The sequence below is a fragment of the Lissotriton vulgaris genome, chromosome 10 (genome assembly GCF_964263255.1).
Source record: "Lissotriton vulgaris chromosome 10, aLisVul1.2, whole genome shotgun sequence".
Classification (NCBI taxonomy): domain Eukaryota; kingdom Metazoa; phylum Chordata; class Amphibia; order Caudata; family Salamandridae; genus Lissotriton; species Lissotriton vulgaris.
Genome location: NC_141698.1, coordinates 728,413,635 through 728,557,813, shown reverse-complemented (window position 1 = coordinate 728,557,813; position 144,179 = coordinate 728,413,635). Strand labels below are relative to the sequence as shown.

The following is a 144,179-nucleotide window of genomic DNA, read 5'->3' as shown; positions in this document are numbered from 1 at the left end:
GTGCCCCGGGTTATTCTTACTCGTTGTAAGATACTTGAGACTATTGGTTAACAGCACCTCAGGATCCAGGAGGTGAACACCCGGTGCACCTATAAGATTAATAATTTTGGTTTCACCATAGAGAACATTTTCAATACATTCGGAGTGCAGCGGTCAAATTTCCTTTGTTGACACAATCAGTGGAGCCCATAAAGTCTGACAATCCATAAAAACACCAGTTGGTACCCCATCAGGGCCAGGGGTCTTACCACTGCTGCAACCGACCAATGCCCTCTGCACCTCTGCTAAATCGAAAACCGGAGGGTTGCAACAGCATCATAATCATTTGTATCGACAGCTTCAAAAGACCCCGAGTCACTCGAATATATTGAATACAATGACATAGGTCTGAGAATTAGCCTTCCGAGCAGGTGGTTGCCTAGGTTCAATAGTAGGAGGCCAAGTGTGTCCTGTGCGTAGCACAGCCTTTGATGTACCATTACATTTTCACTATTCTACTTGTTGAGGATTTGTGACTTACCTACATCATTAAGCTCCAACTAAGCACATCTCTATGGTGTGGGTGGGTTATACATGGCTGTTTCAGGAGATGCACTAGATGGCAAATTAGAGAGCTGTTCCAGTCTTATTTGGTGTGTACTGGCACTCAATATTTTGTGTTGCTGACATGAACACTCTTGGAGCATAGCTTATACCCTCCAGAAGATTCTTACTGAGAATTGGTATTTACGTATATTTCAAACTTTCTTCAGCGTATGGTTCTGTACAACATCTGCTTCTGAGATTGCCTTCCAATATTATTTGTACCCCACTATTTTATGTACTTTACAGATATAGTCTTTCAAGATTTATTGGAATTGTATACATCTTAAGGAGAATACTTTCCGTAGCATATCATATATACCCTGGCTCCTATGTGTATCGTCTATACCTCCTCCATTGGCAGTAGAGGGACCGTTGCAGTATTAGGTACCACAGTGCTACATTGCAGAAGTGCCTATCGAACATTTTAGGCCTTCATTCTGGTCAGGCTGGTAATTCTGATTCAGGACTTTGCACTTGAATCGGTATTATGAAGTGGGCAAATTACCGCACAGACAAGGCTGTTCCGCACACAAATTTTGTAAGAAAAATCTGGTAAACCTTTTGCTGGATAAAATACAAAATGTTCAGCTTGGAGCCATGGATTTCATTTAAAGGTCGTTAGGGGTGGCAGCTGCTACCGAGGCTTGTCTCCTGGAGTCCTTGGAAATACTATTGGAACCACTGAGCTGCTAAGTCATTGCCAGGAGCAATCAGAAAACCTGGCTCTCATGTGCCCTTTTGAATTTTTGTGTTTCCGCAACAAAGGGAGTACTTTTTTCTTAGCAAAATAAATACACTTTAAAATGCAATACACAAACTCTTATATTAAAATGCTGCTATCGTTCAGGTCTGTAACAAACACCTCCATATCAGCCCCCAAGATGAGGGACTCAGCTATTCATGGTCGCCTTATTGCTGCAAAAGGAAATGGCATTGAAATGAAGCAGGATACAGTTGCTTTAGCTGAGCCAGCTGAAGCAGGCCGGGAGGATAGGGTAGGCCCACATACTGATGGATGTTTCCTTATATAGAAGGTGTGGAGTCATTCTGAGGTGAGACTATTGACCCACATGCCCCGATAGTGCATTTTAGGGTTGTTAACCAGCAACAGAGTTTGTTCCACTTTCACTTCTCTAGAAAAGAAAATCAATTGCAGTGAGACAAATCTTTGAGTGCATCATTGTGAGTTCTGCGGCAAACCTGAAAGGGCCAGCAGTGGCGGCTGCTGCAGAACGGGGGTGGTGAGGCGGAGGGGATGAGAAATAAAAATAAAGATCACTTACCTGTTTACGCCGCAAGCTTCTTGTCGTTCTCTGCTCTTCCTGACTCCCAGAAGCAGGAAGCACCCAGGCTCCCCTAAGCCAATCACCAAGCTGTGATCACCATAACAGCAACATCGTGATTGGTCTGTGCACCCTGGTTCAGCGCTCAGACGGAGACTGCGAGCCTGTGTATGATCTCCACCCAGGCTGTGCATTACAGCCCGGTGGAGAACATGCTAATTACCCAAGACGGTCGGCCAAACCTTTATGCGCACTTAAGGTACATATACAACATGTGACAGAAGCCCAGCACCCTGGCAGCGTAGAAAAAAATAAAATTATAATGATCTGTTATTATCATTTTTTTTTTCTTTATTGCATTGCTTAGAAGTAGTGGAACTACGGTCCTCTGCTTTAGTGGAGGAGCCCCTGTTGAGGGCCAGTTAGAAGAGTTACTGGTCCCTTCTGGATTATGAAATCTGCTGTAATTTTACAGAGCTTGTGTATTTCACCCAGACACCTTTGGTTGCTGTAAACAGGTGAACTTCCCAGATGAAATTAGAGGAAGAAATGGGCACTTACCAGGAAATCGGGTGCAGTATTTCTGATTTCAACCCTAATTTGAATTTTCTGACGGTGTTTGCGGAGTACACCAATGCAACAGGTATCCTTAATTTCGGGGTGAAACTGGCCCAGTACCAGGCCACTGTGCTGAGGTTCGGAGCGGTTTGCTTTCCCGGAAAGGGGGGGGGGGGTGAATGGACTGTGGTGAATCCATGTCCTGTGAGAAAGAAAAGCACACAAGATGATGGACGGAACGTTGCACATTGGCAAAACATTCACCCTCAGTCACAGATCTGGGTTTAATCCATCATTACTTTGCTCACCATGCTACCCAAGTTCAGACATGGCCATATGCAAATCAGCCTTGACTCTGTGCCTCATGGGAACAGTCTAGCCCGAACTGCCAAGCCATGTATTCCGTGGACCAGAATCAAACATCTTAGGACCGGTTTCTGGCTATCAGCGGTCATCAGTCAGGATAGCTTGACTCCAGTGGCGTAGTCAGCATGGGACCCACGTCTGGGCATACCCTTCGCACATAGGGCGAACAGCAAAACACACAAGATGATGGACGGAATGTTGCACATTGGCAAAACATTCACCCCTAGTCACAGATCTAGGTGTAATCCATTGTTATTTTGCTTACCACGCCACCCCAGTTCAGACATGGCCACATGCAAATCAGCCTTGACTCTTTGCCTCATGGGAACAGTCCAGCCCGAACTGCCAAGCCATGTCTTCCCTGGACCGGAATCAAGTTTGAGCAAGAGCCAATAGAAATCATATGGAAAGAGAGGACCATAAGGGACAGAGTAAAAGTGGAAGAATGGGTGAAAGAGGGGTAAACGGAGACTATAGGAGTGAGATCAAGGAAAGGAAAAACTGATAGAGCTGAGTATGAAAGAAAAAGATGGATTAAAAGTAAATACAACGGGTAAGAATGGCGTGTAGTAAATAGCAGCAATGTAGGTGGCAGGGATACTGAATCAGAGCTGTGAAACAGGTAGAGATGGCGAAAAAGCAATGGAATGATATGATGTAGAAATGTAATCTTCCTTTTATTAATCTTGCAATAATTGAAGGATTATTTAGTTGGTTTTGTACTTCCTGTAATGTCACAAGGGTCAAAATTCAAGTGCAATCAGTTTCTTTGAAGACATCAAAGGTCATTTGATGTCACTTCCTGTATGTTATTGGGTCGGGTGATTTTGCTTCTGCTACCCTTGGCGTTTAGTAAATCAAAAACAACCATACTTGGAAACATCCAGAATTTCCGCCTCTTCCATGATTCTCTGCTGTAGAACTTAGAAAGATGCTATAAGAAAGACTGTACAAATTAATAATCGTTCCCCAGGTTGGTACCTGCCCATGCAAAAAAATAAGCAAGAATGTTGTTGCTTTTGGCTAATGCATGCAGACAGGGGGGAACAACATTCGGGGAAAAAATAAAGAATGTGCAGAGGGCAACTGGCCTCCAACCACCAGTGCTTACATTGGTGACAAAAATATACCAGATGTGGTAGTTACATTTTATGTGCGCCTTCGCCCAATAATAACACCACGGTATAAACGACGCTTTATGGCCGGAAGCTCTAACAGAAACGGAAACGCCTAATCTATTTGTGTTGAAACAACCTTGAGGTAAAAATTAGGTCACTATATAATCTTAGCCAGGGCGTCACAAAGAATTTAAGAAGGGTGTGTTTCTGAAAGATAAAATGAGCTACCATCCCCAGCATAAAGTGCATAAAATGCATATTGTATAGGTCGGATGTATGGGATGACTAAAGTAACATCTATTGCCTATATGTAATGAGATGATTTATAGAAAACATAAACACCTTTAGCAGACTGGACTCATGTTATATTTTGTGAAATGATTTGGCCAAACATAATAAAATAACAATTAACATAAATTAAATTAACGTGTGTGCGTGCACTTACATGTATGACTTCATGTATTAAATTGCATTGGCAATTCATTTAATTAACGGTTTCTATACTATCCCTATTAAAGTGATTCAAAATGTGATAATTTCACGAAATGTAAACCGAGTAACTTGATACGTTTTGATTTTCAACTTTAGTGTCTCTTCAACCAGGATTAGTTCAGACTTGCAAAATCTGTTACAAAAACACTTCCGAGTAAGATTCGAACGAAGCTTATCTCTATTTTGTTAATCATATTTTTATAATAGCGCGAACTCGACCCGAAGGTATTGGAGGGCTTTACATGAGTACCGTATTTACGTTACACATTCAGGCACGGGGAGACTAACTGATTTACCCAGAATCACAGGATGTGGACGCTATCTTGAATGATTTACCCAGAATCACAGGATGTGGACCCGATCTTGAGGCTCGAACCCTGGTTTCCAGCACCAGCGTCGGGCGTTTAAGCAGACGGACCAGCAGTCTATCTGAAGCAGTGCGTGCTGTGGCACCATACTGTTCTTTCCAAATGGCCCCAGCCTCAAATAGTATAGTGGTGCCATGTAACAAAGGATGCAAAGCGAGCTTTTCAATTTGTTCCATAAGATTAGTAAGTGTGTATATAGATATACAGATATGATTCAATTCGATTGGCACTGTTTTTAGAAAGTCTAAACGTCCATCACCAAAACTGGCAACTACAAGATCTCTGGAATTTTCGATGAGGCTGGTAACTCCACAGGCTCATCAGAATTACACCAGGAATTACAAGGTCTGTGGCAAATCCGCGAATTGTGAAATTCACTCTGATACTCATGATCTAAAGATAGTCCAACTCTCCAGGTGAGACTACGAAGTAAAATGATTAATTCAATGCACGTTCCACCTGTAATTCGTAATTTATTCAATTTTCCTGGAGTTGAAGGTACCCCTAGTACTCTGGGAGGCGAACCTAATGGACAGGCACAAGAGTCTTGTAATGAGGCACTACACCAGTGATACTCAAAGTACCGCTCAGGGCCACATGGGGTGAAGTGGAGTAGATTAGGGTGGAGTGGGGTAGATTGGAGTGGTGTAGAGGAGAGTGGGGTACATTGAAGTGGGGTAGATCGGGGTAGAGTAGAGTGGGATATATTGTGGTAGAATGGAGCGGAGTGGGATAGATTGAAGAAGAGTGAAGTGCTGTGGATTGGGGTAGATTGGAGTGGAGTGGGGTAGATTGGAGTGGAGTGGGGTAGATAGGAGTGGAGAGGGTGTAGATTAGGGTGGAGTGGGGTAGAGTGGAGTGAGATAGATAGGAGTGAGGCAGTTTGGAGTGGGTTAGCTGGGGTAAATTGAAGTGGGGTAGATTGGAGTAGATTGGAATGGGGTAGTGTAGATTGGGATGGATTAGATTGGAGTGGATTAGAATGGGGTAGATTGGAATGGGGCATATTAGATGGAGTAGATTGGAGCAGGGTAGGTTATGGTGGGGTGGATTTGGTTGGAGTGGTTAGATTGGACTGGAATGGGGTAGATTTGGGTGGCATGTGGTCGATTGGGGTGAAGTGGAGTGGGGTAGGTTGAGTAGAATGGAATAGAGATTAGTAGATTGGGGTAGAGTGGAGTGGGGTAGATTGGGTTGAGTGGAGTGGGGCAGATTGGGGTAGAGTGGAGTGGGATAGATTGAAGTGGAGCACAATTGGATAAATGGAGTGGTTATGAGATTGGAGTGGAGTGAGAAAGAGTGGGGAAGAGTAGAGGGGAGTGGGGTAAACTGGAGTGGAGTGGAGTAGATTAGGGTGGAGTGGGAAAGATCGGGTGGATTATAGTAGGGTAGATTGGAGTGAAGTCAAATGGGGTAGATTTAGCTGGAGTGGGGTGTGGTAGAGTGGAGTGTGGTAGATTGGATTGGACTGGAATGGGGTAGATTGGGTGGAAATGAGTGTGGTAGATTGGAGTGGAGGTGGTTAGATTGTGGTAGATTGAAGTGGAGTATGTTAGTGTGGGGGGGAGTTGAATAGATTGCAGTGGAGGTTCGAGTGGAATAGGGTCAATTGGAATGGGGTAGAGTGGAGTGGAGAGGAGTAGAGTGAAGTGGGGTAGATTGGAGTAGAGCCAGCTAGATATGAGTGGAGTGGATTGGATGGGGTACATTGGAGTGGGGTAGGTTGGGGTAGATTGGAGTGGGATATACTAGGGTAGATTGGAGCAGAGTGGGATAGACGAGTTGAGCACAGTAGATTGGGGTGGAGTGGAGTAGAGTGGGGTGGGATGGGGTTAATTGGATTAGATTGAGTGGAGTAGGGTAGATTGGGGGGGTACATTGAAGTGGAGTAGATTGGATTGGAGTGGGATAGACTAGGCGGAGCGGGGTAGATTGGAGTGGAGTAGATTAGGGTAGATTGTAATGGAGTGGGGTACATAGGGGTACAATGGAGTGGAGTAGAATAGATTGGAGTTTAGTGGGGTATAGTGGAGTGGGGTAGAGGGGTGTGAAGTGGAGGGGCATAGAGTGGAGTGGTGTGTTGTGTGGCTGAGTGAGTGGCCCAGATTGGAGTGGTGTGGCATAGAATGAAAGGGCATAGATTGGAGTGGAGTCGCGTAGTGTGCATGGTGTAGTAGTGCACTGCAATTACAGACAACACATTTTCAATTGAAATAACTATTACATTTTCCCCAAAATATGGTTTTAATGCACACAAACGACAATGTGTCCAAATGTCATCACCTAGTGTATTGATGCGCTTTGGTCGTATTCAACTATTTGTTTCCATCACCCTTAAGAATTAAAAAGAAAATGTGCCCCATTTGTACTAAATTTGATATAATCTGAAACATTGGCACGGATATTTATTTTTGTTGTGTACTAGGAAAAAAACTCCTTACGCCCTCTCATCTTACATGGATAACCAGCAGACTTGTTACATTTTCTCACTTTGAAGTCAGAGAAAGAAAAGTAAACACCAAGCTCGGAAGAGAGAGCTTGATATTTGAAGAGAGCGCTTGACATTTGACCACTGTTTTTGAATGCACAAAAATGTGACAAGGTAAAAACAAGATGTAAAGGCAGCGGGCGCGCCGATTGCGCGCCAAAGGCATGCCCGTCTGCGCCCGTTCGCGCCTGGACCGCCCCCAGTGCCAGGACCCCTAGCCCTCAGCGATACCAGCCCACTCGTCTGAACTTCGATGCCGCCACCCTCCACGCACTCAATACCGGCCGGAACCCCGCCTGTCACCGGGCCACCCCGAAACGCACCCACGGACCCTTCACCTGCCAAGCCTGCAAATTCACTTGCCTCCGGACCAGCAGCGCAACCCGCCAGACCTGGCACCAGCAACAATCACCTCAAGTGCATCCTGCTCAACACCCGCTCCGTCCACAGGCACGCCGTCAAACTCTGGAACCTCCTCGACACATCACCAGACGTCGCCTTCCTCACAGAAACCTGGATGAACGCCTCCTCAGCCCCCGACATTGCCATAGCCATCCCGGATGGCTACAAGATCACCCGGAGGGACCGCATTAACTAAACCGGAGGGGGCATCGCCATCGTCCACACGAAGACACCCTCACCGCAGCCGAGCACCTTCACTTCCAGATACACACCGACCCCAAGACCACGCTCAGAGGTACTCTCATCTACAGACCCCCGGGTCCACGCACACAGTTCAGCGAAGCCATCGCAGACTTCATCAGCCCACACGCCCTCACCTCCTCAGACTTTATCCTCCTGGGAGACCTCAACTTCCACCTGGAAAACAACAACGACAACAACACAACTAACCTGCTGGACAACCTCGCCAACTTCGGACTCAAGCAACTGGTGAACACCCCCACCCACTATGCCGGCAACACGCATGACCCAGTCTTCTCTTCCAGCAACCACAGCGCCTTCAGCCACTCCACCGGACTACACTGGACGGACCACAGCTGCGTCCACTTCAACTTCAGGAAAACTACGACCCACCACCACCCGCAGCAGGCTCCCTGAAGAAGCTGGAGCAAGATCACCGCCGACCAGCTCACCACCGCCCTGAGACAAAACCCTCCCACCAACACTATGAACCCCAACGAAGCTGCCTGTAACCTCACACAGTGGCTCACCAACTGCGCTGATGCCCTTGCATAGCTGAAGAACCCTCCCAGCAGACCCGGCAGCAAGAAAACCTCATGGTTCACCAACGACCTCAAAGACTCCAAACAATCCTGCCGTACCCTCGAGAAAGCCTGGCGCCACGACCAGTCAACAGAAAACGTGTCAGCCCTCAAGAGCGCCATCCGCAAACACCACCAGCTGAACCGCACCACCAAAAGGACAGCATTCAGAGAACGACTGGACAACAACACCGACAACAGCAAGGAACTCTTCAATATCATTAAAGAGCTCTCCAACGCCCTCGTAAGACCTCTGCAACGCACTCGCCTCGTTATTCAACCTCAAGATCGCCAACATACACAACAGCTTCAGTGCCCAGACCACGCACCCAACCACCGAACCAATGATCCCCACCACCATCCTCTACGCCTGGACCCCTGTCAGCACTGAAGACACCACCCTCATGAAGAACACCATCCACTCCGGCTCCCCTGCCGACCCCTGTCCACACCACATCTTTAACAAAGCCGACTCCATCATCGCACCCCAACTCCGGAACATCATTAACAACTCCTTCGCATCCGCCACCTTTCCGGAGAGCTGGAAACATGCGGAGATCAGCGCCCTCCTGAAGAAACCCACCGCAGACCCCACGGACCTCAAAAACATCCGCCCCATCTCGCTCCTCCCGTTCCCCACTAAAGTCATCGAGAAGACCGTCAACAAACAGCTAACCTCCTTCAGATCCCTTGACCCTTCACAGTCCGGATTCCGAGCAAACCACAGCACTGAGACCGCCCTCATCGCAGCCACCGACGACATCAGGTCCCTGCTCGACAACGGGGAACCTGCTGCCCTCATCCTCCTCGACCTATCGGCCGCATTCGACACAGTCTGCCACCGCACCCTAACAAGCCACCTCCACCACGCCGGGATCCAAGGAAGGGCCCTGGAATGGATCACCTCCTTCCTCTCCCACAGAACTCAGCGAGTCCGCCTCCCTCCCTTCCACTCAGTGGCCAATAAGATCATCTGCAGCGTACCTCAAGGCTACTCGCTCAGCCTCACCCTCTTCAACATCTACATGACCCCCCTCGCTGCCATCGCACGCCAACACAACCTAAACATCATCTCCTACGCCGACGACACCCAGCTGATCCTCTCCCTCACCAACGATCCCGCCTCCGCCAGAGCCAGCCACCAGGAAGGAATGAAAGACGTCGTAGAATGGATGAAGCTCAGTCGGTTGAAACTGAACTCAGACAAGACGGAAGTCCTCATCCTGGGACCATCCCCCTCTGCCTGGGACGACTCCTGGTGGCCCCCTGCCCTGGGCACCGCCCCCAAGCCCACGGACCATGCACGCAACCTAGGCTTCCTCCTGGACTCCTCCCTCACGATGACCAAGCAAGTCAACGCCGTCTCATCTTCATCTTTCAACACCCTGCGCATGCTCCGAAATATCTTTCGGTGGATCCTCACCAACACCAGAAAGACGATCACCCAGGCCCTCATCACCAGCCTTCTGGACTACGGGAAGGCCCTCTATGCCGGAACCACAGCCAAACTACAGAAAAGACTCCAACGCATACAGAACGCTTCTGCACGGCTCATCCTGGACATACCCGACACAGCCACATCTCTGCCCACCTGAGAGACCTGCACTGGCTCCCCGTCAGCAAAAGGATCACGTTCAGGCTCCTCACCCACGCTCACAAAGCTCTCCACAACACCGGCCCCGAATACCTCAACAACCGCCTCACGTTCTACACACCCACCAGACAACTCCTCTCCGCCAGCCTCGCCCTCGCCACCGTCACACGGATTCGCAGAACCACCACCGGAGGAAGATCCTTCTCCTACCTGGCTGCCAAGACGTGGAACTCCCTCCCATCCACCTACGACTGACCCAAGGCCATCTCTCCTTCAGGAAGCAACTCAAGACCTGGCTCTTCGAGCAGTAGCAGCTCCCCCCTCCCACCCCCACCCCCCCACCAGCACCTTGAGACCCTTGCGGGTGAGTAGCGCGCTCCATAAATGTCCTGATTGATTCATTGATTGGTTTACTGAAAGCAAGTTTGTGGGAGTATACAGTAAACAAGGTTTGGGCAACAGGATGATCCAACTCAAGTTGGACAGCCTAAAGCCAATAAAACTCCCAAATAGAAAGTCAGGAAATTTGAGTTAAAAACCACAAAGCCAATGGTAAGCAATGAGCAGAATGTGTTCCTAGGTCAGCTTTCTGAATGTCCCCAAGATGTCTTTAGCAAACCAAGGCTTCGACCTAAAGGAGGGAAAGTGAAACAAAACAATTGCCTAGGATCACACAATTTGATCTAGTGGGGAACCCAGGACTGATCCAGGTTCTCTGGTTTCACATTATGTAATTCAGCCACTAGATGTAGACTTCCCCTACACGCATCTTCCACGGCCAGACTGAGAACACAAACCAGCCTTGGCTTTTCAGCTGTACCCGTCCTGGGGGGTGGGGGGATGCAGGGGAATTGCGGGGAGTGCTGTTATGTGTGGAGCACTGTTGCCTCTTTTGTTACAGGGGGCGATATTGCAGCACTGATGCAAAACCGGCCCCCTGTAACAAAAGCAGCCCCCATTGCTCCAAAACCGCCCTGACCCTTCTAGTCAACCGGGAAAATGCCCAGTGCCCGCTACAGCCAGTCCGACCCTGCCATCTTCCCGTCCTCTCGACTGCCCTCATGCTGGCATCAGTGAGGCCCTTGGTCACATCACAAACCAAACTTTTTGGCCCCTGAGAAAATGTTTGTGAGTACACATGCCCTACGGTAGCCAATTTATTGGCATCTGTAGGATTGGAGGCAAAGGTGCGTTGGTAGCTATCACCTTCAAAAACACAGCACAGAATGTTGAACTCGCTCAACCAACACAGATAACATATGTAAGTAGCTATCCCATATGAACAGTAGCATGATTCCACTATAATGTGAACACGCAGAGGCACGTATTGAAGCATAACCAAAAAGACGTGCCCTACTTCAGCCATAGAACTGCCCTTAAAAGGCAACTGTTAAAGTAGGCCTGTTAGACCTGGTATCTTTAGAGTGGTGTTTCGCCAGACTTTTTGCCTTTTGCCTCTCCTTTACTGATTCTTTTTGTTGGCCTTAGGACTCTGAGCACTTTACCACTACTAACCAATGCTAAAGTGCATGTGTTTCTCCCCTAAACATGATGACACTGGTGTATACCTGATTGGTATATTTGGTGTATTGGCAAGTCCCCTTTAAAGTGGTATACCATATATCCAGGGACTGTAGTTCAAATGTTACTTGTGGGCCTGCAGCACTATTTGTGCCACCCACATAAGTAGCCTTTCAAACCTATCTCAGGCCTGCCACTGCAGCGTCTGTGTGTGTAGTTTACTGCCACTTCAACTTGCCATTTAAAACTCCTTGCCATGCCTTAAACTCTTTTATTACATATAAATCACCCCTAAGGTAGGCCCTAAGTAACCCTAAGGAACCCTAAGGACTGGGCACTATGTAAGTACAAGGTAGGACATGTACCTTTATGTTTTGCATGTCAATGTAGTGACAAATAGCCTATTTAGTTTTTCACTACTGTGAGGTCTACCCCTCTCATAGGCCAGCTTTGGGAATTCCTTAATATACTTTTAAGCTGTATTTCCTGATCAGAGAAGAATAGCTTTTTCATATTCGATATGTTTGGAATGGTAAAGATAAATACTCCTCACTGGTGAAGTTGAATTAAACAATGGTCTTTTAGAAATGCCACTTTTAGAAAGTGCTAAAAGAAGGTGCCGCTGAATGCATTGGGTAGGTTATGTTTAACAGTGGTTGGCTAAGCGTATATTTCTAAATTTTTACAGTGACCCATGAGGAAGAACCATATAGTTTTGAAATGCATTGGGTTATATTGAAAGTCCTGTAGTGAAATACAATTGATTGCACACGCTCATGTTAAAGCTTGGATTGGCAACAGAAAGCGTCTTGAAAATGCATAAATAAAGATTTCAGTACTATCTATCTGTCTCCGGATTGACTCAATATAAATACAGAGATCACGATAACTAACATGATAAATTGATTGGTTTAGCACGGATTACCCGGTTTACAATGAAGGCTTGGTTTACAAGGGAAACTTTCTCTTCAAAGCAGTGCAGCAGCTGGGGCCGCATACAGCAGCACCTTCTTTCAGTGCCTTCGGCATGCTGTGATGGGATGATTCACAGCACTGCTTACACGCACACATACTGGCAGTTTCAGCATAAAACAAAAATAAGAAGACAAGGGAAGGAGTGCATTCGCTAATCTTGTCATTTACTTTTAGAAAGTGGACATTTCTCTGTACTTACTGTTCTTTGTGCCTGTCAGCCTGTCTCTAATACACATCTGGGTTGGGTGACAGCTACACTTTGTGCATTCCCTCTAGACAGCCACAAACACAAGAAGGTGAGGCTCATCTGCATTATGAGCACTCATCTGTATTCATCTGCTTTCTGATAGACTTCCTGGGCAGGAAGGGGGAGAGGTGGCTCACACTTACAACTGAATAGGTTGTGTCCTGTCTGCACACAAAGCTCTGATTCATCCAGGGTTAGCCTGGCAGACAGGATTGGACTGAAAGGGATCCTTGAGCACTACAGAAAGTTGTTTTGAAGTCACCCCCTAAATGAAAGGCACTTTTGGGTACATTGGCCCAAATGCCCGGGCACTGAAATTAACTTTAAAGGCAATTGAACACATTGTTCACATGAAAATGCCATAATTCAGATCAAAGACACACCAACTGTTGAAGTGGGCTGACCCACTGCCCATGAGGTCTGCTGTGGTGGGTGGATGTAAAATGTGACTGATGTTACAATAGACCAATGGATGAAGAGGGTTGACTGAAAGTCTCTGTATGTATGTATGCATATATGTATTTTTTTAAAGATTGTTTTTAAAAAACAAAAGGTCTTGGTTAACACCAGACCTAAAAGGGATGAGCCAGCCTGATTTTTCATCAGTGTCTGTAACTTGACATCATTTAAGCAGGTGATAGTATTGCAGGTTTTGTCCGTGTTACTCAGTTGCAGCTGCTAAGAAACAACATAGTGTGATTATGTGGGAAGGCAGCGTCTCGTGGCGGCTAAGATTGGCAGGGCTAGCACAATTTGGTGTCTCTGCTCCAGGCTGTAGTGTCAAGAACACAAACCTCCGGTGGTGACACTCTACCAGACCTCCTCAATAATCTACTCATTTGGACTATCCAGCAGAGCAAATTATTGTTTGTACAGGTGATTCAATCATTCAGCGCACTGAAGCCTGGGTAAATGTCCACCGTGAACATTCTGCTTCACATGTAGTCATCAAGAGGGCTCCTGGTGCTTCCTTGTGGTAATACAGAGAGGAAGGGAAGAGAGTGAAAGACAGAAAGTTATAAGGTGATGTAAATAGGGAAAGAAAAAAGAGGAAGAGACCAAACATAAACGTGGTTCAAAACACCTCTATAAATGAACATGCAGGTAAGGGGAAACATGTAAACATTGTGGCAAGAGAAGGTGCCATGATGGGCTGAGAAGATAGAAACCTTTTTATTTGTAGTTCTTTTCGGGTTTTTGTAGAGCGCAGACACTCATCCCCACAGGGATATCACAGCAATAATGATTAACATTTGATTTCAGCAGATGGACAGATCTAAAGATGGAAATCAGAGATGTGTTTATCAGGGAAGAGCCATGTCTTCAGTTTTTCCTGAACACAAGATAGTCCTCATTACTTTGAATGTCCAGAGAGGAGAGATTTCCGCTGGGTGGCTGCCTAAAAAGTAAAGGAATGGCCACCTACTCTGACCTTCTTGATCCTTATTAGCTGAGGACAAGCTGGAGGATCTTACATTTCTTGATGGTTGATAAAGTTCAACCCTAGTCCTTAGGATCAGAGGGCTGGAATCATGCAAAGACGAATATGTGTAACAGAATAGATTGAATTGTGCCCTCTTGTAAATTGGCAGCCAGTGTAGTCATTTTAAAAAAAGATGTTGCGGAATCATGTCTGCCTTTAACGCAAAAGGGTTTTGCAGCTGCACTGAGAATCTTTTGAAGGTGTGTGAAAAAATAGTCTGCCATTCCCATATACAATTTGTTTCCGTAGTCCATGAAATTGAGAATCAGACACCTGGACATCCGTACGATGCCAGTCCATTGGGATCCATCGGAACAGCTTCCTGGGACGTTTTAGCAGTCCGAAGCAGTTGCCACAAGTAGATAACACCTGGTCTTTCATTGTGAGGGATTGGTCAATAATGATTTCAAAATTTGTTGCCACTTTTTTGGCACTGGAGCTATGGCAATCGGAGAGGGCCACCAGGAATCATCCCATACATGTTCAGCACCTCCGAACAATAGGATTTCAGATTTTACTGCATTGAGCTTCAAGCAGTGCACTGACATCTAGCTGGCCAACTCCGAGAGACAGCCTATTGGCTTAACAACCTATATAAAGTTAAAGCACCTTGAAGTTACTTCTCACGCTCCGCACTGATTGAATACATTGTAAACGTGAGCACTGTAGAGTGCATTACTTATCATACTGGGCTGTTTGCAGCTAGGACAAAAGGTGAAAGATTGGTCTGAACAGGTGTGGAGAAGGTGACACACAGATAAAGGTGCTGCTGGATTGTAGGGGGAAGGATGTAGCTCATTTTTAAAATAAAAATATTTCAGAAGAAAATATGATTCTGCAACTTGAAAATATGACCCACTATGGGGAAGATCTGTCAGGAAGTATGGAATAGGCACTGTACATGCTAGAATACAGGCATGAATCAAGCTACACACAATAGTGGAGGTGAAAAGTGTGGGAGCCAGTGGGGTGAAATCGGTTGGTGTCTGATTCTCTGCTCGACTCACATATTCTTCTCATACTTGTTATACTGAAACCTTACTTGATGTCACAAGTCCTCTCTCAGTGAGGCCACTGTCTACTGCCAGGTCGTCACATGCAGTCTGAGAACCAGACAAAGACTGCAGCTGTCAGTTGCCATTGGTCTTACTGCAAGCAAAGTAACTGGGCCCCCTCAATAGGGTGACATCTCAAGTCTGTCAACTGTCCCTGAGGCTCCTCAACTACCTTCGAAATAGTCTGCATCTGTCAAAACTTAAAGGCTTGTAGAAATATGGAGGCAGCACCAGTTGGAAAGTAACTTGCAAAAAGAATCTGGTTGTATCAAAAGTTTCTTTTATTATTCTTTTTCAGAAGTGCACAAGACAGCCAACATGTTTCGCTCCCACCCTGGGAGCTTCGTCAGGGCAAAAATGAAGGATGAAGGTCTGACTTGAAAAGTCAGGAGACTGTAAGGCTATGTAACGTTGGAATAGGACTTCCGATTAATCGAATTTAACAACAAAAGGATCTGTAAGTGATGAAGGAAAAAATGTGTTTTGTTTTGCCGGTAACACGTAAAATTTCCTCGTTCACCAGATATGGAGATGTATATCTAGACGTTATAAAGAAATATTTTTCAGTGCGTTATATAACGGTGGTGCTCCAAAGGTAATAGACAGACCTTAATAAGCTGCCCAGGAATGTCGTTCCGAAGGCTATATGTAAACGGTGTTGTCCTTCGAATCGGGGCGTCCCGATTCAAAGGACAGCACTGGCTACATATAGCCTTCAGAACGAGGTTCCTGGGCAGCTTATTAAGGTTATTTTCCCACACGTGTGTACGCAGGCAGTTATTTTCCGTTAATAAGGCATATTGTTTCAATTATTTTCCATACATTTATATGCAAGCAACTGTACAGCGTTTGCGCTACTTTAATTGTCTCTATCACATAGCAGCTGTTTTCCTTTAACACGGCACTCGTTTTCTTTAATACAGTGCTCGCGCTACTTTGATTGTCTCTGGCACGCGGCAGCTGTTTTCCTCTAACACAGCGCTCGCATTATTTAATCATCGGCACACACGCAGCAGTGTAAACCTTGTGCCTAGGCACACACGCAGCGGCGCTTATGCTATTCCAATCAGGCCGTCTCCCTCGCGCACCCACAGCTGATTCTTTCAGTGCAGCGATTGCGCGTATTTTAGAGACTTGCAATTAATTCAATCTATGTTCACCGATCTCTAATTAGTTTATCCACGATCGCGCCACTTTCGAGGTCAACATCTCTGGAATCCTTTAGACAGCCAACTTCTCACTGCTTATGGAAATTTCTGAAAAATTTCTTATGGCAGGCTCGTCACAGCAAAGGAAGTCTTCGTTCCTCACAGGTGTTCTTCTCCCTTCGTTGCCATTGTAAAATAATCCTCTGGACACGGTGGGCACAGTTCAATGTTCTTGTTTATTGGTGCTCGTAAATCGGCCTCCAGACTCATCTAAGTACTTCAACTGAATCCCAACATATATATTCTTTTAAAACCCTCAACATTCAACTGTCAACATTCCTTTACAGAACGAATGACATCACAATGTCATTTACACATTATCACAAGCAGTTCCACCCTGCGCATGTGGCCCGGTTCTTGATCAGCTTGCAAGTGTCCCAGGCATTCTAGATTTGGGTCTAACAGACATAAAACTGCAGTTGAAGACTGATCCTTCAGCTGCTCAAAATACTGCACCTTTAAGGTCTGTCAATTGTTTCCTAAAGGTCTGAAGTATTCAAGCCACCAAATTAAAGCGTGAAAAAATAGGAACATAAGCATACAACCCTTAGCAATTGGCCAGTCAACTACGGCAAGCTCCAACGCAACCCCATTAACAATGGGGGACGCAAGGAATGCTGTCCAACAGATAATCACAACTTCTCGGTCCTCTATTAGTACAACTGTTCTTGGTTTTGGGCAAGACACAACCAACGAACACCAACCCAGCTTAATTACTCATTTTCTTTAAGTAAGGCCACCTCTTAATCTGAACCAGTAAAAGATCACCTTGTTGGTATTGCTCAACTGACAAAAAGGCATTGCAAGAAGCTCATTATATCCCAGAATAAACAAGCTGCCAAAGGTCCTCCAATGGAGCAGATTGAACAATTCTAATCCATCTTCAGACCACCCACTAAATCCCAAGAAGCTACCAAGGAATTGAGAAGAGAAGAGGGGTTGCACAGTTGGAGCAAATGACAACACAGAGATCTCTAAACATCCACCTTAGTCTATAATAGGTCTTATTAACATAGGCAGGCATCAACGGCTGACCAATCTAGTTTGTGACTGGAGTTCAGGATAGGGAACCTGCCCTGTAAATTGCCCAGAAACTAATGAAACTAACCTGACTGCCGCTCAGCTCACCCAACTAGAACAACTCCCATTCACTGTAGAGGTAACTGGGACTGGAAATTGTTCCTGAACAATCCATAGAAAAGGCCAGGTACCCAATCAGCAGCTCAATGATCCATCAGGGCCCTTTCTTGATTACCAGCTGTAATGCAAGACCTACTCTGCAGGTTAGTATAAAACAGCAATCTCTCATCGGTCTTAGTTCACCACCTTAAAATAGAACAATGGTGAGTGCTGACTGCTCTTCTAAAACATCCTGTAACCTAATTTTCACACCAAAATACAAATCGAGGGGATACTTTGACAAATCAACAGAGGCACTATGCTTTGCATGGTGCAAGAAATACCTTCTCTAAGGCACATTAAATCATCTGACATCCACTCAGTTACTTGTTTAAGCTCCTTAACCCCTGCCAGGGAAGAAGCCACAATCATCACTTGGCATCGGGCTGGCACGTGGAGCTAGTGTGGGCAGAGAAGAAGGTATTTCCAAAATGGGGTATCAAGATCTCTCATGAGGTGATTGAAGCTTATTCCCAATTTCTACTGCCTTTTAGCCCCAGGAAAGCCCATACCCCCCAACCTCATTCAGGAAAATGGGCATGCAAGAACAAACTAGGGGGTTAGAAGCCAACGAGCAAATCCAGCCAAAGTCGGTCCTCAGAGGGGCTCGGAGCCACGAGGTCTCAACTACATGTGATCAAGACTCTGACATAAACAGATGTAAAGAAACTGAATGGCCACAAAAACAACTCAAACATGCCTCATCGGATTGGGCCCGGCTCCTGGGCGCCCTGTTACCAGATCCACACAGGCCCCAGAAGTACTGATAGAGTAACTATCACAGTGATTGCTACCCAATGGGAAGCTTTTTAATCTGTGTATGGAACACAGAGGGACTAGCTAGTAAAACTAAGGATGAGTACTTCATAGCCTACATTAATACTTTCCACTTAGAGATCTTCCAAGAAACTTGGTCTCTAGAGGCTTTAGAACTCCAGGCATTCCTGGGCTACACCAAACCAGCAGTGAAAACTCATATGCTGGAACGTCCTGCTGGGTCGTCTGGTGATCTATCTAGTGGCTGATCTCAACATTAAAACTAAAGAGATCAACATCAACTACACTAACCTGCAAACTGTAAAACTCTTAGAATGCTTGCCACTCAATGGTCTTCCGCTATTGATTATAAATATCCATATCCACACTGCGCCTGCAAAAAGGCAAGAAACAATCAACACTTTATTGCCCTTCATTACAGCCCAAACTACTATAAATCCAGTACCGCACATTTTAATGAAGAGCGATTTTAATATGAACTTACTGCAGTTTACAACTAGGGACCAAATAGTAGAAATACGTGATCAGAATTGGCATATCCCTTCATTTCAATCATTCATGCAGCGAAAGGATGCCAGGGGGCGACTATTTGTAAATTATGTGGAGCACCGGAGTCTGGAGCCATGAACAGCTCTGACCACTTTCCATTCAGTGACTTCCAACTCAAATATCGATGAAACCTTTGTTTCCCTTGCACTGTTTCATTACGGACTGGGAAGCCGGCTGAAAAGCGACCATTAACCACTGAGGATCCTGCTACGCTTAAATTGTTCAATGCATGAACAAGCCCAGCCGGACATTGCACAGTCTCTACCACCAAATTTAGAAGGTTTTGTTGGTCAACGAGATCCATCGAGGTTGGACCGTAAAGCCAGGCTCAAATGGGAGCTGGTATGTGGAGCAATCTCTTGTGCACTGGACCAGTGGGCACAGCTTTCGGCGCAACTTCTGGAGGATCAAGATCATCCCTGAGGAGCTTTAAACTCTTTGGATCATTACTAATCCAGCCAGACGGGCGTCGGGCCAACTCATAATTGCTAAAAAAAAGCTGAACCATGCTATCCACTTACTTCGAAATAGGTCACATCTGACCTTACAGAGTGTGATTCTCCTGAAGTTGATATCACTTTACAAGAAAAGCTACATAGGAGTCAGCAAAGTCAGAGATAGACTTGTACTGGTGCAAACTTCTCTCAGCCACCAGGAGAAAAATGATGCGAGAGAGTTCAGGCAACTGATTAATCATGCCACAGGTCCGCGGTTGTCCCCCTCATCCTCTAACAACTCGGAATCCAGCTGGATCGCTGATCTCAAGGAAATGTATGGGTGTCTAAGGTCATCACAGAGGTACCACGAAGAAGGGCCTCCAAGCCTGGATGCAGTATGCACAACAAGTACTATCTCTTTAGGAGGGGTGGAGAAAATAATAATCACCATTCGTTGTGATGGTGCACCGGGCCCTAATGGCTTACCACAAGCAATTTTCAAACAGAACCCCCTCTACTGAGCCAAACATCTGTCCATCTTAAACAATCATATTATCACCAACCAGGTAATCCCAGATAGCTGGGGGAGATTCAGCTTGGCAACAATTTATGAAGTAGGGAAGACTAAGCTACCCTTCAACTACTAGTTGATTGCCCTACTGGGTGGGGAGGCAAAATATGTTGCCAAATGTCTGCTTGCTGATGTTACTGCCTGGGCTGAAGCAGGCTTATTGGTGCTGGTGAACCAGACCAGGTTCATCAAGAATATAGGCACAACTACAAAAATCTTAATGCTTGAGCTGCTAAACGAATACGCCAGGTGCCGTTCCTCAAATCTGCATCTGAGTTATGCAGACTTTCATTCGCCCTTTGATGTGAAACAGTTTAACACCTTGTGGTCCAAGCTGTAAAGCTAGGGAATTTCTCCTCTTCTCCTAAGAGCCAGTCAACTCCTGTACACCGATACGTGGACAAGTGTAAGGTTGGCAAAGGTTCATCAGTCTAGAAGAAAATTTCCATGAATAATGGCCATACACAAGGATGCATTTTGGCTCCGTTTCTCTGCAACTTGTATCTTGCATAGCTGTCAACTGTGCTCAGTAGCGTCAACTCTCATTCTCCCAGGGTGTCTGGATTTAGCCCTTCTCGCATGCTGCATGCTGAAAATGTCATCCTGATTATGCACACCAAGGTTGTTCTACAGCGACTAATCTATGCAATGGCCTGGTATGCTGCAAATCATGAGCTAGAAGTTAATCTCTCCAAAACAAAAACAGTGCTAGTAACTACGAGAAGATGGCCACCGCCAATTTATCATCTGGACAGTACAGACCTGGAACCTGTGCTGGAATACAAATATCTGGGCGTAAACTTCGAATCATGAGGTGCTTTCATCAAACAGTGCAATGCAATAAAAAGGAGAAACAACACTCCCTACTCTGCTTTCTGCTCCTTAAGGAACTCTTTAAAATGAATGTTTCTTCAGCCGCTCCTTCAAGTAATGGCTGCCAAACATGCACTCTCTCTAATGTATGGAGGTGAGGTGCTGAGAGGAAAAGCTGATAAAATGATTGATAAAGCCATAACAAGGACATATCGTTGTGTGTTTAATCCCCCTCTATATGCCTCTCCAGCTCAAATCCGGCTGGAGTTTGGCCTCCAGAAAAGGAACGTAGGCAGCCTGGGTACCTATTTGAAATTTTGTTATGAATTAAAAAAATTATCCCAGACTCACACTAAACAGTTTTGTGTGGAAAGCTATAAGTGACCCAAGAAATTCTAAGACTCACGACTAAATCTGGCAGTTGTCCCACTGAAAGAGAGATAGTGAGTGAACAGTGCTGTGGAACGGGGGTTGTCCCTTTTAAGGACGTTTCCCTCACACACCAAAGGTGTCATGCTTCATCATGGGGATACCTCTTCGCATTACAAACCTAGCCGTGAAGTGGGCTACAACCCGCTCGCTGCGAGAAAGGAGCTCAGGGATGTTTTATTGAGGAAAAGGGGTATCACTAAAACCCAATGTGAGCGGTTGTGTGAGTGAGGTGGTGCAGTGCTGACTAACAGTGTAAAAACTCTAAAACTAGCTACAAGGTAAACCTACCGTAGTTTACTGATGCTTCCTGGTGCCAGGATTAAAAACAGCAATGGGTAGTGTAGCTGCCGTACTTAGAGACAGCTGCACTGAGAAAGGATCAATATGTTTCAGACGTGTTGCAAGTGTTTGAAAAAACAATATATAATAACGGTGCACTAATAGAAGTGACGCAGTGTAATACAAAACCAGTGATCCGGCTGTTCAGCAGATTCACCGGTATACCTGTGCTGATATAAAAACAAAATATCACGCAATTAGAAATTTGGTTGCAGCGTGTTTGAACGACATTCTCATAATTCTAGAACAACCCCTCGCACTTGGTGAATAACGCAAGCCCATCCTGTAAAATGAGTGCTGTATCAAGTGGTTACTTTATGTGTTACCCTCACCTGCAAACGTCAGGTATCTTACATCATCTGTCCCTGGCACATGGCCCTAGGTACAAACGCCCATCTAACCTAATAAGTAGGGGTGGAGCATGTATAAATTAATGTGATACTGCCTCTAGCATATAAACGAACAAGTATCCAATAACAGAAAAGTTTTAAACTAACTTATGAGTGAGATGATGCTGTTGGCCATAATACAAACATTAAAAGAATGTACCCAAAAACATTCCAAGTCTGTAAAAGGGTCACAGATGGGACCTAGGGACAATATCCCTGGGTTTATTACAGTAGGTAAGTAGGAACTACGCACCCAATATGTGAAAGTACAGGTAGCTGGGGCCCCACTGGTTAGCGGCGCGGCAAGTGCACAGGCACAGTGACTAATGAAAGCCCAACGGTGATGAAATGTTACCAATTGTAGGACAAATGCTCCCTATGCTGTGCGGGGATAAGTGGGGGAGATTCCATTAAGCACATGAGGTCTCGCACTAAAGTGATTAAGTGTAGACGCATTTATGAGTAATTACGAGTGTGCTGTCTGTCAGTTTTCCTAAACGTGAAACCACTATCATAAGCATGTGAACGGAGCATGATGTGAGTGTCACTAGCGTATATCAGGTATGAAGCAAGGCTCAAATATGTCGGGCCCCTCAGTAAGGGAAATACATCAAGAAATCAAAGCGTAATTTAACACTTATTAGTTTTAAGAAAATACACTTTATGTTTTACGGGGCCACTTGCACATGAGATGATGTTAGATTGAAAATAGTGACATATTAGGTAGACACCTATAGTGCGGGTCTCAGCCACCCAATCCTAATCTCAGCTCGAAAGCCTCCTGCATATTAACAACGGATGACAAAGTAACCTACTGTCTCAATACGTGGTACTGGTATTTGAGAGACATACTCTCTGTGTTAAGTCTAAACACCCACCATTGTTCGATGCATAGTAGTTTAGTTGAGAGATTAGGAGTATTGGGATGAAGATTGGGTTTGGGGGGTGCTAGAGAGCCCGGAGCAAGATGGCCGCACTTTATTGCAGCTCTGCTGGTTGGGAAATCGATCCGCCCAAAATCCGCTAAATCTGGTGCCATCCACGTCTGAACCTGATAAGCAATCGATCCTGGGACACAGAGAAATGCTTGGCGGTCTTCAAACCGGATATTTCCCACCCCTAACAGCCTAATCTCTGCCAAGCCCCACTCGACACAAGATGGCGGCCCTGGCGGACACAGACTGCTGATCTCTGCTTCCTGGCGCTGTCTCTGTTCTGCGGGAAGCCTGCCCCGTGTCGCTGTCCTCCCTGCCAGCTATCCATCCCTCTGCGAGTGGCGGGAAGGCTCTAAACTGCGCCCGCTATCCCTGCGGCGTGCTGGGCGGCTGACATTTTGCGACCTGGACTGTGGAGGTGAGGCGGGCGCTGTGCTGCCACTACCTGTTGCTGCTGTTGTGGATTTGAGACTTGCGCTGACTATCTGGGGGCGGCGACCCTGTGTGTAGTACATCTCTGCGCCATATACGAGCTGCTGGCATCCGGAGGCCCATATCGCTTCGCTGCACCGCCTGTGACCCCCGATCACCTGTGTGTGATGGTTCCGGCATTGAGGCCCAGATGCTGGCGGCTGCCGCATCCCGGATCCGCGGCGCTGTCTCTGCCGGCGTGACGCCTGCGGTGCTGGCTGCATGCAGCCCACAGTTTGTGTACTGCCTGGCTGCCTCCTTCAGTATTGAATAAGCACTGCGCACTGGCTGGCATTGTGGTTGGGAGAGTGTGACTTCTAAATTACTGCTGCGGCCTTCAGCGTCAATTGCACGCCTTCCTTTTTCTTCACAATGCATTGCCAAATCCTATACAGAGCTTTTTGGGGGCCTAGGGGTGCCGCTGGTTGGACTTCCATGGTTGCAGATACAAGTGCCTACACAGTGTTTTTGACAGCGGTGAGCACTTTTAAAACCACCTCATGATGATTTTTTCTGGCCATAGTGACAGCACCTGATAACATTATTGTTCCTCAGCCCCCACCACGGGCACACCTAGCACGTGGCTAGCTGAGGCGGCCCACGTTTTACCCCTCTATTAAATAGCACTGGGTCGGGCTGTATATGCTGTCACAGATCTGCCCCGCGACGGGCCTGTCCATTATGCTCTGTTCTCCGTGTGGTGCCCCAGTCAACTACTTCTGGCAAATTACAAGCATATCATTATGGGGAGGACTGAAAAACAGCAGAGCAAGTTACACTTTGAAACCAAGAAGCACACAAAATCGCAAACCCCGAATGCCTCAGACACTGAGCCTGACCACGACTCTGGTACGACTACAAAACTGGAACGCATGAAGCAACAAAGCTTGCAGTCCATCAACGCCAAAATCGATCACCTCAACTTACGCATGGACAGCATGACTACTAAGACCGACAAACATAGCTCACAGATCGCAGAGGTGGAGCAGCGCATTCGACTGCAGAGGTTTGGTTAGAGGGCATCAGTACGTTGTGTACCAACATGGAGAAGCTATTGGAGGTAATCAGGGCTAAAAATGAGGATATCGAAGCTTGCTCCCGCCGAAACAACCTCCGTATAACTGCCATTTCAGAAACCACCAACACCAGGCCTATGGAGACTTATGTCGAAACGCTGCTCACATCCCTGCTGGGAGCAGAACACTTCTCCAAGGTGCTCATAGTCGAAAGAGCTCACAGCTCCTTAGCTGCTCGACCCATCCCTGGTGCCCCGCCTCGTCCCGTAATTGCCAGGCTCTTAAAATACCGGGACCGTGACACAGCACTAGCTAGAGAAAAGGGCAAGCTTGATTACCAAGGAATGAAGGTGGAACTTTACCCTGACTTCACTGTCGCAGTGCAACAGGCTACCCGTGAATTCCAAGCAGTCAAAAAAAAGTTGCAGGCTCTACACATTCAATATGCCATGCTTTACCCTGCCCGCCTTCGGATTCAACATGCTGGGAAAGCAATTATCTTCTCGACGCCTAAGGAAGCGCTTCAGTATACCTGGCGGATTGAGCGACAGGAGTCATTGCGAGAGATGGGTGTGAACTCCGACTCAGAGGGATGAACATGTGAGACTTTATTGATCCTTATGACTGATGTATCGTCATCCCTACCCACGGGGCTACTGCATGTATTAGGTTTGACCTCCCTCTGATTGAGGGATAGATCCTGGACTAGGATAGACTTTTGTACAAAGATCCAGTTTGGAGAGACAATTGCCATCTCCTTTTCCTCCTATTTTCTTTATTGTTCCAGGATGCCGGTGTGTAACATATGTTCCTAGCTAGGTAAATGAATTTGTTGATGGATATTGGTGAAACGAATGCTCTTTGTTATGTGCCCTACCAGCTCACATTAGGCTGTGGTATGGTTAGCCTAACTTTACCTATCTCGACCCACCCTGTTATACGGGGGGCCGTGGGCTACTAGCGACCCACAGTATGGGAATTCCCCCAAATTTTATGTTACCTGGTTGGTGCCCCTGTAGAGGCCTTTTCTCCTTTTTTTCTTTTTCTCTTCATGATATGTGACTACGGGATGCCACTGTTTATTTACTGTTTTGTTCTATGGGGCGGTATTCACGGCATGACTCTTATGCTGAAGTGGGTGGGGGGGATTAGTTGGGGGACACTGTTCTTTTGTGATAGCTTTGGTAATGGCATACTGGCAGGTACTAAACTGTATGACTCACCTTTCCTACATAATAATGCAGACTGTATCATCCAACTCTACAGACATGGCTAACACAAACCGTCCTACCTTATCCTGGATCAGTTGGAATGTAAGTGGGCTTAATAATGCCTAAAAAGTACGACAGGTGATCTCTTATCTTGACCAGCACCATATTCAAATTGCCTGTTGCAGGAGACCCATCTCTTAAACAGGCAGTCTTGCACGTAGCCACTAGATGGGCAGGAGTGCGGCTTTCAGCCTCCTACTCTTAGTACGCGCTGGGGGCTATGATTCTTGTAAAAAAGGTATCCCCTTTGTCCCATTACATGTTGATGAGGATGTAGATGGGTGGTATATTATAGTGCAGGGAACGCTCTACAACATACAGCTAGCTATTGTGAACCTGTATGGACCTAATGTGGATGACCCCGCATTTTTGACACATTATGGTGTAAGCTCTGCAAATTATCCTCCTCAGCACAGCACTTATTTGTGGAGGCGATTTTAATGTGGTTTTAGATACTACAATGGTTTGACTAACTATGGCAGATCCCCTTCCCCGGAAGGCTTCTATGTTGGTGCATGATGGAATGTGGACGCTAGGCCTCACAGATATCTGGAGATTGAGACACCCAAACACCAGAGAGGGTACATGTTACTCATATGCACGACAGTCTTGGTCACGCATAGACTACTGGCTGGGCACACAGGATGTTTGCACATGGACTACACAGGTTAAACACTTACCTCGAACACTATCAGATCATTCTCCGGTAGTCCTTAACATGTCTCTGCCCTCGCAGACTCCTCCCCCTTTTCAATGGCGACTGCAATCATCCTCGTTAATGGACCAGGTCTTTAAGGAAGGGATCCGAGAGGCCATTTCTGAACATTTTTCACTAAATACTGGGTCTGTCCAAAGTTTAGAGACACTTTGGGAAGGCTTCCTAGTGACAATTTGAGAGGCATGTATAGGTCTGCAAGCCTGGGCTTTAAAATCTCTGCGACACACTATGACAACACTCGAGCACAAGTTACGTGACCTGGAACGCAGATACGGTGAACAGGCTGACCCCAATACTCTGGCGCTTATCAAACAGAAAATCATAGAATGCAACGAAATAGCTGACCAAGAGGTCAACCATCTATCCCGTCGGTACAAATCGCATTACTATGGTGAGGGAGGCCAGCCAGGCAGAACGTTAGCTGGCCGCAGCTTGGAATGTCACACTCAAACACATATGGTTCAGGCGATCATTGCTGATGAGGGCATACACTGCGACACACCTGCTGTGCTACGAACATTTGCGGATTACTATGCCGGGATGTATGTTCATCGGCCAACTGCTGACGTGGCTGAACTTGAGCAGTATCTTGATGACGTTGGTTTAGTATGGCTATCACATGGACAGCAGGAGTTCTTGATGCATCCACTCATTTTTGTAAATCTCTTTTTATTAGTTTTATAAGTATAGAACATGTGCAGCACATCTGTAGAACCAAAGTACATTTACCCGTCTACTCGGGTGGCATTAAAGCAACATGTCAGTCCATCAAGAGCACTGTGCCAGTTCATACTGAGAGTTTGTGGACAGGATATAAGCGCCCAGGCGTGTTTTCCCTCTGAAAAACAGAGGTTGACCCGTTTCACTTCCCTACAAGAGTAGGGGCAGACATGTGCAATCATCCCCACCCCAGAGGATAACCATGTGCAATAAACAGAACAGTAACAACAACAAATTGCGACACTTTCACCGAATTACATTGTCTTTTGCCCCAGTTCCTGGCCCCCTCAGTAGAAGGTCCCCCACTCCGCTCCCACCAATGTAGCTCACACAGTGCTATGTCTGATGGCGCCCCTCCACTGTATCGCCCGATGCGCCAGGGTGTGCCTCCCATGTAATTGCCGCTTCGCCCAGTCCCCTTCCCCCTGCGACGTGTGTTGAGCGCCCCACCACCCCCTCTGATGCAGCCTTTGCCGCCTCCTGTAGTGCACTCAGCATGTGCTGCCACCTCTCCGCCATAGGCTCCCTACGGAGTCCCAGAGTTTCCTCCCTCAGAATGGCGGTCCACTCCGTTCGCGCCCAGGACGAGAACGACAGAACCCACGCCCTAACGTTGGGCGAGTCCCTCTCCTTCCATCTCCTACTAAGGAACCGCACCGCCATCACCATCCCCAAATCGAGGAACCGGGACGACGCTTTGCCCCTAGGAGGCCGTTTGAAATGATGCAGAAGATACTCAGGCTAGTTACAGGGGATGACGCGACCAGTGCCTCGTGCAAGTAGCGCGTGAATGTCTGTCCAATAGGCGCCAAGGCCCGGACAGTGCCATAAGGTGTGGAGGAGATCCGCATTCACTTCTCCACATCTGGGACAGGCCGCGTCCGTTCTGTGAAAGTACTTGTTGATTAGGGCCGGGGTGAGATAGGCCCTGTGCACTATATATACCTGAATTTGGCGGAACCTCACGTTCCTAGGGATTCATACCGGCCCTTTTAAGACCTTTTCCCACTCCTTGTCCGCCAGTTCCCGTTCCATGTCTCCCTCCCACTTCGCCCATAGTGATGTTAAGTCCTGCTCCGTGTGCGTTCTCAGGGACGCAGCAAACCACTTGACCAAGTGCCCGCCCCTGCCCATCACATGTAAGTACTGCACCATCAAATGTTGCGCAGGCTCGATCGTCACATCACCCCACCTAGCCGCCATATGCGCTATTAGGGACCTGTGCATGAGGAAACCTCCTAGGGGGAGTCCCGCGTCCACGGCCAGCGTCTCATAGGGTATTAGTGCTCCATCCTGATACAAGTCGCCCAGTGTTTGGACATCTACCTCATGCCATTGCTCCAGCATGAAATGTGTAAGTGTCCTCCCACCTCCAGGCGAGCCCTCCAGGGGCACCGCAGGCGCGTAGGGGCGCACCTTTCTTGTAAGATACAGTGCCCTGCGAAAGCACTTGAGTGCCACTGCCAGCAGTAGTGGAGTAGGACGTGCCAGCGTCGCCAGTGGGTGGAATAGCACAGTGAGCCGTGCCAGTGTGTAAGCTGGCTCAGCCGCAGCGGTGTCCTCCCGCCCCTTGTCCGCCAGCCAGCGAGCGACCCATTGGAGCTGCGCCGCCAAGTAATACTGCTCAAAGCAGGGGGCGGCTAGTACGCCTCTGTCTGTGAGTAGGAACAATTTTGCGAGCGCTAGACGGTGTCTAGAGGCACCCCAAATAAAGTCGCGAAGGATCTTGTTGAGGTTGGAGAAGAACGACGCGGGTAGGAAGAGGGGCAGGTTCGCAAAATAGTAAAGGAGGCGGGGGAGCATCACCATTTTAGCAAGGGCCACTCTGCCTGTGGGCAAGAGTGGAAGCGTAGACCAGAAACTGATCTGGGCCCTGAGCGCTGTCACTGCTCTGCCCAGGTTCCCGTCTAGTAAATCCTCTCGCCGATGGTATATCTGGATCCTCAGATATTTGAAGGTGTCCGCCTTCCAAACTACCCTCGTGCCATGAAGGCTGTACTCTGGGTCCGCCACCTCGCTTCCAAACGCATATAGACACGACTTACCGGCATTGACCCGGAGCCCCGAGAGGGCAGCGAAGCGGTTCAGCAAGGGCGCTAGCTGCTCCGGCATGCGGCTCACGTCGCGGATGAAGACCAGCAGGTCATCCTCATATAATGACACCTGGTGAACTCCGTCTCCCAGTATGATGCCATCCTCCAACTGCTGCCTCAGAGCCACAGCTATGGGCTCCATGGCCAGCGCAAAGAGCAGCGGTGACAGAGGGCAGCCCTGTCGGGTGCCTCTGCCAACTGCCACGGCCTCCAAGACATACTGCCCTAGTCGGACACGGACCACGGGGCCACAGTACAGGAGTCCCACCATCTGCAGGAAACCATCATCTATCCCATACATCTCCAGCACTGCCCGCAGGTATCCCCACTCCAGGCAGTCAAAGGCCTTTTCTAGGTCGAGCACCAGGCATCCCGCCCTGGGCCAGACCGCCGTTGCCTCCGCTGCTACCCGGAAGAACCTCCGGAGGTTCAGAGATGTGGATCTCGCCGGCACAAACCCGTTCTGGTCCGGGTGCACTAGATGCGGGACTACTGGCGCCAGCCGCTCCGCTAGGAGCTTGGCGAATATCTTATAATCAACATTCCGCATTGCCAACGGGCGGTAGGAGCCTAAGGACATGGGGTCTCTGTCAGGCTTGGGCAGGGACACTAAAAACGCCTCTCTCAGGGAGGGCGGGAGCCGGCCAGCATCTATCGATGCCCTATACATCCAGAGAAGCTCAGGCGCTAGAATGTCCCTGTTCGCTTTGTAATATTCGGCCGGCAGACCATCTGGTCCCGGGGTCTTCCCAGATGCTAGCGCTTGAATGGCATCCCCCACCTCCTCCAATGTCAATGGAGTACCGAGCTCCCCGTTGTGACTTTCCGTGACAGCAGGCAGAGCGACCGACTCGAGAAACTCCGTCAGCCGGTGCGAGCGGCCAGTGCCCCGAGACCTGTAAAGCTCCCGATAGTGATCTGTCAGTGCCCGGTGGATTTCACGCTGCGTGTACACCACCGTCCCATCATAGGATCGTATGGCGCCGATCGGGGTCATGCGCTCTGCCCCCTGGATTAACCAGGCGAGCAAGCGGCCAGACCTGTCTGCCTTTGAGTGTGTCCTGGCCGCGTGCGCCGCATAATTGTGGCACCGTAGTCGCTCTAAGAGAACTGCGTGTTCGCTTCGAAGGCCCCGCAACTTGCGTGCACACTCATCCGCGCCCTCCCCCTCATAAGACAGCAGCTCGGTCTCTATACGGGTTAGTGAGTTAGTGTTGGACCCGGCCCTTTGGGCAGGTTCACCCCTAGACTTTTTGCTTTTTCCTAGCCTGTTTCTGGAACCTGGTGTTGGTGATTCTAGGCCTCTGCGCACTTTTTTCACTGTGGTACAGTGTAAAGTGCTGGAGCTCTCTGTATGAAGAGTGAGTGACCTGCCCTCCCATAGGAATGAATGGGGAATATGTATGCCCATGGTAGTTCCTGTTGTGTGGGGAGTGCAGGGGTCGAGTTTGGTATGTATAAACTCGTGAGAATGAATGTTGCAAAATGATGTATGCAGCATGACTGTGCCTAGTCTGGAAGTACTACTTTTGGAAGTTGGTATATTTGTGTAAGTTAGTTCTGGCGTGTGATTGGCTGGTGAGTCTGCCCAGGAGTGCCTGGATCTGCTGGTGGATGGACTGTCCGGTTTGAGTAGGACAGGGTCTGCAGGGTCTGCAAGGCCCCAGAGGAGGGGGTCTGAGTCAGCCGTGGATGAAAGGCCCCTCTGCTGTCAGGGATGGGAGGAAAGAGCGTCTGGTGGTGCCGGGCCGTGCCTGTCGCCCACCCTGCTGGCTCTCCATCCTGACGGCCCACTGTCACCTCTGGCCCTGAAGCTGTCAGGAAGACGAAAACCAGAAACATTCCAGTACTCGGGGCCCCTTGCACGAAGTACTTCAAAGGCATTTCTGGGTATAAGAAGGGGATGTGTCTCCTTCCAAGTGGTTCTTGTTCTTGCTCTTGTGGCTGACTTGGATCTACCAGGGGTGGGCGCTGCCCAGCCCCTGGATGCCTGGACTCCTGGGGGACCCCTCTGCCCTGCCTGGGCTGAAGGGGGGACTTTGCTTAGCCCCCTGGGACTCTCTGGGACCTTTGTGCAGCATGGTGGAGCTGCATTGCTGGAAGGACCTTGAAACTTAGTGTTCTAGCGCCTTGGAAGCGCTTTGGTGCTTGCAGCCCTGGAGGAGCGCTTTACTTTGATGATAGCGCTGGGGAGCGCTCTGCCTGCTGTCTAGCGCTTTGGAGCGCTTCATTTCCCCCAAGCGCTTGAGAGCGCTTTCTCTGGACTTTCTATCGCTTAGGAGCGCTTCTCAGGCTCGTTTATAGCGCTGGATGCGCTGAGGATTCCTGCCTGCATTGATTTAATTATTTCCGAGTGCCCACCTCGATCTGCCGCGGAGAAAAACAAACCACGAAGGGGCCGCGACCGGATTGGCCGAGACCCAAGGAGAGCCGCGACGGGATTGGCCTGGGGATCGTCGCGTCATCGGCGAGGCCGCGCTGCCATTGGTTGGCGGCCTCGCGTCATGAGGGGCTCACCGAAGGAGCCGCGATGGGATTGGCCCATCGCTCGTGACCCAGGGAAGATGAGGCGGCGAGGAAGAAAGGTGGAGGCCGGTTAACAGGGCTCCCGTGTGCCGAGGGAGCCCTGCAACGAGAGAAGAGACTGCCCGGGAGCCTGGCTGGCTCCACTCTGCGTCCCGGTCCCGAGACGGGGGACCGGGCCAAGCGAGGAGAGTCTGGGAGGAGCAGGAGCTCCTCCGTGGCCGCCGAGCCCCGCCCCCGCCGCACAGGAGACCCCGTGAGTCTGGGCTGAGGGCCGGGCAGAGTGGGACAGAAGGGAGGAGGGGCGCCGGGACACGTTGCCGGTGTCCGCTCCCCCCCCCCCCCCCCGTGGCGCGAGAGCGCGCCTGTTGTCATAACGAGGCCGCGAGGGCTTCAAGGGCGGCCCCAGTTGGCAGTGGGTCGCCCCAACGCATTACGAAGCCTTCAAGCGCGGCCCCAGTTGGCAGTGGGTCGCCCCAACGCGCGTGAGCCTAGAGAGGCTCAGAGGGGCCCCATTATGTTTACGAGCCCGTTTGGCTCCAGAGAGGGCCATATCCGAGAGGGGGGACTTCGGGGCATATTGTCGGTGCTCGTCCCTTCCTGCCCCCGAGTGTGAGGGCTAGAGTCCGGTGAGGCTCATGGGGGCACCATTGTTTTAAGAGCCTGTGTGGCTCCAACGTTTGGCATGTTGCTTTAGAGCCTCTGTGGCTCCAACGTCTGGGGCATGTGCTATGCCCAGAGCCTGTGTGGCTCTAGCAGTGGCGCAGTTGGCGCCTAAGGGCCAGTGAGGGCCCTGGCGCAGTTTTATTGTTCTCCAGGTGCCCAGCACTTAGTGGGCACCTGCTACGTTTAGGCTTTTCGTACTGAGACTGGCGCTGCATGGCAGCGCACCCCTGACACTGAGACTCAGGGCGTCTGAGCCCCAACAAGGCCGTTGGCCTAGGGACTGCCACAGGTAGTGGCTTATGTGAGTTTGCGCAATGGTATGGTTATTGCACCTCTGAATGTGATCTCTTGCATCATGTGTTATTCCTGCACCTCTGAAGGTTTTTAGGCCTCATGTGATTTTTGCCCTATGGTATTACTCTTGACACCTCTGGATGTTTTATGCATTATGTGTCTCTCTTTTCATGCGCTGCACCTCTGAATGTTTAGTCATCATGTGTCTTCTCGCGCTGCACCCCTGAATGTATTTTATTGCATCATGTGCTCTGTTCTTAAACACCGCTGAATGTGTAGGTTTATGCGTCAGGTGTTTCCCTTTACTACTCCTCTGAATGTATATTCATGCATCATGGGTAATGTGTTCTGATTTATACCCCTAAGTGGATTTTATCCTTAGGTGGTTGTTCTTTCTAGTCAGGTGGTCCTAGTGAGGTCCTGGTTACCTGCGTGACATGCTCCTAAGGTGTTTAGGGTTGCGTAGTGTGTACTTACCTGTTCCCAGTAGTTACTGGATGTGATTCATAACTGTTACTTTGTGCTACAGTGATTTTATATACTTATTCTAATTTCTAAGTGCTATTTCTAAAGGTGCTGATTATGACAGTGGCCTATGTGGCCCTGTCTTGTAAATAATCCCTTATGAATGTTGCCGTGCCAATGGGCACAATGTACATGTGTGATGTTTATCTGATATGTGTTTTTACAATACAAAAGTTATTTTTATAATAACCTTGTGTGGAGTCTCTTTTGTGGTGTACCTAGTATGTTGTTGCTATTGTGCGCTGACGCAAATGCTTTACACATTGCCTCCGAGTTTAGCCTAGACTGCTCGTGCCAAGCTACCAAGGGGGTGAGCAGGGGTTATCTTGGCGTGTGACTTCCTTGCCCTGACTAGATTGGTGGTTTCTGCCTGGCTTTGGCGTCCGCCTTAGCCCACCAGAAATAGCCAGTTCTAACAGTTAGACACCTGCGCACAGATATTCCACATGGCACCTATACAGTGCCCGCGGATGGTCACCTTGTGAGCGTCCCATTCCGCCCGAGTCGCTAGCCGTGCCCTCGTTTTCCGCAAAGTAGGAGAGTATGGCCGTACCTAGAGACGATCGGAATTCAGCATCTTCTAATGCTGCAGGCTGCAGCCGCCATGTGGGCACCGGAGGCCTATCCGCCTCCCAACTGAGATGGAAGCAGAGTGGATTATGGTCAGAGTGCGTCCTGCCCAGGTACTCCGTTCTGGACAGCAACGGGAGCAAAGACTGGGAGCCCACTATACGGTCCAGACGGACATGGAGGTCATGCATAGCTGAGTAATACGAGTATATTTTATCCGCAGGGTGTTGTGCGCGCCAAAGATCATGTATGCCCCAGTGCAGTAACCAGTCCCGAAAGGAATGCGCTGTGGAGGCCGTTGACGCTGCGCGTAGGGGCGGGTAGGAGCGGTCCAGGCTTGTGTCTAGGACCATGTTAAAATCGCCGCCCAGCAACCAGGGTAGCCCCGCATGCCGCTGGAGGATGGGATTGAGGGACGTCAGGAAGGCGGCCTGGTCTGTGTTGGGAGCATAAATGGAACCCAGCAGCATCTCCTGCCCATTAAGTCTCCCCCTAACAAATGAGTACCTCCCCTCAGCATCCGTATGAACCTCTAAACAAGCAAAGGGTACACCAGCTCTCACCTATACCAGGGCGCCTCGTGCCTGTGATGAGTACGTTGTGCCGTATATCTGCCCCCTCCACCGCCTGCGTAGCCGCTCCAGTTCTACTTGGGACATGTGAGTCTCCTGAAGGAGCGCAATCCCCACCCTGTGTCGCTGCATGTAGGCAAAGATGGAGTACCTGCGCAACGGGGTCTGCATGCCGCGGATGTTCCATGTCATGATAGTGGTGGACGCCGTGTCGCGTGTCGTGGTGTAGTCGCCCGGGGGGCTGAGGGGGTCACCCCTCCGGGACGGGGGCCCGATTGGTGCACGGTGCTCGCTGAATGTCGCTTCTGTGATGCGTAAACTAACATTAACATTGTAACTTGACGGGCGATTTCCCAACAGGGCAAGCGTCCAAACTTAGTGAGGCAGTACCTCCTCAATGTAACGTGTCCACAATTAGTGTGTGTGTGGGGAAGCGCGCAGTCAGTGGTGTTTCGCAGTGTCCCCCTCTCCCAGGGCCCGTAAGGTATGGAGATGGGCTCAAAGCATCCAATCAGTGTCATTCGTCAGACAGGTGTGGGAAGCCAGCTGTGCAATTCGCGTGCAAATCGCCCCACTGTATCTCTACGCCGGGCGCAGGTGTGTATCTGCAATGTGTTGCGCGCTGGGCACCGGCCCATTACCCATGTCAGTGGTTCAGTGGACGATCAATAAAAGTATACAACATGCAATATAGTCCCAAGTCCGGCTCTGGTCACGCTATGAAGTCCGCTGTCTGAGGCGTGACCACAGGCATAACAGTGTCGTCCGACATCTCAGTGGACGGCGATGATGACCCACTGGCCTGCTCTTCACAATGCTGACTATGGCTTAGGTCGTTGCGGACAGTCCCCGCACCCAATGTCGCCACCGCCTCCAGCGCCTCCTGTCGTTCCTGTTGCATTTTCTCCGGGCTGGGGGCGGCCTGTCCCAGGCTTGCATTCCGCTGCGTTCCCCTCTTCCTCCTTCGTCTCCTGGAACGCTGCTCCCGCCAACCGCCCCCTTCGGGGCCCGCCGGTCGCTGTCCCGACCATAGTCCCGTTTCCTCCAGCCAGTCCCAGACATCAGACGGCTCGTCGAAGAAGCGCGTGCCCTGCTTGGTGACTACTCTGAGGCGTGACGGGAAGAGTAAGGAGTAGGGCAACTCCAGGGCTCGCAATTGTTTCTTCACTGCCAGGTACTGAGGAAAAGTAAATTTTAGGTCATGTTATGTTCCCTAGCGCGTACCCCACCGACTCCATGTACCAGCTTAAAGTGCATGTAACTTCCCTCCTGTGCCAGCTATGAAGACGCAAATACATTTGCGTCCAACGTTAACTTGTCCTCTTTCAGATCCACCCTGAATGGATTATGTAGTCCGTTCCTAAATATGCTATGCCACCGTCTTTTTGTAGTACACTTTACATGTTTTCCTGCTCCAGCAGAGTAGGCCCTGAATTTCTGCCATCGAGCCTCTTTTGTGGCTCCTGACTCTGGCAGCCTCTGCCCAGGCTACCTCCGTACCCGTGAACTCTGACTTACTTTCAGCGCGGCCCCTCGCGCTCAGCTCAAGCCTGCTTTCTGCCAAGACTGACTATAACCTTCGAGTTATCTGTTCCGCTCCCCGAGAATACATTCCTGCCTACTAGATCCTGTAAACATCCTCCCCAGCTGCAGAGCCAAAGGGCCGACCTGTCTCAATACAAGTAATTCATAGCCTCTGTTACCATGCTTCCATGGAAGGCCCCGTGCCCCCACGCTTCACATGCAGACACTTAGGCGCTTATACACGCATCCACAGTTAGCATAGAATAGCTTCTGCCCTAGAGACCTTTCCGCCCAGATAGTATGGTTCCTAAACATCAGATATCAGATATGATAGAAGTACAAGTTGATCTGACCTGCCAGACTTCTGTCTCTTTCCGTCAGTGTAAATGTCAAGTCCCCTGCACCCCGTCAATCACACGTCATGCAGCTGCGCGCGCATCCCAGCTTCCAATTTCTGCTGACATTGCAACAATTCTGTTAGCACCACCCCTTGGTGCCACCCACTTGCGTCACCTATCAGTGACGTTTCTAGCACACACCTCTGGTTCACGCCTCTTGATTACGTACTAGTAACACGTGTATATTGTTATCTTGTCTTCTCTCAGCTGTTACGCCTCTTACATTGATTCTTATGGTATAAATCAAGTATATAAGCTATGTATTGTTAATAAACGAGAGCGCTCTATCCCTTCTGACACCCCTGTGGTGGTCAGAACATGATATCCTGATCAGACCATTCCTTTATGAGGAATAAAACCCTTAGAAACTCTAAACACCACGGACTCTGTCTTTTTTCATTCCGATCTGAGTTATTATTGATTAAGTACTTACCTGCATAGAAATTAAGAGAGTAAACTAATTATTTACGTCATTTTGGCGCCCGAATAGGGACCCCTCCCCCACCTCACGCGCCGGTTGGTGCGTTGCAAGCTATGTCCCCTGCCATCAGTTAGAAGGAACCTACGCGTACTGGCAGGATTTCCTGCATCTCCCTCTGACCCACGGAGGTGACGAAGACTGCGATCAGTGCCCAGACGAGGCGGTGAGGAGTGCGGAGGATCCCGACCAGAGCCTAGCCGAAAGAAGCAAGGTCCGAGGTGTTAAGAGGCCCACCAGGTTTCCGAAGTTTTCCGAAGTTTTCCGAAGTTTTCCGAAGTACCGAGTCGAGTCCAGTCGAAGTTTTCCGAGGCCTTCTGTTTCCGTGCTTCCCGGTGAGTACCATTGCTGGGTCGTATCTAGACGGGTTTGGGTACGCAAGTCCGGTCTGCACTGTTTTTAGGCAGTGTATCTGTACTGTTTAGCAGTATATCTAGTATTCCGAATTTCTGCACTGTTACACCAGTGTATCTGTACTGTTGAGCAGTACATCCAGTATAGGGGGGTAGTCATCTATGTCTTCAATGTTCTTATGTGATTAATGTTGTGGTATGAATGTGACTGTTTAACGTGTATTATTATGTTTCTCGTATAACGTAGCTGTCAAAGAGTATTAAGGAATAAGGATCGAGCATTCAGTAATAAGTAAGCAAAATGCCGTTTTTCAACAAGTTAAAGCAGATAGGAACTAGGAAAGGGATACTGGAGGAAGAAATTCCTATTCCCCCTAGGGACACTCCCGGCAATTTTATGTATCAGAAGCATGGCATAGATGCCATATTGTATCTAGATTTATGGGCCGATTACACCAAACACCTAGACGAAAGACACAGATGGCCTGTCACCGGAACATGGGATGCCGAATGCATCATGAGGGTAGAAGAAGCATTATGGAAAAAGAAAGCTAGACAATCTCAGAAGGACGCCATAGAATTTTGGCGTAAGGAATCACGTAAGCGTGCTGACAAAGCACTCCGTAGAGAAGACAGACTTAAAGAATCAGAGAAAGACCAAGAAAACGAATTAGTTACTGAAGGGATCCGAGTAAAAACAGAACAAATAGACCGTGCCCGAAATAATCTTGTAAACGGTATGTATCTTGCAGCAGATGGCACATCTGAAGCCCTATCAGAAATACCGAAAAACTTACCGACACCATTAGTTCCAACTAAAGTAATGCATAAAACTACTAAAGACATATTCTTAAATGCTTATCTAGAGGATGTAGCACCAGCTTACACCAATCTGCCTGTTCGTGCCCTGCCTACTGACAGGGATGGGGGTGGCACTACGCCCCCAGATCATGTTCCGCCAGTACCGCGACAGACTTCCCCTGTTCCGCCAGCTCCGCCACTTCCCGCACTCAAGATTGACTTACCGAAACAGGTCCTACCTGATACTACTAAACGACAAATTCAAGTTCAGATACAGACTCCGCGGAGAGATAATGCCTCAGGAGGTGCGACCGCGGGTCCTCAGACCCCGCCATTAACACACAGATTGCATTTAAGGGACACGCAGAATCCTTTCCAGTCTCCCCACTCGACGCGTCTTGACGCATTCAAAGAAAAGATGTCAGTTTGTAGATATGATCCAGTACCCGGAAGAAACGATCTAATGATATTGGCATCCCTACGGTTAAGATCTGCCACTGATAGCTTGCTATGCTATGTAGGAATGAAGGAACGCCTCGACAGACTATATGAGTTTATACAGACAGGGAAAGACCCTGACAGTGTCAAGGATGCCATGCATAAACAGAAAGTTGACATTCAAGCACAGATATTACGATTTTTCATAAATTGTGTAATAAGAGAACGAGACAGGCCCGAGACAGATCAAAGTGAATTAGACGCATTAAACAAGTGGGGTCAAAATATAGCCGATGGAAAACATGATAAGGGGACTTGCATAGCCAGTATGTCCCAGAAAATTAGAAAGGCAGTATTAATTGCACACCAGGAAGGGAATGATAAAGCTTCCTCCGAGGAGGAAGAAGAACTTACAACACCTGGAAGGTCTACAGATACTATAGCGTACGTAGGTAAGGGAAATTACCTTAGAAAAGGTATCCGTCCGGAAAGCAAGAGAGTTTTCTTCTCTGCTTTAACAAACCCGAATTCTTCCGAACATCAGTTCCAGGAAACTGATAAAAGGCTTCGAGACCGAGTGGGGTACCATGTACTCAATTCTATGGATGAACAGGAATTAGCCCGGTCAGCCGTGTTATGGGCCGAAAACACAGACATATATAATGATGATACGTTAGTGCAGACATTCTTGAACCTTTCCCCAGAAGAGCAGAAAATAGCGGGTGTATACATGATTCAGCACCTCCTCATCAAGTTCAGAAACCATCATTCTGATCCAGGTCCCTTACACGAAACATTAGAAGCACTACTCATGGATAGATGGAGAGGTTTCAGTACCAAGTTAATACAAATAATTCTAGAACAACGACGTAAATATAACACCTTCATAAGTTCTGAATATGTTCCCCCGCCGCCTCCAGAAAGAAAAACGTATCATATGCAATGCCTGAGTGGCATTGAAAGTCAGAACCCCTTACGAGAAGTACACCCAGTTATGGGTACGGATCAAGTCCTGAGACGTGTGTATGTCCACACACCACTGACTAAGTTAGAACTGTTAGAAATGAAGAAATTAGTTCCGTGTCATGATAAAGACCCTGCAGGTTTTCACAGAGAGCTTAAAGACATGTTGTTGATGGGGGATTACACGTATGATGATATTATGAAAATGTTAAAAGTACTGTTGCCCACGGGCATTTACGAGAAATTAAAGGAAAAGGATTGGGAGGTGGGAGAGTCTAAGATAGCATGGGCAGAAATAGAAGACGAAGAAAGCAAACGAATCCCAGGGGTAGGCCTTGGGGATAGGACTAGAGCATTGCCCGGATTAATAGTACAGGTTTTACCAAGATTATTGACAACTAGAAAGGAAGATTGGGACGCAATCTCGTCCTGTAAACAGAAACAAGATGAAGATACTAGTGACTTCTATTCAAGATTCGAGAAATGTTTCATTATAAATAGTGGCCTACAACCCAGCAGCGAGTCATATCCACACCTTTTCGTATCAAAGTTAGTCGAGAATTCCTTACCATTAGTTAAAAATAGAGTGTATAAGGTTGAAAGTACTTGGCAGGCAAATACGCCATCCCAGATGTTACAAATGTTACAATATCACCAGAACAGAATTAGGGAAGAACAAGATCAGGAACAGAAACGTATGAAAGACACGAAAATGAAAATGTTAGTAGCTCAGACGGTCCCAGCCGACGGTCAGAGAAAAGGTGGGGCCCAGACAAATCACAATGCAGCTCCCGTTAAAGGGACATGTAATTACTGCAAGCAGCCAGGTCACTACGTACATGAATGCCCAGTCCTGAAACATAACATCTCAACAGGTAAAACTAAAGAAAGACCGCATCCACCTAGACATGAACATGGTCAGCAACAGACCTCACAAAATGTACAGCCAATGCAGAATACACAGCCTACGCATGCTTCATCTCACACAGCACAGACAGTAGCAGTACCACAGCCACAGCCCATTGCCGCGACTCAGCAAGTTTCACAACAGATGTACCAGTATGCCCAATCTGCATATCCAGATTATCCCCGTTATACATGAAACAGCCTAGAGAGGGAAGGTGGTTTGCCTCTTATTGAAATTCCTGTAGATCAAGAAGGTCCTTATGTACACAGTCACGTATTAGGAAAAGACAGAAAGTTTTTAATAGACACAGGGGCAAGTCGCACTACCATCAGTCATAATGAAGTCCCAGGGGCACCCCTCTCAGGCTCACAGAATGTATCCCTTGGTTTTTCAGGACAGCCTATTGTAAATGAAGTATCGGAACCAGTACCATTAGCTGTAGGTCCATTATCACGAGTTACAGATTTGTTACTTACGAAATCATGTCCAGAAAATCTGTTAGGAATCAAAACACTGAAGGCTCTAGGAGCTATAATATGCTGTTCCCCGGAGGGAGTCAGACTCTTTCTACGGGATTTCAAGGGTCATTATGTTTTACGTGATTTTGATGTCAGGTTGAAAAATGTACCAGATCACTTATGGGCAAAAGGCCCAGCTGATGTAGGTTGTATGCATATCACTCCATATCGTGTTACACTCAAGACAGGAGTTGTTCTACCCAGAATCAGACAATACAAGTTACCACCCGATGCTGTAGTGGCTTTACTGAAAATCATTGAAGAGCTTATTGCCCAGGGAGTGGTCGTAGAGACCAACTCCAATATCTGTAATTCACCCATCATTCCAATTCTTAAACGTACAGACCCCAATGCACCGCCAGTATATCGGCTGGTGATTGATCTTCGAGAGCTGAACAAATGCATTGTACCACAGTACCCTGTGGTCCCCGATATCTCCTCCCTGTTGACTGCTATTGATTCAGAAGCAACGTTCTTTACTGTAATTGACCTCAAGAACGCTTTCTTCAGTGTACCTATTGACCCGGAGAGCCAATATCTCTTCGGATTCAGTTTAAATGGACGAAGTTTCAAATTTTCCCGCGCACCTCAAGGATTCACAGAAAGCCCCAGCATCTATAGTCAAGCACTGAAAAGACAACTAGATTGTGTTCAAATGCCAGTTAACACCGCTTTACTGCAATACGTCGATGATCTACTGATCACCGCACGAAGTGAGCCCGAATGTGAGCAAGCATCATTGACAGTTTTACATTTCCTGGCCGACAAGGGACACAAGGTGTCTCCTTCGAAGCTACAATTCTGTGTTCAGCAAGTTGTGTACTTGGGTCACTTGCTGTCCAAAGTGGGGAGACAGCTCACTCCCGATCGCATTCAGTTAATTGTAAATATGCCACGACCACAGACACAAAAGGAAGTGCGGGCCTTCATAGGCCTCACCTCGTACTGCAGACAATGGATTCCTCAATATGCATTTCTAGCTAAACCACTCATCCAGTTAACGACGCAGGAGGCAGCAACTTCGCCTGCCCTTCCTTGGACTCAGGAACATACACAAGCCTTTGAAGAATTAAAGAAAGCATTATGCCAAGCACCAGTTTTAGCGACACCATGTTACAGCAAACCGTTTACACTTTTTGTTACAGAACGTGACGGTACAGCATTGTCTGTCCTCACTCAAGACCAAGCAGGTTCACATAAGCCTTGCGCTTATTTTTCAAGTACATTGGACTCAGTAGCCCAGGCACTCCCTGCGTGCTTAAAGTCAGTAGCAGCAACAGCGTTAGCAATCAGACAGAGCGATTCAATTGTTCTAGGTCATCAGTTAACAGTACAAGTTCCACATTCTGTAGAGGTTCTTTTAAACAGAACCCAAACTCAACACTTGACTATAGCACGACTGACAGGTTATGAATTAACATTATTCCAGCCACACATAGAAATCAGACGTTGCAGTATCTTGAACCCAGCGACACTGTTACCTACAGTTATGACAGATCCAGCCCCGCATGATTGCATAGAGATCATTAATGCAGTAACAAAACCCCGACGAGATTTAACAGATATTGCATTGACAAACCCAGACCTGACACTTTATGTGGACGGTTCATGCATGAGAACAAGTACAGGAGAGTTAGTGGCCGCATATGCAGTGACCACTGAAACTGAAGTTAAAGAAACACATCGTATTGATACACTGTCTGCTCAAGCGGCAGAGCTCATCGCCCTGACCCGAGCCTGTATTCTAGCCAAGAACAGAAATGTCAACATATACACTGATTCCCGTTATGCGTTCGGAGTCGTACACGACTTCGGCATGCTGTGGCAAGAACGAGGTTTTCTGACCTCTCATGGTGCCAAGATACAACACGGTCCTCTCATTCAAGCACTGTTAGAAGCAATACATCTGCCTTCAGCCATATCCGTCATGAAGTGTAAAGCACATACTAAAGTCACAGACTCTGTTTCCCAGGGTAACGACCTGGCAGACCAGACAGCAAAACATACAGCACTGACCGACACTCAGATAGCTGAGACGACAATGACAACAGACCCGACAAACTGTATGACAGTCAGGGATCCCACACTAGATGTTATCGACATTCAGACACATGCTACTCCAGAAGAAATAAAGAAATGGGTCGAACTAGGAGGGATCCAGACAGATCAAGGCTGGATGACGAAGGGAAAATCTACATGGTTTCTCCCTGACTCTATGGTTCAAGTTATGATAAATACAGCACATAGTCCTGCACATCTAGGAGAGAAAGCAATGTTAGACAGTTTACAAAATCTCTGGAACAATAAACACTTACGAGCAGCAGCAAAACAGAAAGTGCGTACTTGCATGATCTGTTGTCAGTTCAATCCAGGAAAAAGCGTCCCTGTAGAGCAAGGTGGATTTCATCCTCCCGATCACCCTTTTGAAGTCCTCCAGATGGATTATATCCAGATGGACCGTTGTCGAGGATTTAAATATGTTCTCGTAATTGTTTGTGCTTTGTCCCGCTGGACCGAAGCATACCCAGTCCCAGATTACACTGCTCCGACCACTGCCAAGCAGTTGGTTCGTGAATTCTTCCCACGATACGGCCTGCCTCGTGTCGTGTACTCAGATAACGGTCAGCCATTCTCATCTGCATTAATGAAGGAAGTTTCCTTATTACTGGGATACCAGTGGAAGTTCCATTGTGTCCGACATCCAGAAGCCGCAGGCCTTGTTGAAAGGCATAACCAGACACTAAAGATCCGACTTGCTAAAATATGTCAGGAGAAAGGGGTCGACTGGATAGTCGCCCTGCCAGTGGCACTATTCTATATGAGAATGGTCGCCCATTCGAGATCAGGGCTATCTCCGTACGAGGTGGTCTTTGGAAGACCACCGAATATGTGGGGGACGCCCATTCCAAAAAAGATTACTGATGTTGATTCTAACATGTTGACAGATTACCTTGCCTCCTTGATGTCTGCACTCCAATCATGTCGTTCACAGGTTGCCGCAGCTTTCCCTGACAACACTGATGTAAAGCCACACGATGTCCGTCCTGGTGATACTGTACTCGTCCGAAATTTCGACAGGAAAAGTTCGCTGGAGCCCCGCTGGAAGTCTCCGAAGACCGTACTTCTAACAACAAGGACCGCAGTGAAACTGGAAGGAAGAAAGGGGTGGGTTCACACGAGTCATATAAAAAAATTTCCTGGACTGAAACCTGAGCAAGACTCGTCCACCCCCACCAAAGACTGTGTCAAACAGAAAGACTTTACAGAATCTGAACGAGAAAAGACTCCTCAAGAACAATATCGCATGAAATTACGATCTAGCAAGTCAGACAGTTTAATTGTTTAAGTCCTCCCCTAGGTGAATCGGTTAAATAGTTTCTGACATGTATCCCCTAGATCGAGATAGAGAGAGAGAGAGAGAAGCAAAGAAACGTACATACTGCAAATCACTTCGTAGTCACTGCATAGTGACACTAATAATCATGTTTATTCTCAGTGTTTTAATTATCATTTCTAGCATCCTATTGCCTATCTATTACCCTATTTTCAAGCGTGAACAATCTACTTACAATGTTTCTGCTGAACACACTTTTAGCAAGTTACCTCCACACGAGCTTTCCTACAGACTTGCGCTGCGCAACAATACATTCATTAGTATGCTACACCATTCCCATCAAACTAACAATGCTACAGACTGCTGGATATGTGGCCGACTCCCTCCCTATCAGAATTACAAGGGAGCTCTGCCCCTCTTTCCGTACCCGTTCACTCACAATGGCTCCTGCGGAGCATGGTTTAAAATAATTAATTCTTTAGATCCTGATATTGCTGTTTTCGATGGGGGTTGGGTTTGGGGAAACCTGAACTTGGTCCTGCTCGACGTCTGTTACCCAGATAAGGAGGGACTCCCCACTAGAATAGGAACTGATCTAGAAAATGAAGTATATGGACTAGGTAATTATACAATTAGCCTTATGATTCTTACTGTCGAATCCGAAGCCACACCAGTTCTACCAATTATGTCAGTACTGCCAGTCACTGGTGAATTATGTATCAAGAAGAAAGGTTCAGTACACTTAGGTCATAGTAAATGCACTACTGTGGTCGAATTCAGTGATTATGGAAAATCATCCTTCAAAGCCATCAGTCACTCTTACTTTGTTTGTGGTCATACCACATACATTCGTCTACCTCCAGATTGGGATGGTACCTGTTACATTGCATTCCTTCTGCCACCTGTTTTTCTAGCTCCTCCTGATTACCACAGAAATACTAATCTAGTAAAGAATAGACACAGAAGAGATATCACACTTGTCGACTACACAGAAACGGCATGGGAACAGTACACCGACTTTAATAAAGGATTCTTTTTCTTCTTAGGACCTGTTCAGAATAGTAAATTAATACGCAGATTAACTAGAACACTTGAAGCAGTAGTAAACGAAACTGCCTCCGCTTTAGGTAACCTAACAGAAGAGCAGTCCGCTATGCGGGTTGTTGTCCTTCAGAACCGTCTTGTAATTGACGTCATCTTGGCAGATAGAGGTGGAGCCTGTAAGGTCATCGGGTCAAGTTGCTGTGTTTTCATACCACAAAACGCACCATCTGTATATCAAGCTATCACCCATCTCCATAAAATTGCAAATCAGATACATCAGAATCCAGGCACCTGGACTTGGTCCGGTTGGTTCTGGACAACGTTAACAGCTTGGGGATGGAAGATCCTATCCTTCCTAGGCATTGGCCTAGTCCTAGTATTCAGTTGCTGCCTGTGCCTACAGTGTGGGCCAGCGATTTGTGGACTGTGTGCCACCTCTTGTATTGAACACTCCAGTTTTCTCTCAGAACGTAACCGAAAGAAAGAAGAACAAATGATGCTACAAGAACAGACTGATCGATTCATGAGGATAGATATTTCATGAAGGGTCCGTAGGGAACAAGGAGGGAATGAGGAAAAGTAAATTTTAGGTCATGTTATGTTCCCTAGCGCGTACCCCACCGACTCCATGTACCAGCTTAAAGTGCATGTAACTTCCCTCCTGTGCCAGCTATGAAGACGCAAATACATTTGCGTCCAACGTTAACTTGTCCTCTTTCAGATCCACCCTGAATGGATTATGTAGTCCGTTCCTAAATATGCTATGCCACCGTCTTTTTGTAGTACACTTTACATGTTTTCCTGCTCCAGCAGAGTAGGCCCTGAATTTCTGCCATCGAGCCTCTTTTGTGGCTCCTGACTCTGGCAGCCTCTGCCCAGGCTACCTCCGTACCCGTGAACTCTGACTTACTTTCAGCGCGGCCCCTCGCGCTCAGCTCAAGCCTGCTTTCTGCCAAGACTGACTATAACCTTCGAGTTATCTGTTCCGCTCCCCGAGAATACATTCCTGCCTACTAGATCCTGTAAACATCCTCCCCAGCTGCAGAGCCAAAGGGCCGACCTGTCTCAATACAAGTAATTCATAGCCTCTGTTACCATGCTTCCATGGAAGGCCCCGTGCCCCCACGCTTCACATGCAGACACTTAGGCGCTTATACACGCATCCACAGTTAGCATAGAATAGCTTCTGCCCTAGAGACCTTTCCGCCCAGATAGTATGGTTCCTAAACATCAGATATCAGATATGATAGAAGTACAAGTTGATCTGACCTGCCAGACTTCTGTCTCTTTCCGTCAGTGTAAATGTCAAGTCCCCTGCACCCCGTCAATCACACGTCATGCAGCTGCGCGCGCATCCCAGCTTCCAATTTCTGCTGACATTGCAACAATTCTGTTAGCACCACCCCTTGGTGCCACCCACTTGCGTCACCTATCAGTGACGTTTCTAGCACACACCTCTGGTTCACGCCTCTTGATTACGTACTAGTAACACGTGTATATTGTTATCTTGTCTTCTCTCAGCTGTTACGCCTCTTACATTGATTCTTATGGTATAAATCAAGTATATAAGCTATGTATTGTTAATAAACGAGAGCGCTCTATCCCTTCTGACACCCCTGTGGTGGTCAGAACATGATATCCTGATCAGACCATTCCTTTATGAGGAATAAAACCCTTAGAAACTCTAAACACCACGGACTCTGTCTTTTTTCATTCCGATCTGAGTTATTATTGATTAAGTACTTACCTGCATAGAAATTAAGAGAGTAAACTAATTATTTACGTCAGTACGAGCCACGCCTCCTCTGTACAGTCACCGTGTAGTCCGGGAAGAACAAGACCTGACTGTTGCCCACGTGGATGTCCCCCAGCTTCCGAGTTTCTTGCAGCACCGCGTCCCGATCTCTGTAATTGAGGAGCTTGAAGAGGAACGGACGAGGCCGAGCCCCGGGTTTTAGGGCTTGCGCGGGCACCCTTGGAGCCCGTTCCACCACGAAGTGCGGCGACAGCACTCCAGGCCGTAAAAGGGTCCGCAACCAGCCCTCCATGTACTGTTCAGGATTCTTCCCTTCTTCCCCTTCCGGCAGGCCCACCACTCGGACATTGCTGCGCCGGGAGCGCCCTTCCGCATCCTCCGCGCGATCTTCTAGTGCGTGGACCCTATCAGTCAGGTCCTGTAGAGCAGAGGCATGGTTATGCACCACCCGCTGTAGTTCCTGTACTGTGTGGCGCTGCGCGGCGACCGTGTCCGACAGCTTGCGGTGGTCCGCGTGTAGCTTTGTGAAGGTGACTTTGTCCAGGTGCGCCTCCAGGGAAGTCTTGGTTTGCGCCAAAGCAGTCCCGATACGTTCCACTGCCGCCAAGACAGTGTCCATTTTGGCTGCCAGAGTAGTTGCGTGTTCCATCTCCGTCCGCCGCTGATCTTGTGGCGGGTCAGGGCCGCTCGGACCTTTTAGCTTTGACTGTTGTTTTTCTCTCAGCCTACCCATTGCGAGTTGTTGTGCTGTGGGCATCGGCGCCCTCGCCGGTAAAGCAGCAGTAGCGGTAGCGGGACTCTCTGGTTGCCAGGTTCACTGCACTCGCCGGGAGGGTCAATGCTGTGTGGCCAACAGCGGCCAGGAGTCCAGTGTCGGGGACAGCGCGCCCGCCGTGACTGTTTCCAGGGTCTTACACGGGACTCCCCTCGCCAAGGCCAGGCAGGCAGTCAGCAGCAGTCTCTCTGTCAGTCTCAGACCAGTCCACTTGTGGGGTGTGATTACAGGGGAAGACAGCCCGGTTTGCGGGGTTTAGCTGCTAGCGCGGATGCAATGTCAGGGGCTAGGGCCTCTCAGCGTGTGTGCAAACAAAATGGCGCCCGAGGCAAAATGGCGCCTGACGAGTGCAGTCCGCACCCTGCCTCACCTCTGCCTCCTCGCGGCCTCCTCCGCCTCAGTGCGTCCCACGACTCCGGTGGTAGTGTCCAGTGCCCCCTCCAGCGCTAGCCCAGGCGGCTCGCAGCACGGCCTCAGCAACTAGCGACAGCCTCAGTAGGTGGCGCGATCAGTTCACGCCAGGGAGCGAGGGCCTCTCAGCAAGCGCAAGACTAAAATGGTGCCCGCTTCTGCCTCTCTGCGCCCCACGCCTCCCGGTTTATCGTCCAGCACTCCCGCTGTCACCAGATCAGCCGGCTCGTAGCTCCGCAGTCCCCCAGTGGCACATTAGTCGTTGGCCGTCGCAAGCAGCATTGACCCCGCAGCAGCCGTGTATTCCGGCCAGAGCGCAGTGTCGTTGCCCGCCTCTGGGCTCACCGATCCTCCGCCTCTGCCCCCAGCCGCGCCCCGTGTCTCTAGGGCACACCAGTCCCGGGGTAGGCACACTGCAGCTCACTTTCCCAGCTGCTCACCTCTGCTGTCCGCATCCAGTGTCCGTCTGTCGCCGGGGCTTCCCTTCACTTCTCCCAGGGTCCTCCCGTACGTGCGCGGCTGTAGGCTCTCTCCGAGCCGCAGCGCCACAAGTCGGCCGCCGCGGGGCCTCGCCAAACTGTCCCGCTCTCGACTGCTCCAGGCGCCGTCCACCACCTGGCGGTCCACTCCAGGGCCACTCCGGGTCCGCCGTCACACACCCTCTGCCCTTATAGGGGTCCGCAGCGCCTCTCAGGTCCGGCCTCCTCTACTTCCATCGCTGCGCCAAAGCCGGGAGTTTTCCTGCACGTCCCGACCCCGGCAGAGTTTCGCGCCATTGCAGCTCTCCCACTGCTTCGCAGTACGGCGGGCGATACCTCTCCGCTGGCGACTCCGATCCGGCAGATTTTACACCAGCAGGCTCCCCAACCAGTACCGCTTCTGCTCCGCTCAACCTGGGGAAGCTTGATCCTCTCTCACAGGATAATTGCAGGAGAAATCGGGCCCCTTCAGACGGAGCTCTAAGGAGTTACGACCGCCATGATGTCCGGCTAGCCACGCCCCCCTTGATGCATCCACTCATGTTGGGTAAAATCAGAGATGCTATTACTACTTTACCTAACGGGAAATCGGCAGGGACCAATGGGTTGCCGGACGAATTTTACAAAGAATACATTGACCAATTGGCCCTATGCCTCCTTCAATTATATGAAGAAGCATATGAGACTCAATGTCAGCCTCCAACCTTACGCGAAGCACTGGTGGTCACACTTTTGAAACCTAAAAAAACACCTGACAGGTGCGGCTCTTATTGGCCCCTATCCCTAATTAACATGGATGTAAAAATATTAGCGAAAGTATTAGCCACCAGGCTGCAACTCCTTCTGCCCATTATGGTACTTCCTGACCAGTCGGGGTTCATCCCCGCCCGCTCTACATCATATAATTAGTGTACGCTTTCTGCAACAATGCATGTGTTAGAACCAAATCTGCCGGCAGTGGCGGTGCTTTTTGATGCTGCCAAAGCCTTTGACTCGATCTCCAGGTCATATATGCTTACCATATTACATCGCATGGGTGTCCCATTCATTTTCACTAATTGGATAAAATTACTATACACCAATCCAGTAGCACGGGTTAGAGTCAAAGGGGCAGATATCGGAGATAATTCATATACAACGTGGCAAGTGTGTCTGCTGTCACCCCTAATATTCGCGCTCGTTCCCGAGCTCTTAGCGCCATGCTCAGACCGCGCTACGATTTTTACAACGTCCTCTCGCGGTCTCTATGTATGCGGATGACATGATGCTATATGTTCGCGAACCGGTAAACCACCTTGCACAACTTATACGTGAGTACATTTGAACGCTTTTCGGGACTGGACATATACTGGTCTATATCAATTGTATTGCCCCTCACGGACTGTACACATCAGTTTGACATGGAATTCCCCCTAACATGGTGCACAGACACTGTAAAGTACTTGGGAATATGGATCCATAGAGATCCGCAGGCTGTGGTACAGTCCAATTATGGCACTGCCATCACGCGACTCGAGAGACAAGTGAGTCGTTGGATCAAACTGCCCCTGTCATTTGCAGATAGCACAGCGCTGATGAAAATCGTTATCCATCTGCGCTTCTTGTATCTTTTTTTAAACATTCCTGTACACTTAACGCAGCATTTTTTTGATAGGCTTCGCTCCCTTCTGCTCACACTAGCATGGAGAGGTAAAAAGCCCTGGCTCAAGTGGGAGATTATCACCCTTCCTTACGATCAGGGGGTTTTGCAGCGCCTGACTTCCATCTTTACTATTTCTGCTCGCAGGCGCATTACGTCTACTACTGGCAGCATGACCCAGCTTACATACTGCATGTGGCAGTGGAGGCGGGTGCTGTGCACCCCATACCGCTTAAAGCCATCATCGCCAATAGGCACACGGTATTTGAAAAGGGGGAGTTCGACACTGTGCAAACCACATCCAGGCCCTGGCATGACCTGGGCAAACGAGCGCAAAAATTGCCGCTATACGCGTCTAGCATGCCTCTTCTGCATCACTCAGATCTTTTGGTCACTATGGAGACTGGCACGCTGCAGACACTTCACGATATGGGGATGTCGACAATGGAGAATGTGTTCCCTGGAGGTCAATTCATAACTCCTGCTAACATAAAAGCCAGGGGCACTGTCCCTGCCATGCACCTCTTTGTCTACACTAGATTGCGCTCCGCTATGCGCTCATTTTATTCGCAATTTCCTACTGAACCACTGACACTTGAAGTGTTACAACTTATATATACCACCACTTCCAAAGCCAAGCTAGTCACTAGACTCTACCAGGCATTACAGAGAGATGTAACTGCCGGGGGCGCAACTGCGCTGGCTACGTGGAATTCCATGTTCCCTGATCCGTTGTCTGTAGATGACTGGTTTACCAGTTGCCACTTGATTGGTCAGCTGACGGTGAATGGCAGATTACGATTAGTGCATTTTAAATATCTACATCAGCTGTACTACACCCCAGCTCAGCTTCATAGATATGAGTTACGAGAATCTGACATTTGTAAACGCTGTGGCGCACCTGGTGCCAACTACTATCATCTAGCTTGGGAGTGCCCAAAAGTGCATTAGAATTGGAGATCAGTAGCACATGCATTGTGCCTGATGGTTGAGGAATCTATTGAATGCAGCCCACTAGTGTGCCTAAAGGGAGTCATCTCTAAAATTAAGGCGTCCAATAAGAAGTTTTTAGCCATAGCACTATTATTGGCTAAACACAGAGTCTCCATATGTTGGGGGGGCAGGCCTACTCAAACCACTAATCTGTGGTTGCAAGATCTGACTTTCTGTCGAGACCAGCTCACATGCTATGCAGAGGAACTACCTGCTACATCTAAACCACTGGACATCTGGGGGCCACTTACGTCTTACCTGCTGTCGCTACCTGACATCTGATGCCCGTTATGTTTTTGTCAGATTGCATAACCGGATACTGTTGTACACTGCACTTTTAAGTACTGCCCTGTCTGTAAGACCCTATGCTATTGAACTGTACAATATTGTGATCTGTTTAATGTGATGTTATGGCATGCCAATGCTCTGATCTGGATCCTTGTATGTTGTTCATTACTTTTGAAAATGCATAATTAAAAAAAATAAAAAAGATTGGGTTTGTCGAGCACTGTCCACCACATGGTCTCTGCTGGATGTTTCATTTCATAGAAAAGTTTAGTGAGTTTAGTGTTTTGTTAGCACATCTTATCTTGATTTAGTGCTCTAAAATGCGAGCCTTCATGTAGTCATGCCTACATACCTCAAATCACAGGGGCAGGTGATAATATAAATCACCCACTCACTGTTGCAATTGGTATGTTGGCATAGCTCCCATGGTCTGGCTGTGCCTCTGTCGATGGTCTTAGTAGCTGACGTCTGTGGGCACACCATGCATGTACCATATGGGAAATGGCCTTGGACGTAAGGGGGTCCCACAGAGTATTCTGTCTGGCAGTGTTCATAGTGATTGGGGGTCTAGTATGTACTAGTCTGTCCCTCAGGTTGCTGCTCCTTCTGAATGCAAAGACAGGTTTTTCCAGGTTAAGGGAACCTTTGTTCAGGATGATCCCGTTTCTGTTGATGGTTTTTTTGAGCTCATTGGAAAGGGAGGAGCTGAAAGTGTTCACACAGACCAACCGTGTCTGTGTTTGTCTGTTGGGAGTGGTATCCAAAAGTGCTCCCCTATTGTTGTTCAAGGCTCGTTTCGCCGACCTTTTCACCAATGTGATTGGAGATTGTCTATCAAGGAGATTTTCTCGTAGTTTTCCAGCATGTTCCCTGTATTTCTCAGTGCTGGAGCAATTCCGTCTGACTCTCAAAAATTGCCAGAAGGGCAGGTTGTCACGCAGTGATTTAGGGTGATGGCTGTTGTATTGGACCAGAGCATTCAGAGTCACGGGTTTTTGATAAAGCTCAGTTTCTAACCTGCCATCCGCTGGGACTATGAGCAGGTCGAGAAAGGGGAGCTTCTCTTTGCTGAAATCACACGTGAAGCAGATATGTGCTTTCTGTGTATTAAGCCATTGATGTAAAGCCATGATAGGTGGTGGGTCACCGCGCCATACAACGAAAATATCGTCTATGTACCTCTTCCATTGCCTAAGTTGAGAGAGGTACGGGTTGTTGTTGGACAGGACCACCTCACCCTCAAAGGCGTGCATGTAGAGATTAGCCAGGCTCGGGCGAAGGTACTGCCCATCGAAGTACCTGATGTTTGTAGATACAGATGGTTTTGGTTTTGGAAAAAGTTCTCTTTCATGGCTAAAGTAGCACACTCCACGATGAAGGGGATGGGTGTGATGCTGTACGGTGGGTTGAGGTTCAGAAGACTCTATATGGTCGCCAGTGTCTGATCTTGCGGGATGCAGGTGTACAGTTGTGGAAATTCACAAAATTGATGTACATAAGCGGCGCTCATTTGTCTTTTCCCATTCCCCTCCCTGTACGCACCACGAATGTCGTGAGACGTTGACCGCATCACTCCGCCAGTAAAGGCCCGTGCCCGCATGTACCTGACAGCCATTTTAGGCACCATGGCCTCTTTGCCCGCTCATTGAAATGCCCGGCTTCCCTCCTGCGTGCATTTGAACACCCCCCCCACTCTCAAATGACCCTCTCCCTCCGCGCACCCTGGCTGCCCCCTCCCTCACATGCACAAGTCCGCATGACCCTGTCCTTGGGAGTCACGGCCGCGCCTGACCAACACCTCCTTTCCTTTCATGAATAACCCCTCTGTTGGTAAACCCTCCCTCCGCGATTGACTGTCCACACAGGTCCGAAGCCATCGCCTAAGCCGGGAGATACTGTTTACTGCCCCTTATTGAATGGAGTCACTCCTCTTCAAAGGACCCACTATTGATCCTGGCCTCCCCACCCCCTGGGGTATGATCAGGCGCACACATCCTAAGAATCGGCGGAACACTCAGCTGCGTGATTGCCCCCTCCTCTTATCAGCAGGTTAAGGGCCTCTATTGTGGATATATGTGGGGTGGGATTGACACGAGGATTACGGGGATGTCTTTTCCTTGTTTCACAATGTCGTTATTGTAATAAGGAATGTTTGTAAGGTATAAAAGGCGATGTCTCAGAGAACTTGTTAGAGCACCTCCCGAAAGACACTGTGTTTCGTGTCCGAAATGACAGGCTCTCCTCATGAGTAATAAATCCTGTTCTTGTGATTCCTGCTTCCAGCGCCCGTCTCTTTATTTGGTAAATATTCAGAATGGGAACTAAGAGGCGTCTTGCGCCTGCCGCCCGGGCATCAATAGTAATATGGGCTCACTTTCAACAATTGGCGTCCCAACGTGGGGTCCATCAGTGACATAAGGTCCAGTAAGAGAGATCCAGACGATGAGGTGAACATCTAAATGATTGGAGTATACCTGCCTTGAGAGGGCCCTCGTCCGGCTGCCGATTGAATGAACTTCACCGATTCTGAACGGACCTCTCTCGAGTGACCTATTGTCCTGACTGGAATCCCACAGGAATGCTGCATAGAGTAAGAGAACGATCGGGCGCTGGAGGGGGAAGACGAAGAACTGTCCGCATGGTCTGGTCCGGGTAAGATTAAGTAGGGCGTTTTTACGCCTGATTGGTAGGATGGTTTTATCCATCTGATTGATTGATTGATTGTATTGGAATCGGTATTTAAATACTGATATTGTTTGTTTATTGGTTCATTTAGCTTTGGTTGCTACTTGAAATATTGGTTCTCTTCTTGAGAACGAGACATTCTCTGTTTGCAAACAGCGGCGAATAGGAACGTTCGTCTCTCTTTGCAGATAGAGAAGGGTAGGTAATGCCCCTTTATGATTCGTCATGCCTACCTTTCTCCCCACTGATTGTTTGTTATCGATTTTCATCGATTGTTGCTCTTTGAGATATTCTCTGTCTGCAAACAAGAGGAATAGGAATATTCCGTCTCCCTTTGCAAGCAGAGAAGGGTAGGTAATGCCCCTTTATGATTCGTCATGCCTACCTTTCTCCCCACTGATTGTTTGATATCGATTAATAATCGATTGTTGCTCTTTGAGATCTTCCCTGTCCACAAACAGAGACGAATAGGAATATTCTGTCTCCCTTTGCAGATAGCGAAGGGCAGGTAATGCAGACGTTTGTCCCCGTTGTAATCCGTCATGCCTGTTTTTTCCCCACTGATTGATTGATTGACTGGACATTGTTGTCCAAGGAATTGTTCGTTTGAGGTATTTTCTGTTTGCAAATAACGTGGAATAGAAATATTCTGTCTAGTCTTTGCAAGTAGTAAAGGGTAGGTTATGCCCCTTTATGATTCGTCAGGCCTACCCACTCCCCACTGATTGACTATTTATTGGGGGTAGCTCACCTGGTCCGCCCAGGAGGCTACCCTAATGAAGGGACATATGCTCCCCACTCATTGACCATTTATTGGAGGTAGGCCATCTGGTCCGTCCAGGAGGCTACCCTAGTAATTGGAGGTACATCATTTGGTCCGTCCAGGATGATACCCTAATGAAGGGACATGTGTTCCCCACTGATTGATAATCTAGTTCCACCCGGACCATTTATTGGAGGTAACTCATCTGGTCCGTCCAGGAGTACCCCTAATGAAAGGACATATAAAAATATGAAGTGATCACCGTACCCTGTTAACAGAAACTTTAGCTTGAAACATGCTAAGGAAAGAAAGGAAAAATAAAAGAAATCGGGCTAAGTCAGTAACCCCCTGATGAGCTTTCGACTTCACTAAAAATAAGAAACATTAGAAATAGTTCGTAATAAGAAATATAAAATGGCGAAAGCTTGACGGCAAGACAGCCACGAGGTAGCTAGGCTCCGCTGCCTATTCCTGCTCCAAACATGTCTGCCTCATTGCCCACCACGCCCAAATAACGGTAACATGAAATAGATACAAATCAATAGATACCTACCCCCATTCCGGAAGCTCCCGAAGTGCAACAGGTCAGCGGTTACGCCCATCCGGAAGGCGAGGCCTCAGCGCGTGCAGAGCAGGGCCTGGCTGGCCGCCATCGGAAGGGGAGGCTGTAGGGCGGACGGCCCGAAAATCGTAATGGTCTCCCCTTTTCCCCTCTTCTGCTGCCCTGCAGGCCACGGGGGGGGATGTCTTGCCTCTGCCTCCGACCCCCCCCCCTCTCTTGCCTGATCCGGCCATCATCAAAGACCGAAGCCAAGGCGAGGGGGGGTCCCTTGTCGGCAGCGCTTCTTTCAGCAATAATGGCTGCGACAACACTTCTTTCTTTTCAATTATGGCTTGGACAACACTGGAAAGTTGCAGGTAGCCCCTTCAGCGGCAACACTTGAGAGTTGCAGGTAGTCCCGCCACAAAAGGGGGGGGATGTCTTGCTGCCTCCGACCCCCCCCCCCCATTTTCATTGCCTGGCACGGCCATACCAAAGCGCTGGAGCCGAAGAACGGCGCGGGGTCGCTGGAAGGGGGAGGCGGCGCGAACGAGCCTCCCCCACCTCCCTCCAGGTGGAGGCTTCCAGCGGCACCCCAACGCTCCTGCTTAAAGAGGGTCCATATCAAAAAGCGGGTTTTCTTGCCCGGGACTGGCACATGCCCTGTGCTCCTCAACCTTGAAGATTCTAAAAGAGCCGGGGGGACCGTCCTCTCCACGAGGTGCCCCCCGCCCCCGTCCTCCGATGGAGCCACGAGACGTCGGCGCATTCCTGCCGGCGCCAGCCTCAGTTTGGAAATGACTAAAATCCAGCAAAGATACAGATTTGTTCAGTTCCGGTGGAACACCAGAATGACCCGGTAGGAAAGATTGTTGCCTCCCTCCCCACTTTTGACTGATGGTCCATATTGCTAGTCTGTTACCCCATTGCGAAAAACTTTTTGAACTGCCAAAAGAGGTTCTGGTCCAACCACGAGTCAGTGGAGGCATTCTGACTATACTGGGACCTGCCTGACCCCGCCCAAAATGGCGCCGATACAAAATGAAACTTTCAAACTCCTTGTTGCACCCTGATTGCTCAGCCTTGAGGCTCCAAGATATGTATGCAGTTTTTGGACAATGAAAGTAGATAAGATGGATATTGATTATGTGCTTGGAAAAGAAAGCGATATAAGATGGATATTGATTATGTGTTGGGACAGTGAACTGATTTAGGGTGGGTACTAATTATGTTTGGAAGCAATGAATTGGTATAAAATAGGCACTGATTGAGCATTTGGACAATGAATTGATATACGTTAGGTATTGAGTAAATAGTTGGACAATGAGATGATATTATTGAAAGCTTGAATTCTTGACACGCATTATACTCGCCCCGTAAGAAAGTTCGATACGATTTTATTGCACTGCTGCACTTTATGAAATGAATGGCCACCGGCTTCGTTCCTCTTATGCACAGTTCCAGTCTGCTCCGTAGCCGGCCCACTGGGTTGTAGGCCCGTATTTGTGCGCCAACATTTTTTTAATTAAAGGTTTATTGAAAAAGAAAGTATAATTGTAGCGATTGCATTAATGAGTTTCGAATGTGTTACTACTGTCTCCAACATAAGCGAAAAATAAGCAGCCTCATTAAGGTTGAAGGGTAAAAAGGCCCGATACTTAGCAGCTACATTATGTGTCACGGGCAGCCGGAAAAGTGTTTTAGACGCCCCTAAGCGATACCGAAGAAATGCCACCTGACCACAACCTTTGCACATGACCTAAAAGGCCATGATCAAGTGATTCATGTAGATGCGCAGACCATCGATGATTATCTACCTAACACTACTGGACCCTCTGGGCTTAAACGCCGAGATGGTAGAGAATGAACCCCGTGGAGATAGGTCGAGTATAAGGTAGGTAAAAACATTTTTTTCGGATTTATGCGCGTTGATGTGTTTTGAATGCTACCCCCACCCCCTTCTTCTCCTCCCTTCTGCAGGTCACGTCGGAACATCGGTTGAAGTATGGAGGAGTGATGATCGAACGACCGACGAAAGGGGAAGGAGGGGATCTGAGCATAGTACTTATGCTAACGAGTTTTGAAAGACGTAGACTTAGATATGACTGTTCCTCCTTAGAACGTAGCGACTGGGAGGATGGACTGACATAGAAACTTGACGGGTTAGTACTGTATGACGGAATTTGACTCGAACCAGCACGCCAGATAGTGCAACTATGACGTTTAACTAGATAGGGAAAGGACAAGGAAAGTTCCGGGGTAAGGTTTACCTAGGCACCACCCGTCTGGGAAAGTAGGAATGTTGTTGATGTTCAAAATGTACCACCTCCTTCTCGCACTCTTATAGATATAGCCAAGCTGTCCGACTGTTCTCCCGATCAATACCCTACGTTGCCTCAGCCTGGAGAACTTCTCACCAAAAGAAGAAACTCAAAAGTGGTTTAAGATCCAACCGTGGGCAATAGCCCGACCAGGTTAATCTCTGACAGGCTGACCGAGGTGTAAGTATTAGCAATCGAGAACGCTCGCAAAAATAGCAAGCGAGAGGAAAAAGGAGGAAAAGGTAAAAAGAGCTCAGCCCATAGATAAATAGGATATTAAAGATACGCAGCATGCAAAAAGAGATCTTTTTGGCCAATAACTGTTCTATGTTTTGTCGTGAATCTCTTTGTATGTAATACATGTACTGTCTTCCTTCGTCTGAGTTTGTGTGTATGTACTGTATGGGTTTATGTCTCCCCTCTGTTCGCGTCTCTTTGTTACCTGACCCCTGCTGTTCTGTGTTGTGAGCGCACTAAATGACCTATTTCCGTACACGTCTCTCTTTCTCTCTCTCTCTCTCCCTCTCTATCTATCTCTCTCTCTCTCCCTCTCTCTCTACATGTCATACGTGTACCGAATGGCTCGTTTAGGTTGCGGACGACTCTCACTCTCTACGAGAGTCCCCCTGTTCCATCTTCCTTTTTGTGGTAAAATTGTGCCCCGCTGGCACCAGTCTGATTGGATACTTATTGAACACGAAGGTGTTCAGCGAAATTGACAGAAACTAAAACGATTGTAACTTGCCATATTACTACCTCTCCTTTCTGCAAAATGAATGAACTCGAATTGGCTAAGAAAGAAAGGACAGGTAAGACGACTAAGGTCCCCTAATCTGGCCTTTTATAGGGGAACTATATGTCAATGGCACCCTATTTTTCAGTTTGTTAGAGACAAGCGCCAATGTCCAGATTGACCCCCAATGCCCAGATTGCCCCACCCCTTTGCACTCAAGCGCGAATGCCCGAAGCGTCCCCGCCCCACCTGATTGACCCCAGCTGCTGTCCCCGATGTATAACTAATGACCATGACCAACTGTCGCCCCTCGAGAAAAACCTGTTTAACACTGTCCTTCGATGATTGCACCCCCGCTCTGCTTGAAAGAGTTAGCCAGCTCTAAAGGGAAATGGTAAGACTATTAAGGCTCGGGCTAGAAGGACGAGTCTCCCCTGAATGTTGACTGTCAAGGCTCGGGTTAGAAGGACGAGTCTCCTCTGAATGTTGCCAATTTTGGAGTTTTTGATGAAATACGCAAGTGATAGGAGTCTGACCTCTGTCCATATGTGTCATGAATGAACGCCGATTAGACTTGGTGCGAACACAGTAGAAATACCCACATACTTACTTCATAGTAATAGACTTCTGACTATGACCAATGAGCATAACCCCCAGGTGCTAGGATTGCGAGTGGAATTCAAATGTAAAAATCTCTTCTTCTGCCAGTTCTCTAAAACTTGTTTTTACCCATTCAAAGATATACGATCACCGGAGGAGAAGGGTCGGACGTGACGCACAGCCTGGCTGCAGATCATGAGACACATGCGACCTCGACCAAAGGTGGAGCCGCAGCGCAACAAGATACGGGACGAGGCAGCACTCTCAAACGTGGTAAACGAAAGGATGAAGGGCTGTCCTGAAGCTCTCTGTCCGCTAACCCATGTGTGCCTGAAGCCTCCGTCCCCCTTTCCAAGCCCGATTGATGGGCCTGCTTGCTTGTTATCCTTTGCTCCCTTGGTCCCTTTGGTGTGTCCCAGGAAATCTGACCCCACTCCGCCCTCTCTTCCATCGACTATTGAACCACACACCCTCTTTTCCACGTGACTTTTTGCCGAAAGGAAGAACAGCATTTAGGTGGAAATGGGGTTATGCCACGGAAATATAGGTGCCGAGCATAAGGCGCCACTAAAAGGATTGGTTAGGGAACAGGACTGTGGTCTAACAGCAGAGGACAGACCGCACCTTGCAACGCGAAAGGTTAAATCCGAGCTGGACCTATAGCTCCACCGCCGGTGCTCAACAGCGCCAACGAAAGGACACGGACTAGAGCCTACCAGTGATGGCTCACTGCTAAAAAGACACTGTGACGAAGAGATCTTATGTATTGGACTGAATTCCTCCCTCAACTACTTGGTCAAAATGTTCATTGGTCACATTTTTTGAGAAAGTCAGAAGCATTTATGCTATGTAGTACGTTTGAACGTTAGGAATCCAACAAATGCAATTTCCTATGTGCTGCATTCTGCCAATCGCATCGACTGTTCATGGTTATATGCAATATGTTAGTATTGACAAATGCTATTTCATCAACCACACATGTTTATATGTACGCCCATCAATTAGGAAATGAACTTTGTTATGTAAAAAGCGGCGACTGTGGAAATTCACAAAATTGATGTACATAAGCGGCGTTCATTTGTCTTTTCCCATTCCCCTCCCTGTACGCACCACGAATGTCGTGAGACGTTGACCGCATCACTCCGCCAGTAAAGGCCCTTGCCCGCATGTACCTGACAGCCATTTTAGGCACCATGGCCTCTTTGCCCGCTCATTGAAATCCCCGGCTTCCCTCCTGCGCGCATTTGAACACCCCCCCACTCTCAAATGACCCTCTCCCTCCGCGCACCCTGGCTGCCCCCTCCCTCACATGCACAAGTCCGCATGACCCTGTCCTTGGGAGTCACGGCCGCGCCTGACCAACACCTCCTTTCCTTTCATGAATAACCCCTCTGTTGGTAAACCCTCCCTCCGCGATTGACTGTCCACACAGGTCCGAAGCCATCGCCTAAGCCGGGAGATACTGTTTACTGCCCCTTATTGAATGGAGTCACTCCTCTTCAAAGGACCCACTATTGATCCTGGCCTCCCCACCCCCTGGGGTATGATCGGGCGCACACATCCTAAGAATCGGCGGAACACTCAGCTGCGTGATTGCCCCCTCCTCTTATCAGCAGGTTAAGGGCCTCTATTGTGGATATATGTGGGGTGGGATTGACACGAGGATTACGGGGATTTCTTTTCCTTGTTTCACAATGTCGTTATTGTAATAAGGAATGTTTGTAAGGTATAAAAGGCGATGTCTCAGAGAACTTGTTAGAGCACCTCCCGAAAGACACTGTGTTTCGTGTCCGAAATGACAGGCTCTCCTCATGAGTAATAAATCCTGTTCTTGTGATTCCTGCTTCCAGCGCCCGTCTCTTTATTTGGTAAATATTCAGAATGGGAACTAAGAGGCGTCTTGCGTCTGCCGCCCGGGCATCGATAGTAATATGGGCTCACTTTCAACACAGTGACTCCACATTGAAAGACACTAGATAGTCTGTGGCATGATCAAAGTCAGTTTCTCTCAGAAGACGAAGGACATCTTTAGTGTCTTGGAGAAAGGTGGGCATCTGTTTAACCAAAGGGCTTAGAAAAAAGTCCACAAACTGGGAGAGTGGTTCGAGTGCTGAACCAATGCTAGAGATAATGGGCCTCCCTGGTGGCTGTCTCTGAGGCTTGTGTTTCTTTTGTAGAATGTAAAAATACGGGGTGACTGGTTCTTTGTTAAGCAGGAACTCCGCTTCCTTCCTGGTGATACAAAAAAATTATCCAAGGCATTGGTGGTCATGAAAGCAATGGTGTTGACAATCCTGTTCGTGGGGTCCTGTTGTAGTTGAATATATGATGTGGTGACATCATGTTGGCGTTGACACTCAGATATGCACGATGTAGTGTCCATCAGGACAATGGCCCCACCCTTTTCCGCTGGCATGATGGTGACAGTCTTATCCGAGCTGAGAGTGCATATTGCGTCCTGTTCCCTCTTGGGAATATTGTTGTACTCTCTGGGTAGGGAGGACAATCTGGAGTCTAAATCCTTGAGCACTGCTTTCTCGAAGGTGGCTACCTCTGTAGGTACTAGGCCAATAGTGGGGTTAAAGGTAGATTTGAGGTGTAGATGTGTGTTCCCTTCATCTGTGGCATTCTCAGCTAGAGGTATGTTAGCAAAGAAAAAGTGGAGCTTCACTTTACGGAAAAACTGATGAACTTCTTGGTGGAGTTGGAAGAAGTCACCACTGTATGTAGGTGCAAAACCGAGTCCTCTGTTGAGTACACGTGACTCATCCTCCGCTATCTGGCGTGTGCTGAGGTTGACAACCAGGCCGGTTCCCTGCTCGGTCCTGGCTGTTGCGTTGTCTTGGTCATTGTTATGCTGCAGGTGTTGCGTGAAGAAGTCCAGGGTGGTCCAATGGACTTGTTGCTGTCGTCTCCCTCTCGAGTGGCAACAGCCCTGACCTGAAAAAGGTGGCTGGTTATAGCCTTGTGGCGGTGGTGGTTGCAATCCCATCATCGTTCCCTGTGGTCCTGGTCCAAATGGTTGGTAGGGGGGATAGTTCCAAGGGGCCATGTATGATCCATAGGTGTACCAGTCTACTGCCAGCACTCGGGAATTCACTTTAACCGTCGTTCTCGGTCCGCCTCCTGCCAACTTTTGCCAGTCCTATTTTAACCCCCTTCCACACCTATTTACTGTTGTGCCTGCTACCCAAACTGCGCAAGCACTCTGGTGGTGGTCTCACTGGCGCAGGAAGCTAACCTGCCTGCACCAGGCGGGCTTAGAGAATGCCTAGAAGAGGTGAAGATCTGGATGTCCTTATCTTCCCTTAAACTGAACGGGGACAAAACAGAGCTGATGCTCCTAGGCCCCCCAGATCTCTGCATTCCCGCCTCTCTGTGGCCGCCCTGTCTGGGCCCCCCTCCAACCCCTAAAAACAATATTAAGAGTCTCGGAGTCTGGCTGGACAGATCCCTGTCTTTTAACGTACAGGCCACAAAACTTTCAGCCACCTGTTTTGGCATCATGAGGATGTTAAAGAAAATGTTCCCTCTCCTCCCCATGGAAGTCAAACAGGTGGCCATACAGGGGTTAATACAGTCACGCCTTGACTTCAACAATGTGCTCTACCTCGGCGCCCCAGAGTACACTCTGCGCAGGCTCCAGACTGTGCAGAATTGCGCAGCACGCATACTGCTCAACCTCCCTCGCAGACAATCAGTGAGGGCCGGGCTGGCAAGCCTTCACTGGCTACCGGTACACCAGAGAGTTCTGTTCAAAGCAATGTGTATAGCACATCAGGCCTTCTGGAACACAGGTCCTAGGATTACTCGTGATCTAATCACCCACTACACTCCTAGCAGAAGCCTCCGCTCCAGTCAGACCTTCCTAGCAATGGCTCCTAGAATAAAGAGGTCCAGAGCTGGTGGCAGGACGTTTTCCCATAATGCAGCTAAGTCCTGGAACTCCCTCCCACTTCATCTCAGAGCCAACCCCAATCTCTCTGCGTTTTGCAAACAGCTGAAGACCTTCCTCTTTAACCTGCCCAACTAACTTTAACCTAGCCTTCCTTACAGGCTCCCTCGCTGGTTCTGGTTCTCTCTTAGCGCTTGGACGCCTCCGGGCAGCAATTCGCGCTGTATAAATTCACATCCTATCCTATCCTATCCCAGCCTCCAATAGGCCACCCCCTGTGACCCGTGTCAGCCCGAATTTACAGCGACTTTTAAATGGGTCTACACTTAATCACTTTACTGCGTGACCTCATGGGCTTAATGGAATCTCCTCCACTTATCCCTGCACAGGATAGCGAGCATTTCTCCTACAATTGGTAACATATCATCACCGTTAGGCTTTTATTAGTCACCGTGCCCATGCACTTGCCACTCCGCTGACCAGTGGGGCCCCAGCTATCTGTAATTTCACATATTGGTTGCGTAGTTCCTACTTAGCTACTGTAATAAACCCAAGGATATTGTCCCTAGGTCCCATCGGTGACATTTTTACAGACTGTTTTACAGTTTTTGTGTACATTCTTTTAATGTTTGTATCATGGCAAACAGCATTAACTCACTCATACCTTAGTTTTAAACTTACCTGTTACTGGATACTTGTTTGTTTATATGCTAGAGGCAGTATCACATTAATTTATACACCCTCCACCCCTACTCATTAGGTTGGATGGGTGTTTGTACCTAGGGCCATGTGCCAGGGACAGATGATGTAAGATACCTGACGTTTGCAGGTGAGGGTAACACATAAAGTAACCACTTGATACAGCACTCATTTTACAGGATGGGCTTGCGTTATTCACCAAGTGCGATGGGTTGTCTTTCTAGAATTATGAGAATGTGGGTAAAACATTCTGCAACCAAATTTCTAATTGCTTGATATGATCTTTTTATATCGCCACTGGTACACCGGTGGGTGAATCTGCTGAAAAGCCGGATCACTGGTTTTGTATTACACTGCGTCACTTCTATTAGTGCACCTTTATTTTATTTCGTTTTTTCACACACTTGCAGTACCTAAGTAAGAGATCCTGAGGAAAGCCACAACACTATTAGAGGTCAACATGGCTGTAACATGTCGATTCTTTCTCAGTACATCTGTCTCTAATTAGGGCAACTACACTACCCATTCCTGTTTTTAATCCTGGCACCAGGAAGCATTAATAATATATGGTATATGGTAGGTTTACCTTGTAGCTAGTTTTAGAGTTTTTTCCACTGTTAGTCAGCACTGCACCACCTCACTCACACAACCGCTCACATTGGGTCTTAGTAATACCCCTTTTCCTCAATAAAACACCCCTGCGCTCCTCCCTCCCAGCAAGAGGGTTGTAGCCCGTGTCATGACTATGTTCGTGACGCGAGGAGGTATTCCCCATGATGAAGCATGACACCTTTGGTGTGTGAGGGAAACCGTCCTTAAAAGGGACACCGCCCATTCCAAACCACTGTTCATCCACTATCTCTCTTTCAGTGGGACAACCGGTTGTCCATTGCTTGGACCAGAGGGCTTTTAGTGTTATTTATTGTATGACTTGGGGAGAGTGCCCTCGCTGGTTCCTTAAATCTCCTCCACACCCCATTGTGTAATGTAAACCTGGCTGTAACAACTTTCAAGGCAGAGGAAATATGGACCTCATCCCTTTCACAACAAGCTTTTAATAGAGTTATACATTTAACTGGGAAAAAGATTTCATGAAACTGTGCTGTCTCAGAGGTCACATGCTTGGATGACAATAGGCTCATACAGCCTTCTAAAACCTCTATCACATGGTTAAATTTCAAGCTTTAACTACTGCATCTACAATTGGGTGATCTCCAAACCCACTACATTGCCCCCGCCTGGAGGCCATTCTCCACTGAAATCTCATTTTGGTTCTGTAACTACTCAAAGGAAGACATCTGTCACATTATCTGTACCTGCCCAGCTCTAATGATGGAGCAAAAAGTCCTGCTGAGACAGTATTTATTAGGAACAGCATACGCAAGGGCTGGCAGGTGATTATAGTCTGCCTTCAAGGAGAGGACACTAAGCTTAGTGGGAAACTTGTATATGCATCGCAGACTCAAAATCAGCAAAGACAGAATTATAAAGGAGAACTCCTACCATGATTTGCCGAATGTCTGCAAACTGACTGAGTCTCTAGTAGACAGTAAACATTGTTCTAAAACTGAAATGTCCCAGTCGCCAAACACTCATTGCAGGGCACTTAAAAGGCACGAGTAAGCAGTATGCCCTTTCTATTATCCACTTTTTTAGTATTAACATTTGTGATCCTTTATGATCTGCCATCTACCTCTCTTTGGTCCAGTATTTTCTGTATGAGGAAATGAAATTAAGCAAATGCACTGAGCACTTTAATCCAGAATATTTGCACTACTAAAGTTATTATGTTTTATTCCCAGTTGTCCTTTCTCTAGTCTAGTACGCCCTGTATGATGAACTAAAATCTAAACCAAGCACCTTCTTCTGAGTATTTGCACTTTAAAGTCTATTATGTTGTATGTCCTGTCATCTGCCTCTGTTGGCCCAGTATCCCCTGTGTGTTTGATATTGACACCAATTCAAAGTATTCAGACCTTTTTTTCCAGAGTAATTGCACTAGTAATGCAATCTTGTTTCATGATTTTAAGAGTGTATTCCTTTAAATCTGGTATCAGTGTTTAGGTGTGTCAAATGCCTCTATAACTAAACAAGGATGATTGTATAGAAACACACAAGAGCGCCAGATTTTATTAAATGATACTTTTAAAATTGTTATCTTATAAGAATTGTAAGTTTTAATTAACTAAACAATAATATTATTCAATTGGCGATGGTATTGTGCTGTGTGGTGGGAGTTGCCCACTACTTTCTTATCTGCAGTGTGTGTATGTTCCTGTTGTCTCTGGTGATAAAAATATAGAAATGGTTAACCCCACCACAGTGCCTCTCCTGCAGCCCTCCAAATTCCTGGTTTCTAACTCTCTTTGGGTAAGCAGACTCTACAGACCCCCCTCCCACATGGTCCCCAGATTGTCCTTAAATAAGGATGGGATTTGCAAAGTGGCGAACAGCTGGAGCGTCGACAGCTGCTGTTTGTGCAGGACTTGGAGTGAGGTTGCCAGCACAGCAGAGACCCACTTCAAGAGTGGCCGAGGTGTCCTGTTTTTGTCCCCTCGACCGGATAGACCGACAACTGCCCATGATGCACAAGCCCAGTCGACCTAACCACTCTCCCCTCTCCAACACCTTCCCTACTGTTGCGCAGGCTGGAGTTGGAATAGTAATTATACTATTCCTAAGTCCAGCGCCCCACTACAGCAAGTCGATCTAATGACTTGCGCTGTAAAGGCATGGCGTTCTATCAACGCGGTCGTTGTAACAACCGCGTTGGAAAGAAACTGCGATTTAATGACTTTATTGTAAACGTTGTCTCCCACTAGGGCAATCACAACTATTAATACAAAAACAACTTACTCTTTGTTGACCAACCCTGCGTTGAACGCGGTGGTGCAAATGGCTGTTCCTCCTCGTTAATAGGCCGACCAAGCGGATGCAAAATGAAGCAAAAAGGGGGACTGCATTAGAAATTAATAACAGGGGCAATTGTTCCCAATGTCCATTTGAGCCTTACCAGTACAGGCTCCTATTGTTCATCAACATTGGCGCTCTTGAGCACCGGGGTGGAGCTGCTCAGTCCAAGCTCTCTAAAAATCCTGTTGCACAGGATAATGTACCTCCCTCCAAGGGAGCACGTTCGATATATCCTGTCCAATGTCAGAAAAATGCACCAATCTCGCCTCACCCTAAACTAACACCATTGGTACTATGACAAGTTACTCCCTAACTTGCACAGTCCATCCCTAACTAATCTGACTTCTCCTTTGGTGCACCGTTCTTCAGCCAAGGGCGCAAATTGTACCTGGTGACTCCAGGCACAGAGGGGTCAATGAACAGGGGCTCTTTAATGGCTTTGCTTTCAGGGGGGGGGCACTGCATTTAGAACATCGTCCTTCTCAGCATACTTTTGGGTCCATATAAGCCGGGTGTCACTAAAAGGGGCAAACTGAGGTACCTTCTCACCATCAGTGTCCCCAATACCATCCTTCGCCCACTGGTCATAGGGTAAGGGTAAGGGCTCTGTAGTTCTTGTAGACAAAAGAGCTAGTGGTAAAGCATCAGGCCACTGCAACCCAGTGGTCTCCTGAATCTCCGCTAATTTCAGTTTGAGAGTACCATTGTACTTCTCAACCAAACATGCTGACTGGTGGTGATTCACAGCATGAAACTTCTGTATGATGTGTAGTCCTTCACAAACTAATTGAATAACCATGGCATTGAAATGACTTCCGTTATCACTCCAGGTCAAACAGGGCAAGCCGAAGCGAGGAAGGAACTCCTTCAGGAGTATCTTTGCAGTCGTAATGGCTGTATTTTCTTTGGTGGGGTAAGCCCTCAACCCATTTACTGAACGCACAAACAACCACCAACATATACTTCAGATTATTGACTCTGTCCATTTCGATATAGTCCATTTGAAGGACCTCGAAAGGGAAAGTAAGCAGGAGGTGCAAAATTTCCAGGTGGCATAGGGGTACCCTTGCCAGGATTGTGCATCATGCACACCAGGCAGTATTTCAATAAAAGCGCAGCTGTCTTTGGAAAGTTATCATTCTGCCATACGAGGTCCAACAACTTGCAAGCACCCTTAGCGCTAATATGAGCTGGCCCATGAGCCATAGTGACTACAGTAACTAAATATGTATCTGGCAACATCCATCTCTGCTTCCCTGACCTGTCAATCCAACATCCCTCAATATTCAAATTTGCTGTACTCTTTTTCCACACAGCTAATTCCTCCCTCATGCCCTCACTCTGTATTTCCTTTACATTTTCAAGTATATCCTCAAACATGGAGAACTCGGGCACCCACCTCGTGGGACCTGCTACAAACATTCTTTTCATCTTCGTCCGGGCTGTTTCCTTAGCTGTCTGATCTGCCAAGGCTTTCTACTTACCCACATCATCAGTAACTTTCTTATGGGTGCTGCACATCACTATTGCCAATTTCTTAGGGAGTGTCAAAGCAGACAAAAGCTGATATATGAGAGGGCTTTGTTGTATTCTAGTCCCATGGGAAGTAAGGAACCCTCTCACTGCACAGAATCGCCCAAAATTATGGGCGACTCCGAAGGCGTACTGGATGTCAGCATAAATATTAACAACCAGTCCCTCGCGCAATTCACAGGCTCAAATAAGGGCGACTAGCTCTGCAGCTTGGGCCGACTGATAGGGAACTCGTGAGGTCTCAACTACTGTGTGCAGTGTTGTAATTGCGTATGCAGAGGTTGTAGTGCCATCTGGTAACTTAAAGCAGGAGCCATCGACATAAAGTTCCCCTTGGGGGTCAGATAAGGGAACATCAGTCAAGTCTACCAATCCTTTTGTCTCTTCTTCTGAGCGGAAGATACAATCATGTATGTCAATCACCTCTTTCTCAGAAGGGAGGGGTAGTAAGGTGGCTGGATTCAGAGTGGCACAGCGTTTGATCGTAATGTGCTTTTGAAAGAGTGTTAGCTCGTAACCTGTCAGACGTGCACTGCTGAGGTGCTAAGTCCTGTCTTCTTCAAAAGTGTATCCACAGCATGGGGTACCATAACTGTGAGGTCAGTATCGAGTACGAGTCGAGTACGAGTCCAGCCGATTGTCTTATTGAGACGACCACAGCCGCAACCGCTCTTAGACAGCTGGGGGTGGCTGAGGCAACAGGGTCAAGCACAGCAGAGAAATAAGCACACGGTCATTGGTTATCCCCAAACTTTTGTATTAAAACAGAAAGCGCACAATCACCCATCTCATCAACGTACAATAAAAAGCATTTTCGTAATTAGGGTTACCAAACACTGGAGTCGAGCAAAGTGCAGTTTTTAATTGCTCAAATGTCTGCTGACACTCCAGCGTCCATGGCAGGGGTTTATGCACATCTTTTAGTGTTAACAGAAGCAGGGGCTTAAGAAGCAGAGAGTAGCCAGGTGTCCGCTGCCTGCAATAGGAAGTGATACCTATGAAAGCACGTACATATTTCCGAGTTTGCTGGACAGACATTTTTAACAATGGTACTGATGAGCTCAGAGGTCAATCTCCTACCCTCCTTCGACAGTAGGTGACTTAAGTGGGTGACCTCCTGTGGACAATCCTGAAATTTGGAAAGGGAGACTTTATAGCCATGGTGAGCTAAATGTAGCAACAAGTTAACTGTACTGTTTCTGCAACCTTGTTCTATATCTGAGGCGATGAGCAAGTCATCGACATATTGAAGCAATACATTACCTGCAGGGACAATGAATCCAACTGACCTTTCAATACCTGACTATATATCAAAACATGTATATGAACCTCGGCACTCTAGTCAATTTAGTGTTGATTCATACAATTTCCCAAACAGCCGGTTCAACTCTTGAAAGGAGGATCATTGTATCAAACTTTCTACCTTTGGAATACAATGCTACTGTTTCTAAATATGTGCTAAAAACTTTGTTTTATATGTACATTAAATTGAACAGCAAGTGAGAAAAAAAGTGCTTGTCTTGTTTAGATTGCCTTTATGGGAAATTGTATGAATCAACACTAAATTGACTAGAGTGCCGAGGTTCTTGCACATGTTTTGATATTTCCCACTGGGTTCATTTGGGCCACAGTGGTTTGACACCTTAGGTAGTGGGGTGTAGATCTGCAACCTTCAAGGGCACCAATACTGAAGTTGTCCATATATGATGCACAAAGAGAGTGATGTGCTACCAATAAGACCACCACTACCATTAGACCTGACTGTATATACTCAAACTCTCTGTATAGCCGTGAGGAGTGTGACAGAATCTGAAGCTTCTACCAGCTAGAGTGAAACAGAACAACTATCTGCTATCAGGATGAATGGGAATACTGAAGAATGCATTTTTCAAGTCAATGACAGAAACAAATTTAGCAGCAGGAGGAATCCTCGTCAAGACAGTCGTAATGTCAGGGACCACTGGAAACTGGGGAATCACTATTTTATTGATTTCACACAAATCAATCACAAAACAATAAACATCTTCTTGATACTCAGAGGGACCCGAATGCGTCCGTTTGAGGATTGGAAGAATAGGGCTGTTACAAACATTAGCAGTCGTCTCCTCAACCACTCCTTTCTCAATCAAGTCATGCCCAATTTGTATCAGAGCTCGCTAACCTGCCTGCAGAATTTTATACTGAGGAATATGGGGTAAAATAGCACCTTCCTTGACACGTTTTAAAGCAGGCGATATCTACAACAAACCCACAACTGTGTACCCTGTTGCCCACAGTGTGGGTGGCAGATCTTTAAATTCAGCAGGGAGAGGCGCATCTTTTGATAGACACTGCTTAACGTTCACCACGTCAGGACCCATTGTTATATAAACGCCTGCTGGGGAGCAAAAAATTGAAGCATGCAATTTTTTCAACAAGTCCAAACTCATCACATTTTCTATGCAATTGGACATCAACAAGAATGGCAAATCCACAGTGAAAGGACTAATAGTCAACGCAAGAGGTTTCGAAATGGGGCTCACAACTGGTACACCAGAAAAACTACCGAAATATTATTATGGCCAGACAGAGCCGCCCCAGGCACCAAGAAACGAGAAAAAGAGCTGTTTGTTGCACCTGTTTCCACCAAAATATTCTGCACTAAACTTCAGCACTGACATACGGACTGCGTTGATATACAGGTAACGGAAATGGTCCCTCACTGAGTCCCTGGCTTACCTAGCTGTAAGACATTCCTGTCACCTCATCCGTATCATAATCGTTATGATAGTACTGTCCACCCCGAGCATCATCAAAATAGTTCTGATCTGAACTACCTTTAGAGGCCACCGCATTCTGAGTCCTGTCCTGACCACGAGCCCCACAACCCCATCCACGAGAGCCTCGTCCTCTAGGGGCTGCGTCCTTCTGCAACAACATTTGACACTCATGCACAGTATCCCTCCTCTTTACAGTACGCACATTGATTCTGTCCTACAGGCATCGCATTCCTGCTAGTGCGCGGGAGCTGTCTGGCCACACCACCACATTCTCTACCATTTACCCATGAAGTCTGCTGCAACAACACTTTTGTCTTCGATTTTTTGTGCTTCTTTTCCGCCTTCTCCTTATCCTCATTTCCCTGTGCTCATAATACTGTGCCTTATTCAGGATAACAGAGGGAGAAGACGTGGACCAGGTGCTTTCGGAAGCCTCTAATTGGGCCGCAATCTGAGGAAGCAAATTAGAATCAAACCTATTAACAAACAGTCGCACACCACCTTCAATCGACAAGTTCTGTCCACTGTAATCTAGAAACACATCTTCAAGTCGAGTGAAAATATGAGGCACACTCTCATCTTTCTTCTGACGACAAGCCGATAATTTGTCCCAATCAACCTTCCTCGGAGGATTAAGAGAATGAATGTATGTAATGATACGACCGTGAAATGCAAGTATTTCTGCTCTAGGCTTATCACCTGGCTTCCATTCCTGATCCCATACTTTAATTTTATCCCAGGTACCACCCAATTCAGCAATGTGATCCTGCATGTGCACTTGTCTCCAAATGTCAACCGGAACCAACAAACCAAAGAACATTTCGATATCCGCAAGTGTCATTACTGTTGAAGAGGTTTGCCTCAGTCAATTCCTTATAATATGCAGTAGGATTTCTCCTAGGGTCAGGTAACTGAGTCTTAAGAGACAAAACCTCACTCCTCTTCCTTGGAGTATAAACCCATTGTTCTTAAAAACGAGCCTCTACCCTTGGTTTAGTAACATTATCATGCTGATCCCGTAGCTCTGGTATCTCAGGATGGTATATAGGATGTACCTCCCTCATCGGAAACTGGTACCAGGGTGGGGCTCTTCTCCAGCAGCATTTCCTGATAAGCAACCAATGTCGCAACATTACCAAAGACCATAGCAGGCTCCATGTCAGTAACACACGCACGATCCCTACTATTGTATATTATTTGCGGTGACGCACCCTTGAAATGCTGCTCCCAAAGACCAATCAGAGTAGCCGACATGTGCTTAAGGGCATGTTGCTGTGCAAAAGGCTCATAACCTTTCATCACACTCCACACGTCTTCCACATTGTAAATGGGGTTACGAGCCCACTGCGCAGCCTGATTAGCCACCACCTGTTCTCTGCATCTCCCACATCAGATCGGACCAATGTCCGCCCCAATCGCTCCTTAAACTTTGTACAATCTCTATCCTCAGGGCCGCGCTCCAGTGTCTCACTACTCAGTAATGTCGGGGAATGGAGTAACACAGTGGGGGTGACAACAGAGGGAGCGGGCACCAACATCACTGTCTGTTGTGTCATGGGTACAAGAGCTGGAGAGAAAGACTCCGAAGCAATAGGCGTTGCAGAAGTACTAACAGTCAGTTGCCACAGACGGCGAGGGCAAGGAAAGAACAGGAGGTGCCGCAGCCAAGGCAGTCTGATCAACAGTAACAGAAGCAGAAACAGCAGAGACAGAAGAACCGAGTAGCTAGGCCTGTGAGGGAAGAGGGAGATATACCCTCTGTGGGACCTACGGAGGTGGGGTATTTATCTAACAATTGCTCCACAAACCTATCATTTTCTTCTTGGGCCACATATGATTTATCAATCTGTAACCAGAATCTCCTATCTTCACGTTCGATTCCTATCTCCTGCTTCTCTCTATCATGCACTATAGCTTTCTGAGTCAATGTTTGCATCCTTACTTTCCGGGCCTCTTTCTCTACTTTCATCCATCTCTGTTTAGCTTCTTTTTGCCATGTTCTGAGGGAATCAAACATAGACTGCCTATTTCTCCTTGCAAACAACTTTTCCTGTAACAACCCAATTTTTGTTCATCATAGGTGCCCGTCAAGGGCCACTGTAACTCGGCATTGTCCCTCGTATATTTGTGCCATAGCGTACTAAACATAATAGTTTCACATACATATCAAAATTCGGACTGCCTTTCCGGAGGCGCTGGCTGACTTTCTTCCAGTCAAGCCTCAGCAGAACAACAACGACAAGAACCAAAAAGAAACTGAACAGCGGCATTTTCAAAAGTAAACCAAAGTTGTTATGTTGCCTAGCAAAGTGTTCACAAACACTTTGTATCTAAAGCAGTCCTCGGACCGTACCAAAGACATACCAGAATCGGTCCTCAGACTGTACCCAAGACATACCAAATTGGTACCTTATCCGCAAAGAACCAAAACAAACTCACCTGGTGCACACAGGTCGAACAAATGTATTCTCCACTGCCGACTCTTCGGACCAAACGGCCAGATCCAAGGGTTTCGCCATTCAGGACCCGCTGTGCAAAGCACCAACCGGCCTGATAGACGGGGCAGCTACGAGTGCAAGAACTCTCTTGTGCAGGAATCCCTGGTCTGCCAGTCCGACCCGAAGATAGCCCCGACCCCGTCACTCTGAGGGCGAGGATGGGTCACCCGATGGGGTCCCTGTTCGGGCGTCAACTAAAGGAAGTGACCCGATTAGGGTTACCCCGGTCACCAGCGACCACCTCTCAGCCTTCCATACAAATGAAGAGTCAGTCAGGCAGTAGAGAATACAAACCAAGTATATTTCATTCCGGTACACTTGAGCGGAGTCCAGGCTCACCAGCCTCCTAGGATTGCTGCAAAGGGACTGATTTCAGCCAACACAGAGATACATTATGTAGATGCCTAAACCAAGAAGTCCCGGAAATGGAAATCTACTAGCAGGTGCAGCTAAAACAAAGAAGTACAGAAAGATGAGTTTCAACTCTGAGACCGGGCACACATTATCTCCATGCCAAAGTCATTCTATTTGTGCCTACCTCTAGACTAGTGGGAGAAAGCCTCTATCTATGGGAAAGGAATGTGTTAATAAGAACAGTGTATTCATTAGTGGAGCAAGGCCTAACCTTGGAGAAATGGAAATTTCCACAGCCTGCTTCTCAAGTCAGGAAATACATGGCTGACAACATGATTCAAAATGACAGCTAAACATAAAATGGTGCAGCGAATGCTAACTTAACAAGAGAACAAAGCACAAACAAAATAGCAAAACATTTTCATTTCATCAGCCATCTGGTACCTGAATTTCATAATATGAAACCAGATAATCAGGAATCAATACCGGCTTCCCTCTTGTTCAAATTGTGTGATCCTAAGCAAATGTATTATTTCACAAAGCCTCATTTTACTTTATCATCACATAGGACAGCACTTTTAAATACGCAAGTTCAGGATGTGTACTGTACAAGCACTTCTTATATTTGATTTAATAGACTATAGACTATACTTTTCATGCTTACATAATAAGAATGACGGCTACGTTTAGAGTTCATGTGACTACCGACTTGCCTTAGTTCAGAATGCCATTGGTGTTGGGGGACGAGCCATTAATGTTTCTAAGTTAAGGTTTTAAATGCTTGTATATGCAGTGATATAATCTGATGTACTAAGGTGAAATGCTTCCACGTGTCAAAGTAATACACAAATCATATTTTTACATTATGTTTGTAGCACGAAATACATGGCAAATTTTTCAATGGCTTTGCTCGTACATGGACTCTTAGACCCAAGCCAGACCCAACTCAGCTCTGGATCTGCTTGCACTATTAATTTGCTGGCATGCCCCCCTCTATTTGCAACTTGGGCTTAGTACATGGGGCCGTCAGTCACCTGATAAAATTATTTATAATGAGGAGGACTGGGAAATGGAGCCCTGCTTACAAGCACTGATTTGACAACTCTACTATCAAGGCTTCTCGAAGACGAGTGTGTGCAGTGAAAATGCACTAAAATTAAGTGATCACAGGGCAGGAATCACTTATTTTTTGTGGCCATTGTGTTGTACATGACCGTAGTCATGAGTTTCCAGCCAGAACTGTGAGGCCCAGGCGAGATGGGCAGGGACATAGCTTCGGGCTTCAGGAGAAGGAGTGGGGGATATGTTTGCATTTTTGGCCTTGTAGTTGCATTTGGGGGCCATAAGTTAGATCTCCTATGTCTGAGTCAGTTTTTCTTGTTCTCGATTTTTGGTCTTGTAGTTGCATTTGGGCGCCATAAGTTAGATCTCCTATGTCTGTGTCACTTTTTCTTGTTCTTGATTTCACAAAATGCTTTTAACCAAACAATTAATAAATCTGCACCCATAGACGTACTCATTGAATGGGTGCAAATATACTACTTTTTGGATTTCACAAACATTGGAAGCAGTAGCAGGGCCTTATACCACAGGCAGAGGACTTTGTATGGGCGAGTGAGGAGTGTACCCTACATTTTTTCGAGATCCCCAGAATTCCAGAATGCTCCTGGAACAGAGAGAAGATATTCGATGAGGAAGTCCTCAGTGTACATGTTGGTTCCTCCCCCCCCCACCCCCCTCCACCCCATAAAAACAAACAGTCCCTGCTATAGAGAGATTACCTATATTTTGGTGAGAAATTATGGTGTAAAATGCCCCACCCGGTACCCCCCTTGTGCATGCTTTTTACGCATGCACGCACAAGTGCGAAGTCAGACCTACTGGCATCGCCAATGCTCATTTTAATATTTCGTCTCCCTTTAAGACCCTCTTTGGAATGTCCGCACCTCCCCCGCTGTCCTCTTGCAGTTCGAGCCCCCACTCCTTTCCCTCCCCCGCACTCCCACGCCTCTGCGCCGGCCCAGCAGCCTCTTTCTTTTCGTTTCATTAATCACAGTGGAAACTGCAAAGATTAGAGTTCACGTCAGACATCGGAAACACGGGGCGACTGAAAAAAACGGCCCTGTTTTGTCGGCCAAAAGTCAGTGGACGACAAAGAGGTGGGATTCCCCGAAGAGATAAAACTACTGTTCTACAATATTCCCCTTTAGCAGAGCGTAGCTCACCCTCGTTTTCGTGCTCTGACAAGAACATATAACAAATAAGGCGCCTGCACTCAGCAAGACCAGCCAAGAGCCCTCGTCTATGTTTTCAGGGCAAAACTCAAGTCACAGCACAGAGCAGGTGCACATGGAAATATTGAATTAGAAAATACTGATTTCGAAATGTGTGTAATGTGTTTTGTTTTTTTACAGAACTGCGTTTCAAAGCCGCTGCAAGCATTGTCTTCGGCAGCAGCATTGCTTTCAGTTCCGCCTTTTCGTGATCTAAGTGCAATGAGAGAGAAGCCCACCAATGCAAAGTTGTCCCCCAATGGTATTTAGTCTGAAGCCTTTATGGATCACTGTTGCCAACGGAGAACATTCCTATTGTTTCCAGGTTTGAGGACACAGAAATGAGACACAGCATGTTCATTTTGGAAGGGAAGCTGACCCATGAAACATCCAAGAACCATGTCTTGGCTGCTCCACCAACACAGACAGCACCCTCCTAGAGATGTCATAATGTGCAGCAAAATGATGTTTCTTCCATGACACTCCTTCAGCTGCTAACTCTGCAAAAGCTAAGGGTGATAGCCCACCAGATGCAGACTCTTCTTTACCGCAATGTGGTTCCTGACAAGTAGGCCCGAAAATGGTACACTTTTTAAAATGGGTGACTACTGTCCACATGACCGGACCATGACAGCTAACTGCTAGAGACAGCTTAGAAATAGTTGTGAGTTGAGGATTTTTAACTACCCCATAGCAGGGAGACTGCTACCTGGCATCCCTGTGTGTATCGGCGTATCTTATCATGACAGGAACTCTTATTGACCCTTGTTGTATATGTTGTGCTTGAGAGTGATTGGGCATGAGAGTTGGGAAGTTCCATGGTTGGGGTCCCCAATAAAAAAATTATAGAATATTGAATCAAAAAAATTGATGTAAAAAATATAGATGTAAAACATATTTATTTAAATAGATATAATTAATATAATAATATATATTAATTATTATTAATTTTACCAAATTAATTAAATGTAATATACATGTTCACAAAATATAACAAATAAACTTAATTAAAAAAAATACACAAACATAATAATTTATACATATACATATATTTACTTCATAATAATTACCAAACTATTATCTTTAATTTTTTTTAATTAAATATATATATAAATAATTTAAAATATAAAAAACATATTCTAGAATAAATAAAACATTAAAATATAAAAACATATTTAAACTTAAATTGCCCAATACAATAAGTGCAACAGTGATTTGGCTAAGAAGTTAACTTTACATTTGAAACTGTATCAATGCCAAATATGCGCCCAGAGGTCTACATAATGCACAATAGTTACATTGTGAGCCCTATGCGTAGCAGGGCAGTGATTTCTGGTGCTAGACTTCCTGAAGAGGCTAAGCGCGTCCCTTCATGTAAATAAATCTTATCTCTTTCAAAACACTTGACATACATTGTATCACTTGCATCATATTTATTGCAAAAGGTACGTGCTGACTGTAGTTGGCCCTGAGACCTACATCAGCCTCCAAGAGCAAGCCTCTCTGAAAATAGAAGCCCAATTCATTGAGCTCACAGTAGGGTATGGTTCCAGCGGCTCTCAGAACAATAGAAGTATTTGTTACTGGAATTAGCCAATTGCTTTCAAGTGCCCAAATCCCTTCACTTTTTGCACTTAATTCCTGTCCCCTTTTAGGAGGTTGTGATCTTGTGTCTTCCATGCAAATACTGATATTGCAATCACTCAACAACCTATTTGAGTGTGTGGGGAATAGGTGTGCATTGAATTATTGTCTGTATCAAAGGGCTGAGGTGCATGGTGTATTGCAGTTCACTGGCAGTATTCTCTCTGATTTACATTGATTGCATGAATCGTTGTTCTAGGTCTGGCAGGACGTGATATGTTTCATGGTTCAGTGCTAGTCCCAATGTAGTTCAGAGAGGGACTGTAGGTGAAGGCATGCCGGCTGGCTTCTAATCTCCGTCCCCCCACCATGCAGAATGATGCTAGACTGCATCACGTGTTGTAGTGATGGTCGGTACAGTGTTGCTGTAGTGTGGTAGGATGAAGGGAAATGAGTTATTGTATGGTGTGGTGTAATGTGATGTACAGTGGTGCTTCTTAATGGGTTGGTGTGGCGGTAGTTTGCATGTTGTGAAGTATTGTGGGGTAAGTCCCTCTTTCCATTTCTTGCAATGACCCTGGCATGTTGGATAGTAAGATAGGACCTCTGACCAATGATTAAGAGGGATCTGCGCACACTGTTGTGCTAATGTCGAAGGGCGTCTCGGGAACACAAGGGCGTGATAGTATGGTGTGATGAAAGAGGAGGAAAGATGAAGGAAAGGTATGCACTAAATCTGGTGCAGTTTGTTGTGGTACGATGGTAAAGATGTGATGAAATGCCATATACTTCATCATGAGATAGACAATCGTGAGGGAAAGCTTTAAGGAGGAATTGTAAAATACTATGTGGGTGGAATCTAGTTTGAAAGTGCAGAGGGTTTGCTTTTGCCCAGTTAGTGGGTGTCGTAAGTGTGATGTGAATTTAGATGTTGTGATGTGATCTCCATGCACAGTGTTATAGTATATAATGTATGGAGAGGTGAAATATCATGTTGTCAGGTGTAACCCAAAATAATGTGATTTTGTTTGGTGTGGTGGTGTGGCATGGTGCAATGTGGAGTAGTCTTCTGTCGTATTGTGTGGTATGGTGTGATACGTGTTGGGTGTAGCAAGCAGGGAGATTATGAGGTGTGCTCTCTACATACTCAGCTTCTCTTGTAGTCCTCTTCGTTGCTTCCCCTTTCTTACCATCTTCCCCTCTTCTCCTGTATAGGTAGGTGAGAGGGGACAATAGAGAAAATCATGAATTGCCCATGGAAACATTAACAGATCCATCTAAGATTCGGGTTGATGAACCCAATCAGATACATGGTAGTTAGTAAAAGTGTATACTGTGTAGGGAAGAAAATTGACAGACACATTAGCATACAAAATATGCATTTAATGTACAAAATACTGAGGTGGCAATGAGCAGTGTCTGCCCCACATTTAGCAAAATGCTAGATAGAAACTTGAGAATATGAACAAAAGGCACGAGTTACCACACCATTTCAAGGACATGCATTTCAAAGTGAGCCCTAGAGAGCAGCACATAATGATTAGAATTCCTTTTTCACCGAGTGCTTGCTGATACAGTCTTGGTATTAGTAGAGCTGTAAATAACAGATTTAACTATTAACTGGTGATAGGCACTTTAACAACCTCAGCCAGATGAACTGTTGCACCAAAGACTTGAAGGCTGCCACCAATACCCCTATGTGCCATCCATTGAGACAGTCAAACAACACACTGTATTCTACACACTCAGTCTGCTGCAATATGGCCATTGTGCAAGTGTTTTTAAAATTTTTAATTTTAGACTTTTAAATGCCTATTTTGTTGTAATTTTGGTTGGGTATTGATCTTATTAAACAACCACAATGGCTCTTAAATGGAAGTTTTATTCAGAATTTCTTTTGGTCTTATATTTTAATATGGTGCTTTAGATTGCTTGTACGCCTGCAACCAATGTCCAGTTCCCTACCTGTCTTTAACTGTTGGGTTTGACCCGAGTCATGTTTAAGGGTGCTGGCACAGGATAATATAGCTCTCAGCTAATCCATATGCACACTACCCGTTTCCCAGTTGTTTCTGGACATGCCCACTATTCATCACCAGCAGTATCCTCGCAGTGGTTGAGGCTTTGGTCATGCCCCATTCTCTCTCCTACACCCAGAGCATTATTGACATGACATTTGACAGAGTCCTTAATGGTCATGGCACTGGAAATGGTCTTTCAACATGTGCTTTTTCTGTTCACCTCCTTAAAGAACATGTTTATGATGAGCACAATCCACCATCTTCACAGATTTTTCACCATTGTAAGTGCACTTCATGGATTCACAATTGTACTGGTTTTAGCAAAGAGAAAAAAAAAGCTTTTATGTGCTTGTGTAGCGATCACGAGGACAAGGGGACTGAGTTCCTATTATGCACCAAAAACGGGAAACGCCCTTAAAACTACAGCTACCAGACTGCCTTGGGGCATTCTCCTCGGTCTTAAGCCCCTCCTATGCAAGGGAAAGGCGCTTGTCAATTATCCTGTTTAGAGATCGGAATGGCGGATGGTGATCCCCGCCGGATTCCAGCGTAAAGACTCAAGCCTTGTTGGAGTGTTCCTGCCTTCTATTTTTGGACGTGGTGAAAATCTAGACCTCTATAGTATCGGAGGGTGTTCCTGATAATCCACGTAGAGCAGCGGAAGGAGAGCGGGCTCGCCTCCTTTCTCCTGACCCGTTTTCTGGAGAACTGAAAACTCCTTATTGAGAAGAGAAGCCGCAATGCATGTTAAACGCGCGGAGACGCGTTTAATAGCACGTGAGTAAAAGAAAGGCTTTTAAACTGTGTACCGCGTCTGAGTGAAAGACGCGTCCAGTGTACTTGCCTTCAGATTTAGCGAGGGCTTCTTGCTGAAGAATGTAGTTGTGTTTGTTTGGACCCAGCTTGATTCTGTTTCTTTGGAACTTGTACTGAAAGCGCCAGTCAATTGTTTCAATTACGGACGCGAAGTGATTTCACTTAGGATGTTTTAAGGAGAAACGGTTGTGACTGAACAACTCCTCGTTTAACAAGGGAAGAGTACATACCCCTTTATTCTTGTGAGTATTATGTGCTTAGGTGCATTATAACATTCAAAGACATTGCACCTTTTGGGGAAGTATTTGTTTGCTGACATTGCCTCTCGGATGATGGGCAGAAGATAGATTAAGTCCTAGGATTTGCAATTTAGTCAAGTACATCCGTTATTGCAGTGGGCTGTGAGACCTTGGTGAGTTGGAGGAGGGAACAAACAATACTTTAGGAAAGAGTACCTTTGAACAGAAAAGTAATCATTTGCTTATTACCCTATTTGCAGCCTTGAAGGTATTGCTGACCCAGCGCAGAGTGTTTACAACACCCTTGAGAGGAATACCGACAATACAGCTTCTTTATTCTTTTATCCCCTTCCCCTTTTTCCCCCGGGGCACGAATTCACGCAGAGAGTATAGTCTTCTCTGTTGGGGGTCGTGTCGGGAGGAATTGGGGGGCTTAGCTTCAGACATCGTCTCCGCTTGGCACAAGAACAAGGTTAGTGGCGTTCTTCTTTCTTGCGCTACTGCCAATCCCGACAGCTTGTGACCATTTGCCCACATCTACAATTAATCTCTTTTCTAAGGAAATTACACAAAATTGGTTAATTAGCCAAAGAACCTGCACCCCTCCTTCTAAAGCTGATGGCTGAAACTCTGGAGGGTCTCTGCCTTCTACCATCCACACTTTTGATCCTATCTCACGAATAATATCCATGTCAGCAGATAATTGTACAATAGTGAGTTAAGCCATTAAAACAAAAAATGTAAATACTTGTGCAATGTCTCTCCAGACTAAATGCATTCCTAGAGTGCCCAAATCATATCTGTAATATAATTTAATTCAAGTACTCCTGATTGTTAATCTTTATGGTTTGAAGATTGCTTCACGCAAGGGAGATAGTTACTTGTTTGCATGTACATGATTTGTAGCATATTACAGCAAGGAGCGCATAATTAGGACTTGAAGTCCATAGGGTGCAAGCCACTTTCTGTAGTTGAAAGTTTTAGAAATATGAGTTCTTCTCAAAGTTTGTTTTCAAATCATAGAATGGTATCAACAATTGATTCTAATTCTCTGAAAAACTCTGACCACACACATAGGGGCCTAATACACAAAACATAAGAATTTAGGGATGACGTATTAAGATGACGTTACACATACCTATAAATTCAGTTCCTTTGCTGCAGCTCTCATCTCGGTCTATAATATCTTAGGAGAACAACCAGCATAGCATTGTATGACTGATTGCATGGAAGCCAACACAACTTGCTGGCAAAGTATTTTCAACCTGATTATAGAGCAAGTAAGGCAGGGTTGTCCTTGTTAATTTTAGGGGAAATTATGAGTAAAAGATAAATATCTCCTTTTGTTTTTTAATTCAAAAGCATTACAAATGATTTACAAGGACCGCAATTGCATGTGGACTATTGAAGAGGAAACTGGCTCCCAAACATTCTAGGGTGAGTGCCACACTAACCGACTAAAACATACAAGCGGTTTGCCCCATATGGTGTACAATGTAGAGGTACTCAGTCATTGACTCACTACAGTAATGAAAACTTGATCATATCATTGCCTCGTGTTGATGGAAGTTAAGAAACAATGACATAAAATTCAGTCATGAAACCAACAGGGAGCAGAGGGTTGCGCTAGCAGCACGGCTCCACCAGGCTCCTCTCTTCACTCTACTTCACCCAAACTCTTGCTCCACTGCTGCAGCTGTGTTGAGGAGGCACCCAAAAGAGCCTGGTCCTCCTGAGTAGACTTTTCCTAATGCCCTCAGTTCGAGTTCTAGGTGAACACGATATAGAATGCAGCGGGTGACAAAATCTTGGCAACCTCGAAGGAAGGAATTTTTATTGAGTGGGCCTTTGTCCTCTATAGTGGTTGATTGCAGGGTCACTGGACCGCCCACCACACTCCTGGCACTTTGAAAATCTCCCTCTTGCACCTGCTTATCACTACCTATGGCCTGTACATTGGCTAATTATGCCGGAGCTCCACAGGACTGCAGCCATCTACCTCGCTCATCTTTATTTTAGAGCAGACCTCTGAATCCATCCTTACGTTTACTCTAATTCCTGACTCTCTGTTGTCCCTTGCCCTTCACAATTGTCTTTGCCTCATGCCCTCTGTGTCATACTAGTACTTCACACACCACTTTCTTTCCCACCCATACCAGCCTGGCGTAAAAAAATGCTATTTCACATTTCGCCCGCAGATTTCAGCTACTGGTTTTGCTTACTAACTTTCCAACTCATAAAGATCGTTCGAGACATCAAAGGTTCTGTAGTCGATGACTTGACTGGGTACAGATCAGGGGAAATCCTTTCTAGAAGTTGGTTCAAATGCCAATCAAACATTATAATTAGCCCCACATCTAGTATCACCTAAATAAATACAGTCAGAACTTTATACAATACTATAAGTTTTATTGTTTTGATCATTGTTATATCTTCACATTTTCTACAAAGTGCCATAAAGATCACATTGTCTAAATAAGCACTCTCCAGCACAATAAGGTGTACATAACAATAATCGTATGTCACATATGCAAAAGACACCCATATATACAATGCCATTTCAACTGAAAAATGCACCACAATTTAGGTGATTAGCTTTAGACATATTCACAGTTCTATTTCATCTCATAGGATGTACAGGATTCTGTGGTTTACACAGAAAATAAATATTCAAAACATTATGTTTCAAATGTATGAAGCATAGCAGGCACAATATGGGCTACATTTCCATGGGAACATGTATCGTTTCACCTTCTCACAAATAACATTTGGAGATGAATGGTTGTTAGTCAAACAGTGCACTGACTGTACAAATCTAAAAGTATAAGATAATAATTAATGGGTATTACTGTATCTCCAGTATTAGCAAAGTTACAGCTCTGCAAGTTATGTACATGTTCCGGTATAGATTAGATATCTTAGGCTAGGGAAACTAAAACCTAGTTAGGGTTAGTTACAAAGATTGGCCCTCAGTAGTTTTGTAGAGACTTTTTTTACAGTTGTTTTTACTATCTTAGTGAATTCCAAGAAGCTTATCAAGTTTTAAGAGAAATTGTGTAAGAATACGTCAATTGAACTTAGATTTGTAAAAAGAAAAACTAGACAAACCCTTTTAGAAGGAGATTTCTCACTTTTGATAAACTTTGCAAACATTGCAAACTGCTGGAAGTGCAAAATTTGAAACTTCGCTCACCCCTTGTTATAGTACCTTTGCATCTCGGATAAATGAGTCAGGGAGTGTGAAAAGTAAAAGGGCATGGCAATACTAGCGCTGATCACTTTACTTTAGTGATGGCATCACACTTAAAGAAAATATGAAATTACATAATAAAAACCAGAAAAGTGTAAGTGATCCTCAATCAGTCAAAATGCGTGTGCTCAAAAACAGCTATTTCTTTCACATCTTATCCTGTTCCCTGGATCCAGCCATGGATCGCATGGGTACGGAGCACACTTCACAAAACACATACATTGCTACAGGTCTGAATGCATGGTTATTTTCACTGGATCTACTGCCCACATTTTATGAAATACGTGACATGGTACGGATCCTGCTTGGCTTGGATACAGTCCATGTGAAATATCAGCGTAACCACGGCAGAGTCCTCCAACTCTCCACATAGTTGCATCGGATTTCCCTTCCATCAATGAATGCCGTTTGATGCTGGATATCTACCATCTGCCACTTCATATCCAAGGTACACATCTATATCTGTGGATGAGAATATAGACTACATCTGAGAAATGAGGGAAGAATGCTGAATTTGTAGTCTAATGGCCGAAGTCACTCCATTGCAATGTATAACTCAAAGCATCGTAAAATACCTTAGATAGTTCTTGAACTGCAATATCTGAGAGGCATTGGCCCTGTTACTGTTCAATGCATGTGACACAATAGACCATGCTGATGCTTGCACCTACTCCGTGGATGGGGCACACAGTCATTTTTAGGGATGGGCATACAAAATATGGTAATATTTCTCCTGTTTCAAACCAATGCGCAATGTTCAAAAACATGGATTTGATTTGCTTCTGCTACCTACATTGAATCTTTGACAGTATTATGAGTCACGCAGCGCTATGAAGAAGAGACTGAGCAAAACCGGCTTGATCAATATTGAAAATAAATGTAACAATTGTAATAATTATATTTACAAAAATTAATTGTGGCAGCCCGGAATTTCATTCTACATTGATGTGCATGAAAAGTGTTGAAAGAATCTATATCATCTTTATGGAACCCTGTTCCAGGAAGCTGCAAAGCAGGCATACTGCAATACAATGGTTGGCGTAAGACAAAATGAAGGGGCCCCCCTGCATATTGTGATTAAGGGCCCTAGAGTCTTCCATATCTCAGAAATATTAATTGACCTTGGGTTGAATAGGGCTCACTTTAAAGGGTTGGGCTACATCCGCACTTCAAGGGCCTCTTTAAACCTCTGATGCAACATCTGGGAGGCGCGGAAGCCCAGAGTGTCCAGCACTCCTTAGTTTCTTCAGTTTACCAAATCCACCCTGGTGAATGTGTAACAATGACTGTCTCAGCAAATGGTCAATGTACCATTCATCTCTTCCCTCTTGCACAGGTGGGGCGCAAGGTGCGGAGTGCATTCAAGGAGTGGAGTGCATAAAAAGTCTCTTTAGCCTTTTTACTTGTCTGATATGAATTCAAGGTTTAGCTTTAAATGTCCTTATTTCTTTCATAACTTGTGAACTGTTGCTTTGTCATTCATTATGATATAAATGTAAGCATTTTAAAAGATTTGTTTCCACTAGAATACAGAAAACGGGTAACAGCATGCTTGTCATGTATGACAAAAGCAGTATCACCGTGAAGTAATTTGACCGTAGAAGGTAAAGCTTTCCTACATTTCAAACATTCGGCCTCTATGAGCACCGTCTGGATAGCTGTAAGGAAAATATTCCAAGTCAAGGACATTACATTAGCAGCAATAACAACAAGTTGTAATCTTTAAATAAGTTGCACATATCTCAAGGCAGAGCTTTAGATGCATGACAAACGTGATTTTCCTGATGGGATTGATCCATTTCCATGCTTGGCAAGAAATATTCATTCTTCAGCCACCAACTTGTGTGTCCTCCTTCTCGCAAGAATGTCCTTTCACATGTGGTAACATAAAGTACATCAACCAAGACATCACAGACCTTCTTCAAAAGTGCTGGTACTCCAGAATACTGAAGTAACAGCATTGGCTATTGGGGCTCTGCTAAAAAGGAACCATCATGCTTCAGGTATCTGATTTGTGCATAGTCCGCAAACTTCGGAGGATCACTACCGGGCCTCGTTTTCTACCTCCGGAGGACCCCTGACAATGTTGAAATAGCCAGCTAGAGCTCCCAGGTCCAAAGACAAGGACCGCTGCCGCTTCAGAACATCAGACTCTTCGCTCATAAACAGTGAAGAATCTAAAAAAGGTACAAAACATTTCATGGTTAAATTCAGGAATGCATTTCTTCTGGAAAATGTAGAGCACATTTTGCACATCAACATGTATTAAGTTTATAATTCCAAATCGCATTTTTCTCCATGCTACAAGCATATTTTAACACTATTCAAATCACAGTGGGCTTGGCTTATGCACCAAAGTTTACCTTAGTTATATAAAAAGAAGTTCTATGCACTTCAAAAGTTTCAAAGTGTATGCATTAAGCATGGTAGAAAAGCTATAGTATGGTGGGTTTCAAAGCACTTTACATTTTAAGTCAGAGGCGAGAAGGGGGGATCTGCAAAATGAAGTGAGCATTCATATTATTTGTGGGCATATGCTTACAAAACAATAACAATGACCTACTAAGCAAGAGGCTGCACCAGAGGCATTTCAGAATTTAGGAAAGGTGGTGGGAATACTTTGGGTTAGATAGGACCTGAGCAACTGCTTGATGAGGAACCACAAACATAAGATGTCATCATGTAACCTGTATGAGGATGCCAGAATTACATGCTTTATTTGGCTTTCTACAAAATCAATAGAATTGATTTATAGAAAAAAATAAGACTTGTGGGTATTCACAGTCTTATCCCAGGTACACTTCCATCCTGTAAAGGCATGTAAAATTACTGATAAAAGACAAAAGTTAGTGCCTTTACAGGTCAGAAACATAAGGCATGAGAATGTAGGGCAAGGACTTTCTCCAGATGGAAAAATACATGTGCAAGTGTATGCTGCGCATTGATTCACTGAATAAGCGCTGCTCACTGACTGACCAACATATTTGTAAAGCACACACTACCTAACTGGGCCTCAATGCGGTCCTGGAAATCTAAGAAAGTTGCAGATTTCAAGGTGTTTGACCGTTACACATTCCTTATTTACAATGATCATGCCATGATATGGATATGTCAGGTCCCTTGGGATTCTCAAAATTGGTGCTGGCCTTGGTCACCGAAGACCACTTTAAGCTATTCAAACTCAAATAGAATCAAAATTCGTCATTTAACAAGCAATGGTAGTACTATGTCATATTAGTTACAAACCCTCTTGACCTAAATCCACCAAACCCAAGACATGACATTTACACTGTCCACCACCCTCAAGAAGGAGCCTGATCCTTGCAGCATGCTGTATGGAAAAGTGTTTGAAAGAGTGGAAAAAGTCGTACTACCACTGAGAAATTCTAACTTTTCATTCAGGTGCTCATGGCCCTCCTTGAGTTTCCTACATCTTTTTAACACTTGTAGTCCATCCAGCTCACTCCATGTTACAAGCGACATTTGATTTCATGCTATAATGCCAACCCCATGGTAAGTGGTACAACAAACAAAATTAATTTAGTTATGTAAGTACATTCAAATTAAGAAAATACATATTGTACCAATAATATTTTCAGGCAATTCCAGCTCCTTCCTTAGTAGCCTTTTCCTTTCGAACAGGGCTGTGTCCAGGCTTTGGCACCGCGGCTGGTCCTCTGGCGGTGGATGCAAGGCCTCGTGTTTCAGTAGCTCGGTAGCGGTGGACCTGTGATTGGGATTCCTCTCCAGAGATGCTGTGATCAGATCCCTCATTGTAGGGCTGCAGTCCTCAGCAATGTCTTCCAGAGGAGGGGCCTGCTTGTGTATCTACAAGGCCCAACAAAAATCAATGTGAGTATGGACTAAACATCAGGAGTGGCAGCTCCTAAAAAAAGATGCATCAGTCCTCGGCAAATCATCTTTAAGTGAAGCAGTATGTGATCCAGAGCATTTTTCAGCGTCTGTACATGACGAACCATGTGCTTGAGGGAACTCTTAAAAAACATATGAACTGCCATACCAATGATATATTCTCTTTTTATGTAAAAGTGTGAAAAAGATGTGAAAGTCTATGGCTATTGTGGAGAACAAATGTTCCAGTTCTGATTTATGTATTAAATACCATATCTACAAAATAACATTTAAACATATAACACAAAATCCTTTTCTGTTCATGACATGAAATCTAAGTGCCACATGGAAGAATTTTGCATACTAAAAAAAATTGGACAGGTTTATACATAGAGCTATGTGTATACTTATGTGAACTGCATTTGTGGGTACGTGAATTAGAAATAAAGGAGAACTAATACATACTCATACATAGTCAAAGTGGGTCGTTTGTTGTAGTATGTGAGGCGTTTTTGTAATAGCAGGAAGAACGATTAGAGATATTTTTGAATAGGTATACTTTGGGGGTTTTTTCACCAGACTTTTTGTAGTCAAAATCTATAATCCATTAAAAATAACATCTGGAACTTGTGTCTTAATCGTGTACAAAATGCAGACTCAGACTAGGATGCAATATGATCTACATCATTAATATTCAATAAGTAGGTCGCAAATTGCTGCTTACCCCGACACATGACAGGGATGGTAGCCTGTTGGAGTCAGTGTACCATCACATTTGTGAGTACCTTTCAATAAAGTAGACTTTATTTTGAATGCAGCCGGTTTTCCCTAAAGGAAACAGCTGCATTTAAAAAGAAAAGTTTACTTTTATTTTCTTTGTGCTTTGACAGTTGGCAGTGCACCCGTGGACCACGGCCTACTTCCTAACCAACTTTTTTTTTCACATTCACAAAGTAGAAGTTGTTGCTAGGGGACCCCTTCCGTTTTGCGAATGGGTTATTACCTCAACTTTGGAAAATGTCAATAGTTTGCAACTATTTCGGTCCATAAAAATTAGTAGATATGTTTAGGAATCGCTATTTTGAAGGGACACCTAGAACACGCCACTACCAAATAGTGCTTCTTTATCCATTTCTAACTCATTTAAGAATCTGGAGAAAAAAATATAACTCCTAAAATAGGTATAGCACAATGCAAAAACATTTTTGTGGCTGCAAGCTCCAAATTGGATCATTTGCAAACACAGAAATGTTTTGTACATCTGCCCAAAAGTGCATTAGGCAGGGAAGGTGTTGAATTTCCCCCTGCCTGCTCGTGTGACGCTAGGGTACTACAATGTACAAAGTTAGATGATTACAACTGGCTCTGAGGTCTGGTGTCTGCCTCCCTCGCACCTCCAGAAAAAATAGGAGATGCTGAGTTTGACTCAGAGAGTAGTCAACATTGCCAAAACTTTTCAGATTTTCCTATTCCTCTGGGTGTGATGCTCTTATTAAATGTTTGTCCCACTATCCTTTGAGCCCCCACTGAGTAAGTTTGAGGATGGAAATGTCATGTGTCATATTTAAGTAGCATTAAACTACAACAAATCTATTCAGCCCTGCTTTATAACCTTTACAATCACCTGATTTGCCAGTTTTTCATACTCAGCTCTGACAAAGCCATGCATTCGCCAAGAATTATTGGGGTATTGACCCTTTCCAAACTTCATAGGGACTGGGAATTACAAGCATTGGCAAAGCCAATTGTGCTGGACTTTTAGTTTTGCCAATGCAGACCTATTGGCTTTGCCAGTCGTTTTTGCCGATGCTCTTCAGTGTCTGCAAAAAGAAAAAAAATGGCTATTATTGATGCTGAAAAGCACTGGCAAAACCGGCATAATTAAGTATACTCGATCATGCATCATCACGTGTGCGTTTACATGTCTCATGACACTACAGGACAGCCATGTCATGACGTACAACTAAGCATCCATATATCATGAAGTGAAAGACTTTAAAAAAAATGTTTATTGACTGCTCCAAGATGGCAAACAACAATCTTGGCGCAGGAAGTTAAAAGCAAAAATTAAGCAAAAACACATGAAAAAGAAAGGAGTGACCTATGAGACAATTGCGGCTGCTAAGTCCTCCAAACAAGATTATGAAAAAAAGAAGAACACAGCAGCATGAGGTGGGGTAGCAATGACAGAGTAGATATTGGGAGAAGTCAACGGTGGAAGCAGTGATGAAAGCTGGTGATGTTGGGATGGAGGAGTCAGATGATTTTAAAAAGAAAAGAAAAAAGCCGGCGGGAGATAAGGGAGTAGCTATGGAGGAAGAGGTTGCAACAAGGAGAGAGGGAGGTGGGGGTTGTATTTTAGCGTACGGCTATTAATATGCCACACTTTTCTGTGGAGTCTGCAATAACATTTGTGGTGCATATACCCCGCAAATTAGTCCAAAGTTATACTGGAATGATAAGGCCTTGATCACCTCCAGACAGCTGGAGCAGGAGATACTAATCAGCAGAGTACAGATTCAACACCCCAATGTTGTCAGTCTATAAATACCTTTGGTGTCTCACCCAGCACAGTAAAGAATATAAAAGATGTCTACTGCAGCATGCTTGTGAATGGGCTCTCTAAAATAATACTTACTATATAAAGGTATGATGGATACGCTGTACGTGGATACCGTTTCACCCAAGGTGGGCTGCCAGTCTGCATGTGGATGATGGTGGCCCCCATGCTGTAGATATCGGTTTTAGTTGAGTGACCTCTGCAAAGTATCACCTCTGGACTCATGTAAATCTGTAAAAGTAACACAATGTAATAGGGTGTAATTCTCTGCTTTCACTAGTAAAACATATATGATTCTCATGTGCTTGGCGTTGCAATTACACACTAATGGTCAGATGTACGAAGATACTGGTTGCAAAGAGTGGTCTCAATTTGCAACCAGTCTTTTTGTGAACTGTATAAAATTTTGCAAACCAACCTACGAACTAATTGGTCAGTTTGCAAAACTCCGAAACATAGTGGGTCGAAGTTCAAACTGTCTAATTAATAATCATTAGGATGGTCGCAAACTGAGACTCCTCCGATTGGCCAAAATCACAGAGATGGCGGCCTTTACGTGTTAGTATAGTACCATACATCGGAGTCACTCTTCCGGAAGCAATTGAAAACCTGTCTCTTCCGTGTATACGGCCCATTTACCTGGGTCCTGGCCCTTGACACTTGACGAGTCTGTGCTGCAGCGGGGGCACACACCAGTGGGTGTAACTAGGGGCTTTACAAGCTTGCTTATTATTATTATTATCCTCATGATTGTTTTTGAAATAAACAGGGATACTAAAAAAAATAAGGTTTTTAAAATCAGTTATAGTGAGAGCTTACAGTCCTCTGGGCCAATGCCTACTCCCCCTGAAAGTTGTACGCCTCAGGTGAATGGGTCCACCCTAACAATCAGCCTCTTTCTAATGGTTTGCGACTCGAATTTCAGTCTTAAGCCACTGATACTGATTTGATATGTGGACAGGATGCTCAAAACTTGTCCCTTCCAAATACCATATCTGTACGAAGTAAAAAAACTAATTTTAACCCATTGCGTGCTAATGACAAGCTCAGTTCGTCATGAGGCACGGTTGAGCTGCACTCATGACAAGCTGAGCTCGTCATGGCCGTTGGAATGTTCGCACGCGGGGATAATTTCCCAGCTGTGCTGAACGTTCAAAGAACGGATGTGGCAATCACAAGCTCAGCTCGTCATGAGTGCAGCTCCGCTGTGCCTCATGTCGAGCTGAGCTCGTCACCAGCACGGCGGCGCCGCGCGCGGCCCTCTACCCCCGCACAGGAGGTGAAAAACCCCGCAGGGAAGGGGTTAAGAGTCAGTAAAACTTCAACAACTCAGATAAAGGGTGCTGTATATAAATGAACACTCTTTTGTGGTTACAAATGAATTATAGTGTTTGGGATCGCAAAAATATTTCATACATCTGACCCTAAGCTGCTCAAAATCACCTCCAGAAATACACCAAAGAGAATCTCAATAACAAGCTCATCTTATCTCTAATTACTGGTCCTTTAAAAAGCACAAAGCATAACATAATGAGGACACCACAAAAACATAAAGTGAGATGATCCGGCAAAGAACTTGGGTCGTCCACTGCATATAGCCAAAATGGTTGGCTCATTTTAGTGTTCTCATTCCTACACCTCAGAGATGTCCTGAAATATCTACGAGGAGCTCTGTAACACCTAACAAAATTAATGACTTAGCCCATCTAGACTAGTCTATGCTATACAGGGTGATCATTTTGTGTCCTTCTTCCCTTCTGATTTACCTGAACATGTAACTTTTTTTCTATTTTTAATTATAATGTATAAGGTTATTTTGTCTGCAGCATTAACTTCTATTGTTTAGACATAGTTTTTTGCGTTAAAAACAATGCAATGTGTTCACAACAAAAATAAGAAAAAAGTCAAACACAATGATAATCCAAAAACAAGGAAGAGACCGTTTTTAAATGAAATTATATCTTGGACACTAAGCTAAGAGGTCGTTGTTTGCTTTCAGCACGTTGATCTGGGAATGGAAAAAACACAGTGATGCAATCACTGGGCAAACATGTTTTTATTTCTGGTGTGTGGGTTTTCCCATACAGTTTCGATTTTCCTTTCATGCTGTGCACACAATTTCAAAGACCTACTGGAGGAAAGCAAACAATACAAGGAGCAGTTTACCCAAGAGGAATTAATGCACGACGGCCTAATGCTAATGTTTTGCATTTGCAGAATGCATTCATTTCCCAACACTGCAGTGGGAGCTTCTTTGCGCATCGCACAGCACAATATGAACCGAGGGCATCCTCCGTTTATCTGAGGGAGGCCAGAAAAACGACTGATAAATAAAATAGCTGAAATAAATGGAGATTTGCAGGCCTGCAAAACAGTGAAGCGAGCCGTCCCAGTCACTAGATGGAACGGCGGTACTGTTCTTTGATGTTATATTATGTTATCTTGATATGCAGAGCGCACTATCACCCAGGAGGGTACCCTGGCACTGAGCCGGTGTGAGTCTAGCCAAATCTAGGACCACATGGAACTACTCGAAAAGCCCTCTGCAATTCTTTCTTGGATTCTTGGGGTTCTTAAAATATGTCCTATTCTCTGAAATCTGAAACAGCAAAGGCCTGGCATGGCGCTTCGCCCTGCCACACCCTACACACTCTTCGTCTTGCAGGACCATGGACAGCTACCATGGGCCTCCCCATCGGTAGCCTGTGGTCGGTCTTCAGCATGACATGGTCCCTAAGGGGCACCTGGGCATATCTGCGGCCCCTTCAGCATGCTGTCGCTCCCATACATACCTCAATGCCTGCATCCCAGAGAGAGAATATGGATGCTGGAATTGTAGGGGAAACAGTCAGTGACATTAGTGTCCACAGCACAGTGCTTATCTGGCTTAAAATATTTTGAGCCTCAGAGTTCAACAAGTGCCTCTGTCTAACTGTACTTTTACCCAGCAGCCTCTGGTGCGTGGTATCCCGCAGGGATCAAGTTTGTCAGGACTGTTAAGGAACTTGTGCGTCCTTTCATTTAGCCCATCTTGTGGAGCAGCTGGTGTACACTTTTATATGTACACTAACTACATCCAACTTGCCTCAGGACACGTAATTATATGCACACTACTATCATGGACAGGTGCTAATGTCTTGCATCCTTTAACTTCTGGATGTGCAACAAATATACAAGCCAGACAGCGAAAAGGCGAAAAGTCTTCTACCAGTGACAAGTCCTACATTTTGGCAATGCTATTTCTGGCCACTAGCCCTCGGGGATCTACAAGCTCTTGCAAAGGAAGTGAAAAGCCTGGCGTTGAGATAGATTCCAACCTCCCTATGAGCGCTCACATTAGTATAGTCAGAGATGCATGCTTTTTCCACCTGTGTGCTTTTTGAACAGATGTTGTACTTTTTCACAAAAAGTGACAATTGTGGACTATTTTATTTAATCTGGAGTGGCCTGAAGGCTGCAACTCATCCAAATGCAGCTGCCACACTCCACTGGTTGACTATCAGTAAGCGGTGTGAGTTCAAGGCCCGGTGGTCCAAAAAACACTGCGCTTCAAAGCTCCTTTGCAGCTGGTTAGTCGGTTCAGCTGATATCAACCCTTGCTCAAACTTAAGACTTTGGATCAATTTCTCTTATAGGTATTAGTTTAAAGAAACGTGTACTATTGCTACCTCCTTATGAAGCATGCTGATCACTGTTATCTATATGGAGACAATTGTTTAAGTTCAGGAACTTTCAGAAATCTGCGCCTTATTCTGATAACCAATCTCCTCCTGTTCTAGCATCTTCCTTTCTAAATCATCAATTGGTATAGCCAGCATGTTGGTGATTTATAGTCATGCTTTAGAAACAACAAAAATACAAGGTTGCCAAGGCGAACAGTGTGTATCAAACCGATGAGGGCTGAATATTTGATAGCTTCAGAATTCAAAGATCTGCAATCAGGGCACTACTGGATTTTTCCCTTACCGTGCAAAACTCTTATAATGTAGTTTCCAGGCATACGATTGTTAAATATTTCCTCTTTACTATTATGTATTTTGGGCAGTGTTCTGGTCCTAATAGTAGAAATCCCTAGTAGTGCAAATGCATGTCAAGGCACTCCTCGGAAGATGGCGTTACATAATAACCTAAAACCCAGAAGCAATTTCCATAAACAAAATACAAAGAGACTCTACATGTTCACTTTTTCTTGAGATATTCACACAATTTTTCTCATATGACAGGTATATGTATTCTCTGAAAAATATTCATTAACAACAATAGTTTTATTTTAACAAATATTAACTTGCACTGCACATTACCTCGGTGCCTCGAAGGTCTTTAGGGTAGTACATGTCTTCAGTGAGCTGAACGCTTAATCCAAAATCCACCAAAGCAGCTTTTGTTGACATAATTACAATGTTACTGGCTAAAATAAAAAGAAAAAGAAAGATTCCTTATTTGCACAGGGCAATTTCTTGAAAGTCTTTGCTTCATCACAGAATCTGAGCGTGTCAGTATACTATACATAATAGTATATATAAAACAGCGACCAACACGACAAAATGCAACGGCCATATAAAAGTGAACAAAAACTTACGTTTAATGTCATGATGGATGACTCCTTTCGAATGCAGGAATTCAAGTCCCTTCAGAACATGTTTGGTCACCCAGATGATTTCAAATTCTCTCATGGGTCCGCAGGTTTCCAGCTTCTCCATGACAGATCCGCCTTCTCCCGCTTCCATGAAGAGGTGGATCGTCTCATCCCACAGCACAGCTCCAAATAATTCCGCAATATTCTCATGCTGGAAGTGAGCCTGGATCTCTATGTCAGCTGGTTTGAACTGCTCCACTGGGATCTTTGAATAATAACAAACATTGATTTTTGGATATGCCACTAATGCATTTGGCATTGACTACATCAGCTAAGACGATCACTGCTTCGAAGCACATAAATTACTTAAAATATGGTTCTTTCACAACATTGAAATCTGTCCAAATCCACATTGAATTCGGGTAGAATGAGCTTGGAAAGTGAAAACTGTTTGACGTGTTGAAACATTTGAATAAAAGTATTCATGTGCTGACTATATTGTTTCCTAGGGCTAGATTCACAGTGATATGCATGCATGTATCTTTCACTTACACGTGCAAATAGCAAAAATTATAAGGGCAAAATATTCACAAAAGTTGAATTTGCACTAATAAATCCATTCATGCTTGATTTTACCAATATTACATAACAGTAAATCCCACTGAAGGATGAGTAACCTGAGAAAGTTTGGGAACTTCTACAGAGTTGAGAGTTTGTATGTTTGAACTTTTCTCTATCCAACCTATTCTGGAAGTAGTAGGAGATTAACTCATGTGGTCCTGCCAAAGAGAAACCCCCTATCCACAGATACTTCCAAAATCGGTTAGGGTGTACGGAAAGTGGTTTTACCACAGGGTAAAACATTTTGAGATCTCACTAAATATATGTGCCAACATGGCAATGAGATCTCACCATGCATAATCAGACACTATATTCAATTAGATATGAGGAAAGGTCTTCGCATTGTCGAAAATACAAATTTTCACACAAGTTTTCCCAGTATTCCTGTTACTGCCACAGGTTTCCAGGTCTACTTCCGGAACGTTTTGTGATGTCCTGAAAGTCATAAACATGCACCCATTCGAGGTGGTAGACTTGTGTGTGTATATGTCAAACTACTTTTAACCCGTTGGCTGCTGCTGTTGGCCAATAGCCGACGCGACCGCGCCCGTTTTTTAAAACGGACGCACTGCCGCAAAAAAGCAGAAGCAGCCAACGGGTTAAAAATCAAGCCCACAGAGTTTTTCTTTCACTGCTCTCTCAGTAGCAACGCTATTGGCTGCAGTGTTGGGTCCTACACTAAACTGGTCACAGGTCTTGCCTCGGTTACTCAAGCTTTTCTTGAAAACAATGGATATAACTGATTGCTTACTTGCAAGAGTCGGGGCGGGCACATGTACATGTATAACAAGCATTGGCAATGCCAACAGGTCAGGCTTATGAGTGCATTGTGAAGCCAGGCCTAAAATCCATTTAGGCCAATGACTGCCCTGCTCTCATCGGTGCTGCTGCTAGAGAAAACCATCACAAATGATCTAGTTATCTAAGACACGTTAATAGCATTACAATGCCGTGTGTGTGTGTGTGTGTGTGTGTGCCCCTGAAAGTTCAAACTCATGCAGCTGGAAATAAAATGATCACAGATGTGTGGAGGGCAAGTATCTCCTGAGCATGGCATTTGAGGAAAAGAGTTAGGTAGCATGGAAGGGCCTGGGGCAAGAACAGAGACACTGACAAAGAGGCCACGGACTGGCTGAACTGGCACCACAGACCTTGGAACTCAGATGAACTTGTGCTTCCTCAGAAGACGTTCACAGACCCCTATCAGTGAAGTCAATGATGAGCAACATTCCTGAAACCCATCAGCGCATTGCTACACATTTATTTCTTTTATTTTTAAGTTTAACATAGCACTGGTTAGATCCAATGGGTATCAGAGACATTTACAAATGGAACAGTTATAACTACACAGTGTTACATTTAGTTTCCAAACAGTTACAACAATTACCTTTATCATATTATGTATGTTAAAAACTTCGACAAATTCCTCCTTGATGGATTGGATCCTGCACCCCCCTCCCCTAGTGCCTTGAGACCCTCGCGAGTGAGTAGTCGTGCTTAACAAACCCCTGATTGCTTGATTGAAGTAAAACTGTGTATGTTGCATTAGTCTTAGTTCCACTTTGATGGCAAGGAGCAGAGGAAATTCCAATGTGATAAATTCTCAGCCTCCCTTTGTACAGTACGGTACAAAAGGGGGTGGTGAAGGACGGAGCATCTGAATCAATCAAACACTCACCCCCAGTCAACAGATCTGGGTTTAATCCATCACCGTTCTTTAGCCCACTCTGCCACCCCAGTTCAGACATGGCCATATGCAAATCAGTCTGACCCTGTGCCTCATGGGAACAGTCCAGCCCGAACTGCCAAGCCATGCCTTCCCTGGACCGGAAACAAGCTTCCGAGGACCGGTTTCTGGCATTCCAGCCGTCTTTAGCCAGGCTTGCTTGAATCCAGTGGCAAAGTGAGCACGGGACTCACGTCTGAGCATACCCTGCCAACTTATGGCGAACAAAGCGGTACAAAAGGGGGTGGTGATGGACGGAGCATCTGAACCAATCAAACACTCACACCCAGTCAACAGATCTGGGTTAAATGTACAGTAGGCTGGAGGCCATACTCATCTAAGCCATCATGGATCACGATGCATTGTGGGATCGAGTTCATCTCAGACAGCTGATGTAAAAGGCGGTGTTGAGGTTCCAGTAGAAGCGACAGAACGGATGTTGGTCTCCTACGGGATGTTGAGACATGCTTTATGGCCCTTTCTGTGTCGCAGTACCGGTCCAAACCCTGTTTCATCCTGCTCTCACACCCAATGGTAAGGGAGGATGCTAGAGTATTTGGTGAACGTGGGAGGGGTGGGGGCTTCCAGCCATGATTAGACCATTCCTAGGTCAATCTTTCTTATGCATACATAGGGAGAAACAGCCTCACAGGTAAAAGCGGAGCCACAATGCACACAAAGGTAGGTTTGTGCCATGCCGTTTTGCTCTGTTTAGCAGAGAGCCTTGCTCAAAGTCCAGACCAGGTAGTACTTGGTCATGAAATGCTCATACATTACAAAATCAATACGGGTGATTAGAAGGGAGAGTTGAAGAAGTCACAGAAAACTCCCAGTGTACCAGCGCTGGAAATAGTTTTGTCTGCAAATTATAAACATATTGAAAACACAGATAGCAGTTGCATTTCAGAAAATCAATATGTTTACCTAAAAGAAATTAAAAAGAGACTTAAAAATAAAGCGCACCTAAGGGAATAGCAGAGGACTTTGTTCTCCTTTTGCGAGTGTATTTGAAGTTTTCAACCTGTGAGCCAAACATAAACAAGTATTAGCTAGAAATATTATTTTGGAAACTCCATGTTGATGCAACTGCCTACAAATACCAAGGCTGAACAAGTAAGCCGTGCACAATGGTTAGCTATAACGTTCGAGCGCGGTATTAATGTTTCTGTGATGTGAGACTGATCTAATATAACTCACTGAGCGAAGCCTTGACCAGTGCCTCAACTTTAAAGCTACTAATCTTCTGACAGCTGAATGGTGAAGTAATGTTCACTGGTTCATGATGCATCTCGGGCTATTAATACTTTTCAATGGTACAACCGTTACTGTTCACTTAGGATCATGGCAGGGCAATCATGAAATTTTAACTCCGAAATTGCTGAACTGATTTACTTGTGTGCTTTGTGGTTTCAGAAGGCTTCCAGCAGACCCTACTGGCTCTGTGAGTTAACCCTCGCCTCTGGCATCTGCTGTGGTCTCTATGACTAAGGTTTAAAAACATCCAGCAAAGCCAACTCATTCTTTCACATTCTAAAGATGTGTACCATTAAAAGCACATAACCCCTCAAACGGAGGACTTTTGGAATACCGGGAAGCAAACTGAATATGAGGTTTTTTTACACTGGAATTTTACCTTCTCTTTCCAAGTTCCTGGAAGAAAGACTATCATGCGGTTTCAGTTTTCCTGCATGGTAAAACCATGTTTACCCACAACCCAAACTGGAAAACTCCGAATTATAACCCTTTTTCTCTGCACTAAATCCTATAAGGATTTGTGTGGGGAAAAACAAAGTTCAGTGTAAAATTTACTCTCAACTTGGAATGTCAAATCAGGAGCTCCAAATGAGACAAACTTTGTATGACCTTTAATCCTGTAAGAATGGCATCTGTTTGACTATTAGACACATTTCTATCAAAAGGCAGTTTCAATTCACACGTCAATTCACACAGGAACAGTGCTCAATAGGAGAGGCAACAATATAGTTCAAAATGGCCATTCACACATTAAATCTTTGATGCTCCTTTGTTATGCGTCTAATACTGCTAAGTTCCAGTTTCACTTACTACCTACTATGGCTTTGCAGGTGTTGAGAGATAAATGCTTAGCGATGCAGAACCCATTTTCTTGAGCACAGGTGCCACCATTGCCACGTGTGGCATAGAACTCACTGATGAGGTGATTCAAAACATGGGTGCTTTAAGACTGCTCTGTTGCTGCAAAATCGGCATGGATAGAGCATTTCTTTACTGAGGGGATTCTCAACATTTTTGATCAGGGTGAAACTAAGGGCCCCATCAGGATGGCGGGCGGATCGCCCCGCCGGGCCAGCGGTAGCCAGCGCCGGGCTGGCGGGGGCAATCCACCCGCCATCCTTGCTGCAAAGACCCCCCTCCATATTAGTATGGCTGGGAGGTCTGCGGCAGAAGGAAAGACTGTCCGCCGCTTTTCCGCCAGGTCGACAAGTCGACCCGGTGGAAAAGGGTTCAATATGGTGGCGGTGTCTGTTAAACACCCCCAGCCATATTAAGATGTAGGCGGGAACATGCCTTTCTGGGGCGGCATTGCCGCCACGGAAAGGCATGCGGGAATCTCTTACGGGGCCCGTTGCGGTTCCCCAGGGAGTCTGGGGGTAGGGGGGTACACATGGGGGGTACCTATACTATCCCCTGAACAGCACAACATGCATTTGTGGCATTGGGGCGGGCGGTGCTTTCAGCACCGCCTGCTTCAAGGTCAGAAATGCGGGTGCGCCCGCCAGTGAGGTGGGCGCATCCTAATGGGATGTGCGGAACCGCCGCACCCTTAGCGGGCGGTCCCATTTCCCACTGGTATGGCAGGTGGCCAAAACTGCCAGAACTTGCAACTTCATCCTCTACTGCTAAAAAGATGTACGTTTTTTGCGTTTGAAAGCAAAGGAAACAAATCGCATATGTCAGTGTTTTCTATATATTCTGTTCAAGCTGTGGTAAGTGGTTTCCATCCTCCACTGAGTTGGACTCCCAGACCAAAAATCTAAAAAACATCCAATGCTGGGTGCCTGTGGTCTCAAATACTGATTAATTTTCGCAGTACTCAAATAACCCAAGCCCACTGCTTAGAGGAGGGTTAATTTACTTATTTGGATTCTATGTTAATACAGTCCTGGTAAACAATGTAATGAATTTATAAACCTTTCGTAGTTTCAAATTTGGCTGTGTAGAAGACTTGGATGTATGGCTTACAGGTATTTATATGAATGCTAAACAGATACAACCAAACTGTCAATGAAATATAGAAAGGGCTTCTTTGTCGAAGTTCATTTGTTAGTTGCAGTAGGTCAGAACCTGATTTTTTTTTTAAAGACCTGGAATACAGGATGTTCAATATTGAGAAGAACTCCACACAAAATATGAGATAAAGGTAATAAATATCCCATAGTAAAAATAATGAACTTATGAGGTCCCAAGGGGTGCCAGGTTAGTCGCAATATAAATAATAGAAGGAATTGGCTTTCTCCAATGGTCTCCTCACGTTCAATGGGAATATGAACCCCCAAAGCACACATGACAATATTGGACATGTCAATGCTGAAATGATGTGTTGTTGATATTCATATGCCGGTGAAGTAAAATGGGGCTTAAGCCTGATTGTAACCGTAGACCTAATGAACTGTCCCTTGGGTCCAAATAGCATGCAACGTACAATAGATGTTGTTCTGAAGATTACGGATTTTAGAGTTGACAATCCATGGAAACTCAAATTATATGCTAAGCTGATTTTGAAAATGGAAACTACATGCTAAGCAAATTTGGTAAAATCATGGAAAAACTCAGTAAATAATAGTTGCTGTTTGGGATTACATGTGACACAATGCACCCAATATAAGACGTACTGTAAGGTTAAACAATGTTGACACTAATTTATGATAAAACAGACACTGACAGCAGTATGTTTACCCGCAGGAGTTTTTCAAACCACAAGGCAACCAACCAGTGCCGCCGATCAAGAGAGAGACATATATAACAAACAGTCTTGAAAAAGATGGTACAAATTTGAAAAACAAGCCATCGAAACACACAATTGGGTAACCGTGCCAAACCTGCAGGTCGCAAGATTTGAAAGCGCCCAGGATTGGTGCTTTGAGATTGTAATACTCGATGTGCTAAGTTTCAATGACAAATGATACTGTCCTTCCTTCTGTCTCTCCCCTGTGTTGTGTTTTTTATTGATGAATTTAAGGGCATTGTTTTTATAACTAGTATCTTATGTTGACAAATCTTGTGTGATTTAGAATTGTATATTTTATATATGTTTTTACTGTGTGATCTCCTCTATGTTTTTAACAAAACAATAAATTTGATATAAGTTTTTTACATACATGTTTCTGTTATATTTGTTTAGTATAAATGTCCAATATTAAAATGTGGGCTTGATTAGTTAAGAAACCTACCAAGGGAAACTTTTTCTTTACTGAATACAGAAATCACAGCCAGTACTTCTTTTCTACCTCTTTGTATGGACTCATTTTTTGCAAATCCATAATATGCATCATGAGGCTGTCACTGTGGGCGTTGCCAGGATGGCAACTGGAGCGTTCATGGAGTGAGGTAGCTCCAACACACAGGCCCATCAGACACAATCTCGGCGCTTCTCTACAGCGGGTTGGGGGCGCCCACACACGCGGCATTAGGATCTGATCGGGGCGTGGAGCCAGCCAATCAGCAGCAGCCAGGCAGCGGCCTACGGCGTCAACTGCTGTCCACCGGATTGGAGCCCACTCGGGGAGGGATATGCCCCCAACCTGACTACATATCTGTCCTTTACTGGGTGTATCCAGGAGGCCAGAGAGCTAGCTGTGAGCGATGCTGCCTGGAGGAAGGCTGCTTAGGAGGCGCAGCAGACTGGAAGCTGAGACAGCAGCTTCCCCCAGTGTGCTGCTGGGCCTCTGCTCCACTTTCTCGGCTTCATAGAGCATCACCACAATATTGTGGAATCGGCCACATACTTGGAAACGGTGCCGGCTTTCCCAGGGATCTGGACCTGATAGTGCTGAGACCAGGGAGGAGGGCGTCTTACCACTGACACTGAGGGAAGCAATAAATGTCGTCCTCCCCAAGCCCAGCAGGGAACCCATGGATGTGCAGTCTTACAGGCTGCTAACCCTCCTAAATATTAACTACAAGATTTTTAAGAAGGCACTAGCAAATATGTTGCTGTCCTGGCTCCCCACACTGGTTCACCCCTACCAGAACAGTTTCATCTGAGGGAGGAACACCTTCCTAAACCTGAGACATCTCTTCCGACTCCTAGATGAAAACAAACAGGGGTCACTGACGCGCACAGTATTTTTTCTTGATATCGAGAAAGCTTCTGATATGCTGGGCTGGCCCTACATGATGAAAGTCTTGAAACAAATGAGGATGAGTCTAGAAATCATATGCTGGATAATGCTTCTTTACACAAACCCATTAGCCTGGATTTGCATGGGCAAAGAGATATCGGATGTCTTCGGGGTAAACAGGGGGACCAGGCAAGGTTGCTGTTTATTTTGCTTTAGCCATGGAACCACTCGTGGGCCTCTTTGGTCTCAGGGGCCCACAATGGGGAATCCCAAGCAGCGTACATTGGGAGGTCATATCCCTATATGGAGGCGATGCCCTGGTGTATCTTAGAGTCGCAAGTAGGGACCTTCCACACGTGATTAGGGCCTTCAAGGACGTTGGCAGGGTTTCAGGCCTACAACTGAATTGAACAAAATCTTGTTTGTTCCCTATGCCAAACATCAACAATTCGGAGAGGGAGGTCCTTCTCGTCCTGGCACCAGACGGGCACCCCGATACCTTAAGAGACTGGAAATAAATATCCACCACTGAGATGAAGATCTTGTTTAGGGGAACCTGGGGGTAGTGATATCCAGCAAGCAGCGCTCTTGCCATTCTGGAGAGCTCTGCCGCTGTCACCCATGGGCAGAGTGGCTAATGCTAAAATATTACTGCTACCAAGGCTGCTGTATCACTTCATGGATCTCCCAATTTTCCTACCAAGACGCTTTTTCAGAGATCAGGACTCTATACTCTCAGGCTTGGTCTTGGGTGTGGCGGTAAGAGAGCGGTGCTCCGCAAATTATATGCACCCCTCAAATGAGGGGAATTTAGGGTAAAAAACTATGAATTTTACTGTGTAGTGGCCCAACTGCAGTGGCAGACGCTTTGGCTATAAGACGGCCCTTGCCCCAAGCGTGGATCATACAGAGGGCTGTGGGTGAGCAGGCGATTTTTGACTAGTTTTTGGAATCACAATGGATGGCCATGCACCCTAGTGGGCTGACTGAAGTAGCCAATGGCTGCTGGACCAAATTTGCCAGGTCTAGGAGCAGCCCCCCACAATACTTGCCAAGCCTACTGCTGTAGGCTATGCCAGCTATTCGAAAGTTGACTGAACATCACAACATCAGACCTTGGACTGAGGCAGGCCTCACCATGCTTGGGGACCTGTACACTCACAACACTACTACATTTTCAGGAGTTACAGGAACAAGATAGCATCGCGGAAGGGCAGTTCCTGACCTACAATGTGCTTGCAAACACTACAGGGGCATTTTGGGGCACAGAGTGGAAGGAACCAGAGCCCTACTGATTGCTGCAGACACTACTCACTTACTGGAATGCTAGAAGAGCAATTACAATGCTACACAAAACACTGACGGACACCCAACTCACACTTTTTCCTGACCTTAGGGTTAAATGGACTACCTTGATTGCCCATAAACTTACTGGCTGCCAATGGATCGCAGCGCTCGAACAGGTGCGCAGTGTATCCAGAAATCCCTGCTTGAATACACCCATTTCAGCTGATGATTACTTACATGAGACATACCTAACACCTCTGAGAATCCATTGCATGTATCCAATGGCCACTCACAACTGCCCCAGATGGTCATGCCCAGAGGCATACATTTGCCACATTGTAAGGACATGCCCAGTCATCAGACAATTCTGGACAGAGGCAATGTCGACTCTGACAGACCAAGAGGACGTTGTCTGTAGATGCAATACACTGCCTCCTGGGTTTAGCAGTGCATACTGGTAAAACAAACACAGCATCAGATATGTCGACCTGGCATACGTACTGGGCAAAATTTGGAAATCCCCAAATGCAGAGAAGGCTAATGGACCTGCTCAAGTGGATGGCAGCAGAGATCACATGCTGGCAAATTCAACCCATGCACCAAGTGGGAGCATCGCCCAGTGATGCCTGGAATGCATAGCTAGAGGAACTCACTCCTTAGACGGACAACAGACCTTCATGAGGGTGAACACCCCAACTGTTCTAGGGCACCTGATGTGCTGCAATCCACAACTTTGACTGAGTTACAAGCGCCCGAGACATGCTCAGGGTTGGGGACGGTCCGCTTCCTTTTCTCCCACTCCCCTCATTATTCTGCCACCCCTATGGTTCAGCCCCACTGGGGGTGACAACATCAGTCAAACAAACAACACTATGCTTCCTATACATTCTCGGTTGGGGGCAAGGAATAATGTTGCTTCCCTTTTTGAGGGTCCTAGTTCATGTCCACAGACTCACCGTTACATTGATGTTACCTCAGTTGTGCGTCTTTTATAGTTACCCGATCACAAACAAGGGGTCTTTTGATATAGGGCACACAGTTAACCCCCATTCCTCCTTTTTCTGATGGAGCGACACAAGGCATGGGTGGTTGTCAGTACGTTTAGGACGAGAATATTAGAGTCTTGCATTTAGTGATATCAGAAATACTGCTCTCAATGTTATGTACTCAATACCTTGTAATACAGGCCAAGTTGCCCATTACTGTCTATTTTACTGTGTTCCTGTTGCTTGGAAATTGAAAAATACCAATAAAGATCCATTTGGGAAAAAAATGAGGTTGACTCTGTCAAAATCCATGACCTACATAACGGTTGTACAAATGGACAACTTGTTTCGTTGAATATAATTATACAGCATGGCTGATACCACAAAGATCGTAAAATACCAGAAGCTGAATGAACCTCTGCTTCAACTTCCCCCTATTTTGATTTGAATGCCACAAAGCCGGCAGTGCTCTTTACGTACCTCAGAAGGTGAAGCTCATAACAAGTGGATAACACACAACAATAGCAATACCACCACAATAAATGGATTAGGAAGTAAAGGCTATTGTGTAACCAAGTATCAGGTCATTTCAGCCAGGCTTGGGTCCTTACTAGTCTAAGCAAGGGTGAGTGTAAGGGCACAGTATTTAAGGGCGTCAAAAAGACAGCAGACCGGGACGTAATATTATGTCTACAAGTGGGCAGGTTCCAGATGCTTGGCTTTATGAGTGCCTTAGAACTGTTGCCTTGGGAACATTAATACAGTCTAGAGTAATACTCGGTTTCATGGACTCATCTTTTAATGGAAATGTGCCATTTTATCAATAGGAGCTAGGAGAGTAGAAGACTTCAATGACGCAATATTCACCTACTGGAAAACAACGAATAGAGATACTGGGGATGTGATGCAGACTCCACTGCTCCAAGTGTCAGGTGGGCTGCATAATATAGCATAGCCTTCAAAGAAGCAGTGCTGAAACTTTGAAGCCTCCATCGATCGAAGAGATAATAAACAAGCATTGGTAATGCATCGGTTTTGCCTATGTAATGAATAAAGAGCTGTTTTCATCAATCACCGTCCGGGAGAAAGAAAGAGCTCCCTGACAGATAACATGGGAGTGTAGAGGATGTGGTGCAGCGGTCAGAGCTGCTGACTCAAGCGCTGGGGATCCCGGTTCGAGTCTCGGTGGTGTCACGCAACATCCTGTGATTGTATGCAAATCACTTAATCTCTTGGGTGATAAATCGTTATATAAATATGCCGCAAGAGTAAAAGGCAAAACTTTCTGAAAATATAGTTCCACCAAAGCAGATGTGAACAGTATTTCGGTGCAGGAAACTGATAAGAGAAGCAGGCAAGGAACGAGCATTGGTAAATGCAGGAAAATATGCTACAGCCAATAGAAATGGAGGAAACGTAAGTGGCACGCACAGGAACCAATGAGAAGCCAGGAAAGAGAGGAGGTGGGATGTAAATACCTTTTAAGTTTATATTTAAAACAATAGATTTCTCGAGCACAGCGCAAGGGAAGCCTAAATATTGACTGCAGCCCTAATACCTACTTAGAAGATAAAGAAGGTTTCAGTGCTCAGCACAGTTAGTAGGATGTAGATGCTGTTGTTTTTGCCATATGGTCATGCATGTTCTGTACGAGTAAGGGGTGAAACCCAGAGATTTCGTAAAGGGTGAAGCTTTAAGTAAAGGCAAATATTCATTTATTTTGAGCGAAGTATGAGGTCTTTCGGTGTATCCCAATTGCAATAGAGGTTTAACCTCAGGAAAACACTAGTGATATGCAACAGGTAGCACGAGAACTTTGGTGGTTAAAATCAGTTTAGTGTTTCAAGAGAGAATGTTCTTTATTTCCACCGCTTGAATCTGTAAAGTATTTGTTACAGGAAATATCTTCGTGTGCATCAATGTGCCCTCTCTGGAAATTCCGACGTGCAAATGCTACTCTGGAAATGCAGCTTCATCTCTTGCACTGTCCCACTGGAGACAATGAATTAAAATCAAAAGCTGTGAAGTAAATGTAAAATATATTGCAAGAAAAAGTGATTAAAAGTTAAATTTACTATATCTCGTAATTATTGAAAACATAGCTAAAGCCTTCGTATTTAGTCGAGTCGGCAGCGTCAGAGAAAATGTAACAAAGGTCGTACGTAACTTTGGGGGCTTTCTAATTTTTCTGGCATCACTTGACATTTTTAGGTCTCGCCTGTCGATGCGCATGCGCATCGAGCAAGCGAGAGTATTGGGACTTATCCACTCTTTCCCCATGCGCATTGAGCTTAAAAGCGCGTGCACGTCCGTCTTGGTTTACCCGCTCCGCCCCCTCCCCTTCCCGCCGTCTCGCATTTCCCCTGCCGCATCAAAGGCTTTCACGGCCGGCCGGCCATGCTTTCAGTTCCACGACCGGCCGGCCGTGTGAATTACATTCCAAAGCCCGCTCTCCCTGCTCCGCCCCCTGCTCCCGCCGTGTCGCATTTCTCATCCCCCCTCCCCTCTCCTCCGTCCGTCTTCTTTGTTTAATTTAACCCGCTCCGCCCCCTCCCCGCCGTGTCGCATTTCTCCTCCCCCCTCCCCTCTCTTCCCTCCGTCTCGTTCGCATTTCTCATCCCCCCTCCCCTCTCCTCCGTCCGTCTTCTTTGTTTAATTTAACCCGCTCCGCCCCCACACCTGCCATAGTAGTTCTCGATGCGAGTGCCCCCTCTTTGAATTTTCCGAGGCACATGGAACCTTGTACTGCATTTGTTGCTGTTGTGGCTGTAACCGCTAGTGCAGCCTCAGTGTTGGGTTTATTTGCTCTCGTAGCTCAGGGCAAGTTCTTTGGAGCCATCTGTAAACCACCGTCCCGTGCAGGGTCTGCACTCAGCTGCAATCCAGGTCGTATCCAAAGACCCGACCAGCCGAAAACCGGCCCGCCGATCAGCCGCGGTATAAGGTGTCGTGCAAGCAGTAAGTACGAGCATAGCAGCCTCTGCATCCGTCTACCGTTTGAAAATGTAGTTATGCTCCCTGCTATTTTATAAGAAAGTTTGCAAGCTCGCAAGTCTTTGGGTCCAACCGCGGGTTCACCGGCCGGTTTACCGGCCCGAATACGGTCACAATATATCTCACATCTCCCCTCGCAGCCGCGTTTTGAAAGCCCTCCTCGTTTTCCTCCGCCTTTCGCTTGTCCTCTTCTTTTGTTAGCTCGCCGGCTGCAATCGCCTTACATAGATACAAAGTAACTGCTAACTCCAACAGTTACATGTGAACAAATGTTTTCTGGCTGCAGCACCATAGTATATCTTGTAAGCCAAATCACGCCATTTCGGGTGGGATCGGGGAGCTCCCACTAGGCACTACTGCTCAGCGGCGTCCTCAGTCCGCCATCTTGACCGGAAAACAATTAATACCATTTACTATTTACAATATTTTTGCTTTCCCAGAATGTGCTCTGCCTGCAGAGGAAGCTGGTTCCCAAAAAGCAGAAACCAGAGCCTCTTAGACCCCTCCAATATCCGCGGGAAGTATGGCCAACTTGCTATAGGTAAGTTGTTCACTGTAGTGGCGCAGGTTATCTGCTAAACTGGTCAAAATGATAGAAGACAAAACTTTTTAGTAGCCGGAGTTTTCAATGACTAACATATAGCCTCTTTTACTGAAGCCACAATGTAGGCGTGCAGAACAGTGTACATGTCCCGGGGATAAAGTGCAATTTCACTCATTCAAGTTGCCCTGTTTGAAAGTCTATTTATCCATCACAGTGGGCGGGGCGCCGTGGGTGTTGGCGCTCATTTGCATCTTTGTAGTACAGTGTTCATTTTGCATAGGAGTCCTATTGGCCAATCACCAGGAGCGTATGCCAGCTGGACTCCGTTATATCACTTTTCGAAGTGAAAGAACATGCAGAGTCTGCATCGTTGTTCTCGCGAGATCTCTATATAACAGAAAAGTCAAAGAACGCTGTAGCTATGTATTCTCTAAGCATCTCCGGACGTATAGTTAAAGATGAAGGGAACTATTGTTTTATGACCCTCATGTGACTAAAAAAATGGAGGCGCTGTTTGCTGACAGAATACAGAAAGCCGGATTGGGTACTAGATTGTACGTGGGTAAGGTTCCCAATTGATTCTGAGTTATCATAGACATAATATTTTAAACGCCGGCCAGCGTCCTATTTTGCAAATAATTGTTTTCACGGGTTTTGTCCAATTGGCTCATTGGAATAAATGGCTAATTCCCACAAAGTTTTAGCATACTTGCTAAGACAGTAACAACAACACCCCTCACACACCCCCTCACTCACGCTCTCACACACCACCTCACACACCCCCTCACTCACCCTCTCACACACACCCTCACTGACCCTCCCACACCCGCTCAGCCTCACCCTCACTCTCCCTTACACTCCCTCACCCCCTCACCCTCCCTCACCCTCCCTCCCCTCCCCTCACCCTCACCCCCCTCACCCTCAACTCCCTCATACTAACCCCCCTCACCCTCACCCCCTCACCCTCACCCTCACCCTCCCCCCCTCACCCGCACCCCCCTCACCCTCACATCCCTCTCCCTCACACCCCTCACCCCCCTCACCCTCACCCCCCTCTCCCTCACCCCCCTCACCCTGACACCCCTCACCCCCCTCACCCCCCTCACACTCACACCCCTCACCCTCACACCCCTCACCCTCACCCTCACACCCTTCACCCTCACACCACTCACCCTCACACCACTCAGTGCTACAACACATTTTGGGTTACAATATGTGTCAGATTTACGAAACATAAAACTATTGGCATTGTAAATAACAAAGCAATTAGTTTCGCAATTAAAAAAAAAACATCCTCACCCTCAAACTTTCACCCTCAACACCTCACTCACCCTCACTCTCACTCAGCCTCAACTACTCCCCCTCACCCTCACTCACCCTCAACACCTCACCCTAACTCACCCTCACTCACCCTCAACACCTCACTCGCCCTCACCCTCACTCACCCTCAACACCTCACCCTCAACGCCTCACCCTCACCCTCACCCTCACTCACCCTCACCCTCACTCACCCTCACACTCACTCACCCTCACTCACCCTCACTCTCACTCACCCTCACTCTCACTCACCCTCACTCTCACTCACCCTCAACACCTCACCCTCACTCACCCTCACCCTCACTCACCCTCAACCACTCACCCTCAACCCCTCACCCTCAACCCCTCACTCACCCTCACTCTCACTCATCCTCACTCACCCTCATCCCCTCACCCTCACTCACCCTCACCCTCACTCACCCTCAACCCCTCACCCTCACTCACTCACCCTCAACCCCTCACCCTCAACCCCTCACTCACCCTCACTCTCACTCATCCTCACTCAACCACCCTCAACCTCACTCACCCTCAACCCCTCACCCTCACTCACCCTCACCCTCACTCACCCTCAACCCCTCACCCTCAACCCCTCACCCTCAACCCCTCACCCTCACCCTCACCCTCACTCACCCTCACTCACCCTCAACCCCTCACTCACCCTCAACCCCTCACCCTCAACCCCTCACTCACCCTCACTCTCACTCATCCTCACTCACCCTCACTCACCCTCACTCACCCTCAACCCCTCACCCTCACTCACTCACCCTCAACCCCTCACCCTCAACCCCTCACTCACCCTCACTCTCACTCATCCTCACTCAACCACCCTCAACTTCACTCACCCTCAACCCCTCACCCTCAACCCCTCACCCTCACTCACTCACCCTCAACCCCTCACCCTCAAACCCTCACCCTCACTCACCCACCCTCAACCCCTCACCCTCACTCACTCACCCTCAACCCCTCACTCTCACTCACTCACCCTCAACCCCTCCCCCTCGACCCCTCCCCCTCAACCCCTCACTCACCCTCAACCCCTCACTCACCCTCAACCCCTCACTCACCCTCAACCCCTCACCCTCAACCCCTCACCCTCAACCCCTCACTCACCCTCACTCTCACTCATCCTCACTCACCCTCAACCCCTCACCCTCACTCACCCTCACCCTCACTCACCCTCAACCCCTCACCCTCAACCCCTCAACCCCTCACCCTCAACCCCTCACCCTCACTCGCCCTCACCCTCACCCTCAACCCCTCACCCACCCTCAACCCCTCCCCCTCAACCCCTCACCCTCACTCACCCTCAACCCCTCACCCTCACTCACCCTCAACCCCTCACCCTCACTCACTCACCCTCAACCCCTCACCCTCAACCCCTCACCCTCAACCCCTCACCCTCAACCCCTCACCCTCACTCACCCTCAACCCCTCACTCACCCTCACCCTCACTCTCACTCACCCTCACTCACCCTCACTCACCCTCAACCCCTCACTCACCCTCACTCATCCTCACTCACCCTCAACCCCTCACCCTCACCCACCCTCAACCCCTCACCCTGACTCACACTCACCCTCACTCACCCTCACCCTCACTCACCCTCACTCTCACTCACCCTCAACCCCTCACTCACCCTCAACCCCTCACTCACCCTCACTCACCCTCACCCAACCTCACCCTCACTCACCCTCAACCCCTCACCCTCACACAGTGCAATAGGTCTCGGAGCATTTGAGTTAGAGCTTTTAGAATTGTTTATGGCTTTTTTTATTTGTAATTCTTTAGCATTGGCTACAGGAAACAAAAATGCTAAAGATTTACAAAAAAAACCCATAAACAATTCTAAAAGCACTAACTCTAATGCTGCGAGACCTATTGCATTTCCAATGCTTGTTTTTAATACCGGCTGAAGGAAAGGAAACTGAAAAGAGAAACAGCAGCAGCTTGCGGCAGCGCGCTACAAAGACACATATTTTCGAGTGAGGCTGTGAAAACTCTCAAAGCAAAGCTGCTGGGCAACATACCAATTTGCATGCCATCCGTGTTCTCGTTTCACGGTCTTGTGCCAAGTGTACTTTTCCGAAGGCGCCCTGAGGAACGAAGCCGGAGTCAATGTTCCGGTAGGTCAGCTTCCATGGAAACAGGAGCACGTCAGAGTGTATCCGATAGCGGCCACCTTTAACTGTAATCGTCTAGAAAAAGAAGAAAAAAATACAAGAAACGCCTAAATATATGTCTTTCAGGGAAAGCAGTCGAAAGGCAACGGCGTTACAGCGAGCATTCAGGTAAAAAGCAACAACATGATTACGAAACCTGAGCAAACACTTGGTAATAAGCACGTGAACAGTTCACTAACTCCGTCCCTGTTGGACAGGCTGGTCTTAAAATACACGTCAAATTATTCACATCCTTCAGTCATGCGGCAAGCAACGGGCTGAGTATGCAGATGCATTTTCTTAGAAACTACAAATGACACTGGTGCGAAAGCAACTTGAGCACTGAGAAACAGGGGGGAAACATAAGGTCCTTCAAGGTCAGCAGCTCAGGAGGAAATGAAACTTCTGGAAGTAAATGCAATGAAAAAAAAAGTCAAATCAAATAATGCGGTGATGTGAGGAAATCATGACCCAAATTAAATAAAAGTTGTGCCTGAAAATCTGCAGCACGGCAAAGTGTGAACGTTAAGCGATTCAGCAAAATTTACTACGAATCTCGCACCAATGATGTCATCACCCTTAAAAAAAATTGTTGTCTTACTGGGATCCTAAGCAATGGCGCAATGCTGACACAGTGGGGTCTTATATGACACTCCGGGTAAACTTCCATTTTTATGTAGACAAAAATACATTTCACCTTTGGAAAGATCACACATTATTGTGTGTGCCCACTGTTTGAGCAAGATTTCCTTTGGTGCTAGGGTTTAATGGAAAGCCAAGGTGACGTCCTTTAGTAGATGAGGCTTTCTTTGAGTGAAATGTTTGTGATTTTTCTGCTGTACCCATCTGCGGTGGTCCCTTTTGTGCTATGGGACGCAAAGCCATTTGGTATTCACTTGTGTAAACTTGTCAGGAAAACTGATCAATTCTGACATTCGCACAGGTTTGAGTTAAATGTGGGTCTTCGCAAACACTTGATACATTTGTGCTTCCCCCCTTTTTTTTTAAACAAAGTTGCCTATGTTAGATTTGGTTCTAGCTCGCACAGCGCTTCAGATGGTGTTTTCCTATAATGGCTCAATCACGCTTCCACCTGTTAATATCACCAGTGCGGAATGGAGATTCAGCGCAGGTCATATTAATAAACTCTTTTGCAGTAAGCTTTATTACGCAGGGCCCTACTCTTCCTCATCACGGTCTGTGTCGCCCTTCTTCTGTCCTTTCTGGCTGGCTTTGCATTTAGCTGCTGGGTGATGCTTTGATAGGCAATAGAGCATGTGGGATAGGGTGTGAGACAATTTATGGGGACCTTGGATCCTGAAAAATAAACACACTTTGGCATTTTTAGTAGATCAGCTAACTGGGGGAATCAGGGGAGTGGACACTTCGCACTGTAAGGACCATGATGACATAAAAGAGAGGATGTAGTATACACAGCTAACTAATATTGATACTGAAGAGTGGGCACCAGACATCTGCCACACAACACGTGGTTTATTGTAGGGGTGGGTGGTAAACTCCACTCCTACTGCAGACTTTAGCCCGCTCTGCCTGGAGTGTGGAGTTCCGTAAATACTCCGCCAACCCCAGTGTGGCAAAGTTTTACTTGCACTCCGCTCACTGTTAAGTTGGCAAGCGAGAAAAATCAAGCACTAGGAAGTGTCTTGGCACAATTCCTCAAAGTGGGTGGTCACGGCCGGAAGCTACTATTCGCGTTGAGAAAGCTGCGGCTCGAGTAGAACATCTACTTGAGTGGCAGGAAGAAGCGGTGCCCTCTGGCGCACCAGGCGGTGCCAATTCGCACTGATTGTACAGCACGGGTCTTGTTCCAGGCACTAAGAATCAGCACAGGTAGTGCGACGTACCAAAATTACGGCGCTTTGTGGAATCTCACTGAGTTTTAAGGGAACTCCGCAGAATTCAACGGAGTAAAACTCCACAAGTTCCGTCCAAGTTTATTGCATAGATTCTCATCCTACGAATACACAAAAGGAAGATCTGCTCTTAGCCAAACATTTCTACTGCCCCAAGGAACACCAGCTCACTTCTTCACTGGGAACTGAACAGCTGAAATCCTACCATGATGACGCGCACAGTGTTTAGAAAATGGACCTGCAAACATGTAACAGAGGAAAGGCACCATGACAATAAGCGTGCATTATGTGCCACCATTGAAATGTGGTGCAGTTATGTGTAGGAGGTGGAAAATATGCCTGTTTATGGTTAGTTGGTCCAAACTGCATCTTAAACTGTGTGTTTTCTTTGGTGAAAAATATTTTTTGTGGTCAAGGATGTCCCTCCTTTTTATCCCCCCCAAAAATGTGAGGAGTTTGGATTCTTTTAACACCATATCTCAACACCTAGGCCCTCAAAACATGTAGTCCCTTAATTCTGGTGGGCCTGGTAAGCAGAGTTACAAGCCCCCCTGAATTATGAATTCATAGGACGCGCCACTGATAAGAGTTGTTCCAGGTGGAAAACTGGGAAAGCAAGCGGAGGTGCTAGGCTGCTTCTACTGCGTGATGGGCAGGTTTCAAATTTAATTTTAGCACTCTCAGATGGAGGCCTTTCTTGATCAAGGAAATAGGATAACAGCAAGAACGTGAAAAAATGAGACACAAGCAGTGATATCTTTACAAAAGCAATATAATATGTGGCTAGATGCTGGCAAAGAGGGACTTCATTATGTCAGTTTGTATTGTTGTTTGGCTGATTTTTGCCTTTTACCTTAGAGGCGCCATGCCTCATCAAGGAAGCGGTCTGTGCATTTAATCACCTCTTCTGAGTTTCCAAACCGAAGGCAGAACATTACTTGCCTGGTGTTCAGTACGCCAGAGGTCTTCGACATTCGGAAGGCATGATGATATGTTCTACATAAAAGAACCAATTTGATTACAGATTTTGTGTGCTGGCCAAAATATGCGCATGTGACTGAGTTAGTTTGATTTCTTCTGGCCTGGTGTTCGCTCAGTGGTAAGATGTTGCTTTATGCCATGAAAAGCAGCTTTTTTATATTCAGGGAAAGATAACAAAACCTTTCAGTTAGGACCTGACCTTAATGTACTGCTGGCTCTCGGAAACTTGGGAGCTGGGCTTAACATACTGCACTAAGGGTAAATTGGCAAAATATGTTAACTGAGCAGGTAATACAGTGATAATTATTTTGTGGCCTTTTGACCTTGAAAATCGACGTATCAATGCCCATATAATGGACTTTGTGTCAGTTCTGAGGCAGTCTGCAGGTTCTTTTAATTGAAGGCGGTAGAAATAAAAGATGTTTTCCCTTTCTGATGTAGTCAAAAATAGTCTGTTTCTTAAAAAGTCTTACTTTTTGAGTAGAACTAGCATAAATTGTGCACCCAAAATCCTGATCAACAATGTAGGTATTTTTTAATTTATTCACATGGATAGCTCTGTTGAGACATCAGTACGACCCCCTCATTTCCAAAATTCAAGAACCTGCTCAAAGTCCTTTTCCTCGACCGCTCTCGAGCGAACCGATAAGACCCAAGGAAGTACCTTAGCCGGCTCTCTATCGTACCTCAATTATGAGACAGATGGCAATGACTCTGATCAAGAAAACTGTTTGAAAACCCATCCTGATGGAACAGGGAATTCTCACGGAAGCTCGTCTTGTTTGATCTGCACCCTCCAAGCCCCTTTACCCGTTCGCTCCTTGTTCGATCTTTACCCGGCCCGAACCCTCACATACTACCATACTAACTGTACTGTCTATTTGCACATAATTGTACATGCTGTGAAGTGCTCTGATACCCTCGGGTCCTGCCAGCGCTAAATAAAATTCCTAAAAAAAAAAACGAATGGAATTTCGTCATGACTGCAAATGTTTCCACAGTAGGGTCATTGATGGAAAGGTAGCGGGAGCATGTGTTTCCATGGAATTTATAGAAAACCCACAAAGTTGCAAGTAGGATCCACAGTTTTAACAGTTGGATAACTTACTGCGAATTACTGTTACGTAAGGGGGATAACGACAGTAAATAGGAACTCACGGGTGTTATTTTTTTTTAATCGTCTTGTTCGGCAGAAAAAAGCTCCTGGAATCTATATTTCCTGTAAAAAAAAAGAAATTGTCCTTCCTACTGTCTAAATACATGGTTGTAAAGGACTTCAACGAGTTCATGTCAGCACACGGTGATCTGGCAACAAACCCGGCACGTTTAGACTGTCATTTCTCGAACTGGGTAATAAGCTGAAGCACTGGAAGAAGCATGGGATGGGTGACTGGCAAGACAACTCTCCTTACAGACAGAGAGAGCCCTGGTGGCCTGATGATAACACTATGAGCAAGATCCAGAATGTGCTCAAAACATTTGTCACTTCCTCAGCTGGAAACTGGAATATGGAAAATGCTGGTGGGACGTTGAGGCTCTGGGCACAGACACCAGGGAGGTAGAAGATAGAGCAACTAGTGAATAGTTCTACTCTTTAGCGGTGCGTCATGCTTTTATCCAGGAAGAATATCTCATGAATCAAGATACTTGTGCTAAGAAGACAACGCAGGGAGAGATGGGGATGGAAAGAGTGGAGATTTTAGGGCACTTACAAGGGACAGTGGGGTTTGGAAGTGAAATGAAAGAAAGAGAACTTAAAGCAACCACTAGTTACCTTCACCGGTGGTAAATATGAGATGGTTAAACCAGTTCCCAAGTTCCAAATTTAGATAAAATCCCAATTATGGGGTTACTGCATTTGAAACCTTGAAATATGTCTCCCTCTTGCTAGTAGTCTGATAACATAGGTCTGTGTGGAGTCTGTGCACTAAACACACGTGGATGAATATATTTCTTTAAGTCCATAACATCCTCCCAGCACGCAATGCCACACAAACATGGGACATCCTTGCCATTACATGTCTGACATTACCAATCGCAGTGTTAGAGGTGGAAAGAAGTTTAAGTGGGACCTAGAGGTGAGAAAAGAATAATACAAGATGCTATTAAGGCCTGTGGGGTTCCTCTAATCTAGTGCTAGCTGAGGGGTGGCACAGGGAGCTAGAGATGTCTTGGGGAAGAAGTTACATCGGGGACCAGTGGTGGCAAAGGGATAGCAATGCAGTGATGGCCGATGAGTTCATAACTAGAGATAGCAGATGTGTATTATGGGCATTAATTAATGATTTTGGTTGGAGGTAACATGCCAAGCTATTATGACGCCCAAAAGAGAGAATGGTTGCTGAAAGATAGACAGTTAAAAAAGAGAGCTGACTAAAACAATGAACCATGTGGATAGCAGGGGGTTTGGACAGACAGCAAGAGAGGGGCTGGGGACTTGGCAAGATGATGGACCTAGAGCAGGACAGCTGTCAAGGTTAGACCGAGAGAAAGATAAGAGACGTGAGTCAGATGGAAAGAACAGGGATGGCAGAACCTCTATACATAGCAAGAAGAGAAGAGAATTAGAGGTGGGAAGAGATGGGAGGGGGTTTACATGGGAGCAAGAGAACAGAGAGGCGCCAGAAGAGGAAACAGAGGCATGGCACAGGGTTTAGGCAGAGAGCAAAATAAGGGATATGTGTTGGGCAGGGAACTACAGCCTTGTTAGAGGTTTTTGGACATGAGCTATAGTGGGGATTGCTCTTAGGAAGCAGAGGGGTTAGAAATGGAGCAAAATAAAGGAGATGTTAATGTTAATGTTATTAATGTTAATGTTATGGGGAATGTAAAGCGCACGGCTACTCCAAGGAGTGTCCCGGCACTAAGAGGTCCCCCATTGAAAAGAGAGACCGTTTGCACTCACAATCCTGCACAGCTGTAATACTGAAGGAACAGCCAGGTCTTAAGTTGGGGTCTGAAGCTAAGAAGCTCTCGCTCTTGTCTGAGGCAAAGAGGCAGCGAGTTACATAGTCTTCCCACTACCACCTGAAAGGAATGTCCCCCCTATCTGATCCGGATGAATTTTGGCACCAATAACAGATGTTGGGCCGATGACCTCAACGTCCTGGCTGGAATATAGGGTGTAATCCTCTTTCTGATGTACTGAGCCCCGCTGCTATGGAGAGCCTTAAAGGCCAGCACCAGAGACTTAAAGTCAATCCTATTTTTCACTGAAAGCCATTGTAAGGTTTTTAAATGACTTGCCATATGGGTCCTAGGCCCTACCAAAGAGACCGCTCTGGCTGCCGCATTTTGAACAACCTGAAAGCGGCCCAATAAATAACTTGGGATGCCCAGGTATAATACATTGGCATAATCCAGCCTTGACATAATCAAGGCTTGGACTACTGTCTTCCTGTGGGACAATGGCAACAGAGCTAGGAAGTTCTTCATCATTTTTAAAAGCCTGAAACACGTGCCAGCCACAGATTGAACCTGCGACTTCATGGAAAGATCAGAGTCAAGCATGACTCTGAGATTCTTCACTGTGGAAACAGGACTGGATGGCGGAGGCTTATCCTGAGGACACCAATTCCGCCATTCATCACCAGGGGTTTGTCCAAAAAAGATCATTTCAGTTTTGGCGGAATTGCATGGAAGTTGGTTTTGTAGAAACCAATCAAACACTTTAGTCAGGCATTACATTTTCATTTATCAGCTCATCCTTTTCATACGTGAACAATTGGGAGTCATCGGCATAGGTTATAACTTTAGCCCCGTGTTTCTCCGCTAGGGATGCAAATGGTGCCATATAAATATTAAAAAGAGTTTGGCTCAAAACTGAGCCCTGAGGCACTCCAACATTCAGCGATTGAAAATCCGCTGAGAAAGGTGGGGACCAAACAGACTGCTGACGACCTTCTAATAAAGAACAAAACCACCTGAGAACCGTGCCCCCAAAGCCACATTCACTGAGTCTCTGTAGGAGTCGTCCATGGGGCACGGTATCAAAAGCCGGCGAGAGGTCCAGCAGTATTAATACTGCCTTCCCTCCTCTGTCAAGGGTGGATTTGATACCTTCGCTGACTTCTAATAAGGCTGTTTGAGTACTATAATTTGCTCTAAACCTCGATTGGGTGGGATGAAGAGCATTTGTGGCCTCAATGAAGTTACTAATAACCCCATTCACATACTTCTCCAATGCCTTGGCAAAGAAAGAAAGCAGTGTTATAGGCCTATAGTTGCTTACTACTGCTGGGTCAGCTTAAGGTTTCTTCAAAAGAGAGAGGATTATACCCTGTTTCCACTTCGCTGGGACCTTTCCTTTCGACAGGGAAAGGTTCAGAACTTGATAAACAGCTGGATTCAGAACCTCAGCAACAGATCCTACAATTTTCACAGGGCACGGATCCAAAGGTGACCCAGATTTAAGAGCCTTCATGATGGTGAGGTATCCAGGGAAACAGGAGGAAAATCCAAGAGTGATTCCTCCCTAGAATATTCTTTAACGTCTGAAACATCATCCTGATTCACACAGGTTGGCCTATCAAATGTGTCTTGGATGGATTTAATCTTATCGTGGAAAAATTTTGCTCCTGATTGGTCCGCTCAAGGGTGGGAGTAAAGAGGCTCTGGGTAACATTGGGGGAGGCAAAATCTTTAACAATCTTAAACAGTTCTCTACTACTGTTTCTGGCTTGATCAATTTTTGTAGCCAGGAAACTTTTTTTCTCATCACGCACATTTATGTAGTGCGCTTTAAGATCCTGTTTGTAGATGTCTTTACTTATTGGATCAAACCTTTTCCTCCATGGCCGCTCCAGACATTTACAAGCACTTTTACTTTTCCTCAGCGCATCTGTAAACCAAGGAGACAAAGTATTTCCCCGTGCGGCCCTGCACATCTTTGGAGGAGCAAGATGCAGAGCTCAGGTCTGCAGCCAGCTTTCCAGAGCGTGTGTCACATCTTCAAGGGAACCTTCTCCACAGATAGGATATTGGCCTAATATGTCTGCCAAAGAATCGGGCGTAATTAGCTTAAAGGATCTATATTCTTTAGTTTGTTGAATACCATGAGACTGAGCCCTACTAAGGTCTTCATTTTAAGCCGAAAAGTGATCAAGTGATGTTTGCTAATTAAAGGAGTGGAATAGGGTTTACTTTGTGAACAAGTGAAGGGAGAGGTCTTGGATGTGACATGGGGTTGTTGGCATGTGAGGGGAGGGTCTACAGTTTTTCCCATTGTGGTTTGCGACTAGAGACAGCAGTAGCTGTAAAGCACAATACTTTAGTGCACTCCCTCTTTGTTCTATGACTGCTACCCCACGTAATGCCGCTCCAGATATGAATGCAGTGTTTGTTGCTATTCCCATGTATAACTTTTGAACCTTCCCCATATAGTCACTTGCTTTGCATGAGATTTCGTTCCCTTGGAGAAAAAAAATCATCTTGACTCCCTGTGGGTGAAAGCCATAGCACTTTGAGATTCATTCAAGCATTCCACACTTAACCTTTTTGTTGTCTTCAATGCTTGTGAACATTACACAATATGATTGATCGGAATCCTTCTAAGGGTTCCCCCACAATGCCATGCAATTCTTGAGAATGCATCATGAATAGACAAGTTGCTGCATTATGTAAGTGGGTGAGCCTTGGGCCCATCCACTTACGACAAAGTAAAGTAAGAAAATATTTTCACCCTCACCCCACAAAGCCTGGCCTGTACTGGCAGGGATGGGATGAGGTGAGAGGGTAAAACACATGGCCAGGGTGGTATGGGTGTGAAAAAAAGTTGCTGGCTCTAACACACCCGTCCATCTCCTGTATACCCACACCATGTCCAATATTGGGAGCACTGAAATTGACACTCACGTTTTAACTGGCCTTTACTGCCTTGCTTAAGGCTTGAGAGGGTATCATGTGTCCCTGCTTCTTACATTTTCGCAAACCTTAGTTGGGATTCACTAAAAAAGCAGACAAGGGTAGCTAACAGTTATCACATATTCTTTGCCCCCGCCATGGTCAATATGCTTAAATATGTTACTTTATTTGATTTGTAAAAATCATAAAAGGGTGGATCTTACCACCATACAATGAACATCAACATCTTTGAATCAACGTAAAAACAACATAAAATGGCACAATAGAATGACTCAGATCATTAACTACATTGCACGAATATACAACAAAATATAAAAGTAGTATAAAAAAAAAATGTAATGGTCAATATGGTTATCATCTCTCATGCTCATGGGTAAGACAGCTTTAGCTTCCCAACGCATATCGCCCTAGGATGATGAAGTTAGTAAATAAATGTACAGCAACGTAGGAAAAACTGACACCTTTCTTACACAATGTGGCCAGGCAAATGCAGTCACCCACAGAGGACCAGGAGAAGCCCTAATGCCCAGTTTACTATTTAAATATATGAAGTAAGATGGTCGTAAGATATACAACAGTGTGTGTTGATTGTTATCACAGTAAATGCTGCACTCATACAGTTCCTACTTTCTCACAAAGTGCAACCGAGATTCCTTTGCAAATCAGTAATCTTATCATGAAAAATTATCTAAAAACAAGTGGCAGTCTGAATTCGTAACCGGAACACTTCACAAAGCTGTGCAAAGCGATTCCTGAATTTAAAAAAAAATGTCATGTGCTAAAAGGTACAAATCTAGAAGAGACAGTGAGAAAGCTAGGCATCAAGAACAACCTAAATAATTAATTCAAAACCTAACTTGGCATGAAAGTCATCTGTAAACCTCAGAGAAGACATACGATGAACGATGAAGAATCCCTTAGTAGGCAGGCTGATAAACTGTGCTCCTCCCTAGTGAAGTTGTAGTTCCGCTTTTCATCGGTGAAAGTGTGTGTATTTTGTAGTAATATAATTATTATTTTTTTTAATTAAGTAATAATTCCATCTTGAAAACGTTAAGATTCATTACAAATCAGTGAAAACAGGACATTATTACAAACAATTACTAAAAATGTAGTTTACCTCTTTCAGTACAATTCCAGATTCTTGCTCCTGGGCTCTTCGCATCTGCTTTGTGGTGTTCGACACCTGATTGGCGAAATCGAGCAGGTGTTTAACAGTTCCCCGTGAGACTTTTGAAAGGCAAGTGTCTACTTGTCCACTTAGCAGCAAGGAGTCACACCGATCCTCATTTTCGTTATTTTCGCGAAAGGTAGACATAGTGCCATCTTCAACATCAGGTTGGCCGCCACAGTACAACTCATCCATAATGTCTATCACTTCCGAAGTATTCAAATTTGCCAACAAGAGTTGAAGGTCTACGGTATCACTGCCCATGCTCATGGGCTCCATCACGTTTTGATTTCTTGAGGTTTACCTACTGTACAAAAACACAACAATCAACTGATGTGCATATCCATAGACAAACATTTCATAACCATCATACAAAACAAGGATGAGGCAAGAACAGTGTTTGCCAATTGTTGGAAATGTTTACTTGCAATTAAGAACTTCTATGAGTTCGTCAGGAAAACTTATTATTCACAAATAAGGGAAGGAGTATGTTTTCTAGTAAGTTTAGTGCTCAGTTAATAAAAACCATTAGAACAATAAAAATTAAAACATTAACTTAACACAAATAATATCTCAAGTAAAATGCATTAAAGTAGCAAATCTTGTTGCATCCCTCTGATCGTTTCACTTCTGGGCTCTCCTGGTTTTTCATACCTCATCCTATTTCTGTACCCCAATATTGTGCCTGCACTTTCTCCACCTGCTCTTTTGTTCTCTTCTCTGGCCTACAACACATGCAATACTGTAGTATTACTGTACTGACTTTCTCGAAGATGATTGTAAATGTGTGCAGATTCTACCTATGCATGGTTTGTGACTCCAACATTCTTATAATTGAAAATACAATCGCCCTCAAAGTCAGGCAGTGGTCCACCACCATAATATATAACCATGAAGAGTTGGGGACAAAAAAGCCCACTTGTCTTTAAAGGTTGAAAAGGGAACATACTGTGTAACCTGGCCACTTCACTTTCTCCCAAATGACTACACAATTATGAAAATGGAAATGAAAGTTCTTCAGAAACTATTTACAGATGAAACCACACAAGACTCTACATACAATTGAACCAAAAGATGTGATTGTATTTCTGTGTGCCTTCCACATGCTACAAATAGAATCATTTCTTATCATTAATCAGCATTTATTTAGAGTTAACGCCATGACGTCAAATCTACACAATCTGTTTCCGAGACAGCCTTTTGTGGTTTTATTCTGTGCTGTGAACAGCAACAGACTCTCACACACATTAATGTTAAAATTGCATGTGTGGCATTTCTCTTATGGGAATCGGCATGTATTTCCACGGTAGTAAACCCCCCTCCTTGGACAATCAAGCTATTTATGCACTGAAAACTACCATGTAAGACTTGGCTCATGATCGGCCAAAGTGGAGAATACGAGGAGTTTGGAATAAACATGGGGGAGGGGTTATTTAAAACATTCAGCCTTACAAACTTTAGAGATCTGTATTTGAAGAAGAATAAGGGTTTGGGAAAAATAGTACAGAAATACAAAAAATAAATAAATGCAAAACAGGGATGTAACAGGGAGGCAACTCAAGACCTGGCTGTTCGAGCAGTAGCGGATCCCCCCCCCCCCCCCCCAGCGCCTTGAGACCCTCTGGGTAAGTAGTGCGCTATATAAATACGATGATTGATTGATTGATTGATTGATTGCTTGTTACGAACATAAGGATAGTCGTGAAGGATTCTGAAATTGGGATGTGTCTAACAGAGAGTTAGGGGTAGCTTTGAAACACGTTGCTAAAGAGAGGAAGCATTGGCAAATCAAATAGGCCTGGCTTTAATATACTATTGTTTGCAGTTACAGACATGAACAAACTCTGTTTGCATGCATGCATTCATGCAAAAATGCTCTGTAGCACATTAAATTCAGATCTTTTGACGTTGCCATTCCTGCAAAAAGTAGTCAAAATGATTTCTTTCTGTATAGATTGTATAAGAGAAATAAAAAATGAACGAGGCCCTGAGTATTCAGTGCTTTAAAAAATATATAAAATAGTCCCTCATACATTTCAATGGAAGCCCTTCTTAGTAGGTAGAATGATACACCAAACCATCAACAGCATGATGTGATAGGGTAATACCCGTCTAGGAAGAGCCAAGTCCCACTCTCTGCATAGTTTAAAACAGGGCTTCCAAGACTTTTTGGAACCAGACCCACTTTTTAGAACGACTAACTTTTAGGACCCACCTAGCTTTAATGGACATGAGGTGGGTGATTTTTGTAATGTAAATAAAGCATCGTGTGGTAGCGCACTGTCATTTACAGATAGCACCTTTTCCATTGAAATGACCACATTTGCACAGAGACAATTTTCCGGATAAAACTATAATGCACCTAGATGATAATATGTGAAAATCGAGAGTCCATGAATATTTATCATTTTGTATCATCGTGTAAAGTGTCTTGATTTGTTTTGATCCTATTAAAATCTTTGTTTCCATCACATTTCAGATTTACGAAAAAATGCGCTTAGTTTTTGCTTTTGTAACTGCTGAATGTGCACAGTTGATTTACAGGTTTTTACATTTTGTTGTGTTACACAAAATTACATCCTACAGCCTTTCCTTTCACCGTCTCTGCACTCCTACAAGATTGTCATATAATTCACTTACGACCCACTACAAATCTAAAGAATTGATAACAGCTGATCAGCGTCAGCTGCACTGGCACGTAAATCACAAAACTCAGGAGATTGTGGTGATTTGTGTGGACAATAAGGTAGAGTCGGAGATCTGGTTAGTCTTGGCTGAGGGAACGATGTGGTTATGGGTCAAATCGCTGGGAATACTATGAAGGCCAAGACGCCCTCGGGTATAAGCCGCGCTTTATAAATGATAAACATAAACATAAACATAAGTAATAGTATGATCTAAGCAGCAAATCTGGTGCTTCATCTTTCCACAGCACATCATTTTGACTCTTGTTAAAGGGACCATTTTATAGTGCATTACTTATATGAGACTGACCTACTGCAACCCATCTCTTTCGATCTTAAAAAAAATGTGAGGCTGGGAGGAGTCAGAGGAAAGCACTACTACTAACCTTGAACCTGCCCTTGATTAGCAAAGGATCTCCACCATCAGGGGCCCATATTTCCCTCTTCCTCTAAATCCACTCCTTCGGTTCCCTGTGCCTGCAATCAGCTGCAGGCCCTTCAGGCTGAAAGAAGAGGCAGGCAGGGTTGAACTGACCTAAAGAGCAATCCAGCAGTTCCAGAAGGACTGATCTGACAGGTCAGTGTGTGGGCGGGGTTTTTTGGGGGGTCTATTTTTATGGTATGGCAAAACCGTTTTTACTACGGATTTCCCTAATATTGCCATAAACATTGCTTGCAGCAAGCACAAATAAATGCAGTTTTGTGTGCCTTGAAAAACACATTGTAGTAAGGGTTCTCTAGGAAAAAGAAACAGGCAAATCCAAGCTGTAGTGAAGAAGTGTTTATTGGAGCATCCACCTTCTTGAAGATCAGCAGAGCAACTGCTCACAACTGATCTTTCAAGATGTAACATAACAAACCGCATTTCAAAGATATACAGACTAAGCAGAGAACATTGAGCAGAATACATACTACAGAGAATGAACCATGAGAATTCCTGGAGGAATTCTCAAGTAGTAAACATTCTAATATAAACACAATACTACACACATATACAGCATCTTTACAAGTTCATAACTCCCCCAATTTGCAAAATGTAGACCCCTAGTTTAGCTATCGTATTCCCTAATTGGGGCCCCATTTATTCTGGTGCCCAGGCCTATGTGCTGTCCCAGTCCAACCTAGGACGCAGAGGTCACTCAAGGACCCCACCCTGCTCTGAGTGAGGGAGGGAAGCTGCGTGGAAACTATTATGGTAGCGGCTCGTGTCAGGGAAAAGAGGAGGGTCAGGGGACTGAGACAAATACAAAAAATAGAAAATAACTTGCCTGCCGGCTTCCAGCATCGTGCTCTTCTGCTCCTCACCTCTCTACTGCAAGCAGGCACAGGCTCCCAGACTGCCCTGCGGCCAATCCTGAAGCTGCTCTCATGCATGAGAGTATGCATGAGAGCAGCTTCAGGATTGGCCTGAGTGCTGTGAATTTACGCTTCCAGACAGACTGGGAGCCTGTGCCTGCTCTCTCCAACCTTGCAAAGCAGCTCAGGTTGGAGAGAGCTTCACTGCGCATGAGGGTTTGGCTGCCCTGAGACAGCCAGCCAAACAGTCATGCGCACTTATAACAGTGCTCTCTAGTACTGTCACGCCCCTGGCCCCGACACCCAAGATTCAGCACAAGAAAAATAAAACGATAATAAAATGGGCTTTAAACCTGTTTTATTATCCTTTTCTTGGTCATGTTTATGAGGGGGGTGGCAGGGTGGCCGAGCTGCAGCTTGGTGTCACAACTGAGGGTTTTCCTCTCGTGGCCGTATTTCTCTTAAAAATAGGCCCCATTATGCTTAAATGGCGCGGCACGCCCTCATGAAGCAAAGCATGTAACATGGAACTCTGCCTCTGACCAGGCGCCTAGCGATAGAAGGTGCAGCAGGTGCAGTGGGATCGGGGCCCAGGGATTTGAGGGGGGCTTCTTTAGGAACTGCTCTGTACAACAAAGCCATGGGAAGGGGGCCCAACCTCCGACCTTTCATTAAAGCCCACTGCATCATGAACTGCTAATGTGGGATTTGCACTTGCTACCGCGCAGCAGCAGAGACAGGGTCTAAACGTGGGGTTAAACTGCAGGGTAAGTGAGTGCCTATGTCTAAAAAGCAATGACACGAAAGATGTCAATTTACGCCTAAAAAAACTAAACAAATTAAATGTCATGTCAAAAAAACTCGACTGTAATTTTATAATTAATGCAAGTATGTATTATATCGCATAAAAGAGCTGTAACTTGACTAGTTGGTGCTCAGCCAGGGTAGTTTGCAAACTTACTGTGTGCTTTGTAACGCGGAGATGTTTTGCAATGTGTCCCACGGCATATGCATGATGATGACCTTTGCACTTAACATTAGTAACATCGCAGCGTTCCCCTGTGATGACGCAGCTCCATTGTGACTTGTGCTTGTGTTTTCAGCCAATCAAGGCACGAGGGTTTGGCACGAGGGTTCTCGCGTCAAACCACCCCACGTTCTATTAGCGCATGGCAGCATATATTTGTACACAACACTCTCCGTTCGCTCGGTTTAAAAAATACAAAATATACTGCACTGAAACAGACCATTCATTTTTTTAAACGGGGAAGGGATATTACGCACTGTAACAAACACCGACGAAGGAGGTAAAGATGATTTGACAGATGGAGGCAGGAAAGAGAAATGACATGGAGATCCCAGAGTAATTTGATTGGCAGCTATAGAATGCAGGGTATAGCGAGATTATAAAAAACAGGGAAAAATGCAAGCATGTGGAAGACAGAGGCGTAAAAGAGAACATGCATATATTACATGACGTCAGAAGATTGATGATGTCATCTGTGCCCACTGAAAGTATATATTTTTAATATTTAAAAAGCACAAATGCACCTTGCTATCTTGACGCTAGGCTCTACAAAGAAGAAAAAAGCAGGGGAAAACAGACATGCAACACTAACATGGCGACTGACTGAGGTTCGTTCAATAAGAGCAATTTTTACTGCACGTTTAAAGTTGTTTAAATGCATGATCTTCCAGGGACTAGGCAGAGTTTTTTTACGAAACTTGGGGTCGAGCACTGGAAAGGCTCACTCCCATTTTGAGGAAAACAAAAAAAAGTGAAGGTTGGACTACTTGAAATAATCTCAGACATTAGTTATTACTCTGCGCGGCAATTCAGTCAAACTTTTTTTGTCCACCATCCACCTCAGACAGGAGAGAGCCATATGCAAATCAGTCTTGGTCACTGAATAGGAGCAGTCCAGCCCAAACTGCCAGGCCTGGTTCCCTCCAAGCCGGAACGCAAACAACCTCAGACCAGTTTTGGCATAGAATGACTGGGTGTATCAAATGCTGTGGAGGGGTCTAACAGCAACAAACATGATATTTATCCCATTTCCTATCTAGACCGGCGGTGATGCAGAATGGAGAACAGGATTGCCTCAGTGCTAAATTCTATCTGGAAGCCTGCCTGCCCTAAATCTTCCTTACCGAAGGACGCAAGATATTGACTCAACTTCTTTGCCAGATATTTCTCCATAATTTTAGACACAGCAGGTTCAATGGGATGGATTATTATTAAAACCCGTCTCGTCCAGCTTAGATTTTTTTCAGAAAGGGAAAGATGACACCTTTTTTAACACCTCAGGGACTGATCCTGAGAATAAAGATTACTGATCAACAGCGAAGAGGAGCCCTGATATCTGATCCTAAAGTAAAGAGACTGGGGAAGGCTCACAGGGAGACCCTGACTTGAGTGTGAGCAAAACTGCCCATCATCAGTGGGAAATCTGCTACACCTTTGGCACACAAAGGACATCATTGTTAAAGAGATCAGTTGATGGTGGGTTAGCAGGGCATTCTCTCATTCCTCAAATTAAATCATAAAACGTGGCCATTTGTAATAAAAAAAAAATATGCCAGATTACGGCACAGCAATTGGGAGACCGCAATATTGGATCCGTTGAAGTGGCAGAGCGGGACACCTTAACAATCTTGAAACAAGTTGTGAGAGAAATTATTATGTAATTAAGAAGAAATAATATTAGTCTTACCTGTAAACAGCAGTGTTTTATAATGCCTTATTGGCTGTCAGTCAGTATCATAACACTGTTGGCACCGCGTTTTGGCTTGCCTAACTTTCAACCTCACCACCATTATAGTGACTCTCTTACTGTTTACAGAATAGTTATGTATGACAGTGTGCATTATTCTGTACCCAATTATACCATCAAATTGATGAAAAGTTCATTTTATGCATGCAGTAACCTTTGCACGTTACATTATTAAAGTGACATAAGGATTAGGGACCGTGATAGTCTGGTTTTCCTCTGACAATTCCTCATCATGATTCAACCTAAAGTTATTAACGAATAAACGGTACTGGTTTGCCACCATGCCCTAGGACAGTGCCACGCACAAGTACACACAATCACATGTTCTAGTTGCGCAAGGGATGGAGAGGAAGTGCCATCAGGGTTCTTTGGCTTCAACTCAACCACTTGACTTAATTCATTTAAATTAAATTAAAATTACATGAATGTTTGAAAGCAGCGGAATTTAAATAAAGTCAGTGAATCTAACATAACTCAGATGAGGCGAGTTGGAAGTTGCAGATGTGGGACTATAGAAGAAGATGGGGAAGAGAGGCCTGGACGATAAAGGACACCAACATAATGCAAGGTAGACAAGTGCACTTAGTAAGGTGTGGGATGGGCAGACCAACCCAGCACTGCCCTGGTGGGTTGCGGCCAAATGGCAAATTTTAAGGTAGGAAGAACTGCCACGATCAAAGGCGTGAAACCCTGCAAAGCTTTCATTCTAGCCCTGTGCTAGTGTCCAGCTTGGCTTGAGCTGCCTGCTTTTAGTACTGCCTGAAGTAAAACACTTGTAAAACACCATGTTAGGCTGGTGCAGTAGGCCCAGTGTACCAACACCCAGGAGCAAAAACAGAAATACAGCAGAGGAAGAGGTAGGGTAGGCTTTCGTCTATCTCTGCAGCAGTGTTCCAAGCAGCTTGCACTGTGGTCAGTCAAGTCTTGTAGTTCCAGGTGAATGCAACTCCAGCTCAGAAGTCCTCGAGCACTGTTCCGACACTCTCAATGTGAGCACGTGGGCGAGGAGAGGTCGGTGGGAAGATGGGAGATGGAGTGGGTAGGATGTTAGCAACGGCATATACCCTAAAATGGGGCATTACATAACAGGGTTTTTCTAGCACAGCATTGATGCTGTCTATATCAGCACAATGTGGAGTTACTGACGCTGTGCTGAATATAGCTGGGCAAAGGGGTTTTGGTCATTGCAGTAGTGCTGTGCATATCTAGGCAATGCAAATGCATTAATGCATTACATGTGAGGTTTGTTGCATGGATTTGATGTTTTGCATTTTAGGGCAATATACACACTGCCATATAATATGTAGTTTTCTTACTGGGACAATGTATTATACTGACATCATAGGAGTAGCTGTAATTAAGCAGACAATTCAAATTGCTCCATGTGATTTTCTTTGGTGGATTAGTCACTTTGAGATTAATTATAGTGATTAATCGCGGAATGATTAATTTCAGATTTCAATTTTTTATTGTATTTTTCCCAAATTCTTTGGCTTTTTGTCTTGTGAAATTTGAAGCCCCAGTACCTACCTTCTATTTCCTTCAAGTTTCGCCCTTTTCCATTTATACTTCAAATGTATTTTTGTCTTTTTTTTTCTTATTTGCGGATGTTGAGTGAACCCCCCCCCCGAACACTCACCATTATCCTTTTTCTCCCAACATAAATTCTGACCTTATTCTATCACATTTGCCATAATCTTGAACTTTTGCCCTTATAACTTAATGCTACCCTTATGTCTTACCTTAATCCTTCCTGATGTTTTTCCCCCAAGTAGTCTGGCCCACTTTACCAGCACTCTTGACAAGCTAGCAAATTCTTATGTTCTGGTTGGGTTCTGATGTAGAACCCTCTATATAGAATCTTATCTCCACCATTTCAGGGGTGCATTCAAGCTCTGATCAGTTAGCGATCGCGGGAAGGGACTGCAGCAGTAGGCGTGTGCAGTCCATTTTATTAAAGGATTCAAGCCATTTCTACTTGTCTCCTGCCAAGTGTTGTTCCCCACAACACATTTTGGCGACGAGGATGGGATCGAAACCCACGCATGCATAGCACAATGAATTAGCATATTTACTTATATTTTCTCATCTTTCATTTTCTTTTCGTTTTAGTTTATTTTGTCTTTTTGTACATTGTTCCCCTTCCTCCTAGGTTTTTTAGGGGGAAAGTGTGCTATGTTCTGGTTGGGTTCTGATGTAAAACCCTCTATACTGGACCTTTATTTTGTAAATTTGTTTATTCAGCTTTCTCTTAGCATGAATGCAAATAAGACTGCAGCATTGCATATTAGGTACATCCATATACACCATCCTTTGTGCGATGTGTGTCGAGTGAGGAGAGGGAAGGCAAGCAGGAAGGAGCAGAGAAATGGATCTGTCAGTCATTCATGCTTCCTACCTTGAGGATGCTCTGAGGTCATCTACAGGGAGGACCCACCTCTCACTGCATACAGCCATCACAACCACTCAATTGCCAGGTCTGCAAAGTTGTACAAATTCAATGAATGTTCACTTTCCTATGATTCAAGCAAAGCTGTGTTCCCTGATGTGTGTAACTCAGCTGAAGCTGGTCTTTGGGGCCCATTGGGGAAGGGGGGGGGGGGGGAAGAAAGCACCGACCCGAGACTCAATGTAAGTGTGATAAAGGCCGCTTTATTGGAAGCAGGTGCATCCTACACAATAACATCCTTGGCCTGCGCCGCACAATCTAAACCTCATAAATATGTAATTTCCTGCCTCACCCCCACCCCCTCCCCTAACTGATTCCCACAACCACAAACATTAACAATTAGCATAACGTCAATTTGCCTCTCCACCTGGCTAAATACTTTATTGTGCTTGACCTACCCCCCGATAATCCAAACAGTTCTCCTACTCTTCCCCCATATATTAGGAAGAACCGCCCCTACATACAGAATGCACCCCACACCTGCTCCAGCGACATGCGAAAACCCCCCACCCCATCCCAAAAACCCCCTTAGTGCCCCGAATACAAAACGTTGTAAACAGCCTCGAAAAAGCCCTGGCGCAATTCGCCACCGGGCGAGACACGTGTCGGCTGTCTACGATTCAATCTATACAAATAAAGAGCAAATTTCCACAAAGCACGCACTCTTCCGATTCTATTCATACCAAAAGGGATTGAGCCTAATGACACCAAGATGTAACGTCTAAAACACTCATCACCCCTTTCAAAACCCCTATTTGCACCAGCCTCCAACAAAAACCAAGCCCAAAATCCCCATCACTCCCGAACTCCCCCGCAAAAGAAGCTCCCCCGTAAAGGACAATGCCTGCCCGTGGGCACCCCCCCAAATCATGGCCCAGGGAGGGTGGGAGGGAAATTTTTTTATCCAACCGCCACCCCCCGCCCGGCGGCCGAGACACCTCACCTAAAATGGTGTCTCTGCCGCGTGGCCGGGCAGTTACCACAGCCCCCCAACGGAAGCCCAACCAAGCCCCACCCCCCCAGCCCAAAAGCTACTGAAACAACTAAACCCGTCCCCGTGCGGCGCCATCTCTATCCCCCCCCCTTCCCCGGCCCCAAATTCCCCCGGGCGGGGCAGGCCTCCCTTTGGTCGGCCGCCCCCCCCAGGACCCCATTGGGGCCCATTGTGGAAGGGGGGGGGGGGGGGGGGGAAGAAAGCACCGACCCGAGACTCAATGTAAGTGTGATAAAGGCCGCTTTATTGGAAGCAGGTGCATCCTACACAATAACATCCTTGGCCTGCGCCGCACAATCTAAACCTCATAAATATGTAATTTCCTGCCTCACCCCCACCCCCTCCCCTAACTGATTCCCACAACCACAAACATTAACAATTAGCATAACGTCAATTTGCCTCTCCACCTGGCTAAATACTTTATTGTGCTTGACCTACCCCCCGATAATCCAAACAGTTCTCCTACTCTTCCCCCATATATTAGGAAGAACCGCCACTCGAGGGACGTGCTAACGGACCTCGACCCCCCCAGGACTCCCCCCTCCCATAACCCGGGACGTGCCACCTGCCCCCCATTCGGCAGGACCACCCCCTAACTATATGGCAGCCGCGTACCCCCTTCAAACCCTGTACTGTCCGGTCCGCGAGTCCAAACCGCTGGCAGGTCCTCCCCCCTAAACACAGGGCCATGCCCTCCGTCCCAATGTATAGGGCCATGCCCTCCATCACCACGTATAGGGCCATGCCCTCCGCCACTACGTATTCCGTCACCAATGTATAGGGCCATGCCCTCCATCACCAATGTATAGGGCCATGCCCTCCGTCACCAAGGTATAGGGCCATGCCCTCCGTCCCCAAGGTATAGGGCCATGCCCCTGCCACCACCGTATAGGGCCATGCCCTCCGTCACCCACATATAGGCCATGCCCTCCGTCACCGATTTATAGGGCCATGCCCTCCGTCACCAATGCATAGGGCCATGCCCTCCGTCTCCAATGCATCGGGGCCATGCCTTCAGTCATCCATTCATAGGGCCATGCCCTCCGTCACCAACTGTATAGGGCCATGCCCTCAGTCAACGTCACCCCCCCCCGGGGCGTGCTTCCTGACCGCGGAATCGAGCTCCCTACGAGGTATGCCGCACTGAACCGGGGCCGTGCCCCCTCTCTGGCGCCCAGGGCCCCCCCCCTGTCAACAGAAGGCCTGAGAAGCCGCCCAGCGCCTGCCGGCAGTCCGCTGAAGCCGGCCGTCCCACCAGAGAGAAGCCCTCCGTATGCGTGTCCCACACCGGAGCCCGTCCGCCAGGAAGAAACCCCCTGCGCAATGCCCCCAACTACCCCCCGTCACCTCCCATACCCCGCAGCCCCCGACCTGGCAGCGTCACCGTTCCGCGTCAGACCCCCCTGCGCGCTGCGACCCCCCTGTCCTCTGGCGGGCGTGCTCCCTGGCCACGGAGTCGAGCTCCATACGGAGAATGACCACACCGACATGGGACCGTGCCTCCTCTCTGGCGCCCCGGAAGAAGTCCTCCACACAGTGCGTCACCCCCCAGAGCCTGTCCGCCAGGAAAAAGCCCACTGCACAGAACGTACCTCTCACCTACACACGACTCGAAAAGCCCGCGGCCTAACCGCGCCGCTGTCCCCGTTCACGCCGATAACCCCCCGGTCAGTTATTATACCTTACCGTGGTTGTGCTCCGTAACCGTCATGTAGCTGATGCTAGGGATGATCAAGGTGTACAGAGTGTCAGAACCAGTCATCCCGAAATCTCCTTGAAATGTGGGAAGCTTTACCTTAATCCCTGATTTTCATATACTATGTAATCCACCGATGAGGGGGTGTGACTCTGTAGATTGCTCCCCTCCCATTGTGCCCCCTCCCTATCTCTCTCCCAGACAACCACCCAGTTTGTCCAAATATCTCCTATATGTGTGCGCACGCCAACTCTTCCACGCCAAATGTTTCCCAGCTGAATTACCACCCGGGTCTAAATTCCAGTGAGCACCCATCCCTTGCCCACGGATACTAACTTATGACACCAACCAAAAACCAAAACCTAATCCCATGGTCGGACGTACTCCTGTGTGAACTTGGCTCTACATAGCACTGAAATTACAGGCTGCATCCCAAGTTCCACTGTTCGCTCATAAATGACTACAGACTCCTTTCCATTCCAGTAAGAATGAACTCTGCTAATCAATGGATGCCCTGTGCTGGGTGTCCTGTATCATGATGGTAAACTCGTATTTCTATACCCCACTACAACAATATGTGAATGTACTCCCCACAGGCAAGACACGTTTAAATGTTGTACCAGTACAATTGCTCATGTTCACGGTTGTCACCTAGGTGTCTTATCAGAATCAAACATAGTGTAGCAATCTTTGTTCCAGTACCCGTAGTGTTTGCAAGAAGCCCCATATTGAAGAATTGTGCGAGACTTCCTAAAAGCATTTCTTTGAAACTGCTCAACAGCACCGACTTATAATTGGTGTGTTTTGTGAGAACCATGTACCACTGTATGTAATGCATGAAATCCTTTGTTCCGAACCCTCTAAAAGTGTGCTCATTTGAGATGCGGTGAGAGGCCTTTCCTTACTGGCACTTGGAGGTGAATTCATGTCGGGTTACTCTCCCATACTAGTCTCTGTACTTGTTGGCCTGAACCTTACAGAGTTCTTTGAGCGATTCTATGCTTTTGAGCATTGCACTCGGATTTATTGTTCACCTGATTTTGACCATACTTCCAATTTCTGTACGCTGAAAAGTTTAAAAGTAAACCTTTTAATGTTTAAGACTGCGCTGTCTGTCCGTTTTATAGGACCAAATAATTTCACTGCATCTAAACCGAAATTGTCATTTAGTATGATTTTACGAGATATAGGCTTAGAAAGGAGTACCACCATCTGTAAAGGGGTTAACACCGGTCCCGGTCCGTCACATGTGCAAGAGAACTAGGTAGAACGCAACGACAATGTGGTCTCATGCACCGGGTTGGTGGGATTAATAGAGGAGACAGAACAGATTAGGCATTCTTAGTTGGCCCTAACGAGCACGCAACCAATGACCTGAAGGCCCCCAGACAATGCTGTACCCACTCACAACCCAAACACCAGAGACCTGGTGGTGCCATCCTCCGCTCTGTGATGCCCCCTCGACTCTTTGAACACACTGCCACTGTGTTCCTGCACTGACCCCTCCGGCTGGTGAGTCTGTAGACGGTTAGCGCCCAATGGTCGTTTACGAACAGTAGCTGGATCAGAGAGGATGCCTGTCTCGTGACCAGAGGTCCAGTAGTACAGGACTGAATTCCTGAAGTTTTGATGAATGGAAGTCTAGATTCACGATTATCATGGAGTCGATTATGCGGCTTAACAGACGAAAAGGATGAGGGCCAAGTCACTATTAGGGTGTCCGCTAGTACAGGCCATATTAAAGTATGGAGTAAATAGTGCCGAAAGACAACATGTTGTGAAGAGAGGGTCTACCATTCGGAGCCTCGCCACAGAAGATCTCAGTGTCCCGGATGTAAAACGAAACCGTCAATTGGCTCGGAGAGTACCAATTAGAGATGCTATGGACAATAAGTGATGTTGACCTAACCTGTTCCCATGTAGCACTATTTGCCGGATATGGTGGAGCCTCAATTGCACCATCAGTCCGATGCACAATTTTGAGGAGAATGATTACTTGCTTGTTGCCTTGGAAGGGTATTTGCTAGCAAGCACACATGTGATATACGGAAAGTTGATAAGTGATGCCGACCTCACATGTTCCCATGTAGCACTATTTGCCGGATATGGTGGAGCCTCAATTTTACCATCAGTAAGATGCACAATTCCGAGGAGAATGATTACTTGCTTGTTGCCTTGGAAGGGTATTTGCTGGCACGGAAAGTTGTGGAGCGGAAGGGCCACAGCTCTGGGCCATGCCGTTTGGTAAATACCTGCCGCTCATAGAGGTCACGTGAAAACTTCGAATAGGCCATGGCCACCATTGTTCCTACAAATGTGGTCGCGTCATTCCATGCAGCTATGCGAAACGCGGTTCACCATTTTACTCAAAAACTTCCGGTTGAATAGGTTTCTTTAATACGGTTCATGCACACATTAGCAAACTATTTTGAACCTGAAAATGGAAAACCGTCTGTTGGTCATGCCACGAATAGAGAAGTGAAAGAGTGCGCAAATACCAGCACTAAATTCAGATTACTCGCTTAACTGAAATAAGCAAACAGAAAAAACCCAGGCAGAAAATTCCAGAGCGCAAACTAACGATCAGGCGGCAACCATATCCTAAGAGACCAAACATGTAACCCTGTGGGTAGCTATCCCGTACACCATGCACCCTCTAATGCAACCCACACGTCCCCACGTAGCTCAGCATTCAGGCTGCTACCCCACCGCTGACAGAGAATGGCACCAGATCAATGTGAACATACAGTATACTGCTGCAAAACTTACAAGTCACAGTCTCGGCCGCTCTCCCCACCTGAATGCAGCCTGTCTTCCGTTATGTAGTTATGCCGTGCCTGCCCCAAAATAAACCCCGGTGGCCGTAAGGACCCTTCGGGTAGGGGCAGCGAGCCTCCCTAGTCCCACGTGGGAGCCTGACCGCCCGCACCAGGCAGAACAGGCCCATCCGCTCGGTCGTGTGGAGCCGCAGGCTGCTCACCCGAGCTCCTCCGGTCTCCCGCGATGTCCGTGAAGCGTCCAGCCCGCCGGTGAATTCTGGTGACACGGATGAGTGCGAAAATGTTTGTCACAGTCCGAAAGTCCATGCTGACGAAATATCGTCCCAAGCTCCAAAAAATGTTATCCAACCGCCACCCCCCGCCCGGCGGCCGAGACACCTCACCTAAAATGGTGTCTCTGCCGCGTGGCCGGGCAGTTACCACAGCCCCCCAACGGAAGCCCAACCAAGCCCCACCCCCCCAGCCCAAAAGCTACTGAAACAACTAAACCCGTCCCCATGCGGCGCCATCTCTATCCCCCCCCCCCCCTTCCCCGGCCCCAAATTCCCCCGGGCGGGGCAGGCCTCCCTTCGGTCGGCCGCCCCCCCCCACGACCCCATTCCCATCCGTCTCTCTGCTCTATATAGGACCTTAACTTCACCGTTCCAGTGGTGCGTTCGAGCTCTGGTCAGTTGGCAAGAGCTGGGATGGACTGCATGAGAGGGCGTGTGCTGTCTGTTATATTACAGGATTCAAGCATTTTCTACTCGTTGCCTCCTGCCTCGTGTTTTTCCCCACAACACATATATTGCATTTTACCAGCACTCCTGACAAGCTGTCATATATCGCATTGTATTACAAACAGCACATAATACTCTTAACTGGCACTGGAATAGTGATGGGCATTATGTCCTGCCACTGAATATAAAATGTATGCTATTTATCGGTATAGAATTTTGTGTCATCAGTTATTCACAACACACTGCATCAGATAGACAGTGCCTCTCCAGTGGCACAATTATTATTCTGTTGTGAATTAGTTTTTAGTATCCGACTCATAGGGGCTGATTACGATGCGGCACGTAACGGCTTCAGACGATGGTCGGAGCCTTCTGGTCCGCCTCGTAATCGGACCCTCGGTTTACTTTCCGACCACCGCATTACAATGCTGCCGGTCAGAAAATAAACCGGCCGGTAACTCCGTCTGGCTTCCGACGGGCTCATGGAACCCATCAACCAGTCAGACCCGGCTTGTAATCCCAATATATGCTACATGTACAAACCACTTTAATATAATTTCAAAGTTTGCGAACCTTTATGATTTTATATTTCTGGCACTTTACGACTTTACGCTGCCTGACCTCCGGGTTGTGGGCTTAATGGCTGTGTGATACCATGTACGATCGATTTGATCATTTTTCATCTTTAAGTGCCTGTGGGTGGATTTACCTGATTGTATTCTTTATACTTTCCACAATAAAAATAATTTTCAAAATATATATATATATATATATATATATATATATATATATATATATATATATATATATATATATATATATATATATATATATATATTGTTCTCCAACTTGAAAAACGGCAGCACCTCTGCCCGTTTCCCCAGCGCGCAAACAACAATAAACGTCCCGAGTCAGGCTTGTAGAATAGCTTCTTTTATTTTGCCATCCAAGTGCAGGGTGCAGAAAACATCAAACAGACGCGTTTCGCAGAAAACATCAAACAGACGCGTTTCATATATATATATATAATTCCAAAGTAGTCATCCACATACTTCTATTTTCAGGAATATGTCGCCATTGTTAAATTCACTTCTTACAATTAAATAGTGCTTTGTATCAAACTTCTGCACTGCTTTTTAGCCAGGTTCGGACAACTTCACAGAATAACTTCCATACCATAAATCAGAAAATAGTAGTATATGTGTCGCCTTTTAGAACGATTTCAGCAGGTGTATTATTCTAATGAGCTACCGTGGTAATCAACTGTAGATAAAACAAAAGATCCAAAGCCTTCTCAAGTTGCCTACATTCAGACACACTCAGGTAGGAAATAGCAACCAATGAAATGTATCTGGTTGCCAAATATGCACACATAGGCTCTTTGTCACATTCTCGGCAAAACCTCATCAGCTTTCACTCAAACGTTTGAGTACCACGATTTCCTGAAACGACTGCCAATCCGGTGGTAGGGCTTCCCTGAATTAGCTTCTCTATTCCATAATCTCTGCAATGCTTTCTGACTGCTAGCAGCTCCCCCGTTGAGTTGCTATGCAAGTTCTAAAGCCAGCTGAACAAACACCCTATTTTAATTAGGTTATCAAGTTCTGTTGAATTATTCTTCACTGTGAAAAACTGTAAAACTGTAATATATAAAATATATGATGGCTGATTAGTGCAGTTAAAGGTACTAAGAAATAAACCGTGTTGGTATTAGAGTAAATGTACAGGTACAAACTAATTCACAAATACTTTGTGTACATTTTTTCTCCCTGCTTTTACAATCATCAGCAAAGACAATAGGTCTGTCTTTAATATGCTGCTTCCTGCACTCTCACAGGCGCACCGAGCACTCTGCATTCACATGGGCCGAGTGCTCTACCGCTGATGTACTGGGAACAAGAGGGAAAACCAAGATATAGAGTTAACCTGCTCCGGTGTCTTGAAGGATTGACAGCGAGGATCCGGAACAACATTCTAGAACCCATCAGGACCACCCAACACTACTCCAATTTAGGAAAGAGTTGAAGGTGTACTTCTTTAAGGACCACCACAACACACTGCTGTAATAACACACTTCTTCTGCCAGAAATCACTTCTTCTATAACTCGTTGACTTGTTGCTAGCCTTTGACCCTGTACAGCTCTTCGCTGCCTTTTGCCTAGGTTTGTGCTATAGAAATACCAGCCAATGTTTCTTTCAAAAACTAAAGTACTGTAATTCAACATTACCAATAATTACAAGATTTCAAGTGGAATTGAAATTATCAGAATTTCCTCGCGGGGGCCTTGCAGAACCACAGGGTGCAAATTAAGAACTGCAACAAATTATGGTAGGGGCAACTAATCTAGTACATCTAGCCTGTTCCTGTTACCTGTGTGCTACCAGGTGACAATGTGTGCACCAACAGGTTCAATATTTAATAACCAGCAATGCCCTATATCAGCCCAGTGCAACACACAAATCATTACCTGATCAGCAAATTTAGGTGTCAAGGATTTGTCAAATCATTCACAGTGTAAAATAAGAGGCCTACTTTTCTAGGACACTTAACAATCAATAAAGTAAGTCTGCTGGCTTTAAAATAAAGATAAACATGGCCATGCATGCAGTTGTCTGTTTCAGAGGAGGGGTTGTCCTGTTAAGACACAATTTTACCCTAGGTTATCAAGTTGTTACCAGTAGGCCATCTGGGGACATTGATAATGCTATCTAAGAACAGGTGGAACGTGAGGCAGGGTCATGCCGCATGTGTCCGATATCAAGACGAGCAGAGAAGCTAACCCCACACCATCCTACAACTGAGTGTGGCTCCTGAAAAAAAGCTGAGTTTCGACTTGTGCAGCACTTTTATGGGTGTCAAGCCCTTGTCATCCTAGATAAACATGCCTGTGTAGCAACCAACAGAGTAAAACAAAAAAGCAAGAAACCCAGGCACAGGTTCTCCCATATCAGTCGCACACACTACAGCTGCACCTTGCATCCTTTGGCATTTAACATTGCCTTATCAACTTACATCCAAGTCAGCAGCAAATTCAAGAGGTTCATGAGTACCGTAAAGAAGGCAACGGTTACTGCAAACAAACAAGAGGTTCACCTACAAGGCACATGCTTTTCCACTTCAGGAGTGAATACTGATCCACTCTTCACCAATCGCCTTGCAGTACCACTGCGACAGTCATTATAATATAACCTGTGACTGGAACCATCCCTGTTGACTTCAACCAGGCTTTCCTAGTTGGCGTCAAATCCAGACAGACAGACGTCATGCAGGCAGAAGGCAATCAGAAGAAGGATGTCAGCAACAGGCATTAAAGGGTGTCAAGACGATGAGCCTTATATAAAAGGACTCCGCGTTGGTCAAAGGCAGTCATCCAAGCCAGAAGTTTAGAATAGCATTTGACCCTCAGCCCATGGCTATGATGACTGCAAAAAGGCACTGGCAAGTACCATACAAGATGACATCATTCATCAGCCTTAGCTGTAATGTGCCAATCATCAAGAATTTCGAGACAAAGGCAAAGACGCTTTCGGTCAACTCCAGACTTGTTTGTTACCAATGCGAATGATCAAAGTGTGAGCATGGGAGTAATGGAAGACGGGTGGCAGCCCCTAACGTGGACGTCAATCCCGGACCAAGTCAATAAGAAGACCAGTGAAACAGCTCGGAAAATGGGCCAAACCAACCTGGAAAGTAGTTCTAGTACCACTATAGACCACCCTTTACTGCCTCGTGCAGACTGTGTGCTATGACCCCTGGCACAAAGATGCCTATCTAGGACACTGTTGAATTGCTTATTTTGCTGTTGTTTGCCCGATTGGCAAGGGGTGTAATAATTGTATTGGCAGCGCTGTTTATTGATCAAGAAGGGCAGTGGGGAGCCTCGGTTTTGTTCAGCAAACACATGCGCCATATGCCCAATAAAAAGAAACACTGGACTGAGGCACGTGGTCACGACCAAACAGACCTTATCTCTCCATTGCGCAACCCCTGCCAAAGTCAATATGTAAATGGCCTGCTCATAGCAATACAATGAGTCAGTGTGGGTTATATTGCCAATCATGCAAGTGCTTTGTTTACAAAACCTCAATTGGGGCAATTTAGTGTCAGTGTTTGAAAAGTCACGACTGGCTTATTGCGTCATTTAGGACACGAGTCCCCTTGCAAGTTGTGCAAAGAATGTGCCAGATTCAGAATTCCGGCGCACTCTACGCCGGAATAAATAAAAACCTCATCCGCAAGCTACAGAACATCCAGAACGCCGCCGCAAGACTGGTCCTCAACCTGCCAAAACACTGCCACATCTCCCAGCACCTGCGCACACTCCACTGGCTCCCCGTCGAGGCGAGAATCACCTTTAAGATGCTCACCCACGCACACAAGGCCCTCCACGGCACTGGACCAGCATACCTGAACAGCCGACTCAAATTCCACGCACCCCAAAGGACCCTACGATCAGCCCAGCTTTCCTACGCCGTGGTCCCCCGCACCAGAAAGACCAGATTGGGAGGCCGCTCCTTCTTCTTCCTCGCGCCAAAGCATGGAACGCCCTTCCGCTCCACCTCAGACAGACAACATCGCTCCCCATCTTCGCAAGAAACCTCAAAACCTGGCTCTTCGACAGACCCCCTCCTTGATGGAATGGAACCTGCACCCCCCCACCCCCACCCCTAGCGCCTTGAGACCCTTACGGGTGAGTAGTCGCGCTTTAACAAACTCCTGATTGATTGATTGATTGATTGATTGAGAATTTAATGTTGACAATATGCGGAGTTTTGCTCTCTACATTTGTTGTCAGGTTTCATGAAAGAGTTATTAGTGAGTACAGCACAGATAGGGCGTCTAGACTGCACACTGCTCTCTCCTGCTCTCAACCCAAACAAGTGTCTGCGCAGCAAGGAGATCCCATTTAAAACTATAGGGGTAGATTATTAAAATGCAGCTTGGAGTTTGGGAATACTGTGTTTTTAATAATTGGCCTGATGATCTTGCAAAACTATAAAACATACACAGAATAGAAGCGTTTTTGATAGGAACGCCCCTTCACTCACCTTCCCCCCGCTTTCTTTCCGGCCGATATTATCCATCCGTCAGAGGCAAGATATTGCAAATCGGTCCCCCAGCAACCGCATACCTTTTCTGAAGAGTTGTTAATTTGCATTGGACAAAAATATGTTCTAGTCTGTTCTAGTCTCTCTTGCAGGGCTGGGTCTGGTAAAGTTTTATCCCGTAGGGCTGGATTCTATCAACGCTGTGAGAGCGCTCCCAGGGAGCTGCAGCCACCATGGCTCCGTCAGGACAGAGTCAGGGCGTTGCCATGGTAACTGATTGTCCAGCCTCCTCCAGATGCAGCAGGAAATGTCAGGTCGTGTCAGGCGGAGGAACGTAACTTCCACTGGTGCAGCAGGTTCAGTGGCACCGGGTGCAGAGGGGCCTCTCAAATCCGAGGATTGCTCTGTTATACTTCGAACAGCAGCCAGGGGGTGGGGGGGGTGGGGGGGGGGGGGGGCAATTCGTTACCTTGCACTAAGGCCCCTGCAAGGAAACCGCGGTCAGGGCTGCTTTAGCAAACCACTGCAAATGAGAAGTCTGCACTGCAGCCGGGCGAAAGGGGAAATGGAAACAGAAAGGCACGAGTGAAACAAGAGGTTACATGAATGAAATGCGGCGTGCTAAACAGAATGAATAAAATACGAATTGCAACCGCACAAACCTATAATATATTGTGACAGGAATCGAGATGGGCGCCTCGAGTCCAGAGGTTTTCATCTCAAAGTGGAGTGTGATGACTTGCACTCGGGGGTGGCTCTTATAAGAGAGGGCTGGACTAGTCTACATCTGGAATTCCCCTTGCAGACACAACACGCTGCTCGACGGGTACGTCTACTGCGCTACAGATTCTTGGGAAAAATACGTTTTCTGTTTAACGGCCACACCCTTGCTGCTCCCACCCGTTCTTTTCAAATCAGACTCAAGATGTGTTAAGAAAGGAGAGAAAAACAAACAATGAGACGCACTCCAGCCCTTTTTACTCCCAGTAATATGAAATACGGTAGAGGGCGCTCGACAGCCTACCTGTACAGTACGGTACGGCTACATTCCAAGGCGGAGGGAGCCGGGTTCGATGCAGGGCTAGCGCCTCGCCGCCTCCTCCAGCTAGTTGAAGCTATAAGGATCGCCTGCCGGGGATCCTCAGGGGACTTCCTGCCACTCGTACCGGGGGCTCCTCAGAGTGCCCCTTGCAGGATGCAATATGGCCTGTGACTCGCAGCTCCTCCTGGAGACGGGTCACATCACTCCTCGCAAAAGCCCTCCTCTCAGCGGCTGCGGGCTCCCACAGCTGCCCTGCCGTGACGTAAGCGGGGTACCAGCCAGAACAGGCTCTTCCCTTCCTCCGAACAGCTCCGATCTGCCCTGCTGTCTGCAAGCAGCTTCTAGGCGCGGGTTCTTCTTGCGAACGCTTCACAGACCCTGCTTAGAGCTCCCAGGGCTGCGCACTCCTCGTCCAGCCCTCCCTCCTCAATCACTTTCCTCCTTCGTCAAGTCAGCCGTGCGGTAGCTCAGCCTCCGCCGGGATGTCCCCTGTCTGCCAGTAAAGGGCCCGCCCACCAATGGTCGAGCAAGCCAACTCGCAGACGTCAATGCATTTCGCAAGCTCAATTTCTGCTCGAGGTTACGGCGCCGGTCAAACCTCTTCCCCGAATTAATAAACCCAAGGCAATTTTTCCATATCCGCATCAGAGAAGTTGACACATAGGCACTTCCGAGCTGGCGCGCTCGCTTTTCCACGAGCCAAAAGATGACACGGAAAGAAATGTAACTTGCTTGTGCTTTCCCCGAGATGCTAACATGTAATTACTGTGCAAGAGGCATGTTCAGACTTGTCTGCAGACTGATTAGGATTGATTTAAATGGCTATCATAGAAGATGGGCTCTCTACGAATGGCATGCATCACCCAC

At 46.2% G+C, this 144,179-nt stretch overlaps 1 protein-coding gene across 1 annotated transcript; it reads right to left on the bottom strand.

The window, feature by feature from the left end:
* Positions 1-83,138: 83,138 nt before the first annotated feature.
* MAP3K8 (mitogen-activated protein kinase kinase kinase 8) lies at positions 83,139-143,807 on the bottom strand. Its single transcript, XM_086941590.1, has 8 exons — positions 143,295-143,807; positions 121,779-122,136; positions 111,810-111,977; positions 94,992-95,253; positions 94,714-94,820; positions 90,491-90,643; positions 87,585-87,828; positions 83,139-86,177 (listed from the first exon to the last, which is right to left on the bottom strand). Exons 2-8 carry the CDS (start codon positions 122,106-122,108, stop codon positions 86,044-86,046), a joined length of 1,398 nt encoding a protein of 465 aa, XP_086797716.1. The 5' UTR covers positions 122,109-122,136; positions 143,295-143,807; the 3' UTR covers positions 83,139-86,043.
* Between the last annotated feature and the right edge of the window lie 372 nt (positions 143,808-144,179).

What these genes read in the sequence shown, in the direction of transcription:
- MAP3K8 (XM_086941590.1), bottom strand. Translation starts at nt 122,108, where the DNA reads ATGGAGCCCATGAGCATGGGCAGTGATACCGTAGACCTTCAACTCTTG. An exon ending in CACGGATGGCATGCAAATTG is followed by an intron (nt 95,254 to 111,809) that starts GTATGTTGCCCA and finishes TATTATTCAAAG; the next exon opens with ATCCCAGTGGAGCAGTTCAA. An exon ending in CATCCATCATGACATTAAAC is followed by an intron (nt 94,821 to 94,991) that starts GTAAGTTTTTGT and finishes TTTTTATTTTAG; the next exon opens with CCAGTAACATTGTAATTATG.